Here is a 144,179-nt window from a genome sequence, read left to right as displayed (position 1 = left end):
GAGGAAAATGAAACTTCTTATCATTGACGAAGTAAGCATGGTTTCCAATGTCATGCTTGCCTTTGTGCATTTGAGAATGCAAGAAGTTCTTAAAACAGAGTATGATGTGTTATTTGGTGGCAAACACATCATTGTTTTCGGAGATCTTCTGCAGCTGACACCAGTGAAAGGACAACCTGTGTTCAAAATGCTCACGCATGAAGATACCAGGAAGTGCCTAGGGAGCATTGGCAACGTCAATATATGGTTAAACTTCAATTATGCTGAACTGCATGAAAATATGCGTCAGGCGAAGGATGAAGATTACAAGAATATTCTACAAGATGTTAGAATTAGAAAAGTGACCGAGCATGGGAAAGAAGCTTTACATGCACGATTACTGTCAAATTTATATCCAGAACAAGACGTTGTGCCTGAGAATATTTTTCAGAAAATTACTGAGAAGAAATCTGGAATATGTTTGATGCCAACTCTTGCAGAATGTGCCATCTTCAACAACAACATTTTGCATTTAGAAAACCAAGAGATTGTGAAACTGGAAGCTATTGACAGAGTAGAGCATATGGGATCAACAATTATTTTGTCTGAGAATTTGAAAACAAAATTGGATTCATTAGAGAAGACTATATCTAAAACTGCAGGTTTTGAAAAGACTCTGAATGTGTGCTTAAATTGCCGTATAATTTTAAGAAGGAATTTACATGTTGAAAGAGGTCTGGTAAATGGATCAATGGGTAATGTTGTTGATTTTGTGAAATACAGAAATAGAGATGGAATTGAATTTTTAAAAATTAAATTTGATGGCATTGAGGAAGTACAGCTAATTGGTCGTTGTTCTGCTAGATTTTTGCTTGTAAAAGACTTATATGTTCGCCGTAAGCAGTTTCCTGTTTGCTTGGCATATGCGGTGACAATCCATAAATCGCAAGGTTTAAGTGTAGACAGTGCATTGGTGAATATTGGCAGTTCTGTGTTCAAGGAGGGTATGGCATATGTGGCATTGTCACGAGTTAGAACTTTATCGGGATTGTACTTGATTGAGTGTGATGTCACAAACATTTGTGCGGATCTAGATTGTGTTAAGGAATACAATAGGTTAAGAAGAGAGTATGCGCCACATTTGCCTCAATATCCTTTGTTTGAGAAACGTGTGGTAGGCCGGAAACGAAGAAATGTGACCAATAGTAGGGAGGTTGTAGCAAAAAGACGAAAAGTCGATGAACCTGAAATTATAAGCAGAAACAAAAAGGATTCTGTTGAAGATGTTGTTGGTTTTCAATTTGAAAACAGTTCTGGTGTCAACTGCTATGCTAATGTAGTGGTTAATGTTTTGTTTTCTCTAGAAAATTTAAAAGAAGAGATTGTGGTCAATTCGGATCAAAGATTTTGCAGTTTGTTAAATTCTGTGTTAGAGAAATGTAGCACTGATAGAACAAAAATAGAAAGTGTGTCTGAAATTCGAAATCTGTTAGACAGATGTTCAGGTCAAACACAATTCTCTCAAAATATTCAGCAAGATTGTCAGGAGTTTTTAATGTATATGCTTGATGTATTGCATGCTGAAGGTGTAGATGTAGATCACTTGTTTGGGCTTTCTTATCAATGGCAGCATGACTGCGAGAACTGTAAGGTATCAAGTACTACTAGTGTAGGCTCAGAAAAATGTATATATTTAACTTTGCCAGACAGTAAATCAGTGTCCTTTAATAAGCTAGTAAAAGCAGCTGATCACAACATGGAGTGTAGCCAATGTAAATCTGAAATGATGTCAACATTATTTATACGAACATATGGCCAGTATGTCATTTTAATGTTCCAACGATGTAGGCCTGATGGAACAAAATTGACAACTTTAATTAAAAAATTTGTGGCTTTGCAGTTGTCAATATCAGGAAGGACTTTTGTAACTGCAGCAATTATATATCATGAGGGTCCTTCAATAACATCAGGACATTACACAGCTTATTTAAAGTCTAGAAATGGCTGGTCATTCTGCAACGATTCTGTTTTAACTTTCAAAAAAAAATTGCCTTTTGACCTTAAAAATTCTTACCTGGTGTTTTTAAAACCAAAATTTTAGAGAAGGAATCTTGGGATTTGCTCTGAGGAATTTCAAGAGGTTCTAATGGCTCCTACACAATTTGGCCTTGAGGATAAGTGTAGTACAGAGTCAAAAGTTATTTTTGAGTTTTAAATAGTTCCTGGAAAAAAAGAAGATTTTCTTACAGAAAGTGGTGGGCACAGATTATTTGAAGAACAGAGTACTTCCCAAAGCAAACGGTGTTCTTGCCATAACACTTGACGTCATGGAAAAATAACTGCACTTTGAATGAGTTCAGAAAAACTGTTTCTTTTTATAAGCTAATTCAAGCAGCCAGTCAAAACATGGAGTAGAGGTAATGTAAGTCTGCAATGCTGTCTAGATTATTGGTCCAAACTTTTGATTATAATGTCATTTTAAAAATCCAACTATATCAACCTGATGAAAGTAAGTCTTCAACTTTAATTACAAATGTTGTGGCTACACAGTCGTTGATTTTAGGAAGAACATTTGTAACTGCAGCTATTATATGGCATGATGGTCCTTTGACAAGATCCGCTTATTACACAGCTTATTGAAAATGTAAAAAAATTTGCTGTTTCGGAAATGATTCCCATTTGACTACGATACAATGTTGCCTTTTTACTTAAAAATATTCTTACTTTCTGTTTTCAGAAAAGAGAATTTAGGGTAGGTAACTGGCGTATAATGATTCTAGGGGTTGATATAATTTTATCTACTGTTTTATATTGCTTTGTGATTAAAAGTGATGTAGAGAATTAAATAATTGTAGTAGTCATAGAGGTAGTGTAAGTCTGCTTCATAGTAAGCAGTATCAGTGTCATAGGAAATGTAGAACATGAGTGAGCAAGAAGGGTAAGATATTACTAGTCCAGGATTGTGAAAGTGATCTTGAACGTTTTCTTTCTGAAAGTTGCGGAAATAGAAAATGACGGGATTTGCTTACAAGAATTCCAAGAGTTATAAATGGCTCTTACATGATTTGGCCTTGTGGAAACGTGTGGTAGAGAGCGAGAAGTCATTTATTGTATGTAACATATTTTTCAAAACGATGGAGGTTTTCTTTCAGAAAGTGGCGGGCTGAAAATAAAAACAGCACAACAGAGTGTAAGCTGTTCCTAGGACATCCTTCGACGTCATGGAAAGTAAGTTACTTTTGAGGAGTTCTGATTTATGATTGGTTATGTTATATGGGTTTTTTAAACACAATCATTTTGATTGTGTTTTTTTTTCCCCGCTGTTATATGATGAATACCTTCAAGTCACTGTTTTTAGTGAAATTTGATACATTCTGAGAACAGCAAAAATAAACCATTTAACATGTATAATTAATTCTGTACTTTTTGTATTTATGATGTACATTTAGAACTGTGTAGGAGGCATGGAGAAGCTGAGGCTTCAGTAAGTGTCAAAGTTGTTGCATACAGTGCTCACATTCTACGTAGTCTTTCATATGATAGACTACATTTCCACAATGAGATACCTAAGCAAAGGAAACACAGGTGATGTGATTGTGGAATGAGCAAAACAAATTGCACATTTTTCAATTATATTACCTGTGTTTCCTAACATTACACATCACATTGTGTAGATGAGGTTTAGGCCTGTTCCAGGAGACAGAGGAGGTCTGACATTTGTTCAAGAGTGCAGTGGACATGACTCACTTTGTTGGTAGGCCTGCACATGTATTATCTCCTTTATACTCTTCAACAAGCCTAAATTTCATCTGCAACCCTGAGTAGGACTTACCTGAAACAAATCTCTGGATAGGTTACACCTTATCAGCATCTAGAAACAATCATTTAAAATGTTAAGTGCAGATTTATGATGGCCGTGTGCCTCTTTTGCGCCGCTGTTTCGTCACTTTTGTGACGCAGCAGCAGTGTAAAAGATGCACCATGTTGCAAGATAGGCCTCAGTTCATCTCCAGCAAGATACCGTCAGTTTAAAATATATATAATTAGGACTGTGTAGGGGGCATGCAGAAGCAAAGGCTTCAGTAAGTGTCAAAGTTGTTGCATGCAGTGCTGCACTTCTGGGTACTGTTTCATATGCTGGACTACATCTGCACAATGAGATACCTAAGCAAAGGAAACACAAGTGATGTGATTGTGAAATGAGCAAAAGAAATTGCACGTTTTTCAATTACATCACCTGTGTTTCCTAACATTACACATCACATTGTGCAGATCAAGTTTAGGCCTGTCCAGGGAAACAGAGGAGGTCTGGCCTTTGTTCAAGAGTGCAGTGGACATGACTCACTTCATTGGTAGGCCTGCAAATGTATTATCTCCTTTGTACTCTTCAACAACTCTAAATTTCATCTGCAACCCTGAGTAGGCCTCACCTCAAACAAACCTCTGGATAGGACACACCTTATTGGCATCCTGAAACAATCATTTAAAATGTTAGGGACAGTTTTATGATGGCTGTGCACCTCTTTTGCGCTGCCATTGCATCACTGTTGTGAGACAGCAGCAGTGCAAAAGATGCACCATGTTGCAAGATAGGCCTCACTTCATCTGCATCAAGATACTGTTAGTTTAAAATGTATATTTTTAGGACTGTGTAGGGGCATGGAGAAGCAGAGGCTTCTGTAAGTGTCAAAGTTGTTGAAAAACTGTTTGTCCTTCAATCTTTTCCCTTGTCTTTTCTAATTTTTAAATACATGTTTTAATATTTTTCAAATGTTTGTTCTCTCTTTCACAGATTGAAAGTATAAAAATAACAAGTGACTAAGTTAACGACAATTATAAGGTAAATGTTTTGTACTCTTTTCGTTACATTTCTATCACATTTAACTTCTATTAGTTTCACTACTTCATTTCTTTAACCCTCACTTTCCTGCCTTTGCTACTTCCCTCATTCCTTTCTCTATTACTTACTTACTCTACTCCTTCCACTATTTTTCTCAGTCCCTCTCTTCTCATACTTCCTCACTCTTGTTCACTCACTCTGTCTCTATTACTCTCACTGTTTCTGACTGATCACTCTTTCACTACTTGTTCATTATGCTTTCTCTCTGTAGTTCAAGCACAGTAAGGGGCATATTATCAACACAGGCAATAAAATTATCGGTGCTTTTATCGGCAGAAAACTGCCGCAAAAGTGGCTTTAGCAGCAGTTTTCTTCCGGAAAAGCAGCTTTAGCAGCAGTTTTCTGCCGATAAAAGCAGTAATTATCGGCAGAAAACTGCCGCAAAAGCGTCTTTAGCGTCAGATTTCTGCCGATAAAAGCAGCAAAATTTTTATCGCCTATGTTGATAATATGCCCCTATGTTATTTACATTTCTTTGCTGTTTCAATCATTCCTTTTCTGTTACTTCTTCTTTTCTGCATTGTGTTTTTTCTCTCTGTTATTCCAATGTTTTAATCTTAATTTGATCATTCAGTCACATTCTCTAAGAAACTCTTGTTTGTTATTCTTCTACTCTCCTTTTTTTTTCTCACTTCCTTATCTATTTTGTTTTTCACAATTATACCCTCTTAAATCTTTTCTTCAGTAAATAGATCTATTAAACAGTATCTCTAGTTTACTCCCTATAGCTGTCTTTCTTTTAACATAACTGTCTGTTTCCTTCCCTTATACTTACTCTTCTTTTTTTTTTTTTTTTTTTTTTGGTTCGCTCCCGGTTCGCGTACCGGAGAGCGAACCGGGAAGCGAACCAAAAGAAATAGAGGTTGGCAGAGTTCCAAATATTCTACCAATTTTTTTATAACGGGGAGGTAGTTCTGAAAAGAACTTTTTTTTTATTGTTTTTGTTGTTTTATATTTTTTTATTATTTTTCTGAACATTTTTTTACTTTTTTTGTATTTTCAGAACGGTTTTATATTTTTTTTGGTTTTTTTGGGGGGGGGGGAAACGAAAACGATTCATTGTAAAGGGCTCAACAGGAGCAACAAAAAAAAAAGAATTTATTCTCTGGGGCGTTTCGGACAAACATGATTGTCGATAGCTCTGTTGATTAGATTGATGCTACTTTCTCTGTAGCAAATGAACTGATTACAACGCACGCACACTTGTTTCACTTCCCCGAACCTCATCTGTATATTTGGGACCATCTCCCTCGCCTCTGGTCCCGTCACTTCCTGTACAACTGATCTTCTGGCCATAGAAGGGGGATTATCTTGCTGGTCACGTAACTGCGCAGCACTGTAGTTGATAGGATGCCACCTATCCATATGGTGATGCATAGTATAATTGCCGTAACTGTACTTCTTGTCTGTCCCTCTGGACAAATCCTTCTTACATATCAGGCAAGTTACGTACCGGGCATTGACTTTTTTTTGGCCCCGGGGATATTTAAAAAATTGCCAAATAAAGTTTTCTTTCAGATGAGACCTCCTGGGCTCCTCAGGCAAAAACTGCCTCTCTTCCTGCTCTTCCTCCTCTTCCTCTTCTTCCTCCTCTTGCTGAATGATAACTTCAGCAGGTGGTCCTCTCTTCCTTGGAGGTGGTGGAGGTGGTGGGGAAGCACCAATTGAAGCTATTACTAAAGCCATTGCTCACTGATCACAAAGGGTCTTTCTCTCACAAAGATGAAAGTCAGAGTGAGGAAAGAAGGAGGGGTTTTCATCATTTGGGAAAAACAATAGTTCTAAACCAATGAAAAGTGTTACTTTTAGGTCACATGACCTAGTCTTACATCATTAGGAAACCAAAAGTGAAATGAACCAATGAAAAGTGTTATTAACAAGTCACATGACCTGTTGTGTTTACGTTACGCGCTCCGCGCCGTGTCCCGGATCGCTTCCGGGGAGCTGCGCTTCGCGCCTCGCTTCGTGTACCGGTTCACTTCCGGGTACGCTAACGCGGCGCGTCATATGACATATCACGCGACAACGCGATACGTCGCGCTGACGCGACGCGTCACGATGTTGTTTTCTAACGCGGCAGTTGCGGAAACGGAACGTTTACCGGTTCACGGACCGGGTCGCGGCACCAAATTGAGCTAACGGGAAGCTAACCGGTTCGCGGACCGGGAGCAAAACAAAAAAAATAATTTAAAAAAAAATAAATTGTATTAAAAACATGTAAAATATATTTTTCGATTTAAAGAAGAATACATTTTAAAGCTTCTGATATTTGCTATTAAAAAACCATTGAAATTCACTGAAAAAACCATAGGTTATAGACCATATATAGTTAGGAATTAGCATTTACAAAACCTTATTTTACTCACACAAAACCATTGAAATTCCATATATAGTTAGTTGTACTAACTATATATCGCGCACCCGCAATCCACTGCTGATCATGTCACATATTACATCATTCATGACATGGTCAGTGACATCACTGATGACATCACTGATGACATCTCAAATGACATCACTGATGACATCACTGATGACATCTCAAATGACATCACTGATGACATCACTGATGACAACATCTGTATGTTTCTGTAAAGTTAAAATATGTCTTACATATTGAAGAATGAGTGGATGTATAAGTGTCTGGATGAAGGATTTAGTAGGTGCATGACTGACTGTATGAGTGAGTGATTAAATGTGTCTTACTGACTGCATGGGTTAGTGACTAAACTGTCTTAATTTGTGCATCATTATGTCTGTTGTTCTGTAAACTGCCGCATGTGTTGATCAGTAGCTATATGAGTAACTATATGGGTTATTGATTGGTTGACCAAGTATTTGTATGGGAGACTGAGTGTGTGTGTGGGTGGCTGGGAGGTGTATGACTCTGTGCATAGATGTGTGAGCAGTTAATTCACTAGATGTATGGGTTCACAAGTGCATGTGGAAACAGCTGTATGGGCGGTTGACTGTGTGCATGAGTGCATTGGTGAGTGAATGGATATCTCAGTGCTACATGTCAAAGTAAGTACATATGTAAAACACAGTACATGTGAGAGTTGACATATATAAATAACTGTGCATAAGAGCCAGTGAATGTGTGAGTGGCTGTATGAATCATTGTGAACTTGTATCAGGGATTGTATAAGAGAGTAAATATGTGTTAGTATATGTTTGAATAAGTAAGGTGTGTATAACTGTATAGTTGAGGAAATGGAGGTGTGATTGATTCTTTGCATGACTGACTAGGTGTGTGAGTAACTCCATGGATGAGTGACAGTCTGTGAGTGTCTGTTTACACTGAGTGTATCTAAGTTTTTATTAGAGTCTGAAGAGATTCATCGTATTATCACATGAATAATGTGATCAGTGATCTCATCAGTGATGTCTTTTGAGATGTGATCAGTGATGTCATCAGTGATGTCATCGGTGATGTCATTTGAGATGTCATCAATGATGTCATCAGTGATGTCATCAGTGATATCATCAATGATGTCATTTGAGATGCCATCAGTGATGTCATCAGTGATGTCATTTGAGATGTCATCAGTGATGTCATCAGTGATGTCATTTGAGATGTCATCAGTGATGTCATCAGTGATGTAATTTGAGATGTCATCAGTGATGTCATCAGTGATGTCACTGACCATGTCATGAATGATGTAATATGTGACATGATCAGCAGTGGATTGCGGGTGCGCGATATATAGTTAGTACAACTAACTATATATGGAATTTCAATGGTTTCGTGTGAGTAAAATAAGGTTTTGTAAATGCTAATTCCTAACTATATATGGTCTATAACCTATGGTTTTTTCAGTGAATATATATATATATATATATATATATATATATATATATATATATATATATATATATATATATATATATATATATATATATATGGGAAAGGGCCTTGATCATGATATATATATAGCACTTTTGCTTAAAGGTGCTACAAACCACCTCATATATAAATATAGCACTTATGTTGAAAAGTGTTACAAACCTCCTCATATATAAAGATAGCACTTGTGCGTAAAAGTGCTACAAAATAAATAACATGGGGCCTATGCTATCCAATAGCTACAATTTGACTACGTGAACTTTTGATGTTCTAAATATTCTATAGTTTAAAGTCAGGGAAAGAGAAACGTCATCAGAAAAAAGGCAATATGACCATTTTGGCAATGACCTGTCTGCACTTCTCCCTAGTTTCTAATTGGCTCTGAGCGCAAGGCTAGGCAGCTCTGTGTTTAAGCCGAGTTGGCCGGGAATTCAGTAAAACTGTCAAAGAGCCAAGTAACACAAAAAATAACTGCCAAAAACAAACAAGAGCCCCACCCAATATACAAAGGGAATATTAGTGTCCCTCTGGGACAGTGTACAAATGTATCTGTGTCTAGTTAACAGAACTCCCGGGAGTTCTATAGTCGCTATCTAGGCCAGGCCAAAATTCAGGGGGCACCAGGTAAGGTCCAAAGTGTTCTCAGAGTCAGTGTACCATACAGGGGACCTACTGATGTAGAAAATGTGCATGTACCCAGAGTACGACCTCAAGTGGTACTAAGACTTCCGATGCCAATTTTTCAGTTGGCATGCCCACCCTGGAGACAGGGAGGAAACCACTGGACCCAAAGATTAACCCAATCGGAACGAAGAACAGAGTTTCAGGTTTCAGATCCAACTGCGACTTTGAGTGACATCTCCAGAACCGCATGTGCTACAGAGATAATTCAAACCATTCCAGAATAAAAGTGATTGCTTCAGCCATTGAGATGCTATTGCAAGGTTTAGAGCAGTACAGGCGGATACTGATACTAACAAAGGGAAGGACGGTATTTGGTGTGGCAAGGGTATTATGAGCCATAATGTAAGCAGGAAAAATGTTCCAGCAATAATTTGGATGCAATGGCCCCTCAGGTCCCTGGGTCCTAGTGCCACCTGTTCCAAAAATGATAGCTATGGCCCTAGTTGGACATGATGTACCCTCACCATACACACATTCCAGGAATACACTCTGCAAGCCCTCAACTCGCTTAGCCCATGTTGCTTCTTGAGGCCCCTTTTCTGAACCCCCTTTTCTGAATCGCTTCTTGAGGCAGTCATGAGCATCTAGGCTGCAAGGTCCTCATGGCTCTCAGCAACCAACTCCCTTTGGAAACCTTGCATGCATGCATGCTTCAGAGAAATGTATGACAGTATTCCCCATGCGTTTAGCACACATGCCCTTGGAACGCCGTCATTAGAACAAACAAGTCTTTAGCACAAATTCGTTCAACTTGTAAGTGGTTTTAACGAATTGCCTTTCGGGGGCCGCTGGATTTTGGAATAGTTTAATTTACTATTCCAACTCCACTCTGAGCAACAGTAGGGAAGGTGTTGGACTTTAAACCCAACACTATTCCACCAGTGCGCCCTCCTAAAGCAAGTCGTTGTTCCGACTTACGTGCTGAAGGAATGCATGCTAAAAACGCGTTCGTTATATTGCCCTCACTGTGAAGGCACAGCGTGATCCGACTTCGTCCTAAAAGATGTTTCCTGCTTCAGATAGCCTTACTCTTTGTCCTCTTGGTGATGGAACTCCATGTGTCCACAAATCAGGCAATACCTCTTCTTCTTCCAAGACATGTTCAGTGCCAGGGCTTCTCCAGGGCTTCAGTCCTTTACCTGGCTTTGAGGGGAACAATAGGGTCCTGATTCTGTCAAATATATCTCTGGGCTCACAAAATAGGTCTCCTTCCAAAGTCCAGATGACATATACTACTGGCTGGATGGGGCCATTATTTCTCAGGTTTGGGGGAGGGGGAGTCTTGTGGAAGGCTAGGGCCCATTAGATCTGCAGACAATTCCCTCCAGAATACGTATTGCACTTCCATGCTGAATGGGCCCATTTATTTAGACATCTTTTTCCATGTATATTTCATGTTTTAATGCAAACACTCTGTGACGATTTTATAAAAACAGACTTGGCCATACTTCTTTCGATAACATAAATCAAATGAATGAATACAACGCACGGGTCCAGGTCAGTATGCCTGTGCTTGCCCCAATGTAATCTCTTCATGGTAACCACGAGCAGTCCTATTTAAAGAAAGCTCATTCTGACGTAACCACGATGTTACACATAAACCCCTGTCTTGATCAATCATCCAGGGTTTTAAGTGGGCTGGGTCCTGAGCACCAGCAGTTCTTAAAAGCAGGTGCCGTGATGGGTCCCTATTGGGATCTCCATTTTCGCTGTCACTCTCAGAATGGATTTTTTTTTTTAACTCTGCAGAAGTTCACTGTTTTTGATGTAACTTTTATTTTTTAGCAGTGCTTTACATAAGCACCAACAAGGACATATTCAATGTTTTGGTAGACACAGGCAATTAAGTGATTTACCTAAAAACACAGGAAGTTGAACTGACGGTGAAACTCAAACCTGCTTCTTCAGCTCCAAAGTTGGCAGCTCTAGCTATTACGCTACAACCTCTTGCGCTAGAGCATTTTCAATATTATATACAACTAAGCCATAGTTGTATGTATGTATGCAGTATATTTATCTATGTAACTAACAACCTTTGACAAAGCCAATAGTCCTGACTTGTAGTAGTGTAATGTTAGTTATTGCAGCAAAGCAGCAAAATCCCAGTCAGGTGACACATTATACTGAGCACACATTTTTATGCATAAATGTTTTAAGCCACACCCTTACTTATATCAGTCACGCCCCTTTGAGAGACCCCCCCCAAGACTTTTCATCCCACTTAAAGCCCTGCAATCATCCATCTGTGTCTGCCTATGACCTTCTTGTCCTGCAAACAGTGTGCTACTCTCAGGCCTTTCAGTGTGCTGGGTCCTGCCGGTGCTCAGCCCTGCCAGCTCTAAAAAGCAGGTGTCGAGACAGGTCTCTATCGGGCTCTCCATTTTTGCCCTCACCTTAAAAGTGATAGAAAAAAATCTTAACTCTGCAGCAGTACCACCCTTCACTGACTTTGAGGTAACTTTAAAGAGACTTGTTAAAGTTCTTTCACAGTATTATCATTTCAGAACTGAAGGATTTTCATATTATATTCAATGAAGTCATAGTTGTTGCTTATGCAACTAATAACCATTGACAAAGCCAGTGCTGGCTTGTGATTGGTATAATTGTATTGTATTGTAATTGAATTTAAATAACGCTTACTACCCCTGACGAGGGGTCAAAGTGCTTTTTCGGCGAGTAGCATGCTACTCCACAACCCATAAAGGATTAGTCTTGAATTAGTATAGTGAAATATGAAAGTGATTTAAGTGGTGGATAGGTTAGTCAATTATTTGGATTCAGAAGGATAGCGGATGGATAGAAGAGGGGAAAAAAGGTTTGTTTTTATATAGCGCTTGTTACCCCTGATGGAGTGTTGAAGCGCCTTTTTTTTAGGGGGTGAGTAGCGAGCTACTCCGGAAACCCATAAAGGATTAGTGGTGAATTAGTATAGAGAAATATGAAAGTAATTTGAGTAGTGGATATTAGTCAGTTATTTGGAGTGAGAAGGATAGCATGTTACTTGTTGTATTATATATCTGGATGCAATGACAGAAGCAGCAAAATACCAGTCGGGCGGCACACTATGGTAAGCACAGATTTTTCGCTTAAATGTTTTAAGCCACGCCCTTAATCGCACTGGCCACGCCCCTTTGAGAGACCCCCACAGCCCTGGCTACTCTCACACATAAAAATAGATTTAAAAAACTTGCTATTTGAGAACCGAATTTTAAAGAAACCCTTCTAAACCGAACACATGGCTTCAGTTAGTTTTCCGCAGACGCATAATTAGAGCCCTGCATTGCTGCGAGCGCGCCCCTCCCTCCTTTTTATAAGCAGTGCGGTGTTTCCTCACATAACCAACTCTACGACACATGTGTTCTTAAACAACATCTCAATGACAGCCATCTGTAACATTCTGCGATGCTAGGATTTAAACATTACATTTCCATTATCTTTACACCAGGATGATCAGATATAATTTAAAGATTGTGTACATTTAGTCTAGAGCACTGCTACTGCCCTACCACACTTTTAGCTAACAATCAAAGTGGTTCCGTATAGTGCTTCATCCGATTGGCAAGTCCTACGTTTAAACCAATAAATGTGGTCTTTTCGTATGTGTCTTCCTGAATGTACATGATTGTACAAAACTTGGCTAACATTCTTGTAAGTCGCCTCTCACCAGCTTGTAATGGGTGCAGCGCCTCTCTTGGTCGGAGAAATGCTCGAGGACCTTCAGGGTCCTCCTATGTAAGTTAGATAAAGCGCTTCATCTCTTCCCTGTGTCCTTCTAGTCGCTGTAGTGCCAAAGTGTTCAAACGAGGCGTCCAAAAAGGTGCCTTTTGGACAAGCGGATTTTCTTTGTCCTCCTACGTTGGGAGCCACGACTTGTTCTGAAATCTGGAACTTGATCTGATGACTCTTGTTGTCATTCCCAACACTGGTTTTATGTTCTGTGAATCGTATCGTCGCCCGCATAACCTCGACCCGGGTTATAAGTCACGTGGGTGAGCCAGGAGGGAGGGTTGGGGCGGGCAGATGTGGGAAGTTGGGGTTTGTTATTCCCTATTTGTTCAGATTCCCTTATAGTGGAAGCATTAAGAGATGCACAAATACAACAACGATGACTAATGGTGGAGTTAAATGTGGATAACCACCAATATATCAAACACCATTGAAAAAGAGAAAAGAAGGCAACTCATGTTCCATTCTAAAAGTGTGTTATTGTGCTTGTAAAATCACATTTACTCCCATCTTTACGTCAGGATCTTCTACATGAATTACAAATGCTGGGTTACTGTTCACTCTCAGATTTCCACCCTAAAGTTTGATCAGCTTGATGCCTAGCGTCTCTTCCTTTTTTAATCATTTCTGACTTCGATTCTTGTTGACCACTTGTTCGTTTTCGGTTTGACTAAGTCCTTAGGATTGTGCTATCCATCACTTCCACTGTATGAATCCTACATCTTATTTTCTTTACCTGGATGTGTCACAGATCATAACAATCTATTAGTGATGAACATTTTTTAATGTATACAAGTTTAATTGTGTTTTAGGTCAACCATCCGCACCGTGAAAACATACAAACACAAAGGTCATGAAATGAAACAGATTACAGAACAGATTGTGCTTTCAGAATTCTATAAAGCATCAACACACCTTTTAAAGTCATCACAATATTCAATAATTTAATTCAATACAACCTTTTCTGAACTATTCGTTATTGCATGGAGTTATAGTCTTTTACATTGGAAACGTATGTGTGCTGAAGCTTCAGTTGTTCCGTGCCAATGAGAGAATACCCTTCTAATGTGATGTCAACTATGCCACACTCGTCATATTCTGCACCAGCATGAGCAATCTAAACGTTATTCATCTCTGGGCTCAGTGTAAGCAATCCAGTTCTTCATACTCTCCAAGAAGCAGGATACCAGTCCAGTAACCAGAAAAGATAAACAATATAAGCCCCGCAGTCTTATGGAACTCCAGTTCCCCCCCATTATTGGGCTTCCCCATCTTCAAAACCAGCTGCATCATCTATAAAGCTATACCGACCCACAACCCCGCCTATCTGACTAACAAGCTCACCACTTCCTGTGGGTCCCGCCACACTCACAGTAAAGTCAATCAGACTGGAGATAAAGAAGTACAAAAAGAAAACACAAGGCAACAGGTCTTCTCCTTTTATGTCCTCAGGGCTAGAATAATCCACCAGGACTACCCCAAACCTGCTGCAATTTAGAAAAGAGCTGAAGGCACAGCTCCCTCAAGAACAGTACATCACGGCAAGGCAAGGCAATGGCAGACTCCACTTTGGAACCCGTCTTCCCCTCCAATCACTGATTGGCTCAAGCTTTAGCTGTGACTCTGTACCACGAATACTGACTACTGACATGCATTCACAGATACATGCATACATTCATTACATACATACGTTTGGAAGTTTTGCAGTGCACTTTTTTTTATCAATTTCGTGAACCTATTAGGAGTAATTGGTGAATCATGAAAGCGCCCTACTTTGATCCCAATGTGGCCATCTATTTGTGACAGTCCTCTGCTCCATTCTTGGTGTGGTTGACTTCATCCTAATGCCATTTTCCTGGTGTATCTTATCTCCAGCCACATAAGTTCAATTGGAGTATATTCCACAGTCCTTGCTGCTTCATGCAATGCAGAGCTTCTATATTGTCATTGGATTTGCAAATAAGAAGGCGCCATGCTGTTTATTGTTTTCTTTTTGTTATCGTCCTTATTGTTTTTCTAATTTTTCATTTTTTTCCCTAGTCTTTCCTATACATGTACTGTTGTCGTAATATCCGGACTCTGATCCTTACCTTCTAGTGTCAGGTTGCCATGATTCTCCTGCTGTTTGATTTGTGGGTGGGTGGGTGGGTGTTGAGGATCCGCTTCTAAACTGTTTAGCGATTATACTGCTGTCGATTTTATTTTTGTGCTTAATAGTGCGGACCACTCTAAGAATTTTGCTGTTTTAAGTCTATCCTGTTTTTTGTACCACTTCACCCTGGTAACATCATATGTATTTATGGCACCGGATATGTCTGTTTTTTTTTTAATTTTTGTTTTAAAATAATAAAAAGATTTAAAAAAAAAAAAAAAAAAGAAGGCGCCATGCTTGTGCTTTGAATGCGAGGATCACTGTATCATTTTTGTGGCAAGCCTTCAGCAAAGTTTTCAGTGAGTAAAAACGGTATTTGTGATGAAATTTACTTAGGGTATTGGTGGTAGTTATACAGGGGCTCCTTTTGGCTTCATGAATGTGCCCCTACATATTTACCATTGAATAGGATACTTTAATGAGTGTCCGTCATCTTTTGTCCATCTAACCTTAAATGTACTACCGCTAAACACCGACTGTGAATTACCATAGTTATTTATTTTTATTTATTTATTTATTTATTTAGAAGTTTTCTATAGCGCTGGTTACCTTAATACCTTCAGTTGTGCCTATTAGACAAGAATATTACCCTTCTGCAGCTACCCTACAGGAGTTTGCTCACAAAGCAACAAATTGTCTTTGCAGTACAATACCAGCACCATGAGTGCACCAAGATTGAAACAATGAGTTTGCACTGAGGTTGGGCTATCATCTAATTCACGCATATCAATGGTAAACAGGGGTGGGAGGAATATGTCGCTTTGTCTATTTCGAGAATAAGAAGCAATGCTTTCATTGCTGCTAGCTCTAGTTGGTTTTGAAACCTGAAGCCAAGACTCATACATGAGATCAGTCAATATATGGATTAGGTCCCCAAGTTTTTTTTAACTTCATTCTAATTTAAGCACTGTCTGTCATTTTTTACCTGGGGAATTATCTCACCCAAAGAAAAATCAGTTCTAATTTTTCTAAGTCGACGTCTCAAATAGCTTTGTGGCTCCTTCCTCTCATTATCGTGCCATGGAGCCTTCCTCAGGGTGTTCACGGGAGTGCACGTGAGGATAGTCCATCCTCTCTCTTCTGGGTATTCTTTTAATAAGAGTGAAATAAGCCTGTAATAATTGAGCAGCATTAGTGCTTTCTTGTAGGTAATCAGCCTGAAAGTATTAAGACGCTTGGGAGGAGTGTAAGTATACTTACCGCCAACACTGCTATTCTCAGTAGCCTTAGTCAAGCATGGATTACCACTCACAGTAGTAATGCAATTAACCGACTATGTGGAGGGTCTCATCACTTTCTTATCTGGTTGCGTTTGAAAAATTAATTATTTCACTAAAGTACTCAGGGGCAGATTTACAAGCCCTCTGCGCCACTAGTACGCCACTTTTCGTGACGTACTGGTGGTGCAGGGGGTTCCTCCATATTTACAAGAACAGGAAAAGCCACCCTGCGTGACTTTTCCTCCCCTCGTAAATATGGCCCCTTCACACGCAGCACTTTGTATTGAAGGGGCGTTCCATGGGTGTTGCTGTGGGTGTTCCCACGCAACACCCATGGAACAAGACACATCTCCAGATTTACGAGAAATCATAAATCTGGAGATGTGTCAGAATGCTACGCCCCCCTAGAGGTGGCGTAGTGAGGCGCAACGAGGAGAAATATTTTCATTTCTCCTAGTTTTTTCCTCTTTCAATGCACGCATTGAAAAAGGAAAATGCCTGTAGTGATTGTTTTTGTGCAGGAAAGTGCCCCTTCCTGCACAAAAACAATCTCCCACGACGCAGGCATCCTGGCTGCAGTTTGTGCGCTAGCGCAGGGGGAGCACAGAGACGCAACATATTCTTGTAAATATGTCGCATTCCCTGTGCTTTGGAAGTGCCGCAGCGGGCGCAGCCAAAGGGCTTGCGGTGCCACGCTGCGTCACTTCCTTGTAGATCTGCCACTCAAAGTCAACAAGCGTATTGAGTAAGGGAGTATCTTTGTCCAGATACTCTCAGAGGAACCTGTTACGTCGCTATTGAGGCGCCACGGTTCAGGTGCCTCCAATTATTTCAGTAGTATATCCCTAGAATTCCCGAGTCACGTGCACAGTAGTTTTGACATCACCATTTCAATTAACCACTTAGTCATGTAACCCCTCAGGCAGTGTAGAGTGAATCCTCTCAAATTACTTAATAATGACTGCTTCATCTGACTTCCCAGGAAGAAAATAAGAATTTATAACAAGATCAGTATATGTACAACCGGATGTAAAAATCACACCCCGACTGCCAGGTGTAAGGTGCAGAGTAAATCTCTTTCTTTTGGCAATACAGATAACCCAACAGACAATGGAACGCCAGGTCTGCTTAGGACAGCTGGAGTGACGATTAATATCAAATTTGAAAGTTCACAACAATCTACTGCCCGAATATACTTATATTATGAAATCTACTAAATTAGTAAATTTAGGGCAGTGTAATCTCTTGGTGGTACCACCGATATTTAATAAGCACGTGTCCAACGCATCCATTAATTAGTGTTTTTTTATTACAATATTTATTTATTGATGTTTTGAGTGACAAGATATTTAACAACAAGGAGTACTTTCATATAGTCAGTCATTGAAGAGATATCCGTTTATTCGTTGAAGGGATTTCAATGCGTGTATTGTACATCGATCAGATACGCTTCTGCAGTATACTAATGATCAGATAATTGCAGCAACACGAACAGTTACTAATTCTAAAATATGTTACTAAACATTCTAAGAACAGTAAAACTTATCAATGATTAACCGTCTCATTGCTGGTGGGGGCGGTGTGTTGTGTCAGATGGAAGAAGGAGGGGGGATGAGGCCGATGTCTCAGGGTCTTTGACTAGTGTATGTTGTCACTGTATGTAGGGGATGTACTTGGCGGGTGGGGGCGCGGGGCTCGGGGCGATCGAGTAATTAGTGCTAACATTTGACCATCTATATTGTAAAAGAGGTCGCTTTTGTATTTCTTCCTTTTTGTTTTTTCTCTTGTCAGGGCGCCGTTTTGGTTCAGATACATCAATTGTCACCTTCCACATCACCCTATTTGTTTGTCAGTAACAAACCTGGCAACAAGTGCGCAAGCTATCCCATTGACCTTTTTGCATGTAAAGGAAAAAGGTAACGTTAGTCAAATACATACAGTAAATAACAACATTTACTCCACCTGTCTTCATCTGCCTTCTACTCTCCCCTGCCGCCAACCGGTTCCTGGGTTAAAGAAAAAAGGACAAAAACAGGGTAGTGGCCCCTCTGGGTCCACCCGTGCAAGGATACTAGGGGACCCCTTTGGTTGTGAGAGCCCAAGGTTCCTGGTTAGCAGGAGTAAAGTGTGCCCTATGGCCACCATAAATGGGCTCAGCAAAAGAAGGCAAAAGTCTTGGGGAATACCACTCAAAAGATGGACACTGTTGTAGGCAGGGTTCGATTCACAGCCCTATGTACGAGGTACCAGACATTCTGGAAAACATCACACACTACATAAAGAAGCTCATCAAACATTAAGCCTCGAAGATAAGTGTCCACCAGCCAACGCAGAGACCACCTGCCAACGCAAAGACCACCTGCTAACGCAAAGACCACCTATCAACACAAAGATCACCTGCCAACGCAAAGACCACCAGCCAATGCAGAGACCACCTGCCAACGTAAAGACCACCTGCTAACACGAAGACCACTTGTCAGAACAAAGACCACCTGCTAACACAAGGACCACCTGCTAACAAAAAGACCACCTGCCAACACAAAGACCCACTGCTAACCTGCCAATGCAAAGACCACCAGCCAACGCAGAGACCACCAGCCAATGCAGAGACCACCTGCCAACGCAAAGACCACCTGCTAACGTAAGGACCACCCATCAACACAAAGACCACCTGCTAACGCAAAGACCACCTGCTAACGTAAAGACCACCTGCTAACATGAAGACCACCTGTCAACACAAAGACCACCTGCTAACACAAGGACCACCTGCTAACGCAAAGACCACCTGCCAACACAAAGACCCACTGCTAACGCAAAGACAATCTGCTAACGCAAAGACCACCGGCCAATGCAAAGACCACCTGCCAATGAAAAGACCACCTGCTAACGCAAAGATCACCTGCCAATACAAAGACCACATGCTAATGCGAAGATCACCTGCCAACGCAAAAACCCACTGCTAACGCAAAGACCACCTGCCAATGCAAAGATCCACTGCTAACGCAAAGACCCCCTGCTAACGCAAAGACCACCTCCAACGCAAAGACTACCTGCCAGTGCAAAGACCACCTGCCAATGCAAAGACCACCTGCCAACGCAAAGACCACCTGCCAATGCAAAGACCACCTGCCAACGCAACGACCCACTGCCAACACAAACACCACCTGCCAGTGCAAAGACCACCTGCCAATGCAAAGACCACCTGCCAACGCAAAGACCACCTGCCAATGCAAAGACCCACTGCCAACACAAAGACCACCTGCCAGTGCAAAGACCACCTGCCAATGCAAAGACCACCTGCCAACGCAAAGACCACCTGCCAATGCAAAGACCACCTGCCAACGCAACGACCCACTGCCAACACAAAGACCACCTGCCAGTGGAAAGACCACCTGCCAATGCAAAGACCACCTGCCAAGGCAAGGACCACCTGCCAACGTAACGACCCACTGCCAACACAAAGTCCACCTGCCAGTGCAAAGACGACCTGCTAAGGCAAAGATCCCCTGCCAATGCAAAGAACCACTGCCAACGCAAAGACCACCTGCTAACGCAAAGACCACCTGCCAATGCAAAGACCATCTGCTAACACAAAGACCACCCACCAACACAACGACCACCTGCTAACACAAAGACCACCAACCAACGCAAAGACTACCTGCCAACGCAAAGACCACCTGCTAAAGCAAAGACCACCTGCCAATGCAAAGACCACCTGCTAACGCAAAGACCACCAACCAACGCAAAGACCACCTGCTAACACAAAGACCACCAACCAATGCAAAGACTACCTGCCAATGCAAAGACCACCTGCCAAGGCAAAGACCACTTGCCAACGCAACGACCCACTGCCAACACAAAGTCCACCTGCCAGTGCAAAGACCACCTGCTAACGCGAAGATCCCCTGCCAATGCAAAGAACACCTGCCAAAGCAAAGACCACCTGCTAACGCAAAGACCACTGCCAACACAACGACCACCTGCTAACGCAAAGACTACCTGCTTACGCAAAAACCATCTGCCAACGCATAGAGCACCTGCCAAAGCAAAGACCACCTGCTAACACAAAGACCACCAAGCAACGCAAAGACCACCTGCTAACACAAAGACCACCAACCAACGCAAAGACTACCTGCTAACGCAAAGACCATCTGCCAATGCAGAGACCACCTGCCAACGCAAAGACCACCTGCCAACGCAAAGACCACCTGCCATCCAGAGTTTAAAATTCTCGAGCAAAGGAGCAGAACCCTGGGAGCAAAGGTCCACAGCTATGGAATGTCCTTCCACCAGCCCTGAGGGTGCAGCCGAACACCGTGCATTCTGGAAATTGTTGAATACCAAGCTGTGCAAACAATCACCTACGAAGATCAACACACAGACAGACCCCTGTTGTGGCAAACGCCTCAAAGAGTATCCGCCTACTGCTTAGGCCCCCTTCACTAGCTCTCCCTAACAGAGGAGGGTCGATGTGTTGAAGTTACAGCGCAGTCTGCTCGAGTCTAGTTTGTTCACAGTAACCCAACACGAACCATTGAACAATCCCGCCTCTACTATCCCAAACCACCGGCATAATACATAAATACGGTTTCTTGCACAGCAGCTACTAAGGAATTTTTCCATATTTGATAACAAAAGATGGGAAACGTAGATTGCGCATTTAATAACACGAGAAGCTGTAATGATTGCCAAACAAAACAAGAAAAACAATTCAGCTAAACAAGGCAGACACTGAATGCTGAATGTAAGCCTCGAACATTTCCGAGGGAGCCTTTGCCTCCATGGATGTAACGTGCTGTGGCTGGAATGAATCGCTGACAGCAGTTGCCAACTCCTGCTCCATAGAGCACAGCCGGCTGCATCCCCAATGAGACCACAAGCAACAATACAAAGGAGTGAAAACATTACAGGGAGAACTCAAATCACAATTGTCTGAATCATGATTGCTGGTCGTTGAGCAGCCTGATTTGTTGCAAATGTGCCTGAGTTCTAACTGCAGTCATGCCTCTGTTGTTGCATGTGTTTCTGGTTAGTGAGTAGCCTGTGCTGCAGCACGTATCTGAATACTGATTTGTGATTGAGGAGTGATCTGTGTTATTGCACAAATGTCTGATTCCTGGATGCTAACCATGGAATAGCCTGTCTTGGTGCACATGTGCCTGAGTTCTCACTGCTGCTCACAGAGAAGATTCTGCTGTTGCAAATGTGTCTGAATCCTGATCATGGAGCAGCCTATGTTTCTGAATCCTGATCATGGCGTAACCTGTGTTGTTGCACATGTTTCTGAATCCTGATCATGGCGTAACCTGTGTTGTTGCACATGTTTCTGAATCCTGATCATGGAGTAGCCTGTGTTGTTGCACATGTTTCTGAATCCTGATCATGGAGTAGCCTGTGATTCTGAATCCTGATCATGGAGTAGCCTGTGTTGTTGCACATGTTCCTGAATCCTGATCATGGAGTAACCTGTGTTTCTGAATCCTGATCATGGAGTAAGCTGTCATTCTGAATCCTGATCATGGAGTAGCCTGTGTTGTTGCACATGTTTCTGAATCCTGATCATGGAGTAGCCTGTGATTCTGAATCCTGATCATGGAGTAGCCTGTGTTGTTGCACATGTTTCTGAATCCTGATCATGGAGTAACCTGTGTTTCTGAATCCTGATCATGGAGTAAGCTGTGATTCTGAATCCTGATCATGGAGTAGCCTGTGTTGTTGCACATGTTTCTGAATCCTGATCATGGAGTAGCCTGTGTTTCTGAATCCTGATCATGGAGTAAGCTGTGATTCTGAATCCTGATCATGGAGTAGCCTGTGTTGTTGCACATGTTTCTGAATCCTGATCATGGAGTAGCCTGTGTTTCTGAATCCTGTTCATGGAGTAGCCTGTGTTGTTGCACATGTTTCTGAATCCTGATCATGGAGTAGCCTGTGTTGTTGCACATGTTTCTGAATCCTGATCACGGAGTAGCCTGTGTTGTTGCACATGTTTCTGAATCCTGATCATGGAGTAGCCTGTGATTCTGAATCCTGATCATGGAGTAGCCTGTGTTGTTGCACATGTTTCTGAATCCTGATCATGGAGTAACCTGTGTTTCTGAATCCTGATCATGGAGTAAGCTGTGATTCCGAATCCTGATCATGGAGTAGCCTGTGTTGTTGCACATGTTTCTGAATCCTGATCATGGAGTAGCCTGTGTTTCTGAATCCTGATCATGGAGTAAGCTGTGATTCTGAATCCTGATCATGGAGTAGCCTGTGTTGTTGCACATGTTTCTGAATCCTGATCATGGAGTAGCCTGGGTTTCTGAATCCTGTTCATGGAGTAGCCTGTGTTGTTGCACATGTTTCTGAATCCTGATCATGGAGTAGCCTGTGTTGTTGCACATGTTTCTGAATCCTGATCATGGAGTAGCCTGTGTTGTTGCACATGTTTCTGAATCCTGATCACGGAGTAGCCTGTGTTGTTGCACATGTTTCTGAATCCTGATCATGGAGTAGCCTGTGATTCTGAATCCTGATCATGGAGTGGCCTGTGTTGTTGCACATGTTTCTGAATCCTGATCATGGAGTAGCCTGTGTTGTTGCATATGTTTCTGAATCATGATCAGGGAGTAGCCTGTGCTGTTGCACGTTTCTGAATCATGATCATTGAGTAGCCTGTGTTGTTGCACATGTTTCTGAATCCTGATCATGGAGTAGCCTGTGATTCTGAATCCTGATCATGGAGTAGCCTGTGTTGTTGCACATGTTTCTGAATCCTGATCATGGAGTAACCTGTGTTTCTGAATCCTGATCATGGAGTAAGCTGTGATTCCGAATCCTGATCATGGAGTAGCCTGTGTTGTTGCACATGTTTCTGAATCCTGATCATGGAGTAGCCTGTGTTTCTGAATCCTGATCATGGAGTAAGCTGTGATTCTGAATCCTGATCATGGAGTAGCCTGTGTTGTTGCACATGTTTCTGAATCCTGATCATGGAGTAGCCTGGGTTTCTGAATCCTGTTCATGGAGTAGCCTGTGTTGTTGCACATGTTTCTGAATCCTGATCATGGAGTAGCCTGTGTTGTTGCACATGTTTCTGAATCCTGAACATGGAGTGGCCTGTGTTGTTGCACATGTTTCTGAATCCTGATCATGGAGTAGCCTGTGTTGTTGCATATGTTTCTGAATCATGATCAGGGAGTAGCCTGTGCTGTTGCACGTTTCTGAATCATGATCATTGAGTAGCCTGTGTTGTTGCACATGTTTCTGAATCCTGATCGTGGAGTAGCCTGTGTTTCTGAATCCTGATCATAGAGTAGCCTGTGTTGTTGCACATGTTTCTGAATCCTGATCATAGAGTAGCCTGTGTTGTTGCACATGTTTCTGAATCCTGATCATGGAGTAGCCTGTGTTTCTGAATCCTGATCATAGAGAAGCCTGTGTTGTTGCACATGTTTCTGAATCCTGATCGTGGAGTAGCCTGTGTTGTTGCACATGTTTCTGAGTCCTGATCATGGAGTAGTCTGTGTTGCTGCACATGTTTCTGAGTCCTGATCATGGAGTAGTCTATGTTGCTGCACATGTTTCTGAATCCTGATCATGGAATAGCCTGTGTTGTTGCACATGTTTCTGAATCCTGATCATTGAGTAGCCAGTGGTGTTGCACATGTTTCTGAATCCTGATCATGGAGTAGCCTGTGTTTCTGAATCCTGATCATAGAGTAGCCTGTGTTGTTGCACATGTTTCTGAGTCCTGATCATGGAGTAGTCTGTGTTTTGCACATGTTTCTGATTCCTAATCATAGAGTAGCCTGTGTTTCTGAATCCTGATCATGGAGTAGTCTGTGTTGTTGAATCCTGATCATGGAGTAGCCTGTTTTGTTGCACATGTTTCTGATTCCTGATCATGGAGTTTTCGGTGTTGTTTTACAGGTCTGAATACAGATTTGTGATCTGAGAGTAGCCTGTATTGTTGTATATGATCCTGAGCCTTGGTGGCTGATCGAGGAGTAGGGTATTTTACAGCATCTGAGCCTGAGCCCGGAGGAGTAGCTTCTGTTGTTGAACAGGTCTGATTACAGATCACGGAGTAGCCCCACTTGTTGCACTTGGGTCTGAATCTTGACTATTGATCGTGAAGTAGTTTGTGTTGTTTCAAATGTGTTTGATTGCTGATCATGGTGGAGCAGGTGTTCTGAATCCTGATCATGGAATAGACGTCTTGTTGCACTTGGTGTCTGAATCCTGACGGCTGATCATGAAGTAGTTTGTGTTGTTTCACATGGGTTTGATTGCTGATCATGGCGGAGCAGGTGTTCTGAATCCTGATCATGGAGTAGCCAGTCTCTTTGCACTTGAGGTGTGACGCCTGATTGCTGATCCTGGAGGAGCAGGTGTCTGAATCATGATTATGGAATAGTCTGTGTTGCTGCTCTTGGGTCTGAGTGCTGATTGCTGATTGTGGAGTAGTTTGTGTTGTTTTACATGGGTCTGGTTCCTGATACCTAACCGTGGAGAAGCAGATGTCTGAATGTTGCTCTTTGAGTAGCTGTCTTGTTGCACTTCGTGTCTGAATCCTGGCTGCTGATCATGGAATAGCATATCTTGATGCCCATGGGCCCGAGTCCTGGGTACTAATCATGGAGTAGCCGGAGTTGTTGCATGTTTCTGAATCCTGTACTTGGAGTAGCCTGTCTTGTTACACATGGGTCTGATATTAGTGTTTCTAATATCTCCTGGATGCGTGCCCTTGTTGGCACCACCAGGAGGAAGTGGATCAGGATTGTCCGAGAGGTGTTCTTAGCACCGACTGGACTGGACTGCGGGCTAGTGCCATGCTGATCAGTGGTCTGGGCGTACCCTAGAGCCAGGGGTCGAGTCTATCCTCGAGGATGAAATCATGGCATGGTCTGGAGTCTTTGTGCATGTATGTTCTACAAATATTTCTCGGACACCGGAATGAGACCTGCTGTTTGGACTTTTTCGGTGGCAGTATTTGGACTAATCTGGAAGCTGAGCTCACGCCTACTCTGGCAGTTGCACACGACTCTATTCTGGCAGCTCAACTCTGGCCCAGTCTGTAATCTGGGCTCAAAGCCCAGTCTAGAGGCTGTTCTTGTGCCTGGCCTGGGAGCAGGGCTAATAGCTTAAAATGGAGAACAAGCTCTGGGGTTAGTCTGGTGGCTGTAATCTGGATCTAAGTCTGGAGTCTCCTCGAGCCTAGTTTAGATGAGGCTGTTTTAACTCACCAGAGAGGCGGTGCATGTGCTGTGCATACCGCTCTCGCTGCTAGGTTTATTAAGACTAGAGGCTGCACTCAGGACTTTCTCTGCAGGCTGTGCTGAGTGGGAGCTAGCTACTGTGCGAGCTGTGCCTGGAAGAGTTTAGAGGCTGTTGTTGAGGCCTAGATGGTGCTTGCGCTCAGCATCTACTACATGCTGATCCTCTTTGGAGACTGTGCTAATGCCTAGTAGGGAGGCCATCATCACTGCTGGTCTACAACCTGTGAAGGCCTAGAGTGGAGGTTTCAAGCTGGTCCCATTGTCGAGTCTGTGTTAGGGCCCAGTCTGGAGGTGATGCTCTGTTCTAGTCTGGGCATACAATGGACTGGGTTGCAGCCCTGATTAATTGACAGTGGCTGAGATTAATTCAAGCTTTCCATCCATCACTGTATATATTCTTCAGTGTGACACCCTAACTGTGACGGGTATGCCTAGACATGGGCCCCAAGCTCCATGTGCCGCTGGAGCCAAGCTGTACCCAACTGAAGGGGCCCAAAAAGGCCAAAACCAGTCTTGGGTTGCTTGTGTTCTGGTTTGGAGAGGACCTGGCTTGGCAGTTTGGACTGGTCTGCTCCTATTGGAGCAGGGTCATGGCTTTTTTTAATAAGGCTGGGTCTAAGCTGAAGTGGCATGTTGAGCAAAAAAAACGACTGACTGCGATGCACCTCGAGTAATTACCAGTGTCTGAGATTAATCAAGCATTACGAGCATCACTTTTTCTCTCCACTGTTCTTGTCTTTGGCTACGCTCTGGGCAAAGACAATTAAATGCCATGCCGGTGACCCTAAAACTTTTTTAAAGCTATGCAGTCAGTCACATTTTAAGATTGAATCCAAGCTAAGGGAAGGCATATTAAATATAAAGATGTAATTTCCTTTTAAGCAAAAGTCCATCCATGAATCATATGTTGATGGTCAGGAGTTGTGACGAAAAATGTAGGATTCATATGAAAGGTTTTGATCTAGATAGTATCACTGGTTTTCATTAACAGTTTAAATATGAATGGACACCATCGGAATGTTTGAAGCTTTGTTCTCTCATTGAAATCTCAAGAGTAATTATTGTGAGTAACATTGAAAAATGGGGATATAAATTGTCCAAAAAAATGTTCATAATAATATTATTATGAGATATGAATAGTGTATTGATCTAATTATTAGAGCTTGGTGATGCGATAAATGTGTGAATAAACACACATGATAGCAAGGTCACAGTGATGGTGAGGGGGATGTTTAAACAGTAATGGTGTCACAATACTATGTACTTGAACACTCACCAGTTCAATAGAGTTGGATGTATTCAATAGATTTTAATATATTTTTATTGTAGACATAGTTACAAATATTTCTGTATGTTTATTTGTATACGCCCTGATGAAGTCCCATAATAGGGACGAAACGCTTTGGCTGGGTCACTGAGTTGTTTCGGAATTTAAAGAAGCTGAAAAATTCTTGAGTTTGATATTTCATTCATTTCAATGAACTGACTGTCTGTGGAATGACTCCTGACCATCAACATATTATTAATGGGTGGACTTTTGCTTAAAAGGAAATGACATCTTAATATTCAACTAACCTTCCCTTAGTTTGGATTTGGTACAGATGTGTTAATTGCGTATTGGCGGCAGTCAGTCCTCAGGAAATGTGCACTGCTTTTGAACAACAAGTTATATAACTTATAGAATGTTAAGTCTGTGGTAGCGTCTATCAAGTCAGTGCCCCTAAAAAGTCGACTGAGCTTACTTCTCAGGCTAGTGCCGCTGATGACTGGAAGGGCAGGGGCAGAGTTTCTAACTTTCTAGCTGAGTCACTGAGTCCAGTTTGGGTGACACTCTAAAAGACATGTAGTGAAGAGGCAAAAATCGGACGTAGGTAAAAGTCAGATGATGTCAAGTTGAATCCTGTGGTATGACTGACACTACTCCAGCTACTTTCGAAGCGCCGGACTTTTGGGAAATATTCAGTCGGGGGCTGCGGGCAAGAGTGTGAAAGGAGGACACAGGGGTGGGTGGGATAAAGAACTCATTCAGCAGAGAGATCTCAGTAGCAGGAAGGGGCTCCTGGGAATGTGAGCGTGAGGTGCGAATTCAACAGATAATCTAAATATAGGCTGTCCAATGCGAACACATCCAGGAACACAGCATTCAACAGACTCATGTGAGCAATGACACAACAGGGGCAGAGTTGTTGCAGGGTGGGGCATTAGAAATGGGCAACTTTCACTGAGTCAGAAATAGAAATGATGCTAAATTTTGACAAACGATAAAGGGCAGAGGTAGTAAATAGGTTTCGGAACATGAGTGTTCGGTCTTTTGTGGGAGATCAAATGGCTGTATAATCCCTCAGTGGGTTAATGTGCTTAAAGCAGCGGTTTATGGGTGACCTGTTCATATCCCAGGGTCGAAATATGTGTGTAACCTGCAAGTCAGGCATGTCTTTCCCAGACATATAGCACGTCCTATGTTCAAATGGTCCAATATCTGTGAGATAATTTAGTGGGTTAATGGCCCACTCTCTGAGTCTGTGAGTATCGCGCAAATCAGAGATTGGTGTGAACTGTGGGAGACCCACGCCTAATCCTTTTTAAAAAGCTGTATTGAAACAAATAGAATGGAAATAAACATAAAAAGACAAAAGTAATATCGCTTGTTCCCTAATTCAAAATTTTTGGCAGGTAGAATGGAGAGGATAAACTTGCTACTACACGACACATACCAACTGAGCAGGCCACCTTCATCTCACCCGGTGCTGGACATCCGCTGACAGCGCTTTGAGACCTCTGGGTGATAATGCGCTTTATAAATCTACATTAACATAACATTGGCGTGATTTTGATAATCATTGTAATTTCAAGGCTCATTTTCAATCTCCAAGGTCAAAGTCATGATCTTTGCTAATTGCATTTAAATCTTTATTCAGCAAAAGTTATACAGAGTAGAGTAATACCTAAACTAAGTTGCGGATTTGAAATCCAGCGAGGAAGAGATGCTATGATGTTGGACTGTGGACACCTTACAATGATACTCATGTAGGCAGATATGTAAGCTTCCAAAAATACGTTGCAAGCTCAAATACGGTCTTGCAAGTCAACCATTAGCTGCACAGGGCCAAAAGTCCCAAAACCACACAGGAAGTGACCAAATTTGGGCTGAAATGACAACACCCGAATCCCGCATCCCATGCCCATTATTTTTGTGTTCAACATTGGTTACCTTTGAAACCAGGGGTGGGCATAGCTTGCAGAGCTTCACTCGGGGAACTCAGCGGAGTTACATAAAAACTCTGCGAGATTCCACTGAGGTACGTGAGCGGGCGGAATTCGGAACATTGAGCTGCTTGTGCTTATTTTTAGCTCAGAGAGCTTGTTCCACGCTTTAAAATCAGTGCGAACGGCACCATGTCGCATGCCAGAGGACAGTGCTTCTTTCTGTCTTTCGCGTAGATTTTCTACTCGAGGTGCAGTGTTCTCAATGTGAATGATAGCGACCTGCCAGGACAGACTAAGTTGAGAAATCTTGCCGGGAGACGTGTTAGTGCCCGAAAATGGTGCTGGGAACCCAAATTCTTGCTCGCCAACCTAACATTGTTGAGCCATGCGTGAGAAAAATCTCCACCACGCACTTGCCAGAGTTTTGCCAGAACTCCACAATGCTCACATAGCACAGACTGGGCAAAACTCTGCGCACTCCGCCAAGGGACGCGGAATTTTCCTCCTACCCCCTACTTGAAACAAGTAAGAATTTGCAGGTATCACCAACCCTTCCAACAGTGTTTAATAAATGTGTAAATAAATCTGTCAAAATGATTTTGCATTTGCAGGACAAGGATGATCTTGCCAGTAAGACTCACACCTGGAACGCAACAGAAAAACTTGAAGAGTAATTTCTCTGCACATTTAAAGCCAAAGTTTATGCCTTATCAAATGAGCAACTGCTCCATAAATAAATCAACTCCAACATGCAAAAGGAGTCAAGCTCCGTGGTTGTAAAGAAGAAACTACTTACATATATATACTGTGTGCTACATAAAATAACCAAGGCTTGATCCAGAGTCTATACATCGCAACTGCAAATGTGTGAAATGTATGGATCATGTCCCAAAGTTGCTGCTTACAAAAGTCTGACTCTGAACAATCCCGTATCTGCCATCTGCACTGAACTTTATATCCCAAAACTATTCGATTTAAAGGTTTTATATATTTAACGAATTGGTTTTGGGGCATTACTTTTGCTCAGAAAATGTTGTAAATATGTAAAGTTGTGGTACGCTTCTTCTTCCTTTACGTCGCTTGCTTTGTAACGGTTTTAGTTAACCATGCAAAAAGAACACAAGTACTTTAGCGTAGCTCAGGATGGTTAATGCGCCTGCAGCAGAGCCCGGGCGGTGCGAGGCACATGGGTGTGTCCTGTGTTTGGCAGCTGGCTGCACTGTTTTGGGTTCCGCGCCTCCTCGCCCAGGGCCAGAGGCGTCCGTGTCCCGTGTGCGCTATAAGTGTCCTCATCCACTCACTGACGCACGGCTCTTTCTCTTACACGCTATCGCCCGGGAATTTGTGCAACCGGTGAGGGCGGGAGCGGTGACGGGGCCTGTGCTCACGCCGGGGCGGGCAGAGCGGCCCCTCCCCGGCCGGGACAGCCCAGCTCCTTAAATCCGCCGGGCCCTCCTTCTGCGAGCAGAACCGGAGCACGCAAAGCCCAGGAGCAGCGCCAGCGTGAAGAGGAGCACTATAAGCCAGAGACGGTAAGAGCGCGATCCGCACCCCAAGGACACCCCTAGATCACTGATCCGCACCCCAAGGACACCCCTGGCTCGCGGATGCACACTCGGAGAACACCCCTGGCTCACCGATCCACACCCGAAGGACCCCCCGGCTTACGGGCTCCCGCCCCGTTATCTGATGTCCCACGAGGGCCAGGCGGCCGTTTCTTACACAGCCTCTTCACACACTGAATTCTCACACACAGTGAACGCACTATTGATGGTGGTGCAAACTTCGCCCTGCACTAGATTCTCACACACAGTGAACGCACTATTGATGGTGGTGCAAACTTCGCCCTGCACTAGATTCTCACACACAGTGAACGCACTATTGATGGTGGTGCAAACTTCGCCCCACACTAGATCCTCACACACAGTGAACGCACTATTGATGGTGGTGCAAACTTCGCCCTGCACTAGATTCCCACACACAGTGAACGCACTATTGATGGTGGTGCAAACTTCGCCCCGCACTAGACTCTCACACACAGTGAACGCACTATTGATGGTGGTGCAAACTTCGCCCCACACTAGATCCTCACACACAGTGAACGCTCTCGGTGGTGGTGCAAACTTCACCCCACACTAGATTCTCACACACCACACAGTGAACGCTCTTGGTGGTGGTGCAAACTTGGCCCACACTAGAATCTCACACACAGTGAACACACTATCGATGGTGGTGAAAACATCGCCCCACAATAGATTCTCAAAAACGAAGTTCTCGCAGGCCGCTGAGGCGCTTCTCACAGATTGGTGTGAGTTGCCCCCTCACCATGTTCAGACCATTAACTGTCAGTTCACTCACTCGATTCCCACAACTGGCTTTTCACGCTTCGCATCTTCCTACTTGTCCCTTCAGCTCCCCACAGTAGCTCCTCGCTGATTGGTTTGCATTCGTCAGACAGATGCAGACACAGAATTGGTACCCATTCAATTCACAGACACACACACACACAGTTCTTCCACGTCTGTTGTTGCACACTCAATTCCCACTCTTCATTCTCGCACCTGAGTTCACACACTCGACAGTTTATACCTTGGTTTGCTCGCCCGATTCGCACTAGCCGAATCCAGCTCACACGTTCTGACACTACACCCTTACACAAGAACTGTTACACACTCAGTTCACACCTGTCGTTCTCACGCCGTGGTTCAGATACGCTCATATGTTACACACTCAGGTCACACCTGTCCTTCTCACACTGTGTTTCAGATGCTCATTTGTTACACACTCAGTTCACACCTGTCGTTCTCACGCCGTGGTTCAGATGCTCATTTGTACACACTCAGTTCACACCTGTCGTTCTCACGCCGTGGGTCAGATGCTCATTTGTTACACACTCAGTTCACACCTGTCGTTCTCACGCCGTGGTTCAGATGCTCATTTGTACACACTCAGTTCACACCTGTCGTTCTCACGCCGTGGTTCAGATGCTCATTTGTACACACTCTGTTCACACCTGTCGTTCTCACGCCGTGGGTCAGATGCTCATTTGTTACACACTCAGTTCACACCTGTCGTTCTCACGCCGTGGTTCAGATGCTCATTTGTACACACTCAGTTCACACCTGTCGTTCTCACGCCGTGGTTCAGATGCTCATTTGTACACACTCAGTTCACACCTGTCGTTCTCACGCCGTGGTTCAGATGCTCATTTGTACACACTCAGTTCACACCTGTCATTCTCACGCCGTGTTTCAGATGCTCATTTGTTACACACTCAGTTCACACCTATCCTTCTCACACTGTGTTTCAGATGCTCATTTGTTACACACTCAGTTCACACCTGTCGTTCTCACACTGTGTTTCAGATGCTCATTTGTTACACACTCAGTTCACACCTGTCGTTCTCACGCCGTGTTTCAGATGCTCATTTGTTACACACTCAGTTCACACTTGTCGTTCTCAGGCCGTGGTTCAGATGCTCATTTGTACACACTCAGTTCACACCTGTCGTTCTCACGCCATGGTTCAGATGCTCATTTGTTACACACTCAGTTCACACCTGTCGTTCTCACACCGTGGTTCAGATACGCTCATATGTTACACACTCAGTTCACACCTGTCCTTCTCACACTGTGTTTCAGATGCTCATTTATTACACACTCAGTTCACACCTGTCGTTCTCACGCCGTGGTTCAGATGCTCATTTGTTACACACTCAGTTCACACCTGTCGTTCTCACGCCGTGGTTCAGATGCTCATTTGTTACACACTCAGTTCACACATGTCGTTCTCACACCATGTTTCAGATGCTCATTTGTTACACACTCAGTTCACACCTGTCGTTCTCACACCGTGTTTAAGATGCTCATTTGTTACACACTCAGTTCACACCTGTCGTTCTCACACCGTGTTTAAGATGCTCATTTGTTACACACACAGTTCACACCTGTCCTTCTCACGCCGTGTTTCAGATGCTCATTTGTTACACACTCAGTTCACACCTGTCGTTCTCACAATATGGTTCAGATGCTCATTTGTTACACACACAGTTCACACCTGTCGTTCTCACAATATGGTTCAGATGCTCATTTGTTACACACACAGTTCACACCTGTCGTTCTCACAATATGGTTCAGATGCTCATTTGTTACACACTCAATTCTCACACTGGAGTTTTGAAACAGAGTTAGTTTCAGGTGGGCCTGTGCAGTGTGCCCTGTAAAGGGAAGTGTTATGCTCTGGCACGAAATGATGTTTGAGGAGCGCCTAGAAGTTAAGGATTCTGCTCGGCCGCTTGAATTGCACTGTTTGAGAAGTGCTTGTGAAGGGAAGTGCTGCATGTTTGCAGCGGATTGGTAATATGAAGGTCGTTCTGCTACAGAGGGACTTGGGGTGACCTGCGGGTGGTGCTGATGTTTAAGAGGAGTCTTTGAGGTCGTTGGCTCCGTCGTAGCACTAGGCTTGCGAGATTTGAGAAGGGCCTGTAGTGAATCTTCAGTTCTAAGATGGGCGAGCCATCAGTTTACCAGGGAGCCGTGACCGAGCCGAGACAATTGTCGATTCTGGCTCTAAGGGCCCATGTAAGAGCCGAATTCGGAAAATATTTAACGTTAAATCATGCACCAAAATCATATTAAAATATGCTAAGCTGTCTTCAAAATAAAAAAAACATATTTCTTTAACAAGCCGAAGTGTTTAACCTCAGTACATCACATTACGTGAGAAATATTATTAAAGTTGGGAGTTTTTAAACATGAACTGAGAAACATTCCTGTGCCCAACCTGATGACAATGCAATAAGTGAACTAACAGGCAAGTCATGCGTGCTCTAAAAGCAGGGCTACTGGAATTATGCGATTGTTTAGTCGCTGCGTTTTTCGCATGATTATAGATTTGCCATATAATCCATTATCTGCTGCATAATCTACAGATTTTAACAAAAAACAAATGTATTTCTAGAACAAATGGTTCAAATGTTACAAAAAAGTACCAGCTTTATGTTGCTAATTGCTATATTTGGGTGTTAAACCAGTACTAATGAAGTGCAACCAATGCCCAGGCAGTGTTAACACGTTAAAAAATAGTTAAATGAGATAGATGAGAGGCAATACATATGAACAGTAAATTACAAATTGAAAGCGTACAAGTTGATAAACAAATCAATAGTCATTTGTAGATGTCAATGTATGTCTTTATTCCATACACAGCCAACGCGTTTCACCCTCAGAGGGCTTCTTCAGGACAAAGTATAACGGCGTAATGACTGTGCCAAAGGTTTCAATAAGGTGATGCGTAGTTGGTATCACTCGTCCAACTTGAGGACGCAATGTAAGGATAAGAGGCCTTAAGCCAAATATAAAGGCCTGTGTATTCTTACAGTAGAGATATTAAACCTAGTTGGTAAGTAGAAGGCCAATTACTTTCAATGGTTATCAGGGAGTATCTTATTTGCGTAAATCGTGGTGTGGCGATTCTGCATCTGTGTACAACTAGCAAGTTTAAAAATGGCAAAATACTGAAGTAATACTATAACAAAATGTGTTGCATTCTGCCGCATAATTCGGGTATTTTTGCCACATAATTTACTCAAACGTGCCACATAATTTGGCTCCCCCTGCTGCATAATTCACAATGGCTATGCCTATACGTGGCCTATATTATTATAGGAGGACTAACATTATAGAGTGCACTTCCATGACTCACTATTTGATAGTGCTCTGTGTGTGATAATGGACAAAAAGGAGTCTGGTGAAATCAAGTTTGCCTAGGATGACATTATTTGGTCAAGCAGAGAAGTCGGGATTGATCCCAGGTGTTTCAGTTTCCTCACTGTGCAATTAAATCACTAGATCGGTATCTTTTGATGACATCAAAGGTTAATGCTGTGTCCAGAGCTCTCGGAGGGTGAGATGGCGCACAGATGACTGGCACGAACTGCATTTTAATGTCAGCACTTTACCTGGCAGAGCTGTGTCCAAGGACATAAGAGCCCTTCACAACGAACATGGAGATTTGCCTGGCTTCATAGGATGCTCGGCCCATGACAGGACTCGAACCTGTTCTCCCTGTTACATGGCTCGGCGCTGTGGCTCCTACCCACATCAGCTACAGCGAAAGCTCGGCTCGTTTTGGGCTCGAGGTTCCAATAGAATAGAACCTCCTGCTGAGCCAGGCCTGGCTATCAGGCTCGAGCCTGGCTGGAGCTTTCAGTGGCTGTCCCACTCCCACAACAAAATATTGGCTCTGACAGCGTTGAGGCTCTCTGGATCGTACTTTGCAATAATGAGTGTACACCTTTTATGAGAATAACACTTCAAACCCTAAGCTGCCCCGCAAGTATGCGCAGAACACCAGGAGCGTGGCCGGGCAGCACCCTCCCCCTTGCTGGTGGCTGCGCAAGAGAACACCATGCGTCAGGGAGGCTGCGGCTACTATGCGGACCAGTGCCGATCTGTGTTTCTTTGTATATGGATTAGGCGAAAGTGAGAGATGCGATGCCTGAATTTGCAGCTGCGACCATGTCTCCTGGGTAATGCATGTGAGACTCACCCACTCACACTGCAGGAAACGGGGTTCTGAAACAAATCGTGAGATGTCTCTACTGAAAGAAGAGGGCTCGATCTGAGCCAGTCTCGCGTGATTGTGAAGCCTTGAAATACTTCGCTGGGACAAGATGGCATGCCAGTGCCTTGGAAAGGCCTCTGGGGCAGGGGGAGCCAGTCCCTCTTATCCGGGCAGGCATGTCTGGCTGCCCCTGTGCTGTGCTGTAGGGCGCTGCGGTGCTGCTCTAACATTAGCTCCCTGGCAGCACTGCGGTTTCTTTCTTGTGGGCCCGTGGCTCTCCGGGAGCCTCCCTCTGTGTCTGCTCTGCCCAGTGACCCCCTTCGCACTCCGTAGGCCCGGGTGGGCCGCTTCCTGTCACACCCCGTCTAGGCTGACTGCCAAGTCCAACTCTTCTGGCAGCCAGGACCAGGAATCCTTATCTCGTGGCCTCCGAAATATGTTCGTTTCTTGGTACTGTGTGAGGATGATAATTGTGTTCGTGCCCCTCCTCGAGCCCCCACCTCCTCCAAAATCCCCACAGCCTCTCCTCTACCCACTTCCGCTGCCACAGACTGAGTCCAGAATTAGGCCTCAAGGGAGTTAAGATTTCTAAAGCAAGCTGCCGGATGAGACCTGGGCAGACCTGGACGTGTAGATGACGTGCGTGTGGGCCCCACAACTGGTCAGGACCATTAGGGGAGCCTGGGGCAGATCTTGTAATGATTTAGTTTGTTTGCTAGTATTTGGATCTTGAGTTGTGTTCCCCCCTCTTCCAGCCAGAGACTAACAAATACACACATGTGGATAACTTTAAAGTTCTCATGGGGCCTCGTGTAGGTTGACGCGCTCCGCCAGGATACACCGGAATGCTGTGTCGGCAACTGTATTTTCACGAACCTTGTGACTTGAGGGCAACTAACCCTGATGAAAAAGTATTACTAAATCAGCAGAAATGTTTATTTACATTTCTGTGGCGTAAAAAGGGAAACATTTGTATGCAGAGGAAGTTAAAGAGTGGAAATGCACATTCCTTCAAACTTGTCAAGTAAATGCCAAAAAACGGCGAATATTTTACTTCCATTGCTTTCGAATGTGTCTAAGGTGGGAATTTAACGTTCAGAGACTTGTCTCTCCTCCACACCCTTTAGTTTAGTGTGATTATGCGGTCTCTTTCTTCACCCTCTCGCGCTCCTCTGCTCAGCTTCCTTCGTCTTCTGATGCCTGCATTCGCCCTCTCCCTTTAGCTCTCTCTCTCTCTCTCTTGCTCCTGCCTCGCAGACGCCTTCACCTCTGCACCCCTTTCTATGTGCCCTTCTGAGCCCACGTGCTGCTGCCACATTCAGGGGTTCCGGAAGGCAGTGCCGGGCGTTCAGCAGCTCTGTGGTTCAGGAGGGAGGTCTCGCTGCCTGCCTCGGTGACTGTTGTAGTGCCAGACTGCCCTATATAGACAGCAGGCGCCTCGTGCCACCGCGCCCCACGCCACACCTCATGCACGCACCTCTCTGGATACCCCTGCAAGCGCGAGCCCCGCGCCACCACTGGTGGCATGGATTGACTCTTACACCCCGGCTCCCTCCCACCCCTCACGGCAGTCTCTTTCCACAGAGGGCGCCCTCCATTCTAGCACGCCCGGCCTCCCATAGGCCTTTGCGCGCTCCACTGCTCCGATACCAGCGGTGCCAAGTTCATACGGACTCTCCTCACATTGGACGCTCTCCCCTCATGAGAACCCCCGCCACCAAGTATCATAATCCGACTACAACCCCCCCCTCGTCCCCCCCACACACACACACATTAGAGACCCGCAACCCAAAATACTCCTCCATCCACTCATGGAAGGTGTGCTGTGACCAGCTGCAGAACAAGGTGTAGCGCTAGGTGTCTCGTCGTTGTCACCGGAGCGCTATACAAATACCCCCGCGATGCTGCGCCCGTTCTTCGTCCCTCCTTTCAGGCGCATCTACAGACCTTTCCCTGCCTGAAGCTACCGGCAATAAAACAAACTCTGGTATTTCTGAAATCTCTAACCCATTTTCCAAATCTGGGACTGAGTCCCAACATCTGCGCATATTAGGAAATACGTGTTTTCCTCAGATAAACTTTGCACTGGTGACCGTGCAGTACAAGGCCCTGGCTGGGGCTCAGCTGCTCGTTGCCATGTTAGTGTGCCTCGAGGCCCCTCCGCTGGCGCATGCTTCTGGTCTGTACACAGCTGGACCCTGGCCAGGGGTCAGCTGGAGTTCAGAAAGAGCGCCAGCACACGGCTCCGTTTTTCCCCCACGCTTCATTTGTGTACACTTTCCTCAACAACCGCCCCTCCCCCCCCCACACACACCCGCGCCCGGTGTTTCATGCCCTAACACAACGGGCCCAGGCCTTCTTTGCAAGCAGGTGGCCTCCCTACGTGCGCTCGGCAGCCCACTGCAGCGCTGCCAGGGCCCTCGTGCCCGCGCAGGACGAGTTAAGTCCCTGGCACAACACCCCCATTATTGCCTCTATCGCTCCCTGGGTTCATTGTGAATTTCTTGGCCCGAAAACACGTTTCCCATGCACGAGGCCTTGGCGGGAGCCCCTGCTTTGTCTGGCCGGGTTCCACTTGTGTTCTCCTAAGTTCTGGTGTGAACCTGAAGTATGCTGCATCTTCTCTTGTTTCTCTTGTTTCTATCACTGTCCATCTTTCCACCCCCCAAAAAATGGACTGGGCCGTACTCACATCGTTGAAACACTGACTGCGTTTGTTTCCCTTCGCCACCACCCCAGGGGTGTCCCGAAGTCACTGATGATCATATTTGGAGCGCTGTCTGCCACTGGCATGGCCTCCCAGCGCGTATGAACTGTGTATACCGAGGACTGGTTGGCTATCTGTAGAACTTGCTCTGAATGTCAGAAACGAGGCTGTCTTGACTGACGGGATGTGTCCCGGAACACACTTTATCGACCTCGGAAGGATGGAATGCAGAGTCAACGGATTCAAACTCACGGCCAGACGTCTGCTGAGCCATCTAACGATTTTACAATGTATTACTCTTTCTCCCACAGAGACCGCGCCCCCTTTCCTGATCTGAAATGCAATCTACGCGGGCTCCCCAAGGAGCTCTTTGATAGGCTGCACAGACTAACGAATCAGACTGCCACAAATGGAACCAAGTGACCCCACCCCAGCATCACAGCCACTGGCTCCCAGCGGAGCATGATGAAATGCAAGGCTCTCACTTCATTCCCAAGCAAAGGTCACAGCCGGGTATGTGCAAAACTGACCCTTCCACCAGCCAAGATCCCCGGGCAGACCCCGAGGCATCGCACCCGCTGTATTCTAACATCTTTCTGGATGATGTACTGCTACATTTGCCTTAAAATACCTTAGGGAGATGAATGCACATGCTGGTTTATGCTGGGCGCTTATCAGGTGTCAGTGGGCTACCGTAGTAGTGACCTCAGGCTGCTCAGGCTGGCCAGGGCGTGGCTACCTTTCTGGAGTCTGGTGATGATCTCTCTTTGAAGACCCGGGACTCCAAAGTCTAAAACACGCGCTTGTTTCAGCGGAAGGTTCTTCATCGATCCACAATAGTGCCGTAGCCAATCACGGTTGGACTCTCTCGGTTCTGTTTATCTCAGTGGCTAAATACAGTCTTATGATATAATTAATAACCAAAGTTATTAATGACATATGGGCTTCTGGGGGGGCAGTGCCTATCACAGGGGGAGACGCGGCTGCCACAGGGGGCACCACCTGTAGGACGGCACCAGATGGCTCTCGGAGGCAAGAAGCGTTGCTGATGGGAGGGCGGGTTAAGTTGCTTGTCAGGCTCGCTGCTTTTATTGTATTGGCTATGAAACTGTTGGAGGCGGAACTTCCACGCGGATGAAGGGCTGTAGCTTGAAATAAAGCTATATAGTGTAATGGGGCTTCAGGGCACTTCTGGCTGTTAAAGGCCCTCTCCCTAATGTCCAGTAACGCGCTGGAGGTGGGGGCCTATACTGGGAGGAGGCCCTGTGAGCCAGCCCAGCCTGAAGCAAAAGAGCTGTACTGATAGTGGACCATTCCACCAAGGTGGGCGGACACAGGCTGGCATTTTGGGGCAGAAGGCAATACTATCCCTTATTGGCCCTTTGCCACTCCACTGTCTCCAATGGAGCCCCAACGTTCTCATTTTGCACTGCAGCATTACAGCCTGCTGGCGGGGTTATACCAGCTGTAAAGACCCTCTCTCCTAGTTATAGACCTAAACCACAAGCTGGGCCTTCGACAAGGGCAAGAGCCTTTATCCTCCGTTAATGGCCCTTTGCCTCTCCGCATACCATCGTCCTTATATAAAATATCTGAAACGTATGTGCCGTTATACGTCATTACAACGCTATAGAGTGGTAATCAGACGAGTCACCTGACATTAACCTTCCTCTCATTCGAAGCCTTCCTTCACGAGCTTTGGAAACAACGTTGCTCTGATACTTCCGTGTTGTGGGCCTGACTCCCTCCCCTGCCCTGGCACCGACCACCCACCAAGGGTTAATTGTTGTACGGCTCGAATAGACGCCGAGGTTTCCCGATCCGTGCTTTTACCCCGAGGTCTGCCCGCAGGACCCTGTCACACTTGCATGCTGCTGTCTGTCTGTCGGTCTCCTTTTCCTGTTTCCATTCTCCATGTTGTCCTTAAATGACATAGCCACGCGCCGGGCCTGGAAACGACCGGGGCGCTCCCAGTTCAGTGCGCTGACTTTCACCAGGGCCCACTAGCCTCTCGGAGGGAAGGCCCAGCATGTCCGGAACCCCCCAATATCCGAGGAGGCACATCTGAGACACACTGCACCCAGAAGGCTCGTGGCCAGGCCCCCTGTCCCTAAGTGTCCTCTCTTAGGCTTTGGTGAAGTGTCAGAAATTCATGTGAAATGCAGACGCCAGCTCTGAAGAGGGGGTGCACGTGAAGGTGGGGCCTAGCTGCAAGTCTGCAGGCGGCTGTCTTTGTGGGACTTTGGCGAGAGGCGCTATGCGGAGAGCCCTGGGTTCCTTACATACTGTATGTCTGTGGCCTTTTAATTGCAGAAAAGGTAACAGGAAACATCCAAAATATAAGGTGGTTAGAGAAAAGCTACTGTTGAATGCATTGTGATCAAGATGTGCCTTCCGGTCTTGGAATATCATCAGTGATCTAATGTATTGTTGTCCTTGCAGAAGTTTGCTTTCCTGTTGCTCACAACGTTAAAATAATAAAAAAGGTGTTTAGATTTCGAAAGATTTGTCTGCCCTCCACCCCTCGCACCCCGGTGGCCCTTGAACTGGATCTACGTAGCTCATTCCGGTCCTTTGCGCACACATTCGTCTCCGTTCAGGCCCCCGCCCTCGTGTGCGCGCCCCGGAGGGCAGCTCTGGGCATGCACGGCCCCGCTCCCCTGCCACTCCCCAACACTCACCTCCGGCGCTCCCTGTGAGCAGACCAGGGGAGCGCAGGGCCAAGTTTGGGGCACGCCGGGGCGGGGGAGTATTCTACTGTGCACTCTCGAGGGTGGACTCTTATCCATCACTTCCCGGGCACTCGTGCGCCTGTGTGCACACTTGTGATTGGCGGGTTGGTACCACCATTGTAAACACTAGAAAACCATACCACTGGCCCCGGAGCAGCTCTCAGTGTTAGCAGATTATAGGGTCTGGAGCCGATCTCACCAACGTCACACCGCCCAGGGCGACCTTGGCAGGATTCAACCTCCCACAGCTGTTGGAAGAAATATACCATCCCCGTCAGAAGGATTATGTGGGTTAGAGAAAGTATTGGCACGATTATGTCGTCTAGCGCGCCTGTTGGCAAGATTACATCCTCTAGCGCACCTGTTGGCAAGATTACATCCTCTAGAGCGCCTGTTGGCAAGATTACATCCTCTAGCGCACCTGTTGGCAAGATTACATCCTCTAGAGCGCCTGTTGGCAAGATTACATCCTCTAGCGCGGCTGTTGGCAGGATAACACCCTCTAGCACGGCTGTTGGCAGGATTACATCCTCTAGCGCGGCTGTTGGCAGGATTACATCCTCTAGCGCGCCTGTTGGCAAGATTACATCCTCTAGCGCACCTGTTGGCAAGAGTACATCCTCTAGCGCACCTGTTGGCAAGATTACATTCTCTAGCGCGGCTGTTGGCAAGATTAAATCCTCTAGCGCGGCTGTTGGCAGGATTACACCCTCTAGCGCTGCTGTTTGCAGGATAACACCCTCTAGCGCGGCTGTTGGTAGGATTACGCCGTCTAGAACATGCGTTGATAGGATTATGCCGTTTTGGGCGGCTGTTGGTAGGATCACTCCGTTTTGAGCGTTTGTTGGCGGAATTACGCCATCTAGAGCAGCTCTAGTTGGCAGGATTACGTCATCTAGAGCATCTGATGGCAGGATTATGCCATCCGCAGTGGCTGTTAGCAGCCAGCTTTAGGGTTCCATGACCTAAAATGGGTGAATATAAACCCACGGGTACGGAATCCATTCCAGATTTCCTGGATGTCCACATAAAATAGATTTACATTAATTACTGTAAAAGAAGCCCAGTTGCAATGCCCAGTCGGTGGTGGACCTGAGGATCAGGCCTCCAGCTCTGCTGGACACACATTGAGCAGCCCTGGTCCAGGATAGCTCTACCGGATCACTGAGGTCCGGAGGCCAGAGCCTTCTGTGCACTGAACATCAGGGTCCTCTTCCTTATGCGGGTAAAAGACTCACTGGGTTTTGGGACCCCTAGCATTGCCTGACCTGGCCTTTTCTTGCTCTACAGCCTCTTGTCTTTCCTTCCCCTTGTCTGGGGGTCATTGATGGTAGGTCACATGGTAATAATATCCAATAGAAACAATCTAGAAGAGCAGTCCTTAGGTAGTGGTAGTAGGACGTGCTCATCTGTAGGACTCAGGAAATAATCCTAAAAATCAAAGACGGCTTACTACTCTGTACAGCATAAGAATGACTAGCGCTTGACCTCCCCGAGACGGCCCAGAGGGACGCCGGGAGTACCGACGGTCAGAGCAGTGCTGTACCTACCTGAGCCGCAGGTAGGTGAGGCGTAGTACCATCCTCCTACCTAATAGTACCCTGGAGGATTTGTACATACCTAGGACGTCCAGGTGACACTATTGTAACGTAAATTTTGTTTTTCACCCACCGTTTATCAATGCAGTAGCGATATTTGGTCCTGATGAAAGCAGTGGATACCCTGTTGGGTCCATATACTGCAGAAAGATGTTGACCTACATAATCTAAATAGTAGCTATTTGTTTAACCTACTATGTTCCCGCACTGGTTTTAATCATTGGACGTTTGAGAGGTACCTAATAAATTTCTTTTCCTCCCTACTCTCCAATTTTATACATTTCACTTCGCTCACACATTCACTCTTTTTACGCACTGCTTTTCAGTTTTCAAGACACGGTCACCTTTTACACACCCTTAATACACTGGGGCATCCACTTCTAATACAACAAGTGGCTGCAGGTATACTCTCCTTGGTGTGGAGTCCCAGATGATGACAAGGGCGGTACCGGACAATAACTGATGGGTACCCCCACATTTTGGAAGTATCTTGTCGTGCTTGAGTCACACTTTATGGTTTAGTGTTATAATTGACTGAGTTTTATGTCAGACACTGACTAGCAGGTAGATTGCTTAGACCCACAGTTACACTTCGTTTTTCGTAGCGCTTGTCGCTACCATAAAAGAATTATGGTGTCGGTTACATTATTTATTGTCTCTCTTTGTGTATTTTATGGCACCTGTTGATTTGTTTATTGTGCATTTTGGATTTTCAAGGGTATATGTTGACTTAGCTATGAGTTCCTGTAGTGCTTTATAATATGTTTAGAGTATTTGTTCATGTCTCTTAAATTCTTAATGTTACTGGTTCCTTTTGAGTTATAGATGATGCAAGTTGGTTTTCACTGATGCACGTTTGGTTATTATTAGTTGGTGGTGGATTAGTGGTGTTGCCTGTTGCATTACTGAATATTTATGTTGAGTTATTGACTGTCTATATATGGTGCAGATTGGCTAACCATTGGTATGAGTTGGCTTACCCATGGTTGGCTGTTGGTGTATGAAAGGTATGTATGTATTGTGGCTTTAGAGAGTGTTTATGTCTGTTGGAGTAGTAATATGACAAGTTCCCTTTGACTTATGGATGATGATTGTTGGGTTATTCATAGGTGGTGCTGGATTAGTGATGTTGCCTGTTGCATTATTATTGGTGTCTGTTGAGTTATCAGTGCTATCGCTTGGGTTATACAGGGTATTTATAGTGCAGATTGCATTATTAGTGGTATGTGTTGGTTTATCCATAGTTGGCTGTTGGTGTATGTAGGTTATATATGAATTGTGGCTTTCGAGATTGTGTGTCTGTTGGAGTAGTAATGTGACAAGTTCCTGTTGGCTTATCGATAGGTGGACACGTTGTATCTCAATCCATATAATATGCTGGGTTGCTTTTTACTCATTCTGCAAATATTCATTATTTTTTTTCTGTGGCCCCTTTAGAGACCTTATTACACGTGCTTCTCCAGACTTGTTAGGGAATATGTTTTCTAGCAACTATGAGGGCTGTTGTCACATTCTGGGTAACACCAGGACTCTGGGGTCTGAGGAGGCACATTCGGCATTGAAGATGCTGGTCACGTCATTTCTGTGACGTCTGTGATGAAGCTGTCGGCCTCTTTCCAAAACGTTCACACAAGAGACCTGGGTATAAAATGAGGTCCCTTGGTCGCCACATTGTTTGCAGCGATGATCTGAGACAATATAATAAGTCCGAGAGGTACAGTCGAGCAGTGGATACCATGCATGTGAGACCTTTACTGCCTCCTCGACCCCTACGGACGGGTGCCCTGCTCAGACTGAGGTGGTCTTCCACAGTGCACCACCTAGGGCTTTTTTCACCACCTAGGCCAGTTTCACTTTTAATGGTGTGTGTCTGCATGCGAGATGGTGTTAGTCGTTGATGACTTCTAGAAGTGAAACTTTCAAACATTCACCGACAGCTACTCCAAGGGTGTGAGCTTGCAAATAATTATACCCTCCCACATGATTGTTTCTGAGTTTTAAGAGTCATCATGTTTTTGTACGTCATCCTCTATATGATAAACATGATACTTCTTTAAGTTGCTTGGCTGGTATTGTAACTCTTAAGACGAAACCAGCTCCCTAGGTTGACTCTCTTTGATTTATGTAACTTTCGCATCTCTACTGCCAGCTGGCTCCCTGTTACATGGTGATGACCTCAGTGGTTTATGGAGGGTGTCTGTTGTGTTACCAATGCAAATGTGTTGCAGTATTGATGGCCTGTCGGTTTATGGATGCTTTCTGTTGGGAAGTGTTTGGGGCTTCATTGGTTATGGATGGGACCTTTTGGGTTATTGTTGCTTTTCTGAAATATTGTGTCTGTTGGGTTTGTATGGGTACTGTGTGTTATGGATGGTGTCGGTTGATTGTTTTCAGCACCTCTTTAGTTATGAATGGTACTTTTCGGATTATTGGTGACCCCCTTGAGAGGTGGATGCTGTCTGCTGGGTTGTGGTTCTTGCATTTTGGGTTGTGGCTTGGATATAATAGGCTACTGATGACCTCTGTAGGTTATGAATGGTGCCTGTTTGGCTGTAGTAGGTGTTTCATGGGCTACAGATGTGGCATGTTGGCCTATTGATTGCCCCTATGGTGTACCGATGCTGTCTGTTGAGTTGTGCTTGTTGCCTCATGGGTTACAGGTGGGGTCTGCTGGGTTATTGATGACTCCTGTGGGTTGTGGATGTCGTCTGTTGGTTGTGGTTGGCGCCATGTGTGTGAAGAATGGTGCTCGTTGGATAGTTGATGACCCTGTTGGATTACGAAAGCTGTCTAAAGTTATGGTTGGCGCATTTTGTGGTATGGGTGGTGCTTGTTAGGTAGCTGATTACCACATTGGGTTGTGGGAGATGTCTGTAAGGTTCTGGTCTGTCCCCCTTTGATCGTGGAAGGTGTCTATCATGTTGTGATTATAACTTTAATGATGATTGATGGTTCCTGATGATCTATCGAGGTTGCACCTATATTGTGTTTGCAGATATTGTTTGTGTGTTGGATTACACATTGTACATGCAGCTCTAAGCCATATCCAATGTGTTTTACAGATACGATGCCTGAAGCTGAGAGAGCGGACCCAGGCAGGTGGCCGCCCGCCGTTGCTGCAAGCACGCCCCACCGGCCCAGCCGAGTGGCTGCCATCGAGGCACCGGTGGAGAGGAAGAAGTCCTTCTTCGAGCGCTGTTGCGGCTGTTGCGGCAGCAAGACTGAGGACGACTATTCTAGCCCGTACAGAGGGCACAGGGACGGGAGGGACACACATGGCAGAGACGGGCACGGAGGCGTGGATGCAGATGGCATACCTTTGGACGAGCTGCCGACCAGGGAGACGAATGGTGAGCGACAACCTGCGGTGCGTGCGCCTCCCTCACTCACGCACGTGGCGTCGCGTGCTCTTGTGAAGAGTGGCGGCTGGCCTCACGCATGCGCACAACGGGGCCATCCATTCAGGGCCAATCATTCAGCGCCCTCTCCTCTCTGCAGTATGAGGGCACTCCTCTAAGGTGGGCGTTTCCCTCTGGGGATGTGGGGAGTTTATATCTAGTTTTGCCTGATGAGGGGGGGGGGGAGAGAGATCCCCCCGCCGGGACAGAGCGCGCTTCTATTGACACTAGACAGGCTTGCTGCTCACCTAGTTTGGGTGGCACCTGCTTAGCTTAGAATCACACTGGCACAGGCCCGTTCCAGGAGGGCCGGGGCACAGCTTTTTCCACAGAGGGGAGATACTAGATAGCCCCCCTTTGATGAGGGTTAGGGTACAGCCTATGCCTATCCTTCAATGGGCGAGAGAGCACTGCCGCCACGGGGCCAGGGCGCACATTTATCCTTAGATGTCAGACAGAGAACCTTCCATGAGGGCCAGAGCGTACACTTTACTCAGAGGGGGGGGGGGGGGGGGGTATTCTATGGCGTGCAGTAGAGCTCTTCTTTGCCCCAGCTCGCCCTGCCCAGCTCTGACTGCCTCCATGTTTTCCCTCCTCAGATGAGATGCTCGTGGTGACCGGCGTGGACCTGATGAAGGACAGGAGCGGCAAGAACCGCTGCGACCACCACACCAACGAGTACGAGTGCGACGACCTGATCGTGCGGCGCGGACAGCCCTTCCAGATCTGCCTGCAGCTCAGGCGGCCCTTCAACGCCGAGTGCGACCAGGTCTCCCTGCAGTTCCAGATCGGTGAGTGTGGCCGTGCAGGCAAACCCGGGCCCCGGGCGGCACGACGAAATCAGCGCCCCGAGCGCCGACACTGACCTGTGCCCTGAAACCAAAGGCCCTGCGCTGAGGGCTACAAATGAAGCCGCCAGACCCTGCAGTGTTACCAGAACTCCCACACTGACCACTGCACTGAAACCAGATCTGACACTGACTTATGAGCTCCTGCACTGACACTAGCTTCTTACACTACACTGACACAGACACCTGAGCTCCTACAGCAACTCCTACACCGAAGCCTGACCCCGACTCCTGCACTGAAAGCAGAGCTCACTCGCTCAAACCAGCACTCATCAAAACCAGAGGGCCAACTCCGAAACTAATACTAAAAGCGCCACTTCTACACTGACTCTCCCATCTCCCTCTCAGACAGCACATCCGCTACAGCTCCCTCACAGCCGACACTATCACACCACCCCTTCACACCTGGTGCACTCCCTGCAGCTCCCTCACAGCCGACACTATCACACCACCCCTTCACACCTGCTGCACTCCCTGCAGCTCCCTCACAGCCGACACTATCACACCACCCCTTCACACCTGCTGCACTCCCTCACAACCGACACTATCACACCACCCCTTCACACCTGCTGCACTCCCTCACAGCCGACACTATCACACCACCCCTTCACACCTGCTGCACTCCCTGCAGCTCCCTCACAGCCGACACTATCACACCACCCCTTCACACCTGCTGCACTCCCTGCAGCTCCCTCACAGCCGACCCTATCACACCACCCCTTCACACCTGGTGCACTCCCTGTAGCTCCCTCGCTGCCGACACTATCACACCACCCCTTCACACCTGGTACACTCCCTGCAGCTCCCTCACAGCCGACCCTATCACACCACCCCTTCACACCTGGTGCACTCCCTGCAGCTCCCTCACAGCTGACCCTATCACACCACCCCTTCACACCTGCTGCACTCCCTGCAGCTCCCTCACAGCCGACACTATCACACCACCCCTTCACACCTGCTGCACTCCCTGCAGCTCCCTCACAACCGACACTATCACACCACCCCTTCACGCCTGCTGCACTCCCTCACAGCCGACACTATCACACCACCCCTTCACACCTGCTGCACTCCCTGCAGCTCCCTCACAGCCGACACTATCACACCACCCCTTCACACCTGCTGCACTCCCTGCAGCTCCCTCACAGCCGACACTATCACACCACCCCTTCACACCTGCTGCACTCCCTGCAGCTCCCTCACAGCCGACCCTATCACACCACCCCTTCACACCTGGTGCACTCCCTGTAGCTCCCTCGCTGCCGACACTATCACACCACCCCTTCACACCTGGTGCACTCCCTGCAGCTCCCTCACAGCCGACCCTATCACACCACCCCTTCACACCTGGTGCACTCCCTGCAGCTCCCTCACAGCTGACCCTATCACACCACCCCTTCACACCTGCTGCACTCCCTGCAGCTCCCTCACAGCCGACCCTATCACACCACCCCTTCACACCTGGTGCACTCCCTGTAGCTCCCTCGCTGCCGACGCTCCATAACCTTCGCTGTAGATTCCTCACAGACGGAACTCCCTACAGCTCCCTGCGCGGCCAACACTATTCCAGCTCTCTCACAGCTGGACTCCTTCCCTGTAGCGCCCCCTACAGCTCCCTCACTGTCCTTTACAGCTCCAGTCCCTCCTGCTCTACAGCTGTCACCCCAACCCCTTCACACGGTACTGCCGCAGTGTCTATCTCTTGTTAACCCCTGCCCCTAGACAACCTTCGGGCCCAGACCGACACCACCCTATCAGCCCTCCACCATCCCTTCCAATCCTGGGGTCATGGTAGCCGGCGAACCCGTGCCCCTCCCGGTGGCCCTGCCGATCCTCGCAGACTTTCCTCGGCTGCGTTTTGCCCTCTTTGGTCTGCCTCTGAAGGGTGCGGCCCCCTCAAGTTACCATGGTCCTGCCGCGCCCCTCTGTGGCTCGCTTGTCGGCCTAGGCCTGTAGTTGAGACTTGGCTGGGCCTACCTCCCTCCAGGACTGGTAATTAGCGCCGGACTAAAGTCTGTCAGCCCCAACAGACTGTACTGTCAGACCTGTGCCTGTGGAAGGCTGGGGGGCTTGGGGAAGAGTCAGTCATACATCAGGTATAGATAGGCTTACAAGAGTAACTCTTGAACAGCCAGTCTCAGAATGTGGTAGAACAAACCGCCCATGTCACTGACGCTACTCCAGCCCTATCGTCCACGCCCTACCACCTGCTTGCATAATTTCTATGACTCGGCCCTGCCCAACAGTCCAGTCAGAGACACTGCCCCTTGTTATAGTCACAAGTTGTCCTTTTCTCTTTAAGGACAACTTGTCAGTTCCACGCGCCTGCCCTCGTGCGCTATTGTTATTTGATATGTCACTCATCCTGGAGTTCTCGTTCGAACCCTGCTGCTCTGCAGGTTTGGCAGTTACGGCAGGAATACCAGGATGAGCGGTCGTGGGTTGTGCTACATATCACGTATGTAACCAATAAAGGTTTTCAAACTAAACCTTCCTTCAAGGACTATCATTTCCACACAAGAACCTTCTTTCAAAACCCCTACAAGACTGACTGTCCCTAAGGCAGAGTCTGTTAACATCTGTTATTCAGGGCCAAGATGCCCCGCCAGGGGTGAACGTGCGCTTACAAATACACGTTATGTTTATGTATGTGCCTGACCATGCCCAGGCCTAGGTACCTTACTGGTAAATAGTGAAGTAGGGCAGCCTTGCTGGTGACCGGGGCCTTGTGAAGCTGTGGGGGCTCCGGACGTACATTGGGGAGGGCCCGGAGGGGGAGATACAGCAGGGCAAAGCCTCGGTGCTGACTGGGCCCTGGCGTGAGATGATCGCCTGGGAGTGGCGGGTGATATGCGGAGTCGCTCGAGGGCAGGCGGGGGACACCGATTCTGAGGTGAGGTTGGTGGGGAAGGGAACATGGACAGCCTCGGGGCACCATCGAGGGTGAGTCTAGGGACACGCCCGGGGAGACAGAGGCGCGAGAGGGCGCAGCTCTGCGAAGGTATCCGGCACAACGCTCGTCCCTGGGTGACATGGTGACGTCTTACGGCGCGCGGCAGAGCATTCCTGTTCCGCAGCGTGATGACGTTCTTACGCTGACACTCTGTGTGAGACTGAGGCACGTTCGCCGACTGTAGTAGTAGTACTAATAAATGACTGTTTGTGACCTCAGACGAGCCCTTCACCTGTGTGTCAGTCTAACCCCAGCTCTGCCTCAACCTCGTGTGACCTCTGCCACGGACAGCTGGCTAATCCCAGCTGACTGACTGACCCCAGACGAATCACATTCTCCTCATATGCGTCAGTTCAGTCAGGGCTCTGCCAGACTGCGTGGACTCGGGCGAGTCCCTGCAGATGCCAGCGCTTCAGTGCCTCCAGTTTACCCAGCTTCCGTTTGTGCATGAGTCTAATACTAGCTCTGCCTCTGACTCTCGGTGTGACCTTAGGCAAATACCCCAATGTCTCCCATATAATTCTCGAAAAACCGTCTCCGCCTTCCCCACCATGTGGTGAATTTGGGTGACCATCCTTCTACTCTTTCCTTGATCTTACCTAGTATGGCTTGTTCGTTCTAGTCTAGTGTGCCATCCGGTAGTAGAAACACCACAAGGCCTGTAAACGATCCTGCGCTTCTCACTCTCCCACTCTCTCTCTCTTTTTCTGCTACGGGCGGGGATGGGGATGAAACAGAGACAATCATCGAAAATGAGGGGGGACGGAGAAAACCAAACGGACCAACAACGAGGGGAGATGCGAACGAATGGACTAACCCCAAGCATAGCTGCCAAGGTTTCAGATTGCCATGAGTGACATTTTTATAATTTCAGTGAAATTATGAGTGACATTTCAACGACTATGAGTGACACTTTCTCGCGAGCAAAAATCATGCAATGAACACGAAAGAAAGATATAAATATCAGAAATTTCAGCCATTTGCGCAACAAGAAACTCCAAGAACTTCTTGAAACTGCTGCAGTGCACCAGAAATGGAAGGACACTAACCCTAGTGCTCCCTCCTGTAACCTGACTGTACTGTAAATCAACAACACAGGTCTGTGTGTGTGTGACGTCAGTGTGTGTGTTGCCGGGCAGTCCAGCACAAATGAAAAAAAAACACTGTGAACATTGAACATTGCAGAGAGAGCCATGTTAACAGTCACGCACTGACCCGACTTGAAGATAATTATACCCAACTACTGTACTCCGTCAGTGCCCTAGATGAGACTCAGACAGAGCAGCCTGCGGCCCGCGCCTGCATATAACTGTGATAATCAGGTGAGACTGGCTACAGAGAGATAACTAAACCAGGGCTCAGGCTCACTGACTCCGGAAGGATGGTCAGATAGAGCAGCCCTGCAGATCGATGCTATTTGGGTGAAATTATTTTTTAGATCATGACTCATGCACTAGTTAGTAATAAATGACGTGAGACTGCAGAGAGATAAACTAAACCAGGACTCAGGCTCACTGACTCCGGAAGGATGATCAGACAGAGCAGCCCTGCAGATCGATGCTCGTGTAAAATTCTTTTTTCAGATGCAGTAGGTATAACCTCTCTTCAAAACCCAGGTATCTGCAAAAAAGTACCCAGCCTAGATTTCAGAGAGACCATTAGCTAAGCACATCCCATGTTTACTTGTACAGGTTTCTCTTTTCCTTGTCTGTAAGGCTTCCGACAGAATTAATACAAAAGCAGATAGCAACGTTATTGTCAGTAGTAAAAAATGTCCTATGGTCGTAAGAATAAAAGTGGGTTAGGACATAAAAAGGGTTTTCAAGTGCGTCATCTAGTTAGTCCTGTTCTCCACAGAAATCCGGTGCTTTCTAGTTTAGTCATTTTCAATATGCAGCCAAACCTACTATCTAAATTCAGAGCCAAAACTTACTGATGATCCCATCGAATCAAACGTGACACTTAGACACACCACGAACATAGAAATGTCACACAAAATAAGCACAATGAAACCCTGGCAGCAGTGCAAAACGTAACTTGTCAAAAGTATCTACAACACCTAAGAGACGACTCCAAGCACTACGAGACACAACAATGAAAAGCATCAAAACAACACACCAAACTCCTGCAAACTGCATCACTTCCCCCTACATATGACATCACGCTCCAGCTCTGTATCGTCATCGTAAACGCTACTCTCCATAACAGACAGTTTCTGCCTACCTCGCTTCCCACAACTAAGCTCACCTGTGTTGTCATCATCATGACTCATCATGTACAGTTAGTAGTAATAAATCACATGAGACTGCAGAGAGATAAGCTAAACGGGACTCGGGCTCACTGACTCTGGAAATATCATCAGGCCGAGCAGCCCTGCAGATGAGATCGATGCTTTTAAAAACATTTTTAGATGATCATGACTCGTACTTATAATACACTTACTTGTAGAGTTCAGAGACTCTTCTCGGTTCCCTGACTGCACTGCTGCTGCATGAATCGATGCACACTGCAGCAGCAGTCTTCTTCTCAATCCATGCTGACTGACTCGTGGACTCGAGTCGTCGAATGAGAGTCTCAAACTCCCCGCCGTTTCTTAGCGCCCACTTCCTCTTCCTTAGCCTGGCGTGAGGGCACGTCATCCAGATATCCCGGGACAGCCCCCATGGTATGCCACTGTGTGACTGACAGCAGCATCGACTGCTGTGAGGGCAGCCTTCCCTGACCACCCCGCCCCTGTAATTGGCAGTGTGTGTGTCAATGAATAAACGGCGCCGCGCGGCGCCGCTAATAATTCTATTGGCTGCCCGTCGGGCAGAGATTTGATACATTGTAGCGCTCTGTACTCCGGAGCTGAGAGCAGATGAGATGCCGGTCGGATTTAACTATTAAAGAGTCAGCCCAGCAACGCAGCACGTCTCTCAGGAGCAGCAGAGCCCGGTGCAGAGGTGCTGCTGGTGGTGCGACTGAGGTGGCAAAATGCGTGACAATACATTTCAGTGCGGTGATGCGGAACACCGCACTGAAATGCGTGAGCGTCACGCCTGATGCGTGACGCTTGGCAGGACTGCCCAAGAAGACTGAACACCCCCCCCCCCCGGGCGTTTTTTCTTCTTCCCATGTATATGTAATGCTCCATATAAATATAATCTTCAATAAAAAATTAGAGAAATAAAAATAAATCTCGAAAAACATCCATACCCCTGACTACATGAATTAAACTGATCTGCGTTCGTCAATTGGTCCAGTGCAGATTTTACTGCGCCCAGAGACCTGTGGCATAGTGTGCTATATGACTGTCACCACCGTCAACATATTTGACTCTAATATCACTTGAAAATCCCTCCATATATCGGTACCTTGGTGTATATAACCCCATTTATAACGCTGACTCTCTTTGTAACCCTGGGCGGGTAGGCCAGCTTGTAACAGTTCTGCCACAGACCATGTGACGTCAGGCAATCTCTTCACCTGCCTGCCCCTCACTGCAGTCTCATGCTGGATTTTTTATTTATGTGACAAAAACAAGCGTGCCCTCTTTCTCAATGGCTATATAAGTGAATACCAGATAGACAATCTCATTAAACCTGGTATGGTATTTTTATTTATACCTATTTTTTAAGAATTATTTAGAAAAAGATTTCAGAATGGCAGAAAAGAGTGCACAATACAACACAACTACTTTTTACATTAAGCACAAAACACTTTCAAATTATACAAACGGATTATATAAAACACATATTCAAACTTCAAATGTTACATTCAACAAAAGACGCACATTGCCGTGCCTACAAATTTACAATGTATTTAACCAATACTAAAAAAGTTATTTACATCAAGCGAGCTACTTCTTAAACAAGAGAAAAAGACAAGAGAAAACAACCATGAGGTAATCTTATTTTAAACCACACTACGTTTTGAACTCTTGTTGAATTTGCCAGCTCTTGCTGGTTTTGCCGACGCGTTTCAAGTAAGGACCAAGCGTGTCCAAACTATCATCAGGGCTCTTGTTAATATTCTGTTGGAATGTAAAAAAATACCGTTTTACTATATTATTTGCCTCTTTTTTGAAAACTCATTAGCACCGTGTGGATAAACTTGAATGTACCTATATATTCTTCTAAATATGACCTGCTTTGGTTTCTGTTCATAAACAACATCCGTGTTTCAGGTCTCCATTGGTGACTCTTATAAACAAGCAATCTGGTGAGGGACAAAAAAGAAGAATTGTCCACGTTCACCATGCATCCTTATAATGTATTGCTGAAAGATCTATTCAAAACAAGGATCCATACCTCAATCTTGCGGATCTTGCTAAATCAGGAGGGGCAGAGGAGTTTCGTTTCTTGTGATTAAACCTGTGGTGAGCAACATATATCTTACTTATGGCACCTAGGATTGAACCACTATCGTCTTTTCAAACTCATATACAACACTGGCGTTTAAGTCATACCTGTTTTGAAAATGGCTGGCGGTTACTCTATTTCTTCCTCATAAATGACACGTGTACCTGTGTAAACAATGTACCCGTGAGTGCAACGTTTTTCACAAAGAATTTATACAATGGCATGCTTTTGGCTCGAGCACTAGATTTTGTACCTGTAATTTTGCTCGACAAGGGCTCGCCTCTAGCCCACACCTACGGCCCCAGCCGGGGCTGTGGAAAACAGGTTCCCACTTGTTTTATTCTTTGTGTCTCTCCAAGACGGAGTTCGCCGAATTCTGTAAGCGAAACATGTTTGGAATTACTAATTGCTAAGTGGGCTTCTAAAATCTGACAAGCCTCGTGAGGGCGTCCGTAGTTAAAATACCTTTTAGTCCAAGGTCTGTTCCTGCTGCATCATACCCTGCTACTCGCTCGCTAGCGGTTCATTTGTGACCGCGGCGGCCATCTCTTCACGATTTAAGAATGGATAATTTCCAAATTGGTGCATTCTGGGATGTGGAGTGTATCGTTCGCCATAATTTCAACATAATTATTTGTTGAAACTTCATCAACTCCTATGGGACATGATTTATCAGTTTGTAACGTTACTGCACGTCACGTGTTGTATGTGTAGCGGGGTTTAGATTACAGGACATAGATTTGATTAACAGCCCTATGATATTCATCAGTCATTGTGGTGCATGAACATTGTGTTTCAACATCGCTACTCTTCGGTAACACATTGTGTTTTTTAAGGGAACACTCATTCATTAAAGTGACAGCTCAGCGGTATGTCGCAAAGTCTCAAATCCTTGACAACTCTGACATATTATTCAAGCCAGTCATTATGCAATTAAATTTCAAAATTAAGTAAGCTTCCTTTTCGAGTAACATTTTATCAATGTCTGCAGGGCGCTGTACGTGGCTCATCGTGTATAACACTGTCCACTTGAAGTCATTCTCATTGTGGGACATCTCAATAAAGTGTTCTACCACAGGAGCTGTGAGTACTTTCTTCTTGATCCTTGATCTATGCTGACCTATTCTGAGATTCACCTGCTGATTCGTTTTTCCAATATATATCTTGGAACAAGGGCAAATCAGGGCGTAAATTACGTTTTTAGTTTTACAGTTTGAAAAACCAAGGTGCTTCCATTTCATTCCTTGGTGTTGAAATTCAGTGCCTTCAACTGTACTACCACATGAAATGCAATTACCGCATCTGTGGTGTCCCTCTACCGGTTTCATGTCCCATAACGCACGAAGGTCGTTTTTGGGTTTGGGTTTAGAGAGGTCTGCTCTCACGATTTGCTGACCCAGACTCTTGTTCTTTTTATATGCGAAAATGGGGCGCGGGAAGGGGCATTCAAGATCTTCCAACAAGTGCCAGTTCTTTAAAACTGCTTGTCTCAATTTATGAGTGTCAGGCCCAAACGTTGTAACGCACACTAATCTGTCCAATTCCTTTTTCTCCTTAATTTGTAGCAGGGTTTCCCTGGGGGTAAATCTTGCCCTTTTGTAGGAATTTTTCAAGAGCTTCCGAGGGTACCCTCTGTGAATCATTTCGTTACAGAACGTCTGTGCGTGTTGGTCATAGTCTCCTATCTCGGAGCAATTCCTCCGGATGCGTAGCATCTGTCCATAAGGTACATTAGCCTTCAGACTTCTGGGGTGGTAGCTTTTATGGTGGAGGATGGTATTCTTGTCAGTTGGTTTTTTGTGCAATGATGTTTTTAACTTACCATCCTCGCAAGAAACCTCCACATCTAAGAACGTCATTTTGGTGGTGCTCATTTCAATTGAAAATTTAATATCCATGTGCCTATTATTGATCCAATCATGGAACTCTAAGAGTTCGGTCTGGCTCCCCTGCCACAGGAGCCAGACGTCATCTATATATCGCCACCACTGCAAGATGTTGTCCTTATATGGATTATTGTTGTCCACAAACATGGTCTCATATTGTGCCATGTACAGTACCGCCATTTCTGGAGCATAAGGACACCCCATGGCGGTGCCCTTGATTTGCATATAAAACTGTTCATTAAATGTGAAGTAATTCTTCTGTAAGGCTATTGCTGCAAGTTTGAGAATAAATGCAGTAGGTACTCTGTGTGGTCTTTCCCTTTTCTCCAAGAACAATTCTACTACCTCTAATGCTTCTTCCTGAGGGATTTGGGTATAGAGGGACACGACGTCCATGGTTGTCATAATATGTTTGGATGGATCACAGTTGGTTCCTTCCACCTTTGTCAAAAAATCCATCGTATCTCTAAGGTAAGATTTAACCTCCGTCAAAAACGGCTTCAAAAAGAAGTCTACGTACTTGGATAGTGGCTCCAAGCAGGAATCACAGCCCGACACAATCGGGCGCCCTGGTGGTTCAGCTAGGTTCTTATGAATCTTGGGGAGCAAGTATAGAACCGGTATGCGTGGACATTTTTTATTCAAAAAATCGAATTCTTTACTCCCCAAAAAACCAATCTCTTTTCCTTGTGTAAGGACCTCAGAAATTAATCCTTGGATTTGTTTAGTAGGGTCCTCCTGAAGGGCTCGATACCATATGGTATTGTTGACTTGTTTGAGTCCCTCGGAGATGTACTTCTCACGGGACCAGATGACCACCGCGCCACCCTTGTCCGCTTGCTTGATAACCAGGGAGGTATCTTCTTTCAGGCTTTGTAAGGCTTGTAATTCACCCGTACTGATGTTTGTAGGGACATACTTCTTGTTCTTCTCCATTTTGGAAATCGAAGACAGCATAATTTGCTCGAATGCTAGTATTTGCTTAGGGATGTTTTGATGTGGGACAAACGTGGATTTATTTCTTAATCCAGTAACCTCCAAATTCTGGGTGATGGTTTGATTGACAAAGAAGGCCTTTAGCCTAATTTTTCTGCAAAACTCGAGTGTCTCTATTTTCAATCTGGTGAAGTCAGTTTGTTTGCAGGGAACAAACTTCAATCCTAAATTCAGTAAGGACTCTTCCTCTCTTGTTAATATCCTATTGGATAGATTTACTACCACAATGGGTTTATTCAATATTGGTAAAACCTTTTGCGTGTTCGCATTTGCCAAGGGGCTTTGGGCTTGGTTCTTCCTTGCTGGCCCCTCTCTAAAAAAGAGACCTGTTTTCGTGAATTGTTTCCTCTTGAGTCGGGGTCTGATGAATCTGATGACGAAGTCTCAGAGAAGGTGGAAAAGCGATTTTTAGATCTACCTTGAAAATCGTACAACGCTCTGCGTGACTCGGACTGGGTATAGAAATCCTCTTTAAGAAAAGGATAGACTTGATCAATTTTGAAAGTTTTAATATCTTTTTCGTATTTCAAATGTTTGTTGTTTATAGTGATATCTTTGAAAGTTTGTATATCTTTTTGAATTTTGTCAAGGAGAGTCTTTGCGTCAGTGTCTGCCGGGTTGTCAGCTATAGCTTTTGTCAACTCCTCAATTTCCTCCAATTCTTTTTTACACAACCTTTGGGCCGTCTCGATAGTGTGGACCATCAAGTCGCGGCTGCATTTAGTATTTATGTAGCTGAATCCCTTTTTGTATTCAGCGTCTTCCACAAAGATGACCGGGATGTTCTTAACCTGGAGACCCCAGGGGATAGTTCCACCCTGTAGATGTTTCAGTAAAAAATACCCGTGGAGTTCAGTTCTCACGTGTTTTTTACACAGTCTAGTTAGCTTTTCGGACTCGTTCTGTTGCTTAGCATTGGTACTTAAAGAAATAGAACCAAACGGTGAAGAGGCTATGAGAGACTGAATATGACTCTCACTAAAAGAGAGTGTATCCTTCTCTGCCATATTATTTTGAAGGATGCTAGATCCTTCCTTTATTTATTTATTCTTTATACCCCTAACTCTCTCGCGGATTTGGTATCCGCTCTTTGAATTGGACTTGGATTTTTTATTTATGCATTTTTATATAGCGCGGACTTTACCCGAAGGCGTAAGAGCGCTTCACATTAGGAACAGAAATGAAACATAATGAGAAACATTACAAAAGAACAGATTGCAAAAACATACGTTACTTACATAAGGTAATAGTGACAATTGTGAGCAAACAAAATACATGAGGTAGTAAAAACTGTGAGCAACCAAAAATACATGAGGTAGTAAAGGTAATAGTGACAATCGTGAGCAAACAAAATACTTGAGTAAAAACTGTGAGCAACCAAAAATACATGAGGTAGTCAAAAGTGCACAAGAGGAAAGTGACAAGTGTGCAGTTATAAGAGAAAACAGAGTATAATTTGAGGTATAGTACTGCAATAAGTGCTAGACATGTACTACATGGATGTACTACAGGGTAAGTGTGTGATCTGAGGCGTGTCCTTTCACCTCCCCTTGCCCTGGTCTAGCCCGAGCTCTGCCTCTGACTGCGTGGCCATGGCGTGTCTTTTCATCTCTCGGGCCTCACTTTAACCCGAGCTCTGCCTCACCGTGTGATCGTAGGCAAGTCTTTTTAGGCACCCTTCCCCAGTCTAGCCTGAGCTCTGCCCCTGAATGTTGGTAAGACCAGGCGAGTGCCTTCACCTTCCCATGCCTCTCTGACTCGAGCTCTGACTGTGTGGGTGATCCTGGGCGAGTCCCTCCAATAACTACTGTTTTCTCTCCTTGCAGGAAATTCCCCTCAGGTGTCCAAGGGCACGATGGTCTTGGTGCCGCAAGTTTCCGAGTTCGACAATGGCCAGTGGGGGTCACAGGTGTGTGAGGCGACCGGGAACCAGGTCACCCTGTGGGTGAATACTTCAGCCCAGGCTCCTATCGGCAGGTGGCAGATGCTGGTGAAAACTCAGTCACGTGGCGGCAGCTACGTCATGGCCAGGGACCCCAAACACGCTGTCTACATCCTCTACAACCCATGGTGTCAATGTAAGTACTTCATCGTCATCGTTACCTCTTTTCCTCACATGCACACCCATGTACACAACTTTCAACGCCACCTATTATCTCACAACCGTCTGCGTCATCGCTGGACCCTTGAGTCCAGCATCTTCATCAGTGCCCAAACCTGAGTAAGTATTTACGGTAACCTTTTGTTATTCCCTCTTTCTCATAACCTTCATCATTAAAATCCCTTGTACCTAATCGTTGTCTCCTTTCTTTACCACTTTTACCCTGAAATCCTTCTTCCAGTTCTAAAACTTTTAGAAAAGGCCTGTGATCTGTTCCCAAAATCATATCAAAACCCTATATGTACATTCTAAAATACTCATGACCCCTCGAAGCAGATGACGCCTCATTCTCGATCGCAGAATAATTCCTTTCAGAACTTCACTTTGACAGAGAGGCAAAAGCCACTGGCTTGTCTTCAGTGCCATGAATCTGGGAGAGTTTAGCACTCAGACCAATCGCACTCGCATCTCCAGTCACCATCGTTTTCCATCTGACATTAAAGGACAACAGAATGCCAGCATTTCCAACTACTGCATTTATTTTGTAAACGCTTCTGGTTGTACATCCGTCCACGGAAAGAACATTCCCTTCTTAAGCAGTAAAGGTACATTTTTAGTTCTAGCAGCAAAATCTGCTATAACTTTACGATAGCATTTAATTGACCCCATGTAAGAATGGAGCTGCTCTTTATCTCCTGGAATGGCATCATTGACATTTGCATTCACAGGATCAGTTTTAGGATTCAAAAGTCATCACCAGGGTTATGTCTAAGCCTTTTGCTGCCCTGGACAAAATCATCGCAAAATTGTAGTGAACATGCTGTAGTATTCCTGATTTAAGGATGATATATTCTGGCATTAATCTTGTGATGGTGCTCACAGGCCAGCAGATGTGAGCAACTGCCGGTCCAGAATACATGCAGAAGGATAACCATAGAACCTAAAATGTAGGGGAATTCTACAGTGACATTCCATGCTTAATTGAAGCTATAACATGCTGCTATGATAAAGACTCGTGAACCGGTGATCACTGACAAGGGCTATGCAGATGCATAAGCTCGCCTCTTATCCTCACTCTTTTTTTCTCCGCAGTGGATACCGTCTTTATGAGCGACGAGTCATGGAAGCGAGAGTATGTTCTGTGTGAGACTGGACGTCTATACTACGGGACTGAGCAGCAGATTGGCGAGCGCTCATGGAATTTTGGGCAGGTAAGTTACTGAGGGATTCAGGGTCTCGAACAAGGTGCTGGAGATCTTTGCAGATATTAACAGCCCACTCTTTCTCCTCAGTTCAATAAAGGGGTGCTTGACGCATGCTTGTACCTGCTAGACCAGGCCGGCATGCCCTACCCAGGACGAGGAGACCCTATCAACGTCACCCGGGTGGTCTCTGCTCTGGTAAGCACCTCAAAGAGCTGCAATAATGTATATCATACGATATGATAAATATATATAGATATATGTTATTAATTTTATTAATAAATGGATATTCATTCAACTACACTATCTAAACTTCTAAAATAATAGTTAATATTAGTCAGATCAATTTAGTTTTATTCATACAGTTCATGTGCTCATAAGAGTCTTGTCAAAGCTATTCCTGAAGTTACAGACCTTGATTACAGTTGTTTTATTTGAAATCAGTATTAGTTTAACAGCACTGTTATGGTGTTATTCCAAATATCGGTGCTTTTCAGTTGACCTGCACAAATAATGTGCCCATGATGTTGGCTACCAGTACATCACGGTTGTATGACGGTACAACGCGTACCGTCACAACGCATCCCTTTACCACGCATCACTTACAACGCAAGTCGTTACCACGACTTGCGTTGGGGGCGCGGATTTCGAATAGTATAATTTACTATTCAATCAATCAATCAATCAATCAATGGCATTTATAGAGCGCGCTACATACCCGTAGGGTCTCAAGGCGCTGGGGGGGGGGGGGGGGGGGTGCCGCTACTGCTCGAACAGCCAGGTCTTCAGCTTCTTCCTGAAGGAGAGGTGGTCTTGGGTCAGGCGCAGGTCGGGAGGGAGGGAGTTCCAGGTCTTGGCGGCCAGGTAGGAGAAGGACCTTCCTCCTGTTGTCGCTCTTCGGATGCGGGGGACGGCGGCGAGGGCGTGGTTGGCTGATCGGAGGTGGCGTTTCGGAGCGTAGAAGTTGACTCGGCTGTTGAGGTAGCTTGGGCCTTGGTCGTGTAGGGCTTTGTGTGCGTGGGTGAGGAGGCGGAAGGTGATTCTTTTGTTGACGGGGAGCCAGTGAAGGTCTCTCAGAGGTCCGGAGATGTGGCTGGTTCGTGGGATGTCGAGGATGAGTCTGGCTGAGGCGTTCTGGATCCGCTGGAGTCTCTTCTGGAGCTTGGCGGTGGTACCGGCGTAGAGGGCGTTGCCGTAGTCCAGTCGGCTGGTGACGAGGGCCTGGGTGACGGTCTTCCTGGTCTCGGTGGGGATCCACCAGAAGATCTTCCGTAGCATGCGTAGGATGTTGAAGCATGATGAGGAGATGGCGTTGACTTGTCTGGTCATGGAGAGGGAGGAGTCCAGGATGAAGCCCAGGTTGCGTGCGTGGTCCGTCGGTTTGGGTGCGGTGCCCAGGGCGGGAGGCCACCAGGAGTCGTCCCAGGCGGAGGGTGAGGAGCCCAGGATGAGGACCTCCGTCTTGTCCGAGTTCAGTTTCAGGCGGCTGGTCGTCATCCACTCGGCTACCTCTTTCATCCCTTCGTGCAGGTTGGCTCTGGCGGCGGCGGGGTCGTTGGTCAGGGAGAGGATCAGCTGGGTGTCGTCGGCGTAGGAGATTATGCTGAGGTTGTGTTTGCGTACGATGGCCGCGAGGGGGCTCATGTAGACGTTGAAGAGGGTGGGGCTCAGAGATGATCCTTGGGGGACGCCGCAGATGACTTCGGAGGCCTCTGACTTGTACGGTGGTAGGCGGACTCTCTGTGTTCTTCCGTCGAGGAAGGAGATGATCCATTCCAGCGCCTTGTCCTGGATTCCGATGTTGCTGAGGCGCCGGACTAGGGTGCGGTGGCAGACCGTGTCGAATGCCGCGGAGAGGTCTAGGAGTATGAGGGCCGCTGTTTCTCCATTGTCCATCAGGGCTCGGATGTCATCGGTGGCGGCGATGAGGGCGGTCTCGGTGCTGTGGTTGGCTCGGAAGCCGGACTGTGAGGGGTCGAGGGATCCGTTCGTCTCGAGGAAGGCGGCCAGTTGCTTGTTGACGGTCTTCTCGATGACTTTGGCTGGGAACGGGAGGAGCGAGATGGGGCGATAATTCTTGAGGTCGTGGGGTCCGCTGTTGGTTTCTTTAAGAGAGCGCTGAGTTCGGCGTGTTTCCAGCTCTCAGGGAAGGTGGCGGTGTCAAAGGATGTGTTGATGATGTCTCGCAGGTGGGGTGCGATGACAGCGTCGGCCTTGTTGAAGACGTGGTGAGGGCAGGGGTCGGTCGGTGATCCGGAGTGGATGGAGTTCATCGTGCGGATGGTGTCTTCGGTGCTGATCGGGGTCCAGGCGTGGAGGGTGGTGGTGGGGGGTGGTTGTTCGGTCATGGTGTGCGTTGGTTGGTTGTTGAAGCTGTTGTGTATGTCCGTGATCTTGTTGTGGAAGTATGAAGCGAGGGAGTTGCAGAGGTCTTGCGATGGGGTGATGTCGTTGTTTCCTGCGCTGGGGTTGGAAAGCTCTTTCACGATGTTGAAGAGTTCCTTGCAGTTGTGTGCGTTGTTGTCCAGCCGGTCCTTGAATGCTGTTTTCTTGGCGGCGCGGATCAGCTGGTGGTGTTTCCGGGTGGCAAGTTTGAAGGAGGTCCTGTTGTCCGGTGTCGGTTCCCTTCTCCAGACTTTCTCGAGGGCTCGGCAGTTCTTCTTGGAGCTCTTGAGTTCATCGGTGAACCATGGGGCCTTCTTGCTGCCGGGTCTGCTAGGCGGGGTCCTCAGTGGGGCGAGTTCGTCCGCGCAGTTGCTGATCCACTTCGTGAGGTTGTCCGCGGCCTGGCTGGGGTTCGTTGAGCTGGCAGGAGGGTGCTGGCTCAGGGAGGTGGCGAGCTGGTGTGCTGTGATCTTGTTCCAGCTTCTGCGGGCGGCCTGTTGCTGGTGGTGGTGGGTCGTCGTTCTCTTGAAGGTGAAGTGGACGCAGCTGTGGTCCGTCCATTGAAGCTCAGTGGCGTGGCTGAAGTCGATGTCTGTGCTGGATGAGAAGACTGCGTCGAGTGTGTGTCCGGCGAGGTGGGTGGGGGTGGACACCAGTTGTTTGAGTCCCAGGTTGGCGAGGTTGTCGAGCAGGGTGCTGGTGTTGCGGTCGTTGTTGTTCTCAAGATGGAAGTTGAGGTCTACCAGGAGGATGTAGTCAGCGGAGGGGAGGGCGTGCGGGCTGACGAAGTCGGCGATGTCCTCGCTGAATTGTGTGCGTGGTCCCGGAGGTCGGTAGATCAGGGTGCCTCTGAGGGTGGTGTTCGGGTTGGTGTGGATCTGGAAATGCAGGTGTTCGGCGCTGGTCAGGGTGTTGTCGGTGCTGGTCGTGAGATGGATGGTGTTCTTGTGGACGATGGCGATGCCTCCTCCCATCTGGTTGGCGTTTCGGTCCCTCCGGACGATCTTGTAGCCCTCTGGGATAGCGATGGCGATGTCGGGAGCTGAAGAGGCGTTCATCCAGGTCTCCGTGAGGAAGGCAACGTCAGGGGCTGTGGCGTCTAGGAGGTTCCAGAGTTCGATGGCGTGTCTGTGGACGGAGCAGGTGTTGAGCAGGATGCACTTGAGGTGGGTGCTGCTGGTGTTCGACTTGGCGGGTGCTGTTGCGAGGCAGGTCCGGCTGCAGGAGAACTTGCAGGCGTGGCAGCTGAAGGGTCCGTGGGTGCGTCGTGGTGTGGCTTGGTGGCACTATGGGCGTCGGCCGGTGTTGAGTGCGCTGAGGGTGGCGGCTGAGTACGTCCTGCGGGTCGGTCGGGATCCTCGCGGTCCAGGGGTCCTGGCGCTGGTCGCGATCCGGTCGCGGACGGGCGCAGACGGGCTTACCTTTGGCGCGCCTTCGGCGCACAATCGGCGCGCCCGCTGCGCGTGACCGCTGCGCGTTCGCACGGTCGCCATTTAAGGCGAAGTGCGCGGGTGGGCGGAGCAGCTGGGAGGCGGGAGCGGGGAGGGTTACAGAAGAGAAAAAAGGGGCGGGGACAAGCGGCGGTGGCGGGAAGGGAGGGCGGAGGGCGGCGAGGTAGGCGGACAACAAGGAAGGAGAGCAAAAACACGGGCAAAAAGAATTTAAGCTAAACAGGCACAACTACACGACAAAACAAGGGAAAAATGAAGTGAGACCAAGTTAAACAAAACAGGCACAAATGATTGACAAAACCAGGCAAAACTATCCCCGCAGCGGAGGCAGCCGGCAACCGGCAGACGAGGCAGCAGCGAGGCACAGGGCAGGCAGGGGGCACACGCAGCAGCTGGTGGCCGTGCAGCGCGGGGGTGTCCCACAAGTGGGTCACACTCACCTGCGTCGCACGGTCGCCATTTAAGGCCAAGTGCGCGGGTGGGCGGAGCAGCTGGGAGGCGGGAGCGGGGAGGGTTACAGAAGAGAAAAAAGGGGCGGGGACAAGCGGCGGTGGCGGGAAGGGAGGGCGGAGGGCGGCGAGGTAGGCGGACAACAAGGAAGGAGAGCAAAAACACGGGCAAAAAGAATTTAAGCTAAACAGGCACAACTACACGACAAAACAAGGGAAAAATGAAGTGAGACCAAGTTAAACAAAACAGGCACAAATGATTGACAAAACCAGGCAAAACTATCCCCGCAGCGGAGGCAGCCGGCAACTGGCAGACGAGGCAGCAGCGAGGCACAGGGCAGGCAGGGGGCACACGCAGCAGCTGGTGGCCGTGCGGCGCGGGGGTGTCCCACAAGTGGGTCACACCAATATTGACTATTCTAACACCAGTCCCCGTGGACCCTTGGGAAGGTGTTGGGATAGTAAATTTACTATTTTTAATCCTTTAGCGCCCTCCAGCGCAAGTCGTGGTAACGACTTGCGTTGTAAGGGATGCGTGCTAAAGGTACCGCGTTGTAAAAACTTCGTGGTAAACAATGTTTACCCATCTCCAATGTAAAACAGGAGCATGAATTAACATGTAACTGTAGATTGGGTATCAACCATTGGAAACTGCTGCACCAACTAAATGACACACCTGCCAGTCTTCTGAGACATGGGCTTCGGTAGACCGAGGGATGTGTCAGATACCCATGACCCATGACATGATATCTCATGACAGACTTCTTACATCTGGCGTGGAGCAGCTCTGGGATCCGAAATTACTTGATGAGATCATGGACTGCCTGTCTACGATGACATCAGTCATTTGGGGATGTCGCTCCAAATGTGCTTGTTGGGATTGGTGAAAGACATACAACCAAATGTAAGGAAGTTTGTTGACATCTGATCCTCATGGCTAAGAAGCAGGTGGTGATGCGCTGGGGATGAGATAGGCTCCATATGCAGAAGCAATGGCCAAAAGATGTAACTTTCTGTAATGAACAGCTTTACATGAACGTCGATGAATTACCCTAAGCAACTAGACCCAGAGATATATGGGGGCCAATTGAAAAAACACGAACATACAATGAGAAATCGGGGGTGGTGGAGCCGCATAAGGAAGATGGCACAGCCACTCGAAAAACTCCAGGACGGGAAAAGGAGGTGACAACTAGACTGAAGAAGGGTCACAAATTCAGGGGACCATGGGGAACAACTGCAGTTGCTGCGGAATCTCTCTATTCAGCTTCATTACACACCGCCACGGCCCAGTGCGAGGCACCTTTTACTTTATGACAGCAGCAAACCCTGAACATCATTTATTACACCGTTTATATTACACGCCTGCAGGTATGTCCCCCAAAATCCCCTGAATTTGTGACCGTTCTTCAGTCTAGTTGTCACCTCCTTTCCCCGTCCTGGAGTTTTTCGAGTGCTGTGCCGTCTTCCTTATGCGCCTCCACCACCCCCAATTTCTCATTGTATGTTTATGTGAGCCTCCTGACCTTGCTAGCACCTTAAAGTATAAGGTATGCACAAAACTCACACAGCCTTGAAAAAGTCTTCTTGATAAGACGAAACACGTGTTGGCAAGTCGTGTGCTGGTAGCTTTTAATGAAGAAAAGTGATTTTTGGAATAAAGACTATCAAAGAGCAAGATTACTATATTTTCTGGATTCTTATACTTTGGATTAATGGTGTTGAAAATCTCTCTATATTTGAGCTAAATGGGGTTACTCATACCCATGGATGTGATATATATGTTTATGACTAGGGAGTAACAAGTGGTGTGCTGTCAAAGTCCTTTTTTCTTTTCTTGTATTGATACACATTTTGTGTGCGGTTAACACTGTTGGGTAGTAGGTGTTTTTAGGGCGAATCTAGCACCCATACTTACATTTTTTTTGTGTATGCTACATATACTCCACGCTTACACTACACCATTTTCACATATTGGTCAATTAATGTGTGGACGTTTCCCTGTAAGGGAACACCACTACCTACCTCTTGTTGTGCACGTGTTTGCTTGTCTTTAGTAAAGGTGCAAGTGTTTGCTTGTCTTCAGTAAAGGTGCACATGTTTTCTTGACTTTAGCAAAGGTGCAACTGTTTGCTGGTCTTTGGTAAAGGTGCATGTGTTTGCTTGTCTTCTGTAAATGTGCATGTGTTTGCGTGTTTTTAGTGAAGGTGCATGTGTTTGCTGGTCTTTGGTAAAGGTGCACGTGTTTGATGATCTTTGCTAAAGGTGCATGTGTTTGCTTGTCTTCGGTAAAGGTGCATGTGTTTGCTTGTCTTCGGTAAAGCTGCACATGTTTGCTTGTCTTTGTTTGCTTGTCTTTGGTCAAGGTGCAAGTGTTTGCTTGTCTTTGGTCAAGGTGCATGTGTTTGCTTGCCTTTGGTAAAGGTGCGTGTTTTGCATGTTTTGTGGGGTGGCTGTTTTACATGTCTTTCGTAAGGTGTAATACGTTTTCAACCTCTTTATGTGGTAGCTACGTTTTGCACTTATTTCGTGAGATAAATGTATTATGCATGACTTTTGTGAGCGTGATGTGTTATGCCGTTCTTTCGTGAGGTGGCTGTGTTTTGCATGTCCTCCATAAGGCGCCTTTTGTGAGGTTGCTTTGTTTTCTCGTCTTTTGTAAGATGCATGGATTTTGGATGCCTTTTGTGAGATGTATGTGTTAATAGTATCTTTCGTGAGGTGGCTTTGTTTTCACGTCTTTTATAAAGTGCATGAATGCTGCACGTCTTTCTTGAGGTGTGTGTGTTATTCCTTCTTTCATGAGGTGGCTGCGTTTTCACGTCTTTCGTAACGTGCATTAAAGCTCACGTCATTCTTAAGGTGTATGTGTTATTCCTTCTTTCGTGAGGTGGCTGCATTTTCACGTCTTTCGTAACGTGCATGAATGCTGCACGTCTTTCTTATGTTGTATGTATTTTTCCTTCTTTCGTGGAGTTCAGGGCTGCTGCTTTCTTCTGGGGCCCTCAGTTTTAATGACACTGGAGTTCAGGCCTGCTGCTTGCTTCTGGGGCCCTCAGTTTTAATGACACTGGAGTTCAGGCCTGCTGCTTGCTCTAAGACGCTCAGTTTAAGGACACTGGAGTTCAGTCCTGCTGCTTGCTCTAAGACGCTCAGTTTAAGGACACTGGAGTTCAGTCCTGCTGCTTGCTCTAAGACGCTCAGTTTAAGGACACTGGAGTTCAGTCCTGCTGCTTGCTCTAAGACGCTCAGTTTAAGGACACCGGAGTTCAGTCCTGCTGCTTGCTCTAAGACGCTCAGTTTAAGGACACCGGAGTTCAGTCCTGCTGCTTGCTCTAAGACGCTCAGTTTAAGGACACTGGAGTTCAGGCTTGCTGCTTGCTTCTGGGGCCCTCAGTTTTAATGACACTGGAGTTCAGGCCTGCTGCTTGCTCTAAGACGCTCAGTTTAAGGACACTGGAGTTCAGTCCTGCTGCTTGCTCTGAGACGCTCAGTTTAAGGACACTGGAGTTCAGTCCTGCTGCTTGCTTCTGGGATCCTCAGTTTTAATGACACTGGAGTTAAGGCCTGCTGCTCGCTTCTCGGACACTGGAGTTCAGGCCTGCTGCTCGCTTCTGGGACACTGGAATTCAGTCCTGCTCCTTGCTCTTAGACGCTCAGTTTAAGGACACTGGAGTTCAGTACTGCTGCTTGCTTCTGGGACCCTCAGTTTTAATGACACTGGAGTTCAGGCCTGCTGCTCGCTTCTGGGACACTGGAGTTCAGTCCTGCTGCTTGCTCGAAGACGCTCAGTTTAAGGACACTGGAGTTCAGTCCTCCTGCTTGCTTGAAGACGCTCAGTTTAAGGACACTGGAGTTCAGTCCTGCTGCTTGCTTCTGGGACCCTCAGTTTTAAGGACTCTGGAGTTCAGACCTGCTGCTCGCTTCTGGGATCCTCAGTTTTAATGATACTGGAGTTCAGGCCTGCTGCTTGCTCGAAGACGCTCAGTTTAAGGACACTGGAGTTCAGGCCTGCTGCTTGCTTCTGGGACCCTCAGTTTTAAGGACTCTGGAGTTCAGGCCTGCTGCTCGCTTCTGGGACCCTGGAGTTCAGGCCTGCTGCTCGCTTCTGGGACCCTCAGTTTTAAGGACCCTGGAGTTCAGGCCTGATGCTCACTTCTGGGACCCTCAGTTTTAAGGACTCTGGAGTTCAGGCCTGCTGCTCGCTTCTGGGACCCTCAGTTTTAAGGACGCTGGAGTTCAGGCCTGCTGCTCGCTTCTGGGACCCTCAGTTTTAAGGACTCTGGAGTTCAGGCCTGCTGCTCGCTTCTGGGACCCTCAGTTTTAAGGACTCTGGAGTTCAGGCCTGCTGCTCGCTTCTGGGACCCTCAGTTTTAAGGACTCTGGAGTTCAGGCCTGCTGCTCGCTTCTGGGACCCTGGAGTTCAGGCCTGCTGCCTGCTTCTGGGACCCTGGAGTTCAGGCCTGCTGCTCGCTTCTGGGACCCTCAGTTTTAATGACACTGGAGTTCATGCCTGCTTCTCGCTTCTGGGACCCTGGAGTTCAGGCCTGCTGCTCGCTTCTGGGACCCTCAATTTTAAGGACTCTGGAGTTCAGGCCTGCTGCTCGCTTCTGGGACCCTCAGTTTTAAGGACGCTGGAGTTCAGGCCTGCTGCTTGCTCTAAGACGCTCAGTTTGAGGTGGTTGCTTGTCTTGGCAGCAGTCAGACTTTGGGTCTCTTTAGCATTAATGAACACCGTACGGGCTCTACGCCGCCGCCAATGTCGGGGCCCCCTCGCTGGAGCTGCCGTGGCCTTGTCCCTCTGGGAAGGTGGACACAGCTGCGACAAACGGGCTGCAGAAGATGACGTAAGAGTCAGGCCTCAGAGGAGTCGGGAGGCGCGGTGCCCGTCTCTGCAGGGAGCGCAGCTCCCCATCCCTTTTAGGCCAGAGTGCCCTGTGCCAGGCATTCCGGGCCGGGGCTTGACAGGAGGGAGCAGCCTACACTCCCTGCATGGGAAACCTCCCCCGCCCCCACCACTCTTTGGCCTCTTTTTATCTCCACCTTCCTCTGACACCGACTGAGCTGCTTCTGCTCAGCGGGAGGGCCCTTCCTTCCTCTTCTGCGGCCGGGCACGCCCAGATGAGTTAGACGTGTTTTTACAGCGTGGTTTATGATTAATGCGGGCACGTCAAAAGATAAGCAAATGTAGGCCCATCCTGCTTAACCGCCACAAAGCCAGTGCGAAGAGGTGAAAAAGAGTTCACATAAAACAAAATCTGAGACTAGGGGCGTGGTTTCCAGGGGTGCAGCAGTTGCAGTGGCACCAGGGACCAGAGGCCTGAGGGGTCGCAGAACCTTTAATATTGCTATATTTCGCAGTTCAAATAGCGAGGGGGGGTGGGGGGAGTTCTTACAATAGGGTTCAAGACACGCAAACTACGCCGCCGCTCAGCTAGGAGGGCTCTTGCACACTGAAATGTTGGTTATTCCGAGTTATTTAAAATATACTTGAATATTCAGTGAAGAATATACACTAGAAAGTACCACACACAATGAAGTTAAACTGGAAATAAAATACAGATAATAAACGTAAGCCCACTTTCTTCAACCTTTGCCGAAAAGCTCCTAACCCCAAGCACGGGGTGGTGGGGAACAGTTCAAATACACACGTCATTGTATCTTTGTTCAAAAACAGCCGTGTTTAACACAATGTTGGAAAGCCTGTTTGCCCATCAAAGTTATGGATTCATTTAAGAAGAGGAAAATGCTCGGGTAGAAGAAGGGCGGTCCTTGCAAAAATTGTTAGTAGTCCGCTTTCGCAGGTTCGCCCCATTAATCTCACCGCTGAGATGCGGGAATCTGCGGGTCACCCATCTGAATGGCTACCGATTCTGGCTTCAATCAAACAATTAGGCTGGATTCATAAAGCACAGCTTATCACCCGTGAGGGTGTCCAGGCGCTGGGTGTCTAGCTGCTTCAGGTGGGACTAGTTGAATAGCTGGGTCTTGAGTGACTTGTGGAGTGGTAAGAGAGAGTTGGCGGTCCGGAGGTGCAGGGGCCAGGGGGAATTCATTCCATGAGTTAGCCCTGAGGTAGGAAAAGGAGCATCCCTCACTGTTGCTTCTGCGGATGCGGGGGTGCGAAGGAGACGCAGGCGGAGCCCAGGTGTCTGGAGGGTTGGTGGAAGTTCAGGCGTTGGTTGATGTATGCTGGTCCTTGGTTGTGCAGAGATTAATAGGTTCTGTTCTTCTGAGGCCTATACCATTCATTTAGATGATAGTAAAACATGTTATTTATAGTGTGTGAAAATAAGCCTATATAAAAAGAAGCTATTATTACCATATCCTTACGACTCTTCACCTCTGTGCTCTTTTCAGGTGAACTCAATGGACGATAACGGCGTGGTGGCCGGTGACTGGTCCGGAGATTATTCGGCAGGAACTAACCCCACGGCCTGGGTGGGCAGCGTGGACATCTTGCTGAAGTACCACCAGACGGGGAGCCCGGTGAAATACGGCCAGTGCTGGGTATTCTCTGGAGTCACCACCACAGGTAAGCCATTTTACGGCCTGCTGTAAGAGCGAGGTCTCATCTTAGAGCGTATACTAGTGTTGTAGCAAGGGTGCCATGGGCCACAATGCCAGCAAGGAAACTGGGTCCTGAGCACCATGCTGGGCAGTGAAATTGGGTCGCCGAGGCCCACTCAAACACCTTGACCCTGATGCCACTGCACTTCAGCTGCGGTCCGAGCAGGTAACAGCGGTGGGGCAGTGAGGCTGAATAAAGGGGGATTCCGAGGGACGATGCAGAGGGAAAATGAATTATTTATTTAATTTTCCCTCTGCATTGTCCCTTGGAATTCCCCCTTATACGGCCCCACCGCTGTTACCTGCACAGACCGCGGCTGCACTTGCTGCACTATTGATAGCTCCACCCATGTCGACCTCTCGCCATATTTGGGTAAGTTCCCCCCTCCCTCCCCAACCCCCTCCACCACCCCTTGAAAGCTTAATCTATGAATTTAGGTGGAGGGTATAAAAGTCACTAAAATTCCATATTTTCTTTAACATACTCCGAAAAGAGATAACTTGTAGCAAATACAAAACAAGCACACAAAAACAATCTAAGCAGAGTTTTAGTTTTTTTGTCGTTTTCCACATTGCATAGCACAAGACCATTTCACGTCTTAAGGCTATGATAGATACCTGAAATAAAAACATCTATGTCATATATATTGCAGTGTTCAGAATTCCGTATAATAATCATTCGCAATAATGCACATGGGAGACAGGACCAATCCACCCACCATCTCAAAGTTTGATTTCAATGTTGAAAGGTGGAGTTCTACTCAACTCACCTCACCCCTTCTTTGGTCTCCTGAGGTGGGTTTCACAGGAAAAAGGGTGGCCAAGCTCCTCTATTGATAGGCTTTTGGCCTCTTCTGCAAAACACCTGGTCTAGCACCTAAAACACAGTCGAAAGGTCACAAAGTAACATTTATCCATCAGTGTTCTCAACAAGACTGTCCAGCACTTTAAAGGGCAGCTTCGAAGGAGCTTACTTGCAGGCGGTCACCCAAAGGGCCCATGAATTCATCACCCAGGGCCTCCCTGAGTACTGATTCCAACCCCTGGTTCGAGGGGCCCGTTGCAGCAGGGAGAGATCTCCCGTCCAGCAGAAGGCGTGGCTCGAACCAGCACAGCCTGCAGGTGGACTCGGGAGATTATCGGGGGGCTCTGCCACCCTCGGGAGGGAGGATACTGGGGCAGAAAACAGGCCCGAGCACCAAAATAAAAGTTACCGCATCAGACAGCTAAAAAGTGGCCACATTTGCAGATCGTAACAAAACGTGCGTTTTTGCTTTCTGCAGGCAATATTTGTGTGTTAAAAACCGGACACAAACAGCAATAACCGGTCTAGCAGACTATAAAACCGACCCACAAACAACCGATAAAAGCGTCCCGCACACTCCCTGTCAGATCAGCCCATTAAGCACTGCCAGGTTGCCCTGTAGGCCAGTCCGACCCTGTCCTGAGACCAGTAGCGGTCGGTGGTGGGAGTGCTGCCGGGTGGTGACGTGGGGTGGAGGAGGGGCGGGCGGGGGTTAGTAGACTACGGAATACGGCCAAATACAGGTAAATAAACATATAAATAAATAAAATGAATTTCGTTGTGCACACTGCATCGCCAAATTCGAGAGAGGGGCTGTGGAGCACTAGAATGGTCTGTTTCTCCTGAGGTGTCATCCGGTGTTTGTCTCTCCCTCCACAGTCCTCAGGTGCTTCGGCATCCCAACCCGCAGTGTCACTAACTTCGCCTCTGCCCACGACACTGACGCCAACCTGTGCCTCGACGTCTACTTTGACGAAAACATGCAGCCACTGGAAGACAAGAACACAGACTCTGTGTGGTGAGTGAGCCTGAGGGCTGCTGGCACTGACACTGGGGAGGGGGAAGGGGAGGCGTGACTGATGTGAGCGTGGAATCAGTGGTGGCCTGAATGGACAGGGTGTGTGGATCCACTGAACGTGTCTGGTAAGGCACCGCGCAAGAATTGCATCGACTGGTCATTCATTCACCAAGGCATCTGGGAGTCAGTAACTGGCCCAAGTGGCGGTGGTATGTGGTCACTGACTGTATGGCACATAGACAGGTGCATGGGAAATGACTTTATTGAATAAGTAACCCCAGAAGATAGCGCTCAATCCTGACAGTAAACACACTCCCAACTGAATGTCCCCCTATAATGTTGCTTTCTCTCTTGTTACCTGCAGGAATTACCACGTCTGGAATGACTGCTGGATGGCGCGCCCTGATCTGCCGTCGGGGTATGGTGGGTGGCAGGCCGTGGATGCCACGCCGCAGGAGACAAGCAGCGGTAAGTTGGGGGGTGATGACAACACTCACATTTTGGCTCTGTGGAAGGGTGACATTATTTGGAAGCAAGTTGAGTCAACAGACTTCAACCTTCAGTTCAGCTGCAGGAACTATAAATACCCAATCAGCAGTCTAACATTAACAACTGCGTCTTCCCCACTCCCTCTAGTGCATTAGCGCATCGGGCTCGGGCCTACCTGTCTATGCGTGATTACCTCACCGATTTGACATTACTCCCAAGGCTGGGTCCTGAAGCGATCCCTACTGGGCTCTACACGACCCTCCCCCACTGTTCTACTCTGCAAAACACTGACAGCCATTATTCCCTACCCAGTCAGCGGCCAAGGCGGCAAACCTGGGCTCTAGGGTGGGAAGGCGATCCTAACGTCCCATCTGCGCATGTCCGAGAGAAAGGGATCAGAGAGGGAGAAGAGAGAGAAAGTGAATGGATGGATGGAAAGAGAGACAGCACAAGGAGATGAAGGGAATGGAGCTGGTTTCAGCATTTTTGCCAGGGCTGCTTGTATTTCTAGCCCTGCAGCAGATGGTTCTGATAGCCATTTGGGATCAGTGTACCTCACGGAATCTGAAAGACTCCTGTGCCTCATGTTCAAATGCCCGCTCCATGGGTATCTCTTCGTTGCATAGACGGCTCTGCGGGGTGTGTGAATATACTATACACTTCCTGAAAATAGAAGACGCTCTTCTGATGTGAAAGTAGCCTTTACAGGTCATAACATAGACTCTGTCTCTTCTGCTGCGGAGGCTGTATGTAGGTGAGGCTCTGCATGGGACCTGGGTTGCCGAGCGAGCACTGAATCCAAGGAGGATCTTGAAAGGAGAACATCTCTGCGAAGTGGGTAGAAGGGAAATGGGTGAGGGGTGAAGAAAAAGGCGGTCGTTAGTTTCTTGGTGGGAAATGGCTGCTATGAACTGTGTAGAGTTTAGTCTCTCTCCAGTCAGTGAATGATGGAGGTCTGACAGCTTTAGACAATTAGGAGAGCATGGCACAGTGCACAGACCGATACTGATGGGTCTTTTTTCTCCTCTGTCCTTCCTCTTCCAGGTATGTTCCGCTGCGGACCCTGCCCCCTCCCGGCCATCAAGAACGGCTTGGTCTACGTGAAGTACGATGCACCGTTTATCTTTGCTGAGGTGAGATCACCAGAGCTTCCCTCCATTTCTGCCTCTGTCTGTGTTTGATGAGTCCCCACTCTGGGGGAAGGTGTTGGTGTCTGTCTTTCCCACATCTGAGAGATCTGCTATCTCACCTAGTAGGTGTACCCTGTTGGCCTGGCTCTGTCCGTCCTCCAAGACCTTAATATCACACTGTGGCAGTGGCAGTCTGTCCCACTAAGGCGGGGTGTGATATATAGCGATGTATGGCATCTGAACACTTTGATGAGACACATTCCAAGTAGGGGCAATGCTTAGTCTCCTTGATTAGCCCTGGTTCTCGAAGGGGAGTGGGTTCAGTGAGAGTCCTAGGCCTTTGTGTGGGCTTTTACTTTTGCTGAATTATCCGTGGGCCTGGAGGGTAAGGAGTTTTGAGACCATCTCTCCAAATGCTGTTGGATTTCCCCCAATCTCTCTGGTTCACTCTGAAACAGAGTGGCTTTGGTGCCATCACTCAGACCACTGCATGGTTGTGCTATGTCCCTTTGTGGCCTTGGTTGTTACATCTCTAACTTCTCCTACAGGTCAATAGTGACAAGGTGTATTACCAAAGGCAGGCAGATGGCACGTTTAAGAAGGTGTTTGTTGAAGAGAGGGCCGTGGGACATCGAATCAGTACCAAGGCTGTGGGATCCAACGCACGGGAGGACATCACACACCTGTACAAGCACCCTGAAGGTAAGAGAACTTGACCACATACCTCCATGAGTACCCCAAGATCAAAACACTCCAAATGCTCCTGTATGAGCAGCCCAACAGTAAATGGACTCCAAGGCATCCAGCTACAAGCACTCAAAGGTAATGAACCCCAAACATACATGTAGACCCACTTAACACACCTATACAAGCATTCCCTGGTTTTGGAACCCCAAAGCACAACTGCAGCAACACTCTAGAGGAACAAGACCTGAAAGCAATACTATACAAGTACCTTTAAAAGGAAAGCTCCCACAATCACACTTGTACCAATGTCCCAAACTCTGAAACCCCACCCCCTCCCCACACACTTGTATTAGAACTCCAAGCATGAGGAGTGTGGGAGACCCGAAACACGTATAGAAAGAACCCTAAACAAATAAAACCACAACATATACCTGAAGATCTGTTCTGATGATTTTAACTTTTCAATCTCCTTCTTGGCCTCTGTCCCTACTCTAATTTCTTTCCAAATTCTCAGATCCCTACTCCTTACTCCTCTCAACCTCCTCCAATTTGCCCACTCTTCCATTCCTCTCTACCAATTCTACAGGTTACCCCAGTATCAAATAATTACTTTTATATACATTTGAGTCACGTTCAAATGTATCCATGACCTTGTATTCTCCCTAATGTCTTCTCACACCTTTCTCCTCTACCCTCCAACATCTACTCTTCTCCCCCAAAAGTCCTCTGGAGCTCAACTGCATAAGGACTTTGGAGGGAAGGAGACCCCCACAACACAACAGTATGAATACCCTCAACAAAATGTTACTCAAAACCACACTTGCAGCGGCCTCCTAAAGGAAAGAGACACCAAAACAAACTATACAGAGTATTTGACAGGGAACAGCATACCAAAACACACTGTATCAGCACGTCATGTAAAAAAGCCTCAAAGGGAAAATAACCCGAAATATACCCAGGCAAATGCTCTGAATTGAAGGAATGCTCCTTGTACCAATGCTCCAAAGAGTAGGTCGCCGCAAAACCCACCTACAAACACATCACAAAATAACCATCTGCCAGAACTCTGAATGAAAGCACAGCACAAAGTACATTGTGCAAGCTCACCTACGAGAATTAATTCATTCACTCACTTTTGAGAATTTGATGACATAACACACCTGTGTGAGCACAGAAAAGTTAACAGGACCCCAAGACATTCTTGTATCAGCACCAAGGAGCGAGTAGCCCCAATACACTTGTATGACCACACAAATAGGAAAGAGGGAACGGCAACCCACATCACATGTATAGGTATCTTAATACTAACTCTGGCCCTTTGACCTGTGCTCAGGCTCAGCAGAAGAGAGGAGAGCGGTGACGACAGCCCTCCAGTACAGTGGCATCAAACCTCCTGTTGTTGAGACCCCAGAACCGGGGGCTCCAGAGCCTAGAGACCGACGAGAGGCGCCCGGCGCAGAAGTGAATGCGGGTCAGGACATAGAGGTGACCATCGAGGCGCAGGACGGCGTGGTGATGGGCAACGACATGAACGTACGAGTCATCCTGAAGAACTGTAGCAGCTCGCAGCGCAATGTGGCGCTGTGCCTCCGCGTTGCATCCATGTACTACACTGGGGTGTGTCGGGCGGCCTTTAAAGAGGTGACGCAAGACGTGACCCTAAGGCCTGGAGAAGGTAAGAGCCATGATATGTCAATGGCGGGGTAAATACAGGCTCAAGGAGTCACAGAGCTCAACAGATTACTCGAGAGTGAGAGTGGGCTCTAGGGGTTACTCAAGAGTGACTGTGAGCTGTATGGGCTACTAAGATTAAGGGTGGTCTCTATGGGTTACTCTCGTGTGTTGATCGGCTGTATGGGCTGTTCGAAAGTGAGGATGAGCTCTAACGGTTACTTGAGAGCAGTGGTGGGCTCCACAGGTTACTTGAGAGTGAGGATGGGCTGTAACTGTTGCTTGAGAGCAATGGTGGGCTGCACAGGTTACTTGAGAGTCAGCATTACGGGTTTCTCAAGAGTGAGGGTGGGCTTTTGAGGTTACTTGAGAGCAATGGGCTCTACAGGTTACTTGAGAGCGATGAGCTCTACAAGTTACTTGAGAGCGATTGGCTCTACAGGTTACTTGAGAATGAGAGTGGACTTTACAGGTTTCTCAAAAGCGAGGGTGGGCTCTACAGGTGGTGATTCTACAGGTTACCCGAGAGTCAGGGCGGGTTTTATGATTTCCTCAAGAGTGGGTGTGGGCTCTACAGGTTTTTTGAGAGTCAGAGAAGACTTTACAGGTTACTTCAGTTTGAGAGGAGACTCTAATTATTATTCAAGAGTTAGACTGAGCATTCTGGTTTCTCGAGTGAGGTGAGCTTGAAGAATTACTCGAGTGCGAGTCTGCCATTTGGCTACTCAAGAGTGGAGATGGGCTCTAGAAGTCTCTCGAGAGTCAGGGTGGGATCTAGGATTTACCTAAGAGTGGGGCGGACTCAACAGGTTATTCGCAAGCGGGGTGGGTTCTACAGGTTGCTTAAGAGTGATAGTGAGCTTTACAGGTAACAAGAGAATATGGGGTGGGCTCTACAGGTTACTCAAAGGTTAGGATGAGCAATACTGGATACTCAAATGAGGGTGAGCTCTAAGAGTTACTCAAGAAGGAGGACCCGCCATTTGATTTCTCCAGAGCAAGCATGCGCTGTACAGGTCACCCGAGAATCAGAGCGTGCATTTTGTTTTACTCTCAAGTGGAGGTGGGCTCTGCAGGTCAGTCAAGAGCAGAATGAGGGTGGGCTGTGCAGCTCACTCAAGTGCGAAAGGCTGGCCTGTATGAGTTATGATTGAGGCAAAGCCAGGTAGTCAGTATTGTCCACTCCAAAATACGGATCACTTTGATGTAAGGTTTGGGCTGTCGGGGTAATTCCAGAGCTAGTTGTTATACCTGCTGCTGAGCCAGTGTGACTGTGGTGTGGAATGTTGGTGTGTGAAGATGCAGTGGAATGTTGGGTGAGTGAGGCAGTCGGTTGGAGGATGGGCCTAGCAGCAGGAAGGCTGCTCCTGGTGGGGCTCTTCATACGCTCTTACTTAATAAACCAACGTATCTAATCTACCCTGGAACTGGACATCTTTTATGTACAACATATTTTGGTGACGAGATTGGGAATGTATAGGTAGCTCAAGAGTAAAAGTGTGCCACAGAGTACGGGAGAGTGTACATTTACCGTCAAACTGGACAGGGCTGTAGACGTTAGGCGACGGAGGCCTTTAGGAGGCACTTCAAAGCAAAGATGGACTGCAGGTCACTTATGAGGGAGTGTGGGCTTTTGGGGTAACTCTATAGGAAGACCCTAAGCGTGCTTCTCACAAGGCCTCTACTCTCATTCCAGCCAGGCCCGTGGGAATGCTTCTACGCCACACAGAGTACCAAAGCCAGCTGGTGGATCAGGGCGCCATGATGCTGACCGCTTCTGGGCAAGTGAAGGAGACTGGACAGACCATTGCCAAGCAGCACAGCTTCCGTATCCGCACTCCCGACCTCACCATCACGGTAAGAGCCGACAATGGAGAGACAAGGGAAGGGGATCCTCTTGGGCAGGCACTGTATTGCTTGAATGTCCTGAGTGTCAAGGAGAATCCCCGTAGGCATGATGGAGTCCCATTGATGGAGCAATGTGGGTAAGAGTAAAAGCACTAACCTGAATGAACATGGAGCCTAAGTGCCTCTCTCGAGTCAATGCGATGCTTTCAGTGTTGGGATTTGTTGCTCAAGTAGTCACGAGTCACCAATTTGTAGTATTTCCAGGGAAAGGTAGCGATGCTGTCGTGAAAGATGAAAGTTCTCCAGTAGTGGCGGCTTTCTGCTCTAGTGTGAGGTTCCTTAAGCGTTAGGGTGTCCCAAGTGTGATTGAAGTTCATCTAGTCATATCGTTTCTTCCATTTAATGGGAGAGTCCTCCAGCACTCTCTAGTACAGTGAGGCTTATTGAGCAATATGGCCCCGTGTAGCGTGTATGTATGCATGTTTGCATTGGAATTTAGGTAGCACAGATCTAGCTTGGGGGCAGTATACCGCTGTAGATTGTGCGATGTGTTGGAAGGTGATACAAGATTGTGTACGTGGGGATGTAAAACCTTGAATGACACAATTATTATATTAAAGATATTTACAATTGCAGTACACGTATTTACAATTTATAGACAGGTTATGTGATTTACCCAGATTCACATGATTTTCAGTCAAGTGGCAGAGTCAGCATTTGAGCTCAGGTTCCCAGGTTAGTAGACAGTTCAGCTGCTAAATCACATCTTCCGTCCTTGAATAGGAGGATTTCTCAAGTGTAGTGTAAGGTTCGTCAAGCAGTAGGGAGAGGGGACTCCAGAAGTAAAGGTTTTCTGGCCTTAGATTATTTTCCTCTATAGTACAGGTCCTCGAGTGTAGAGTCGGATTTCGTGTTAGATAGGATTATTCAGTAGCAGGGTCTGTCCAGGAACCACGTTGACTAGCACTGTTTAGACCATGTTATGACCCTTTCACTTCTACATACACATCAAAGAGGTCTGAACAAGGAAGAATGTGGGGACTTGGAGTTTGATAAAACATATTTGTCATGTGATTCCTTATTCCGACCAGGAACTGGGTTTTATTGCTCGCTAATTCTGACTTACTTCTAAAGAGGGTCTATATGGCTTGATTTCTCCCGCTGGAGAATAGCTTCAATATTGAATGAGGTTTGCTTATTCTGGTTGAATACAAATATCTCCCTGTAGTAGGGTTATGCTCTCCCAGTTTAGTATCATGGAGCCTCCAGCATAATGAGTATTTTATGAAGGATTACCATGCAAGCCTCTTCATCTAGAAGCAGGCTTTTCAGCTGCAATTGTCTTTTTATCTATTGTTGTGTTCCTAGATCTCTCAAAGTACATGTTTGTGTCCACTCGCAGGTAACAGGTGAAGCTCTAGTTGGAAAGCAGATTATTGCAGAAATCACCTTTACTAACCCTCTGAATCAACAACTACACAACTGCGAATTCCACGTGGAAGGTCCTGGCCTACAAAGGCCGAAGGTGGTTAGTGTCGGGTATGTATCCACTTCAGTCTATCCTTTATGCTTTGCCTCCCCACATTCTGCATCCCTGGACCTCTCTTCTTCTCCACCCCTTTCTCTTCTCCTTGGTATTTTTCTGCTCTCCCAATGTCTTGGTAGCACGATCGTAGGTTCCGGTTCTTTTCTAGATAGTCCCGCCACCACCGTGGAAGCAGCAGAAAGATAACCCAGAGTGCTTATATTTATTTGCATCTCTTCTGCACGTCCGAGGTTCAATTCACTGCATGTTCAACACAGTCTTTCTTTCATCTTTAAAAGGACAATAAATTAGGAGTAATAACATCAGTTTAAATTTAGACTGGGTGATATGCTTAAGACAAAAGTGCTATAATTAATGTAATCTTTATCATTATTATGAAGGTACCATCAAAAACATTACTCTGTCTTTTCTCGCAGAATCTTTCTCGACTGTCTTTGATGTTGATCATTCTTGTTCATTCTCTTCTCCCAGTGCAAATCTTTCTCCAATTAGCCTCCTACCTTTATTTGTCTCTGCTGATATCGTTGTCAGTTGTATCTTCCCATGACGTCTGTATTTATTCTTTCCTTATTTTGCAATTCTTTTTTCATGTTCTTATTTTATGAACATCTTTGTTTCTTCTCGTTCTGCTTTGAACAGCTGTCTTTATGGTAATTCCTCATCAGCCATCTTTCTTCTCATCCTCTGCTGGTCAGCTTTCTTCTCCTTCCCTGTTGGCCACCTTTCTTTTTTCTTCTTCTATGTTGCCCATCTGTCTTTTTATTCATCTTGTGATGGCCATTTCTTTTTATTCTCGTCATCTGTTGGCCATCTTATTTCTCATTCCTGATGGCCATCTTCTTTATTTTCCTCTTCTGTTGACCATCTGTCTTTATTTTCATCTTCTCTTAGCCATATATTTTTTTCGTACTATATTGGCCAATTTTCGACCTTTGGCCATCTTTTTATTTCGTCTTATGTTGGCCATTTTTCTTCCTAATGGAAGGCCATATTTCTTTATTCTCCTTCTCCTCTGTTGGACATCTGTCATTATTCTCATCTTCTGTTGGCGATCTTTAATCTCATTCCTCAATACCCATCTCTCTTTATTCTCCTCCTCGGTTGGCCATTTTAAATTTCACTCCCCATTGCCCATCTTTCTTTAGTCTCCTCTCCAGTTGGCTATTTTAATGTATTCTTGTGTCTCTGGGCACCCGGTAATGCAATGTTTATTTGTCTAATTCAGTTTCCAAAATGTATTTGCTCTATCTATCCTAAGAAGTCCATTTAATCTGCCTTTTTCCTTGCTTTATCTCCTTATCTCGTCAATGTATTTCTCCTCACTTGTCTCTTTGCACAACCTCTTCTGTTGTTGACATATGTTTATATTTTCCCACCACCCTAGGAATATTGGGCCTTTGAGGGCGGCATCTATCACTGAGAGGTTCACCCCCACAAGACCTGGACCGCGGCAGCTGATGGCCAGCTTCGACAGCTCAGAGCTCAGTCAGATCCATGGGTCAACTGAAGTCATGGTGCGTGATGCATGAGCACCCACAGTGGCTGTGAAAGAGACTCTACCAATGGCGTGAAGATTATATTCAGTATTATCACCACCGCATCCCTAAAAATACACTTTTGGAACTACTGAGTCTTGGAACACCTGGTGTTTTGCTCCATTGGCCGTTACCAATGCCTTTTTTCGTGAGTTCTTGACTGCATTGCAAATTGCAGGGGCAGACGCCATTGTGACCTAAACATCTAGCTAAAAAATAGAAAATCGAAGGACCCAAGAATGCAGTTGCACTAGTTCCAGAGATCTGGTTACTGCCTCAGATTTTTGAAAGTTATAGGAAATGTTCTTGACTTACATGGCGGGGCAGCAATTCAAAGAAATCAATATCTGCATTGATGGTCATCTCTGTCGGTACCCATCACTATGTTGCATACTCCTAGAAAGGAACTAATACCATACTTTGTACCATTTGCCACTTTTTCTTTTTATCACTTCCTGCATCTGGGTCTCACTGGGCATGGTGTGTCATATTGTTAAGGCAATGCACCATAAGAAATATGGACCCAAAGAATTGAACTGTAGGCAAATCGTTGTCACACCAGATCATGAGTTACCAGGCAAGTACCAATGCACTGTGGGTAATGTTGTCACGGTAATTCACCAAAAGAGACATGAGCTTTCTAGTCCGCTATAGTTGTCATGGCATCTGCTCCTACTGTGCCCTGTAGGAGATTTTACTCATAAGGTCAGAGAACTCCTAGGCGTGACAGCTGCGAAAGACCCAATCTTGTGTGCATCTTTTTTTTTTTTTTTTTAAATTGTGAAAAAGGAGAAATCCATTGTATAAAAAGTGTGAGTTCACTACATTGCCTCTATACAATGAATGATGGGACGGGGAACATCCTTTACAACGCAACTATTACAACGAAGTACCTTTACGATGCAACCATTACAACGCAACTTTTACAACGAATTGCGCTGGGGGGCGCTCTAGGATAGGGAATAGTTTCCAACACCTTCCCTACTATCCACGGGGACTGGAGTTGGAATAGTAAATTAAACTATTCACTATCCAGCGCCCCCCAACGCAAGTCGTTGTAACGACTTGCATTGTAAAACTTGCGTCGTAAAGGCATGCGTTGTAATAGCATGCGTTGTAACGTCATACATCCGATGGGACAATCTATCAGTGCTTCCATCCAGTGTGCCTAAGACCCTGTCGAAGTACTGGGGAATGACTCCAGATCCTAGCAGTAGCTCAGTACAGTTCCAGAAAAGGTCCGCCGTGCAGTAGAGAGGACAAGGACCTACCTTGAGACAAGTATGTTGAACTAAACTTCTCCAAAGTACGGGCAGTAGCTGCAGACTAGTCCAAAGTGATACACAGTGGATCTCACCTATTCCTACCGTATATGGGAGGCCCTTTACCCCTGTATGGACTGAAGGACTTTCATTCCTTGCCTCCTCCACATTGCAATGGACCAGTCTGTGGCCATTTCTGGGCAGGTCTGTGGCTGTCTCACCTTCTTACATAGCCTTGAGTCTGATGATCTATGGCACCTATCTATACGACTGAACCTTATAAATGCAAAGGTTCCAAACGATTCACTGTGAAAACACACGCCAAATAGTGTGCATTGTTGAAATTAGCGATTGGTTGAATAACTTTAGTGGGCTTTTATTGAGTGGACCTGTTGATATTCGGTGGCTGAATACCTTTTACGGTCAACACTTGGAATATAATTTCTTCAATGTATTTTAGCCTAATGGTCAATGATTGTCTAAACATATCTTCCCTTGCTTCAGATCTGGTTGATTGAAGGCTATGAGTGGTCACCATTTGAGATCTCATTGGCTGAACACTCTATTGCTTATTCAATATACGATTGGCTGGACAAGCATGTCTCGCTTGTAGTTCAGTTGGATTTTTCTCATCAGGCAAAGTTCTTATGGTTAAAATCCTCTTGTGACTTTTTCCCATAACTGTCGATATTAACTCTTCATCCTCTCGACACCGTCCAGCACTTTCCATGATACCTTATTACAACACTGTTTTGGGCATGCTACACTAGGCCATATCTTTTCTAGCTGTGATTAATGAATATAGTATATGGTATATAAATATTTATAATGTAATAAAGTTGATGTATTTATATAATAACAGACACAGATGACAGAAGGCACTGGAGCATGAGCGGGGGGGATGGGGAATATTTTATTTTCCTTTCTTATTTTTCTCTTGTATGTGGGAATCTGTGTTTTTGTTGTCTGTTCCTGTGGTAAATAAACATTTTTTTTAAATAGATGATATAAAGTTCTGGTGTGTTGTGATCTTTTGCTGGGTGTCACATAGCCAGAAGCAGGTGGTGCAGCTCCTACCATTGTTAAAGGGGTCCTGTGGAGTCAATTGGAGCAAACCATGCACGGAAAGCATTGAAGCAATACAACCTTTTATGCCCTGTGCACCAGAACAATAAAAAAATTGCATCTGGTACAAACCCGTGCCATAGACAAAATACATATCACCTAATACAACACTGTCCTGGATATAAAATACAATATGGTACAACCTGTACACTTGTCAGAAAACACTCCTCACTTCCGTTCTATGCTAAAAAAAAGACGCAGCCCTGTCAGTAAGACTTTGGATACAGATCACCTGCATCCCCCACGCACTGGGCATAGCAGACCTTGTGCTTTAGATGTAAAAGAAATACTTTCTGCCACAAAGCTGTGCACCAGATACAGCAGAAACAGTACCTACTAATCCTTCACACACACTGAACAAGCACCTCCTGCCTCAAGTCTGTACTGTAAGGAGAAGATATACTACCCGTTACAACCCAGAGCTATGCCATAGAAGGTATACAATCAGGGGCGGCTCGGAGCGCCGCCCCCTGCCAGCAGCAGCAGCTGCAAACCGTGGAAAACAAAAAGATAACATACCATGTTTACTATGGTTTTATTTTTCGCCTACCTTGTAGTCTTGGGGCGGTGCCACGGGATGACAGGCACTGAGGGGGGTGGTGGGCACTGCCTTCAGTGTGCCTGACCGTCTGAGAAGTAGCAATAGATAGATGAGGTACAGAAAGAGGTAGATAGAAAGTTAGGGAGGGGGTGAGGTAGGGATACATAGCATAAAGAGTGTCTCAGAGGTAGAGAGAGACAAACAGCGGGTGGGAGGGGGATACAGACAGGCGAAAACAAGAGCGTCTCTTAAGAGTCCTGATCACTTGACAAGCGAGTCCCTAGAGAGGCGGGGGCCCTGTGCCATCGCTCACTTTACCCATGCCTTAAAATGACTCTGCTGCATGCTCATTCCATGAACAAAGACCTATGGGTCACAGAACACAGGAGAGTTGCTCCATTTCACCTTATCTAACTTGTTGGTGTAGTCACCCCTGTGGCATCCATAGTGCTGCATATACACTGATTGTATTGCGTTGTGGTGAGCTGAAAGTGCTTGTCTGTGTTTTAATAGGAAAGGTACCTGGACATTCTCTTATTGTGTCTATTGTTTCAGTACTTGAGTGTTGAATCTCTACCCTCTAAACTACTTCCTTCAAATGCCTTGCAATGCTCACCTTCACTACTCTGAGAGAGTGCTGAGGGGTGTGCTTGTGCAGTTTGTGGAGCCATGGCGGGGCGGACTCCAGGACACAAAAGGCAATGACCCTAAACAACACGCTTGAACTCACAAACCCCAGCTACTCTGTGGCCCCTGAATGGGGTCTGAGAGCCCTGCTCATCCTCTTGATGTGAGAACGCTGTACATGAAACAACAACTGAGATGCAGGACACCTTTTACAAAAAACAGAAATCAGTTTTCAACAAGATAGCTATAATTCCAACTCATCTCAACAAACTTAAAGCTCATGGTTCAGTCAATGAATACTAATGTGCGAGTAGAGAAAAGAAGAGGGAGGTTGAGAGTTATATGGAGGAGGTTGTATGAGAGAGAATAGAAATAACCCCGCCAAGGAAGAGCTATGAGACATTGTGTCATTAACATATTCAACTGAAGCAAGTGTATCTTGTTCTGAAATGACTTAAGGTTTATTTAGAGTATGAGTCTGAACATGTCAACGGAGAGTAGTTCATTCAATGTGATGTAAAACCACTTTTGAATCTGTACAATCCTCCGACACAGAGGAGTCAAAGGAGTAATATTCACAGAAGATGCAATGCAGAAACCCAGAAGAATTGCTGTCCGGTCTGACAGAGGAAGCGGTAATGTGGTACAGCTCACCTTTCTCATGTCCACTGTGGGCCTCAGAACAGCACAGAAACGAGCAACCAATAAGGAATGTCTGCCAGTATTAAGCACATTTAGAACAAAACTAGGGAACAAGGACCACCCTGTCCTGAGGATGACCACACAGGACTACCGGAGAGTCGAAACACATGATGTTATCCATCCCAAGGAAGAATTTTGAATATTGTAGTGACTGTAGTGCAGAGTGCGCTGTTCAATTGCCTGCAGACAGTATATATTATATCCTAATAACCCCACCCCCTCTTTGGCAGGCAACCAAGAGAAACGTTTAAACCATTATAGAATGGTTTTCTCCATATATATTTTGTACATTTTTTAATACTAGTTATTCATTTCATATTATCATATCTGTACGTAAACATATCATCCTCATTGTAGTTGCTCTATTCACTTAACTATTGTCAAGATGTAAATCTATGAGCAATTAAAACATAATGAATACAATTACGTAAACCAAGTCTAAAACATGGCCTGTATGTCTGGCAGATATTGTATTAACTGTTAGAATCCATTTGGGAGCCAAGGGGCAAGCAGGGTTACAGGGCCACAACCGTGTGGGTTGTGGCTTACCACTGATATCCCGGGGCCTGACTTAGTATGGCACTGCAAACTGGTCGCTAAGTACACCCTTTCCACACTTCACTCTCAGGGTAGGAAGGGAGAGCAGTCCACGCCTTCTCAGGGAAGCAGTGTGGGGGTAGAGACTCAGAACTCAATACAGCCCACAGCAGACACAAGCAGCGGTCGCACTAGTCCTTCCGCTTCCGGCAGACCACAGGATCATCATCGTTGCACTAACTGAAACGTACTGAGTTCGTAGGACGATTTAGCTCTCTTGGTTAGTTGCAGAAAATCCTAAGAAGGATGGGAGACCCTCTCCAACCTTTAGTGACACTCCCCAGTTTAGCCTGCCCCACACTTTGGACACAGCATCTGGGTTTCTCCTGCTTGAGCATTCTCTTCCTGCAGAATCAAGCCCTCTTTCCCAGGCCGTAGGTCAACCCACATCTTCCAGCAGAAGGATGTGCAGACTTCAGATGTCTCTCACCCTTGGGAACACAGATGTCACTGACACCAGCACTGGTTCCCAGCAGTTTTATTTATTTTTATTTTATGCGTTTTTATATAGCGCAGACTTTACCCGAAGGTGTCAGAGCGCTTCACAATAGGAATACAAGTGGGCATGTTACAAAAGCAAACGTTACGTAACATGAGCCAAAAGTGGCAATTGTGCATGTATCAAAAGCAAACAAAATACAAGAAGTGGTAGCAAACGATACATTTTAAGAGGAAAAAGTGACATGTTCATGTTAAATAAGCGTACAAGATACAAGTAGAGGTATAATACTGCAATAAATGGCAGACACTCAAAACAAAAACAAGAACACACTGTGAAGGGCACTTCAATAGGCATGGAGTACAGAATTTCCTATAGTGGAAGAACTTCCTTCAGGGAATAGAGAGGGCTATAATAGAGATTTTCCTTTGAGTACTCTGCAGAGTCTTCAAAATCTTAGCCATTAAGAGCTTGAAACTGGAATAAAGTAGGGCAGTTTGAGTCACACTTTTATACACATTTTCTAGACGGGAGATGTTGATCCCACAGTCAAAAATCAAGAACCAGCTTCGAGCAGTTTCATTTCACGGTTCATTTTTCCTTCTGGCTCGCTCAGCCGCTATCAAAGAGACTGTGTCAAACTGAGCACCCAAAATGTGAAAAAAATGTAGTGTACAGACCCTGCACACCTGCCTGTCATCAGGGTACTGGAGAAGCACTCAGACGAGAGACAAAGGTGGTAGACCCTGCCTAGAAGATTCCTTCTCCTTAACAACAAAATCTGCTGGCTCACCTCCCATTCCCTGCTATCAACCCAAATTGTAGTGCTCGGGAAGAGATACTCACCAGACCCTTGCTTACAGGTCACACTTGAATAACTAGGGAAACCCTGTCTCTATCCTCCCACACTTCACTGTCTCAAGCTCCCTGATCTAGTGAAGGAATTAATGCAACACACTTCCACTGTCCTTAGAGGATGTACCGTGGCCTCCATCATGTGCTCTGTTTTACCAGTTTATCCAAGATGGATCCCACTGGTCTATGCAACCGCAAACTCACAAGAAATATGGAGCACAGCTACCAGACACTGCAAGCACACAGGTGTGTCAGTGCGGGGTCTTGGCGTTACATCAAGCTGAACTTTACTCATGTGAGGCCTGTAGGAGCCACACTTATCCCTGACGGAAGAGTATTATCACTAAGGAAAATGCTGCACTGCAACCACTGCTTCATCTATATGACTGAGGACATGGACAGTAGTCCCATGCTGCCTGGAAAGAATGGTTGGTGCATTCCTCAAGGCCTCAGAGCGTGGCTCTTGGCCTCAGAACCATGATAAAAAAGTTTAGGCCTCACCTTGCACACAAGGCTACCATGATTGCAGGGATCAAAAAGTATTAGGATACCAGATAACCTACAGCTTAGATCACTTAGGCAGCGATGCAAACTTATAATTAGGGCTCCCGGTTTTATGGTATTTATTTTTTTGCCATTTCCGTCTGTATTTATCCATATTTATTTTTTGGGGATTTTTTCTGTATTTATCCGCATTTATTTTTGCCACAAGCAAAAGACGCCGCTACAGCTAGTATTTTTCCGCATTTATTTAAATTGACAATGCACACTAGCGCCTGTGAGGGCAACTTGTAAAATTCGATAAGTAAACATTTCGGAGACCTTCTGTGTTTTTTATGGTAACTTGCACACATAGCTGGCAATTGCGGTTCTTCTCTGGCCTGGTCACATTTGCTTTAGCGATGTGTGGCTGATCTAGAACCAATGCACTCTCCTAAGATTCAGTGTTGGGAAGAGATGTGTAGAACAGAGGGGTATCAGGAGTTGGGCGTATGGACCCCACCCTGTGCCGTGCCTCACCCAGTGCCTGCATTTGTCCTTAGAGAGAGGTGATGAGAAACTTGAGCTACTCTCCAGTGGGGAATCTCCCTCGTGCCTAACTCTGTAAATATCTTAGCTAATGACTCATAAACGAAATAACTACACTCCTTCTTGAGATGTAAGATAAAAAAACGATTTCAATACTTGAAAAGGGTAGGGCGTCAGCATAAGAATGCATATGCACATGTGAGCCACACCGTGTGTGTTATTTAGAGATCTGGAATGAGATGTAATGGCGCAAATAAGACTAGCACAGACTATGGCTGAGACCATGTTAACGATATGCACAACGGGAATACTGTGCAGATGGACCGAGCAGCAGTGGCAAAGGAAACCTGACCTGAGCAATAATCCCTACCCTGGTACGGTACTAATGCATAGGGTCTGGAGCGGGCTGAGACAGCTTCCCCAGCACGCACACACAGCCGCACCCGACCACTTCACAGGTCTTCAAAAGACCATTTACATGTTAATTAAGCTTTGTTGGCATTTCACCTCTTAGCGCCCCTGCATCTCCACTCTGACAATCTGCTGCTTCCCCCTCCCCCCCCCCCACCCACCCACCCCCACAGAGCAGAGTCTCTTTGAATCCGGGCGTTTGCTGACACAATTTACATTTTTTTATACAACGCAGGTACGATGTCTGGAAGGTCCATGGGACGCTCTAGCGCTTACTTGGCACCCCAGGCTTCGGGTGCTATAGTTTGCTTGCTCATTTGCAAGTACAGTAGAGTGCATTCATGGAAAAACGTGTAACCCTTCCATGTTACGTGCTGGTGAGAGCAGTGCAGTGGGACGTCGGATATTTTATATCTGGCGGTGCAAGAAGGATGCCCAACGCAGGCCCAGGAGAGCCGGACCCGGATCAGATGCCCAGGACAGCCGCTGACTACCTGACTACGTAAATGAGTTCCCATTACATTCACTGAATGCAATATCTCAGGACGGCTCAGTGATTGAACGCATGCAGTGAACTGCGGGTCATGGTGGGTCCGATTCCGTCAGGCCTGTAAACTGAGTCTGTGCGTGCAGGTGTTGGGGTGAAAATGAGTGGGGGGGAGGGAGGTGTCAGGGCTAAGGGTCTCCCTGGTTTCAAAGATTCACCATGGAGCTTTAGGGCGCTACTTGTAGCTGGGTATTTTCGTCCTGCAATGCTCCGATCTCTCACTAGAGGTAAGTGTGATGCCCCATAAAATAAAGAGGGTGCTTTGGGGAGGGGGTCTGAAGGTTTTTGGGTGGAAGTGACAAGCACCGGATTGTAGCAGAATTCATAGCCTTATCATTCAACCTGGGGGCACTTAAACTTAGTCTGACCCCTATCCCGCTCACCCACCCCCCCCCCCCAGTTGTTAACCTCATGCTAAGTAGGCAATCGATCATGTAATGGCGTGACGGCGGGCCCTTTCCCTCCACCCCTGCTATAAACTATTAAGCTTTTCTGTTCTGTTTTCCCAGGTACTCATCTTATGCGGCATCGGAGAGGGCACAAGGGGGGGCATGGAACAGGTTGCTGCAGCCAAACTGCGTAGGAAAATAAAGCATTCATGACCAGCTAGTGGAAGAGTAATCCAGTACGACAGCATAGCACAGCTGGATAATGCGCCTGTAGCAGCGATCTGCCTTTGACATTCAGGTCGCTGGTTTCAACCTCTGAGAGATAGCTCAGTGTGTAAGATACCTGTTCCTGCCAGAGAGATGAGTATGCTCCCTGGGAGTGCCTGCTTTAGAGTTTTAGACTGACTTTGACAAGACACCCATGTGAAGCTTGGGCCTCAGCGTGGTGAGACACTCAGAGCCACTGTCTCAGTGCATGAGGTACACTCTTGGGGCCGTGATCGGGCATGTCTGTATTGATCTCCTCCAGACAAGAGTTTAGAGCCTGCCGCAAACTGTTCAGCGTAATTTGTAGGTCGCTGGTTCAAATTTCAGGGCGATATGGCGGGGTTAATAAAATAGGTCTGATTTCCTTTCAAATACATTTTGCCCCTTACAGTTGAGATGAACGCATGTTCTAAGAATGGTCAACATCTGGTCAGCCAGCTGGTGGCCCAACTCGCTTGGAGCTTGCCCTTCCCCCACAACATCTGCCAAGAATCTGGGGGTGATGATAGACCCAGTCCTGGATATGAATGGACAGGTGAGCAGAACCATCTCCACCTGTTGGGGCCTAATTCACACCCTGCGAAGGATTAGGAAATATCTTTCGTTACAATCCAGAAAACAGGTAGCTGTGGCATTAATAGGCTCACGGTTAGACTACTGTAACGCGCTGTACGCGGGGCTAAAAAAGAGCCTCCTGCAGCGCTTACAGGTGGTTCAAAATGCCACAGCAAGATTTGTTTTGGATGCTCCCAGACGTACTTCGGCTACGTTAGCCAGGAAAACACTGCACTGGCTTCCGGTAGAATACCGAGTACGGTTCAAGGTCCTGTGTATGACATATAAAGTCATCACAAAAAACAGTGACTCGGGAGTAAGCTCGATCATTTCCAACTACATCCCTGGAAGGAACTTGCGTTCCTCCGGGAAATTGCTTCTGTCAGCCCCTCGCATAAGAAGAGCCAAATGGGGTGGTAGGGCCTTTTCCACCCTTGCCCCTAAATGGTGGAACGAACTCCCTTTGGATCTCAGGTCCCTGCCCACGTTACAGGCATTTCGTGGTGCACTTAAAACTCGCCTCTTCCTGCAAGCCTATGTGTAATGGATGAATGGTTCTACTTTCTGATTTTATGGTTAGGCGCCTTGATACCTCCGGGTTATTGTTTTTTTGCGCGTTATAAATTATTTTCAATTCAATTCAATGGCTGTGAATTCTGCAGAACTTTTCAACTAAAGTTTTGCGATGATTAATTTAGAGGCAAAATCAATGTGTTCCAGCGTTTAGCTCTCAGCGGCCAGAGAGAAAACACACAGGTCATTGTACTATGCTGATTTGCACTGGAAATAAATATACTATGTAACAGGCCTCAGCAAAACTGCTGCTGCAGGTGTTGAACCGTCTGAGATGGCTTACTGGGGGCTGTGGCATTCAACACACACGGCAATTAAGATAATCAAGGACAACAACCCTCACCTCCACCTCACCCACATGACGATGGAGAATACGGTCCTCTGCTGCTGCCGGGGCATAGGGGGGGGGGTGGGGGGGGGACTGGACGTGATTGGAAGGGATTAAAAAGAATTCCTAGGGGCGTGCAAAGGAAACAGCATGCAGCGGCAGCGTGGCAACATTTGCCAGTGTTTTGCCGTTTCTAAATATAAATACAGACAAAGGAAATATAGATTTCCGTCTGTATTTATATGTAAATATCCCTAAAAACGGAAAACCGGGAGCCCTACTTATAATACCATGCAGGGAATAGCCCCATCTGTAAGTCAACTATTCCAGTGGGTATACAGCCTTTACAACGAAACGTTTACAACGAACTACCATTACAACGCAACTTTTACAACGCAAACCATTACAACGCATAGCGCTGGGGGGCGCTCTAGGATAGGGAATAGGTTTAATGTACTATCCAACACCTTCCCTACTATCCAAGGGGACTGGAGTTGAAATAGTAAATTAAACTATTCACTATCCAGCGCCCAAAAGCATTATGCGTTGTAATGGTATGCGTTGTAAAACTTGCGATGTAAAGGTAGGCGTTGTAAAAGTATGCGTTGTAACGTCATACATCCATTCCAGTGTTTGGGCCCTCAGGTCAGGTTCCATCATATTCAACAGATACTTTATTTCTTTTGTGTGTGTGTAGTAATGGGTTTGTCTGAAGGCCTACCAGTTGCGCTATGGATACCCACCCCTCCAGCACTCTCCCTTATTGTTATATTCTTCCCTGCTTCGGGGAGGGTTTAATGAGCCACCATAATTTTGTTTGTGAGGTATGCAGTTGCTACAATTAATCCTCCTCAAGTTTGAGTTTGTCACCATAAAATCCATACCTCGTGATGGTGGCATGTCATCTGATTGACTGACCAAAAGGGCTGCATGGACTCGATGTTACCGCTATAGTTTAGTAACTGTGTCAATTCAATTCAAAGAAGTCTTTATTTCGATAAATATATCATGAAAGACTATACATAAATAAAACTACACCAGTTAAAAAACATAACAGCATCAGTGACACAGCATTCCTACCAGAGAAACAAGTCCAAAAGTTATTTCATGCAATAAGTTAATATTATTAAAAAGAACAGCAAAATGTAAAAAACTATACAATAAATTAAGTTTTTTTTTTAAAGATCATGAGGTCATTAATCACTTAGCATCACAGAAGTGATAGTACACAAAATTCCAATAAAAAGCCATTTTAATTCTGGCGAAGCTTTCTCCTCTGAATTGCCCACATCCAATGTAGACATTTTGCAACAGCAATTACAATACATTCTGAGCACTCAGATTGAATGATCCTTAGGGCCTCTGCCCCAGTAGTGATGCCCTTTAACAAACATACGAGGCAATTTGTACTCAGGACAAATAAACAGAATATGGGCTATGCTTTCCGGCTGTGTTGGACAGAATGGACATGATGAATTATTTTTAGTTTGCCATATGCCGGTAAAGGCATTGACAGGAAGGGTACCCACCCTATATTGGTGGTACCGCTTCCGGTCTTCGGGAATGGTAATAATATCCCAATAGCCCTCATAGACAGGTTCATGTTTAAGCTCAAGGAAGTTTCTTGTAAGTGATGGGCCAATGCAAGCTCTAAAATTTCGCATTGACACCATTGACCAGTAAGCCTCCCTGAGCGCCGTTCGAGATGGGAAAGGATTAAGAGTAGGGTTCCCCCATAATTAATTCAAGCCCATGGCGGTATAAACAGACTTCACCTCTCTCAACCATGGGATTCTGTTGGTTGTGTATGCGTCTCGGACTTCGAGGAGGGCCTAGGCATACTGGGAGAGCTCTGGTGTAACCCAGAGTCGCCGCCAGTAAGCCACTGGTTTAAAGCGCGCCACATCCTCCAATCGTTGACAGCCCAGATCATAATAAAGGGGCAGAAGTGGCGTAGATGGCGGAAGGCCAACTAAACCCCTCACAAACTTATTTTGGGAATTCTTCAGTTGGACAGTATTACTAAACCCCCATAGTTCAGCCCCATAGAGTATAGATGCGCTTATTTTGGTGTTGTAGATTTTGATCTGGTTTAGTGGCAGAAAGGCGCAGTTCCCTTACTAATGCACCTGCTAACTGGGCATGTTTAGTAGCCAACTGGTTTATATGGGGTTTCCATTCAAATCTGGAACCCAATGTGATACCAAGGTAAGAGAAGAGTTGAGTCTGTTCGAGCAATTGACCATTCATGGTAACCCTCCCTCTCACAAGCTTTTGCTTGTGCATGACCATAAATGTTGTCTTGGTCACATTAATGGTAAGGCCATAATCTTTGCAGAACACTTCAAAACGCCCAATAGCCTTCTATAGGCCTTGCTGCATTTTAGATATTAAAAGAGTGTCATCTACAAACATTAGTAGGGGAATCGATATTCCATTCAACTTGGGGGCATCCGTCGGATCGTTCTTGAAATAATCGATAACCCTGTTAATGTACAATGAAAACAGTGTCTGCGCCAAAACGCACCCTTGCCTTACCCCTCTAAGAATCGGTAACCTGTCTGTAACTTTGCCGTGCTCCCCCCACCAGACTTGGCAAAATTAGCATTGTGGAGTTTAATTAAAAAAGCAAGTACGTCCAGTGGCATACCTTGTTCTAAAAAGACACTCCACATTTTCGAGCGCGGTACCAAGTCGAACGCCGACTTAAGGTCGACAAACGCCGCAAAAAGAGTGCCACCTTTAAGGATTACCACTCGCCAATAAATTAAAATAAATCTTAAGACCTGATCTATCGTGCTCGTATGTGTGCGGAATCTGGCCTGGAGATGGGATAAAATATCATCCTCATCAATCCAGGCCTGGATCCTGGACAGAACGAGCCTAGCTATCACCTTCTGGATGCAGTCTATTAAGCTTATAGGCCTGTAATTGGCTGGGTCCGAACGATCCCCCTTCTTATAGATGGGGATTATCTCGGCACCCTTCCAGGTGTCTGGTATGGGGTATCCTTTTGCGATAGCATTAGCAAGGGACTGGATATAGGGTGCCCACACTACTCTCCTGTGTATGAACAGATCGGCAGGAACACTGTCCAACCCAGGTGCTCTGTCCTTTGGGGCTGAGTTAAGTATTCTGTCCACCTCGTTTAGACTAAAGTGTAGTGGTGTAAAATCTGGAGGGATGTTGGGGATGTCAAAGCTCAACATCGTGTCAAGGGACGGACAGGCAAACTGCGTCTTGAAATGCGAGACCCATAAATCAGGAGGGTCATGGTTTTATGGATGGTCCCTAGGGCGCCCCTTCCCCCATTTCACCAGATCCCAAAAAGCACCCATGTTTCTAGCTCTACTAGCATTATATAACTCCAACCAGTACTGTTCGTCCCAGGATCACTTTGCTTCGTGTTGGGCTTTCTTATACATCACCCTTGCAACTTGAATCCGATCCCTGGCTTTTGATCTTACTGCTAAAACTAAAGTTTTATAAGCATCCCTGCAAGTTTTACCATACCATGTTTCTGCCCGGAAATTGTGCCTGCGATTGAATTTGTAGACCTCCGCATTAAAAAAAAACCTAAGCCTATTAAAAAGATTGTTATGTATTGGGATAACTTTTGACATCATGTTGTGGTCCGTGACACAACTCTGGAGTTCTAATGTGGCCTTTGCCGCGAGTTCACTCATTACTGCTATGTGGTCCTCTTCAAGAAGACATTCTGCCCATTTTACCCTCCTGGTGTCATTTGAGGGATATATATCACTTGTATTAGTACTAAGTTCGGGCACTTTGCTTCTATACAGTTCTCTAGATAATATGAGTGGGTTATGGTCGCTTTCCACCGGTTTAAATACAACCATATTCCTAATTGAGGACCAATACTCTTTATTAAAAAGAATGTAGTCTATGCGACTACTATGTATTCCATTATTGAAAGTGGGATCGCCCTGCGTATCTGACTTTGTTCTACCATTTGCCGCCCTAAGCCCCTGCTCCAGACATAAGACTTTAAGCTGTAAAGCCGCTTGGGACCACTTCTTGATTGGAGGTATGGTCAATTGCGGGATATCCCAAGCAAGGTCTTCCTCCAATGTAAGTTCGATGTCGTTGTTATCAAGTGGCTCAAAACAGCAATTGAAATCTCCTGCTACAAGCGTAATCCCCTTGCCATTATAGTGATCAAGATATGAATCCAGCAAGGAGATGGTCTCCGAGGGTTTACCCCCAGGTTTGCCTCTTGCATAGATGTTAAAAATAAACAGATCTCTGCATTTGGGACTTTGGATTTTAATAATTAGAATGTCACTACTCTTAGAAGCCAGCTGACTGACTTTATAGCTGCCATCCTGTCTGACCCAGATGGTCAGACCCCCCATTGGTCTTCCCCTCAGACTAGGGGTAGCTGAGTTATAAAAATTCAGGTAACCTAATCTGTACTGTGATTCCATTTGCCAGGTCTCCTGGAATAATAGGACATTGTGGTTGTCTATAAATTTTAGCCAATCTTGGGATGTTAATTTGGGTTTAAGCCCTGCAATATTCCAGGAAACCAGGGTTTGTATTATCCGTCCTGGACTACTATGATCACTTAACAGAGACTGACTACCTCCAGGAACATCGTTTGTAGTTATAAGGCCTGGTACTGGGTCGACAACGGCTGGCCTCCTCATAATGTGGAAGCTACTTGTCTCTATAATGTCCACCCTGCTATTGATGGCATCACAGTTACACTCCATTAGTCCCTGAGTGGATAAGGTGTTAGCCTCAGCACTATTAGTTAGACTAATAATCTCAACTTCACCATGCCGTCGGAGGGAGGCTATTCCCGGAATCTTGGTGTCTATTAGGATGGGCAGTCAATCATTGGTATCCAGTGTGCTCAGTGCTTCAAAATGGTTAGACACTGAAATTGCCCTGTTAATATCTCTAGGTAAATTGGTTGTTTGCCTGTTGCTCACTGGTCTTTTGTATATATCGGGACAATAAAAGAAGCCCAACGGGAGAACACTGATACCCTCGTTATTTGGCCTAAAGTTTGCTACCCGATGCAGTATATCCCGAACCAAATTTGGTGATCTAAAGCTAAGCACAATGCAGTCACCATTTAAACCTTTCTGGGAATGCCCTACCCATGAAACCTTTCTGACCATCATAAATTGCTGAAAAAGTTGGTTTCCTAGCCCTGTTTTGTGGTTCAGGAAGTGGAGAGACTTGTTCCTTAATGAGGACCAGTGCTCCTCTTCCTGATGTGGGAAGTGTGGTACATTGGCTAGGATAATGGTATATGGCGTCACCTCAGGTGGGAGATGTAGAAATGCTCCCAATGGCAGTTCATTCCCACGTCCCTTAGAACCACCTATGGGGCCCGTCGTACTACACTACCCCTGTATTCAGGCTGTGTTTGATCTTTCTGAGGTATGCCATTTGAAATGAGGGAAAATATGGCGGCCCACTGTCCTCGGAGCTTATTGATGGTATTAGCTCACTATCCTTTGGCTTAGTCAAGTGACTATTTTCCTGACTAGCAGGTGGATCCTTAGATAGATGCTTCTCTAGAATGTTTAGCCTTTGGGAAATTACATCGAGTTTAGCCATAAGAGGATTAATCAACTCTAGGAACTTTTCTTCTAGCTGTTTCACTAGATTCGATGTCATCTGGGAACAGTTAGGGCCCTCGACAGCCACAGATGCATTTGGATTATTCACACTCCCCTTAGAACTATCTAAAGTCAGAGATAACACCACAGGACTTCCCTGCACAAGGGCAGGGCTCCTGTTCTTGGCGTGCTTGGAGATCTGGGAACTCGTTTTGGGTGCACTATCCGCTTTTCTCTTCCGTGACTGATCTTTCACTTTGGTGGCTTGTGTAGGCTTTAATTGCCTAGTGCGGGTGTGTAGCGGAGAGGGAACTAGGAGGATTAACTGTAGTTGATAGACCAGGAGTGCCCTGCTGTGGATTGGGTACACTGTATAGTGATGAACTAGGACCCAAGGCTACCGTTTGGTTGGGCTCAATCAGAGCAGCGAGTGATGGTAATGAATTTGTTGGTTCTAGGGAAAGCCTCCGCTCTGTTAGCTGAATCTCGTGCATTAGCACGGACTCAGCCCTAGAGAGGAAGGCATCTAGTGTGCCAACGACTCCAGCCCCATTGCCCCCCTTACGTGTGATCTTAGCCATAGCCTTGGTTTAGCATACACCAACCAACAGAGCAATAATACAAAGTTTAGCTACCAACAGCAAACCGCTAAGTTGCACGAATACAGCTACAGTGATCTATCCATCAGATGGCCTCCCACCCGTGCAGGACGCGTGAGGGCTCAGGTGTTTTTGAGCACCTCCCGGCGCTACCAGTGACGCACTTATCCAGCGCCCAGGAGAGTTCTGGGTAATGTAGTCCCTTTGCGCCTTGATGTCAGCAAGTGTGGCTGCTAGCGGCGGTGCCTCGTTTGCAGCGTCGGTCTCCAAAGATTCTCCTTAAGGGCAGGAAATAGTGGTAGGCAGCAGGTAGGAAAAACTCCTGCGCCTCCCGCGCCGCGTGAGGGCTCCGGTGTTTTTGAGCACCTCCCGGCGCTCCCAGTGACGCGCTAATTCAGCGCCCAGGAGAGTTCTGGGTAATGTAGTCCCTTTGCGCCTTGATGTCAGCAAGTACCAAACTTGGCAGCAGGTAGGAAAAACACCAGCGCGTCCCGCTGTGTCTTTTTCCTCTTATTTTTGATCTTATTAGGTCTTTTTTTTTTTTTATGTTTATTGAATTATCAACATGGAAATCACAGCACAGCAATTTAGAAATTCTCAGATGTGCAGTATGAAACTTCATTATACACTCGGACCCCATTGTTACGGGCAATTCCTCAACAAAGTTCGTTTTTCCTTCGTAACCCATTCCCCTCGTAGTTCCAACATTTCTTTCCATGCTAATCTTCCTCCACACTCTCCCCATCTTGCTCACTTGGTGGTTCACATATATCTCCCCTGAATTTGTTCCACGCCCCTCAGACTTTACTCCACTTCCGGGGACACCCCCGATTGGTGAATACAGTTCTCTTATTAGGTCTTTTAACCATGATAGGGCGTGTTGTACGTGATTGACAGGCTATAGCCACCCTCCTCTTGGGCAGGACATATGTCAGACGAATAAACCTATTATGTGTCTATGTTTCTTGGATCTGGCTAATTGGCCTAAGAAGAACACTTCTGGCCTACACTGAAGGCCTCTCACCTTGGGACATCTGAGGCCACTGATACTACCGTAACCCGGTATTACTATCCAGCACAGCCAAATTGAATTTGCGCCAAAGGGGCGTTCCTGGAGGAGGAGCAGTGCAAACACCCATAGGTTTCGATGCCTGGTCAACTAAGACAGCCTGACTGGACTGTGTATAAAAAGCTAATGCTTAGTGAAAGCAGGCACAACAGAGGATGCATGTGTTATTTTTTACAAGGAACCAATGAATTGCAGGAGTGCGGCCCACACAGCACACATCCAAAGCGTCTGACCCGACTGCAGTTGTCCCTACAAAGGAATTTGCACTTGAAGGGCATGACACCAGAACATATCCTAAAATATTACACTCACAAACCCTGTTTCACCGCAGATTTAAGCTAATGACTTGAAGAGCAAGGAAACACAGTTTAGTCGTGGCCTTGAAGGTACAATTCAAAGATAGTTATTTTAAATGTACAAAACAGTTGTAAGATATTGAGTAGCCCATACTCGAAGAGTATTTTCATAAGTACTAATTTATCATACAAGCAGGACAAGTGAAAAGATTAGAATAGTGAAATATTTCTCCTGAAATGTTGGATCGAAACCAAATCACCGGGCAATAATCTCAGCGAGTGTACATGAAATAGCAAAATAAGGCACATGAGAGATTTTTATTAGACTAAAGTATGGAGAGTTGATCTCACTAGTATGGTGAACCACCCCATAGGAGCTCAAGTATAAAGTATTTAGCGTCTGCTCGGGTACAAGGGTAAGATTATGTTGGGGGCAGAAAAAGACGGCTAAACAGTCACTGGAAAAAAAATCAAAAGTCCTCTCCTGCTTTTAATATTTTCTTTAACTAAGTTAAAGAGATTCTCCTTGTCATTACTCAACAAGCATTTACAATGCAATGGTCTCGGCATTATTAAAGGTAGAGCTATTGGTATTGCTCATGACATTTTTTTTTTTTTTAAATCATAAATACATGTCATTGTCATTTACATTGCCAATAGCTTAATCGTTAAATAAATGGCATTGTCATTTACAATGCCAATAGCTTAATCGCTCGCAAATGCATAACCTATTGCATTTACACCCACACAGAGCCACACACACAAAGCCACCCACACACACATACAGAGCCCCCACACACACAGAGCCCTACACACACAGAGCCCCACACACACAGAGCCCCACACACACAGAGCCCCCCACACACACAGAGCCACACAGACACACAGCCACACACACACCCAGAGCCACACACACACACCCAGAGCCACACACACACACCCAGAGCCACACACAAACCCAGAGCCACACACACACCCAGAACCACACACACACCCAGAGCCACATACACACCCAGAGCCACACACACACACACAGGAGAGCAAGCACAGCGAGGAGGCAGGAGAGCGAGCACAGCCAGGGGGCAGGAGAAAAAGCACAGCAAGGGGGCAGGAGAACAAGCACAGCGAGGGGGCAGGAGAACAAGCACAGCGAGGGGGCAGGAGAACCAGGGGGCAGGGGAGCAAGCACAGCCAGGGGGCAGGGGAGCAAGCACAGCCAGGGGGCAGGGGAGCAAGCACAGCCAGGGGGCAGGGAAGCAAGCACGGGCAGGGAAGCAAGCACAGCCAGGGGGCAGGGAAGCAAGCACAGCCAGGGGGCAGGGAAGCAAGCGCTGCCAGGGGGCAGGGAAGCAAGCACAGCCAGGGGGTAGGGGAGCAAGCACAGCCAGGGGCAGGGGAGCAAGCGCAGCCAGGGGGCAGGGAAGCAAGCACAGCCAGGGGGCAGGGAAGCAAGCACAGCCAGGGGGCAGGGAAGCAAGCACAGCCAGGGGGCAGGTAAGCAAGCACAGCGAGGGGGCAGGGGAGCAAGCACAGCCAGGGGAGCAAGCACAGGAAGGGGGCAGGGAAGCAAGCACAGCCAGGGGGCGGGGAAGCAAGCACAGCGTATGGAGCAAGACTTTTTAGACTTAATCTCTAGCAGGATAGAACGTAAATTGGTTCAGACATTGCTTCCGGCCACCTCTCCTTTATTTTCAGTGGTGGTTTAGGAGGCTTGTCAAGTAGTGCCCCTTACAGGTGAGATACTTTCTCCCCCCCGACCCCCCACCCCAGAGCTAAAAATGCCCCCAGTGTCTGCAAGTGTTGGGGTTCCTCCAGAAAGCCGGGCTATATTTCCCAGACTGTGGCAGAAATGTTTGCTCACAGGAGGTATCGTCCCTGCTCCAAGTTTTCCATCGCTTCCTACCTCGCAATGACATGTCCGTCTGTGTGCAGGTCTCCCAGGGCGACACAGCCTCCCCTCTTCCACGTCTCCACAGATGGGTCAGCAGCAGTTTTCACGAACACTGGAGCACCCGAATAGGCATGTTCGGAGTATATTGGTCAAAAGAGGGGAATGTTAATTATTACAGGTTCTCAGACGGCGCTAAACCAATAACGTGAAAATGATACTATGAGAGAGAAAAACTATTGGATGCATTGCCACAGGTGAGGGGAAACACCTAAACCCCCAAAGTGGGACCAGAAGGTCCGACCGATTATATACAACACGTCCTATGCACACGCATATAAGTAAAGAACAGTACAACACAGGTTCTGTTAATCATGAACGAAGACGATGGTGCTCTTATTTGTAATGTTCGGTTTTACTGTTGTATTTCTGAGCAAGGATCGGATTACATGGCGCCCTCTTTAACATCCTTTTCACTGCCCGTTCCCAGTCCGCATGTATGCGTCACCACATACGGGGTCTCGGCCGGCACCCAGCACTCTCCATCAACAACATGGGGAGCCCCTCAGCAACGGCCTTGTTCACTCACCTTGGTACCAGCTATGGTGGTTCCGGGGAGGGCCCAGCCTGGAAGCAGAGCGAGGTTTTCTTTTCCAGGTTTGTTAGTCCTCGTACTGTGCAGTTAGGCTCTAAGGATCTACTTGACTAGGTGGATTTATTTTGCCATTGCGGAAATAAACCCTCATCCTCACGTATTTCTCTTGTTTCCGCTTCTTCTTGCCGAAAATATTTCTCGTTCAACTGTAGGCCAAGGCAAGAATTTAAAAAACTAAATTGTAGTGGCGGTCGGGTGCCTGATCCACCCATGACCGCCGTTCAGACACACTCTCGCCTAAAATGATGACATGATTGCTGGTGTATGAACTCCAGTGACAACTTTTAGAGTCACCGGGACCAAGCTTCCGTCACTCACCGATAGCAGACAGGTGCTCCAAAGCCGCGGACACAGCCGGGGACTCTGGCAATGAACTCAAGGCGAGCGCTTTCATGATTTCCGCCATCCTCACTTCGATTTGTACTAGTATTCTCCCACACGCACACCCTCCGCCGACGCTTTGTGTTAGAGAGGGAGATGTTGTCATAGAAACCTGACGGGATCCTCGGCTGCCTGGATATAAAACATGAAAAGGGACAATCCAATTTGACGTAAACAATCATTGTGTCCATTCGAGAAAACACTAGTTTCACGAATCTGACTGACTGACTTGAAATGCCTAGGAGCGAGTAATTTAAAATAGAAACACCCGGCGGATAAAGAGATTCGGTATAACGAAATAACTAGTAACGACTGTACGGTTAAAAGTGTTAAGAAAAGATGTAACTTAATGTGTAATTGGCAGTATGTTGGAAAAAGGACACTTTTGACGGGGAGTGTAAAGTCTGGGAGGCAAGCGCCGCCATTTTCGCATTCGGGGGCGTGTTTTTTGTTGAGTGACGGATGACGTCACAGATAGAAAGAACGCAAAAAACACGCCCCCGAATCCGAAAAATACGGGGCTTAAAGGGAGTGACGCCCCTCTCCTCCAATGGCTGGCCAGCATTTACAAGGCGAGCCAATGGAGAAGAGGGGCGGGTTCCAAGCCCCCTCTAAGAAACATTAAATCTCGGGCTCCGCCCACACTGCTACGCAGTGCGACGCAGTCCTCGACCTAAAAAGGGTCAGGATATAGCACGAAACATAAGCCCAGACAACAAAGACAATAAACAACAGGATTACACAAGAAAAGAACAAGTTTAAAGACCTGTAAACTGTGGAAGATGAGACACTGGCAGCTGATGCAACAGTACAAGGGCTGGGTCTTCCAGGTAGGTCAAAGACGAAAGACTAGTCAGAACCACGAAAGGATTTCATTCAGGACAACGTAAGCAGCAGTAAAGATAGAACTAGATGCCTTATAGTTATTGGTTGTGTGCTTCCTGTACACTTAGTTCACTCACATATATGCATGCCCTACAGCTTTGTTGCATTTTCCCTGGCTTTCCTTCATGTTGCTTCCTTCTTATCTGCATTGCCTGTGGAGAAGGCTCCTCTGTCAGTTTTCTAATGTCCACTTCTGAACTTAACAGCATTTCCTGGTGCTCCCCCGGAGAGGTCTTCCGGTACTTCCTGGGTTAATTCGCGGTGCTACCTACCGTTGTTGTAGCTCCTTGAGCGAGACGTGCAATCAGTGCTTAATTTGAGCCGGTGGTTTGGGTGCTCACCACCAGCACTCGATTGCCCAAACCGGCACTTATGACAGCCTGCCACATGGTGGTGCTGTATGTGTAATGTGGGGATGAGAACAACTAGAGTTGTTTATTAGTTCAATGTACATTAAAAACGTGCCAACCAAGCCTTATCGTACTGGGTGTCTGGAATAGTCTAAAATGTCACACCTGTAGGAGTGTGATGGTTAATAGTTGTGTTGTTGCTGACGCTGGCTGCATTGGAATCAGCAACAGTTTGTGCAAGCTGCAGTGGCCTCCTGATGTGGGCCATGGCACCTATATTTTACAAATGAAGCACTGTGTGCAATCCTCAACTCAAGAAGATGTACCTCCACTGTGTGCCTCTTCTACTCTCTATAACCTTTTGTCTCACAAGAACCTGTAGGTTTCAGCTGATTCAAGTCTCAGATAACAGCATTTATTTGGTTCAGAATGTAAATTAGCATCAGGGCTCACCTCCCATATGACTCATGGAAATGGTAGTGTACACATTGCATTTTGAACTGGGGGGGGGTTGCTTTATGGGTCTTCGTTAGTACAGGGGTCAGCAGAGCTATGAAGTATTATAAAACAAGGATTGGCTGAAAGTTAGGGGAAAAAGGGCAAGGACTTTGAACGTCACTGATCCGTTTTCTTAGTATGGGATTATTCTCTGGCTTCACCCCAAAAAATATATCTTATGTCCGAGTTGAAATTTGCCATATTGGCCCACATGAAGACAAAGCCAAAAAAATGGTGTAAGTGGTAATGTAGGTGGAGCTCAATTCCTATTTTAGACAAGAATTGTAAATGCAGCTTTGTGAGAGGTGGTAGCACCAACGACCGTGTTAGGCGACAGGCAGAGGCCACGCGCGGCGGACATCAAAGGAAGGGTGGGAGGGAAAAAAGGGCATTGCTGTGGGGAGGGGGAGGAGAAATGCGACACGGCCTGGCGGCCGTGAAAAGTGCGAAATGATTCCTTTCAAGTGAGAGAGTGAAGCGAATAAATACAGAACACAGACGAAAGGAGCGCTTTCCCTTCAGAGAAGGGCATTGTGAAGTATGCTATAGCACTCGGGAGACAGACAGCAGTTTCAAGTTCTTGGCAGGCATCAATGACAAAATTCACTCTTAAGTGCCAAATAAGGGTAAGTCTGCAATATGTGCACTACCTGAAACCTTCACTCACAAGAGGAAGCGAGAGAAATAAAAAAAAATCAGTTTAAAATGGAAGGAATTGGACAATACATAGGATCAGAATGAATTATTGTGAGGGGGCAGAAATAACATACTTGGAGCAGACGTAGTCTCATTGTAGATCCGCCATGGCTATGTACAAAGCAAAATAAATAACTGTTATTGTGCCTTCCTAAAGTTATTGAAATTGTAACCCAGATTTTTCGATATCAGCACCCTGAAGCACTCTGCACGCAACATGTGGCGCTTTGGAGATCAATCACAAATAAACGGTTCCACCCAGAGTAGTGACTAAAAATCGTCTGGGGTGGTAACTTTTGTTCAACAAGCTCCTGTTTTTTTTAAAGATATGCACTGGGAAACGCGTGCTGCAGGAAGCACCAGAGAGTATGGCGAGCGTCCCGGAAGCCATCACTCTAATCAGCCATCTTTAAGTAAAAAAAAACAAGCATCAGAGAGCATAAAAGGAGACACGGCCTGGCGGCCGTGAAACTGAAAGTACCGCCGGCCGGCCGTGAATAATTAGGGGATGAGAAATGCGCTGGGAGGAGAAATGCAGAGCGCACGCTGAGAAGCATGTGGGACGGAGGCTGGGCTGCCTTTGATGTGGTAATGCGAGGCAGGCAGGCAGGCAGCTGGTGGTATTGTGCACGCGCTTTTTAGGGCTTGCGCTTGCGCAATGACCTAAAAAGCGCACATGCACTGCATGGAATCGCCAGTGGTTAAACTCTGGATAAGCCACTATAGAACTTCGCCAGCTATGCGCAAGCGCATCAGCAGGCGAGCCCTAAAGAGCATGCAGAGCATGGAGCGCAGCGCCATCTGCATCTTTATAGCATCTTAAAACCCGTTGGGGTGACTTTGGGTGCTTTTTTTCTGGCGGACCGGAGGAAACAAGCAATAAAAGGGGAGGTGGTGGACGGTGCAAGCAACAAAGGAGGAGGGGCAGGTGCGAATGAACAAGCAACAACGCAGGAGGGTGAGGGGCAGGACAGGAAGGGGGATCAGGGGAAAAAAGGGGTATAATTGAAATTTAAAAAAGAACCTCTGAAAGCAGTACTTGGGCCATGCTCTGGGGTCGAGACAAACATACAAAGGCAAGTGAAGCCTGCACTCACTTACTAAAGAGAAGCAAGAAAATGAGAGTGACGATGAATCCAATCACTGGTAAGCAATGGTGGGCATGAAGCCCCCTGTAAGTAAACAAAATGTCTCACAAGCAAAAGTGCATGCACTGTCTCAGGTGAAATCTAAAGTATATTGGGTCGTGGTAGGGAGGGGGCAAGCTGTCATAGAAGCAAGAATGCCCGCCAAACACACTGAACTGTATAAAACAACCGACAGTGCACTCAAAATATTTAGGCAAGTAGGCTGATGTCAGGAGAATGTTTAAAGAAGGAACAGGGATGTGTCCTGCCTGAGTCAAAACAACCTTTACCGCTTTGGACCTTTAACACACAGGGGCATATTATCAAGGGATTTATCTCCGCTTTTTTGGCTTTAAAAGCCAAGAAAGCGGAGATAAAATTATCTCCCTATCAGCAACAGGGTGCTAACAAGCAAATTCGCATGTTAGCACCCTTTTTCTCTACGCTTCCCCTTGCATCTATAATGAGAAAATAATAGGAGAAATGTTGTTAAGCGACATTTCTCCTATTATCAAGGATTTCGCTAACCCTGTTAGTGATAAAAAAAGCAGCGCTAACCGCGGTTAGCGCTGCTTTTTTTTACACCTGGTATTTTCCAGACTTAGCCACGATATCCTATGGAAGGTGGATATCATGGCGAAGTTTGTGAGCCCCTATCATCAAGCTAACGCCAAACTTCGAGAGATTATCGTTGATTTTCCAGCGATAATCTCTCATTTGGCAGTTAGCGCGAGGGTTTTTATCACTTCTGAGATAAACCTTGCTAATAGCAAGTTATCGCTGCGATAATTTCCGGCGATGCTTAGCGTTAAAAAATTTGTTGCTAAGCCTCGTTAGCGATAAATATCTCTAATCGTTGGTAATATGCCCCACAGTCTTTTCCACACAAGTAAGTACCACTCAGCAATGTATTTGTACCTTTACCAAACAGTACTTTACCAGGTAAGAATTTTTTTAAATAACATACTTTTTATGTTCTTAAAAAAAAGTGATTTTTGGGTTTAGCGATGGGTAAAGGTAAAGGTAAAGGGAGACGTGGGTGACTTAGGATTTCAGGAGTGGACAGATGTAAAGGGAGGGAAGGGTCATTGGTGAAGGTGACTTGAGTGTTCAGGGATGGGTACAGGTAACCAACAAATAAGTACATTTGATATAGCGGCAAACATTAATTCAGAAAAAAACGCATACTTAATGGTAATAGTCTTGCATACACAGAGTAGGTTTACAGCTTCAGCATCAATAAAAGTGACAGCCAGCCAAAATGTATCTTTACAGCATTAATCAAGAAAATAATCAGTACTCGGTCCATGCTCCAAGGAAGAAAGAAAACGCATGGAGACAGAGTAAAACCGACACTTACTGACAGCACTCAACAACGAAAAGGTAAAAAAAGTAAGATTGACAATGAAGCCAACAAAAGGTAAGTAAGTAATGGGCAGGCTAAAATTCCCTTTTTACAGGTTTTATCCCCCCAGAAACCATAGCTATCTCAGACATGACCTAAAAAGGGCCAGGAAGCATTCATGAAATAAAGAGAAGTGTACACCAATTGAACAAGCATTTGCAATGCAATAGGTCTCGCATTAGGAAAGTTTGAGCTATTGGTATTGTAAATGACAAATTTTGTTTTATGTGTTGGTTTTGAAAATAGCTAAATTAATAGCTTTGTCATTTACAATTCCAATAGTTTTAAGTTTCACAAATGTGACACCTATAGCATTTGTAATGCAATATGTGTTGTATTTACGTTACTTAGATGTATTGATATTACAAATAACAATGGCTTTTAATTTTTTTAAATAATTAATACTTAAATAAAAGTTATTGTAATTTATAATGGCAAAAGTTTAAACTTTCGAAAATAACTTTTGTGAAGATTATGTTCAGTGTATTTTATTGTGAGGAAAATCCAAGAACAGAAGTGAAATGTTAACATCTTTTTGTGACATTTGTAATAAAGCTTGAAACATTTATAGAACATATTTGAACCAGTTGTTGTTGAATGGTTGCACAGATTGATGCAGTGGTGGCGCTGAGTGATGTGGTGGCGACGAGTGATGCTGTGGCGTTCAGTGATGCTGTGGTAGCGCATAGTGATGTTGTTGTGCCCCTGAGTGATGCTGTGGTGGTGCTGAGTGATGCTGTGGTGATTCAATAGATAGAGTGAGTGCGATAGATAGATAGAGGGAGGGAGATAGATAGATAGATGAAGGGCGAGTGCGATAGATAGATAGATAGAGGGAGGGCGATAGATAGATAGATGAAGGGCGAGTGCGATAGATAGATAGAGGGAGGGCGATAGATTGAGGGAGGGCGATAGATAGATAGAAGGAGGGCGATAGAGGGAGGGTGATAGATAGATAGAGGGAGGGCGATAGATAGAGGGAGGGAGGGAGTGCGATAGATAGAGTGAGGGCAATAGATAGAGTGAGGGAGGGCGATAGATAGAGTGAGGGAGGGCAATAGATAGAGTGAGGGAGGGCAATAGATAGAGTGAGGGAGGGAGATAGATAGATAGATAGATAGATAGATAGATAGATAGATAGATAGATAGATAGATAGATAGATAGATAGATAGAGTGAGGGAGATAGATAGAGTGAGGGCGATAGAGTGAGTGAGGGCGATAGAGTGAGTAAGGGCGATAGAGTGAGTGAGGGTGATAGAGTGAGTGAGGGCGATAGAGTGAGGGAGGGCGATAGAGTGGTAGAGTGAGGGCGGTAGAGTGAGTGAGGGCGATAGAGTGAGTGAGGGCGATAGAGTGGTAGAGTGAGGGTGGTAGAGTGGTAGAGTGAGGGCGGTAGAGTGAGGGCAGTAGAGTGGTAGAGTGAGGGCGGTAGAGTGAGGGTGGTAGAGTGGTAGAGTGAGGGCGGTAGAGTGGTAGAGTGAGGGCGGTAGAGTGGTAGAGTGAGGGCGTGAGGGCGGTAGAGTGGTAGAGTGAGGGCGGTAGAGTGGTAGAGTGAGGGCGGTAGAGTGAGGACGGTAGAGTGGTAGAGTGACACTTTTGCAAAGTTTCAGAGGGGCTGGGGGCATGGAGTGGTGGGTGCGATGTCGGGCACCGGTTGAAGCTGAGCAGCAAAAGAGACGACAAAAGAATGCATGTGCCACTCTAGGTTTTAGTAAGACGTACTGGAAACCATAGAATGGCAGAGGAAAGGCAGCGCTGGGAGGGGGGCTGGGCAACCATGCCAGCATTCCGATTCACGAGCAGATGGTCTTGTTTATGACCTGCGGAGCGCGTGAAGTGGCTGGTGGCATATAGAATCTGAGCGGCTGTGGTCGCTTTGATGTTCTTGTCTTGTCTTGCTTTGTGGGAGGGGTAGGGGGAGAGGATTCCTGTGCACGCGCCTGGCTCACATGAACTGTACGCGATCCGCAGTTGGATAGACTTTTCGAAAGCCTTACTATAAATCTCTCCCACCATCCCTACGGGATGGAATAGACAAGACCTAAAAAGTGTTAAAATAAAATAGCAGCAGCAGCAATAAAACAACAACAATAATAAAAACAAATATGCATTTATGTATAGCTATACAGTTGAAAACTAGCTGTTGGGTAACAGGGTGTTGTGTATCATGAGATTGTTGAGAGAAGGTAGTAAATCATGCGTATCAAGTGTGCATTTTTAAAATTCAATTACATTATGTTTACAATTATATCACATTCCACACATTTTCAATTTTTAGCACAGGAGAGTAAGTGGTCTGTCCAGAATCCCACATTTTCAGGTCAGTTACTAGGAGCTGGGGCTAAAGATCCAGGTCCGCAAGAGAGCAGCTCGGCATCTACATAATAATAATAGTAATCATAAACATAGGACCACCAACAAAAATTGTAATATTGTTAATCCCATGTAACACGGATAACTGTGTTCTCCTAAAGTGTTTGAAAGGTTCAACCAGAGGTGTTTTAAGGCACGGGCAAAGTGGGCCCTGGCATAGGGCCCCAGCCTTTCAGGGCGCCCCGATAGAGCCAGCATTGCTTTTGCTCTCATTCTGAACGGATTTTTTTAAATACATATTCCTTTAATTTATTTTCAGTGTGGGTGATGTATTGGCAGAGAAATGTTTGTTTTTCACCACCATGGGACAGCCATAAAAACTGTTTCTTTTAGATCAAAACTGGATCTTAAATATCAGAAATCGCAGGAGTTCTCAAAGATTATTAGCAAAAATGTTAGTGTGCTGCTGCTAAGTTATAATATTGAAAGCAAAGGTCACTATCAATGAATATTTGAGGTAAACACATTTAGAATTTTGACATGTGCCTGTGCAGTCAGTGACCTGGCCAAGGACGGCATGAAAGTGCTGAAATTGTTTCATACATTTTAAAAACTGCCACAAACGGGGCCTCCCAAAATACGTGTGGCCCCAGGCCCTCGAAATGCTGGAGACGTCCCTGGGTGCAGTCGAACGTCCGAGGTCCTGCTCGACACTGCTGAAGGAAAGCCTGGGCCGGGGCTAACTGCTTGGTTGTCCTGCAGCTGCTGCTCCCCAGCCATGGCCGAGTCCAGAGACAGACCACTCTTAGCTCAATAGTGACTGAAGAACATTATCATGGCGGAGTGCATGTGGTCTCAATGCAGGCAGACATGGACGGGCTCTTAAAAGGACCAGATGCTGTGCCGGCGCCGGGAGTGATGCGAAGCGCCTCTCCTGGGCCCATATTTATGCGCGAGTCTTGGCACTGATGGAGCGCAGGGCACTGATGGAGCGCAGATAAACTGCAGTCAGTTGAGACATCTGATGTCTCATACGGGATTAAACTCCAGAAATGCACATGTTTTGTAATGTTTCACTGTGAACGTTTCCTGTACCATTTACTCGTTCTCGGGTGACATGCAAAATAAAGGGAATGAACAAGCCGGTGGAAATAAGGCTGACAGCAGGGTAAGAGGATGAGCGTGTCTCCAATTGTTACTTCAATTAAAAAAATACAGAAGAGGGTCTTTGAAGTACGTCTGGAGCAACCTCAGCGATTACTAAAACGATGTGGTTGATGTGGGCCAGGGGCAGAGTGTTTTAACAACTACGGGTGAGGGAAACGACATAAGCGAAAGCGAAAGAGCTCGCACACATTCACAGCAAACAGCCAGCAGCAAAAGCGCGCTCACAAGGACAAATCTGACACTGAAAAAGCGCGCGTCCAACTCGTGTCCACATTCAAGTAAGCAAGAGGTATACTAAAGTATACAAGAGGTCTCGATTGCTCGACCTAAAAAGTGTCAAACTTGGCAGAAGGCATAAGTCGGGGGCACACAGGCTGTGTTAGAGAAAGAGAGAAGAATTTGAAATGGTTATTGATTTGAAGGGAATATGTGAGAAGTTGGCCTGATGTGCAGTGTTCACTATTCTAGTGATCACTATATATCAGTCCAAACAACCCTTATTGATGATTGGTTGTAAGTCAACCTTATAGACCAGCTATCCTAGTAGCATGGATACGAGCAGTCTAAGGCTAAGACTCTAGAGGGCGTGTTAAGCCAGCTGTTTTACCATCACATTACCCCTTGAACACCCAGTGAAAGGACACCACACAAGTGTTATGAAAATAAACAATGTATTTATTAGAATCACAACAACCCTGTACTCTTTATGAGGACAGGGTGCTAAGCACACAACAAAACTCTTATGAAAATACTTAAGTTAGCACGTTATACACAAATGCCCGAGGGGCACGAAAAACCATATACTCTAAAAGTGGAATGCAAATTACTAGCAGGTAAGTAACGATTCTCAGAGGCTTTGGGATCGCTAGGACTGGACTACTGAACCTTTAGATTACTAGCAGGAGGCCTAGGGAACTCGGGTGCAGAGTGTGCACTCTCACGCGGGATGCGGGACAAAGTCTATGGAAGCTAGAATTCCCAAAGTTAGTGTTCACGGGCGAACCCGACCTGATAGGGAGAAAACGACAGTGGATCCTGACCCTTGGATAGTGAGGCTATGCTGGGGCACCGAAATGCCGAAGTTACCTAGCCCAGGGGCTGCAGCTGCATAGGTCTGAAAAGACGTCGGGAATCCTCGTGCCGGACCAGGAGCCTGGAAGAAGGAAGTTGCTGGCAGGCGACCAGTGAAGAAAAGTTCGATGGATCCAAGCCTGGATCAAGGAAGAAGAAAACCTGAAAGCAGAGGGGACCAAGTTCTTGAATCACTAGCCAGTGATTAAGTGGGCACCAGGATGGCACCGGGCGAAGTCACCGCAGTCAGGTGAGTGGGCGCTGCTGGGCTCTGCAGTCTCTCGGACCAGGAGGCGTTGTCGGCGACCAGGATGGAGGTGCGAGCTGTCCCACGAAGGTTCTTGCTGTCGACGTCGCTGGACCCAGGATTGGGCAACAAGTCTTGGCAAATGCAAGGCCCACGCGGTGGACCTAAAATGGCGTCTTAGCCGGACCAGGTGGGTCCAGGGTACTTCTCCTATGGAGGGAAGCAAGGGCCAGTCTGGAGCAACCAGACCAGCAGCAGTGTTGTCGTCGGGCGTCGTTCGGAAGGCCACAAGCCAGCGGGCTAGTAGCCAAACAACGCGGTGAGCAGCAAAAAGCAGAAGGGCCCCACGCCGATCGTGGAGATGCTGGGGGGCTGCTCTTCGGTGCTGGAGCTGCTCAGGGTGGGGGCTTCTCGGACCCCAAAGCACTCACCAGGAATTTACTCGGTGGGCTTGCTGTGCAGAAGTCGTGCAGTCTTGGCGATGGCCGGTCCCTCGAGGTCTCGTCGCACCCACGGTTCTCAGCTGTGCTGTAGAGGTGGGTAGAGGTCAGAGGTGCCAGGGAAGCCGGGTCTCGTCGAGCTGGGCAGTCGGATTCCGGAGGAAGGACGTGCAGCAGACCGCAGTGTTCTTAGATGGTGCCTGCGGATGCAGGGTGACTACTCCTTAGCCACAAGGGAGAATCTTGGAGAAGAAATCGTGAAGTCCTTTCGTGGAAAGTGGTATCTTGATTCCAAAGATGATCTGATTTGGAAGGGGGCCAGTCCCTACCTTTATCTGGGAAAAGGGGGCTGGCACGCGACTAAGTCCTGCCCTAGGGGTGGGACCAGGAGGGGGGTGGTTACACCCACTTCCTTGGCGGGCTTTTCCCCAGCACAGGGTCTGGAGTGTCCCTGGAACTGGTTCAAGCCAGCCTATGCACAGTGAGCACCGGGGTGCCACGTGCAGTCACCTTCCTCTGAAGCCCTGCCTACCTACAATACACAAAATCCTGTATGGGACGGTGCTGGCACCGCCCCTGGCAGGAAACCCTTTGTCCTTATCTCCTGCTCTGGGAGGACTCCCAGCAGCAGGAGGGCAGACTTGTGTCTCGGTGGCAGCATCCATTTTGTGGATGCTAAGGCTCTGTCTGACTTTAACCGGGGTTAGGGGTTACATACATGTCGTGTCCCTCTAGAAGGGTGGAATGCTAACCCCGTCGCCAGAATTGGCGAGGGGTTAGTATTCCAATTCGTATGACACCTTACTCGACATGTTTTGATAAAGCGATACCAGAGTTGGCATATAACCGCGAGGATTATAATTAGGGCTCCCGGTTTTCCGTTTTTACGGATATTTACATATAAATACAGACGGAAATCTATATTTCCTTTGTCTGTATTTATATGTAGAAACGGAAAAATACTAAAAAATGTTGCCACACTGCCGTGCTCGAATCCAGCTAAGCCCCCTTCCTGCTTCTGCTTCCTTCCCGGGCGCGCACACAGCTGCACCCGAGTACTTCACAGGTCTTTTGAAAGACCATTTACTTGTTAATTAGGCTTTATTGTTGTTTCACCCCATGCCGTGGCCTCCCCCAACGCCCCTGACTCCTCCTGTGCCAGGCTCCATACAGTGCACATTTTAAGCCCTTCAATTCACAGTGCTGCAGCCAGAGAAAAAAAATGCGTGTTCTCATCTGTCACTACTTTATATTGTCTGTCGGTCCCGGCAGTGTGAAAACAAGATTGTTTCAAACGCATGCCATTCGCCCCCTCTGGCTAGCAAGAGGTGGCCTCTTGTAGCCTGCACGTCTAAAGTTATGTATTGTGCTATTCGAAGAGCCTTATGCTCTGATCCATAATTTTATCGACCTGAGCAGCATGAACTGCAGGGATCAAAACGCCCGAGGTGCGGATTAGGGTGAGATTTCGACAGTAGTCATGGCTGAACCCACTGAGCTATTTGTCACCTGAATGTTACAACCTCCCCCGCTCTCACACAGTCTGGGAAGGAAGGTTTTCACGGATAAAAAATTGGCAGCAGTCTCTGAACTGGTTTGGTGTTTGCAGACAGTATTCCTATTCGAACCTGAATATTTCACTTGGCTCCAGGGCTAATTAATCTCCTAAATGTGAGTAAAGATGTCATGGAAGGAAGCAGCTCGTTTTGACTGTGTGGAGGTCCAAATTAGATTTTTGATTTAATTGTTCAGAGAAAACGACTTCCTCGGTGCCCTGCTCGGCGAGTGAGTGCACACGCAGACCTGGCACACGTTGGCAGAGGCGGGCATACATCCACCAGAGATCTTCTGCCTTTTACTGCCAATTGGGGATTCTTGTTTCCAGGGCGGTGCCCTGTAAATAATATTAATTTACGCACCTACCAAGGACAGAACTTTGGACCTAAGGGAAACTGAACAATCACAGACTGCATCGGCCTTCATTTCTAGCCAACAGCTCCAAGGTCACGCGGGGTGCATTTGTACGGAGCCGGGCATCTGTGGCAGCACTGGAAATAGAAATGTCGGCTTGTGTTGATTTAGAAACATAGAACAGTACAGAGGACATTCACCTCACCAACAAGGCTGAACGTCATACCCTGCACCAGAGACCCCCTTACTGGCCAAACTATACCCAGCAGCAGCCTACCAACCCTGCACGCCAATGAAGCAGATGTGAATCGGAGCGCTTTCAGGCCTCATCAGTGGTATGAAGCGCTATATACATTCTGCAATACATTGCACAACCATAAGCTGTAGAATAAACCAGCCCCCGCTCAGAGGTGCACAGTGTGGTACCCTGAAAAGGGCCAGTCTGCGATGTCGCCTGAAGGGGGCACTGAATGTGGCTGCAGCTGCCACTAATTTTACCTCGTGTTATTCCCACATGCTTAGTTGTTCTGGCACAAAAAATTACTTTGCTTTCCACTGGTGACGTGGATGGCTGTGAGAATCATATCTGGGCCTTTGTAAAATGTTAGAATGAGAACAGAAGGCTGGTATTTTTCTCGGGGTGGGAGAGATACAGAAGTGATGGGGTTCTGGTAGTTTCAATACCAAGCTGGCCCATGCTATAAAATGTGCTTTTTAGGATAGCGCGTGGTCATGAATGATCAGGTCATCTTCTGAGCAGCAGCAGTGTCTGCCTGCCCTCAGTTACTGAAAAATCGAGTCAGCAGTGTATCTCTGGTTGATGCCCTTCCATTTCAGGTGCTTTGTAGCAGTTTTAAGCTCTTCTTAGAGTTTCTCGTTGCTCAAATGGGTGTAATTTCTGATATTTATATGTTCCTCTAATCTTCATTGCTTGATTTTTCTTGTGAGAATTTGTCACTCATAGTCGTTGAAATGTCACTCATAATTACACTTAAATTATGAAAATGTCACATATAGCAATGTGAAACCTTGGCAGCTATGAGCAGAGAAGGAGCCGACGCTCCCCTCCCGGGGTATTGAAAACAGCTTTCGGTGGCAGAGAGCTCCCAAGCTACATGCCACGTCCTTAATTATTACATATATATATATATATATATATATATATATATATATATATATATATATATATATATATATATATATATATATATATAATATATATATTATATATAATATGTATCAAAAGGATGTGGTGTGTAGCTTGGATATATCTATCTGTCTGTCTATCTACACACAAACACACCACCACCAATATATGTACTTACTTTCTGTGTGAAAACCATAGACATTTGAAGGCAGATTTCTAGCTGGCTTTAGATGGAAATACAGAAGCACTGGCACATGTTTGCTCCTGATAAGTGCTTGTACTCTATCCTAAAGTGTTTTTATAGCAGAACTGAGAAGCACAGTTACTCTCCTATTCAAATTACTCAGTACCGGACCATTCAAAGCACTGCTAAAGCCACAACAAATCGCCAGTTTAAGTGAGCGCATGTGTGCATTGTCAATTTAAATAAATGTGGAAAAATACTAGCTGTAGCATCGTCTTTTATTGTGGCAAAAATAAATGTGGATAAATACAGAAAAAATGCCCAAAAAATAAATATGGATAAATACAGACGGAAATGGCAAAAAAATAAATACCATAAAACCGGGAGCCCTAATTATAATGCACTTAAGAGTATATGGTATGCGATATCATGGAAACGGCTAAGGGATGGATCCCGAAAGCCGCAGACAGGCTCAGCTCATGCCAGAGCACCATCTCACACGATTCCAAGCACTCTGCCTTCAGGATTGTTAAGGCCTGCCATAGGAGTGACTGATAGGAGATCTGTGTGTCCATTTTAGGGTTAGATATAGGTATACTATATCTAAAGCAAAGGGTGAGTACACCACCTTGCCCCAGCTGTCGTGCAGCCAGTTGTGTCAGTTTAGTTAGTCAGCCCAGGGGTGGCATAATACATGCTTCAGCCCCTGGGAGACTTCTGGGTACACCTCAGCCCTGGGTACAGGGACATGGAGAGGGCCCAGTGCCAATTCAGTACTTGAGTACAATTTGGATAGAGAGAACAGCTAGGCTGTGGGTCTGATTAGCAGGCCCACAGCCAGGGAAAGTCGTAAACCAGTGCAGCAAAAAGCAAAAATCTGGGTGATCATAGGATTGCAGACCCTACTCTCCTACAGAATAGGACAACGCATGTCATTTAGAAGCTCTTACATAGTGGACGATTTTATTTCCTGGAGGCTTCTAAGTAAAATAGCGAAGAAACAGGGCACTAGGTCTTGAAAACAAAAGTGTTCACATTGGCATGTTTAGATGTTACCTTCATAGGGTCTCGTTTATGTTTTTTTGCCGTGGGGCAGCACAGCAGGCCTTGCTGCTGCGCTGTCCTACAGCAAAAGAAACAAGCATTGGAAATGCAATAGGTCTCGGATTTATTTGAGTTAGAGCTAATGGCATTGTAAATTGCAATGTCTTTTAGCCACGTGTTATGGAGTGTATGCATGTGGTGTGTAGTGGAATTATGTGGGTTGGATTGGAATTGTAGCAATGGTGGTATGCTGTGCTTTAGATGAATATGTTTAAAAGTAAAGTGCACCATACTGCGATTGCTACAATAGTTAATTGTGGATGTGCTAACAATTGATGTGTGCACTGATGGCTGGTGGTGTGTGTGCCTGTAAAAATTGTGCACTGATGGCTGGTGGTGTGTGTGCCTGGTGGAAGCGTGCACTGCCGGCTGGAGGTGTGTGTGCATGGTGGAAGCGTGCACTGACGGCTGGTGGTGTGTGTGCCTGGTAAAAGCGTGCACAGATGACTGGTGGTGTGTGTGCCTGGTGAAAGCGTGCACTGACGGCTGGTGATGTTTGTGCCCGGTGAAAGCATGCACTGATGGCTGGGGTTGTGTGTGCCTGGTGAAAGTGTGCACTGATGGCTGGTGGTGTGTGTGTGTTTGGTGAAAGCGTGCACTGACGTCTGGTGGTGTGTGCCTGGTGGAAGCCTGCTCTGACGGCTGGTGGTGTTTGTGCCCGGTGAAAGCGTGCACTGACAGCTGGTGGTGTCTGTGCCTGGTGAAAGCATGCACTGATGGCTGGTGGTGTGTGTGTGTTTGGTGAAAGCGTGCACTGACGTCTGGTGGTGTGTGCCTGGTGGAAGCCTGCACTGACGGCTGGTGGTGTTTGTGCCCGGTGAAAGCGAGGACTGACGGCTGATGGTGCTTGTGCCCGGTGAAAGCGTGCACTGACGGCTGGTGCTGCAGAAACCGGTGAATTGGAGGTGGCAGGCGTGCTGCAGCAGTGGAGGTGGAGCACGTGCTGGAGCGCTGGTAGCATGTTTGCAGAAGTGGAGGTGGGGCGCGTGCTGCAGTGCTGGTAGCATGTGTGCAGCAGTGGAGATGTGACGCGTGCTGCAGGAAGCGGTGCAGTGCCGGTGCTGCAGTGGTATGTGTGTGTGGTTGTGTGTGTGGTTGTGTGTGTGGTGGTGAGTGTGTGGCGGTGAGTGTGCAGTGGTGAGTGTGTGGTGGTGAGTGTGTGTGTGGTGAATGTGTGTGTGGTCTTATGTGTGTGGTGTTATGTGTGTGTGTGTGGTGGATTTAGTTCGAGTTTTCGTACCCTGCACACTCACACACTGCCCCTACACACTGACACACTGACACACTGCTCACCCTACACACTCACACAATGTTCACCCTGCACACACACACACTGCTCACCCTGCACACTCACACGCTGCTCACCCTACACACTCACACACTGCTCACCCTACGTAATGCGAAAAGACCTAGTTCTGCCCTTTGGCCTGTGTTGTAATCGTACAGTAGGTTGTGAGTAGTTGCGCTTGATTGGTTGGGGAGTCCCCTCCTTGCTGCTCCCCTCACAGAGGGCCGGCTGCCTCCATGAAGCTCCAAAGACACAAATTCAGCTATTCTTTGTTTTAGCTCCTGTGTGTCAGGGCACCCTGTAAGCACACAAGCATACCCTGCTCTCTCTGGAACACTCACACTGCTGAGTCTCTCTCACTCTGCAGTCACTCTCACTCTGCAGTCACTCATGCTGTCACTCTCACTCATGCTGTCACTCTCACTCATGCTGTCACTCTCACTCTGCTGTCACTCATGCTGTCACTCTCACTCTGCAGTCACTCTCATGCAGTCACTCTCACTCTGCAGTCACTATCACTCTGCAGTCACTCATGCAGTCACTCTCACTCTGCAGTCACTCACTCTCACTCTGCAGTCACTCTCACTCTGCAGTCTCTCATGCAGTCACTCTCACTCTGCCGTCACTCTCACTCTGCTGTCACTCATGCTTTCACTCCCACTCTGCAGTCACTCATGCTGTCACTCTCACTCTGCAGTCACTCTCACTCTGCAGTCACTCTCACTCTGCAGTCACTCTCACTCATGCTGTCACTCTCACTCTGCAGTCACTCTCACAACGCAGTCACTCTCACTCTGCAGTCACTCTCACTCTGCAGTCACTCATGCTGTCACTCTCATTCTGCAGTCACTCTCACTCATGCTGTCACTCTCACTCATGCTGTCACTCTCACTCTGCAGTCACTCTCACTCTGCAGTCACTCTCACTCTGCAGTCACTCATGCTGTCACTCTCACTCTGCAGTCACTCTCACTCTGCAGTCACTCTCGCTCTGCAGTCACTCTCATTCTGCAGTCACTCTCACTCTGCAGTCACTCATGCTGTCACTCTCACTCTGCAGTCACTCTCACTCTGCAGTCACTCTCACTCTGCAGTCACACATGCTGTCACCCTCACTCATGCTGTCACTCTCACTCTGCTGTCACTCATGCTGTCACTCTCACTCTGCAGTCACTCTCACTCTGCAGTCGGACTCAGAAGCAGGGCTGCACGTGCTCAGGTTTCGCTGAAGGTGAGCTCGAGCGCAGCTCCAGAGCCCGGGCTCACGGAGGAGTCTTTATTATTCGGAGGCAATGAAGCGCGGTCTCCTTGGCCACCGGATGGGGTCTCACAAGGATGTCCTTACGGACGGGCTCCTCCAGGCCCACGAGGGCATGGTGGTCCAGAGAGGCCGTCCAGAGAGGCCTTCCTACCACCGGCGCCCTCTCCACCCCCTGATGCGTCTCTTTAGTCACCGAGGCGGAGGCGAGCAATGGGCGCCTCCATGGGGGGGCATCGCTGACCCACGCAAGGCTCCAGGGCCGCTATTATTAGCGGGCCTTTAATGTATTTATGTGCAACAACAAAGCACCCAAGAGAGTGTGGCAACGTGCAAGTACTGTGTGCCTTCAGTTTATTTATTCCAAATAGGCGAAGGCCGTGCTAGGTGGCGGCACGGCCGTAGATGCAAGGAGATTGGTGCCGTGCTGCAGGGAGCAGTGCAGTGTTTGTGATGAAGGTGGTATGCGTGCTGCAGGAAACTACAGTGAAGGATCTGTGGCACGTGCTGCAGGGAGCAGTGCAGTATTAGTGATGAAGGTGTAATGCGTGCTGCAGGAAACTCCAGTGAAGGATGTGCGGCACGTGCTGCAGGGAGCGGTGCAGTGTTCCTGTGATGAAGGTGGTATGCGTGCTGCAGGAAACGGTGCAGTGGAGGATGTGTGGCACGTGCTGCAGGGAGCAGTGCAGTGTTTGTGATGAAGGTGGTATCCGTGCTGCAGGAAATGGTGCAGTGGAGGAAGCGGGACGCGTGCTGCAGAAACCGGTGAATTGGAGGTGGCAGGCGTGCTGCAGCAGTGGAGGTGGAGCACGTGCTGGAGCGCTGGTAGCATGTTTGCAGAAGTGGAGGTGGGGCGCGTGCTGCAGTGCTGGTAGCATGTGTGCAGCAGTGGAGATGTGACGCGTGCTGCAGGAAGCGGTGCAGTGCCGGTGCTGCAGTGGAAGTGGTAGGGAGATGTGCCGCGGAAACGGTAGATGTGCAGCGGAAAGCGACAGGGCTACAAAGGAAAAGCGGGAAATGTGCTGCAGGGAGCGCTGCAATGTGGCTGTGGAGAAGGTGGACGCGGGCGGCGGGAAGCGGTGGTGTGGGGGTGATGATGGCACAACCTGTTCAGGTGGGGATTAGACGAGGAGTTGCAGTGAGTTTTGGACAGAAGCGGTGCACCCCTTACCCCAGCGCCGAAGGGACTCAGGATGTGATGCTGCAGCAGGGCAGGTGGCCTGCAGGATACCCGCTGAAGCGCGAGAGGAGGAGCGCCTCGACTCTTGGGCTGCCCGGAGTTGACAACACGCTCCCCAGCAGGCCCTTCCGCTGGCTGCTGGCGCGTGTTCGCTGCGTGACTAGGGGGGTGGGTGTCTGAACCGCAAACGCTTCAATCAAGTCGACTACATTAAAACAATGCACAAACTCAGAAAGGCAGGCAGCATAACTTTTTGTAAGCTTTACTTCCCGAACACCGGTTGATCTTGGATGTTAGTGGCAGCTTGTGCTGAAATGGGGTGGGGGACAGCGGGCTGTCCTGGTACCAGCGTGCGTGGGGGGCACACTGGGGCATGTGGCACACACAGGCCTAAAATGCGCACTTGCAGCGTACAGGCCTGTTGCCTGCATGGAGCACAACACATTACTGGGGCGCGCCTGGGACCTATGCAAACACTGGCTGCTTGTGTGCCTTAGGCTCGCCACTCTAGCCCCAAAGTCTCTTCCGCTAGGATTATCAAGGCCTCAAGATACCCCGAAGCCAGTCCAACCCCCATGCCAGGGCGAAGGGGTGAAGCCTTGGACACGTCCACCCCTGAATGCTTGCGCACTCCGCCGGCGCAATAACCAGGAAATACCTATGGTTCGGCGTTACGCAGTTATCCCAGATACAAAAACCCCACAAACATACGTTTACCCACAGTGGGCATTCCTGGCCTGTTCTGGTTTACATAGCACCCACGGCTTCTTTCAGCAACTTCTCGGAGGACGAAGGGAGGGTCGGAGCCAGCGCTAGACATGCAAATATAAAGTGCAGGTACCTACTACCCTAGAGCATCTCTTTCCTGTTACTCTGAGAAGCGCTAATAGCCCCACAACCCGAAGTACTGCAAACCTGCCGAGAAAAGCCAGCACTTTCCCTTTTAAGTCAAAGAAGTGCATGTGCTCTGTCCCGTTTTTTTGTTTTTGTTTTTTTTAAACGGCCAACCACCGACACACTTTTAGACATGGCTCAGGATTGAGGCGAACCCCAACTGAAGATACAAACCAGGTTCTAAGCGTGCCTTGAAAAAGACCGATTGAGAGCATGCTGTGTACTGTGCCTGCCGCCCGGAATGTTGTATACAACTACCGCGGGCTGTGAGGCGCTATGTTTATCTCCACCCTGGGCCCTAATGAAAGCTGCTGTATGGCGGTGTGTACACAAGGATTTGGAGCCTGTGCTCATTGTGAATCACGGTGCTCGGAGATGGTTTACAGAACAAAGGAGCGTCTAAGAGGAAGATCAGCTGCCAATGTGAGCCCAGATGTGAAGCAGATGTGCTGCCTTCCAGGTTTCCACACTCGTATTTAAAGCGTCCATACATTAAATAAAAAAACAAGACGTCAGCATTTACTTGCTTCGCCCTGAAATGGATGCAAAAAAAAAAAAGAAGCTCGCGAGTGGTGCGCGTACGCCACTGTGAGCATATGTCTTCAATTATCTTGCCGTGACGGCCGTGATAATTGAAGATATATGGCCTCTGGTGCGCGTAACAGACACCAATAGGCCATAGGCGGAGCTACGCGACCGCCTATGGCCTATTGCGTGTTCTGTTAAAAAACAGCATGCACGCAAAGGCCAATGAAAACGGACCTTGGAAATAACACGCACAAGCTACATGGAATTTCCAGGTCCATTTTCAAAAGCCCGGGAAAAGGACTGTCGCTGCGCGGCACTGCATGTGCAGTGTACGCTAGGCCCGAGCCCTAAAAAGCAGGAATGCTCTGTAACTATTAGATACCGCGGATTTCTGTCTTATTCCCCTACGCCGGCGCTCAATGGGCTTCTGTGTTCCATCACAGGCACCTTTGCACCATAATGCAAGGGTGCCAGCACTTCGGGGATGATTATTTTTGTGCAGGAAGGCAAACCTTCCTGCACAAAAACAATCACAAAAGGCTTTTTTCTCTTTCTATGTGTGCTGCAGAACGCAGCACGCAAAGAAAGAGGAAAAACGTGGAGAAATAAAGATATTTCTCTTCGTTGTACCTCGAGGCGTAAGTTTTTGGCGCTGCCTCAGACTTACGATTTCTTGCAAATCTGGGGAAGTGTCAAAAAGCCGTGGATACTGCTGGGAACGCCCCCAACAACACCCATGGAACGCTCCTTTCCCTCCGTTTTCTGTGTGAAAGGGGCATATACTTCTATGGCCATGAAGAGCCTCGTAACGTGGCTTTACGTGGCCTGATAAATATGCCAGTGGCACATTGCGCCCCCCAAAGTAAAAAAAGTGACGTTCCAGCCGAGCAATTATGCTGATAGGGCCTCATTTGAGACCTCTAGTGCTCTGATGGTGGGCGCATGCAGTTTCACCTGACTGCCCCAGGCACCGGCGTAGCTAGGGGAGGGGGGGGGGGCATCCGCCCCTGGCATCAGCATTTTGAGGGCGGCGGCCGCGCGGCACTGGCCCGTTGCGGCGGCCTTTATAATTTATTTGGGGACATTGACTTCTGTCAGTCAGTGTCCTCAAATAAATTATAAAGGCCGCCGCAACGGACCAGGGCAGCGCGGCCGCCGTTTTGGAAGCGTTTCTCCAGCATGGTTCCTCTGCTCAGGCACAGCAGCACCGCACCGCACGTTAGAGCTGCAGGAGCCCTCGAGCGCCTCTCCTGACCCCAACTTGACTTGGGCCAGAGTTCCAACGCGCGGGCGTTGTTTAACTACGGAAGCTCCCGAGTACATCAGCTCTGCCTCCAGTCCCCAGTGCTGCAACTCGCTCGAGCCTGCCAGTTGAGGGCTTCCTTGTGGCGGCGAAGGCTCTGCTCTGCAGGTTAATTTTAAATAATTACTTTTGAGTGATGTTATCGTACTGAGTTATGTACAACCAGATTTGCATTGCTCGGCAAACATGGTTTTGATCATTGTAAAATGGCAGTTCGCATTTTCGCTTGTATATCACAGTAAGGAAATACTTCCCGTGGCCCCATTTATGTGTTGGGTCTCAGAATCATGCCTCCGGCGGCGGCGGCGTTTGCAGCGGGAGTCGTTGGGGCCCAGTATTAAGTGAGTCAGGTGTGCCAGGAGTGATGGATCTCACTCTATTTCAATGTGTTTTATAAATTATAAACGCTTTGTGGCTTAGCACGCTCCGCAATTATCTATCTGCAGCTGTTTGTCCTGTTAAAGCTGAAGATCTGCAGTCACACGCATTCAGTGTACCTGAATCCCATCTCCGTCCTCACGTTTTTTGTTCCCATTATCCGCATGTATTTACAAATCCACCTCATAAACACTTAGGGGCAGATTTATGAAGGCCTTGCGCCGCCGGTGTGTCATTTTTAACATGGGAAAAAGTGACGCACCGGCGGCGCAAGGCCTTCATAAATCTGCCCCTTATTGTGAAGCGGCAGGCACGTTTAAAAACAGGCGGCACACTGAGGAGCACTAATTGGAGATTTTGTTACGAAATTTTGTTCCTCCAGAGGCTCCAGGCATCCACTGTTGGGCTCCTCTATCGGCCTTCCAGTGAGAGGGAAGCTAGCACGACCTCCCACACCCTATCACGACAAACAAGTTCAGGCTTTCGCAGGATTAAAGATGAAATGTACAGCATAGATGTTTTTCTTCTATGTATTAATATTGCAAGCAGGGTGAGATCTTTCAGCCTCAACAAGCCTCTTTGAGCCGCTTAATACAAACAGAAGTGCAAGGTCACCATGCACGTGCTGCATCTGGAGTCAGGGGCCCTAAGGTAATGGAGGCTCATATTATGTGGTAGAGGTGATTAAATTATGTGATAAGGTAAATTGAATTATTTTGTATACTATGCCGAAGTTGTAAAACGTGCACCACACAGGGCACTATCCGACTCTAACCCACATGTGTGATGACAGGGTCAGAAACCAGACAAGACCCCCTGCCCCTTCTGTGGGTGACCAGTGTACAATTATAGACACAGAGTACTTACTGAACCTATTCCACCAGGTTGCCCACTTGTGCAGTAAAAGGCTCAGAAAAAGAGACATATCTCCTCCGCCGGTACCCCCACAGGTGTATTTATAATCTCAGAAAATGTAACCTACACCACACTCGTAGCTGTAGAACAGTCTCCCAGCATGTGACCGTGTTTGCAGTAATTATGTATTTTTGGTTTAGTCCGCTACCTTTTACCACGTTGCTTGATAAACTGCAGATCAGTAAGATGCTCTGGAAGAGTGAAAAAGTAGTGCTTTTTTGTGTTTTAACTAAGTTTGAATTTTTAATCCATACATTTCCTTTGAATGTCCTGCTGTGTGTCTGGTGATTCACGAGCTACGTACCCCCGAGTATAACTCTGCATCTGTAGCCACATCATGGAAGTGCAGCCACCAACACCTGTCTACATTGGCCAGACTGTGGGAAGTAGCCCAAAAGGCCAGGTCATGGAATACACATATCACTCCAGCAAGTGCTCAACCCTGTGAGCTTTCTTGATGCAAATACCCAAGCTGTCCATTGTAGGAGACAACGATGATTCCTCTGGATGCAGCAGAATGAAATTGAAAAAATATATTTTACAGTCTTCTGCTTTACTTATGAGTTTCTCACTGAAATCAGGGAAGAAAGTGTGATTTCGAGCCACTTATGGGAACTAAGGCCAGCAAGCTGTTTAATAATTTCTCATGATCACCGAGAAGCATCTAGGGAGGTTTTAGGCTTCTGGGGATATTTTAGGCATGTATGGCTCCCATCAGTCCCCGATACTACCCCCCAAACATAGGGACTTTAAAAGTATGGTGTTTATTTTGTAATGCAAATGACAATCTGTTGCATCCAGTAAGTATTATTTTTTGTATTTAACTGCACGTGTGATTGGATGTGTGCACAGAACTTTAATAAAGTACTGCCACTGAACGACTTGTTTAATATCATGGTTACACATTTGTTTAACACTATAATCAGGTGACAAGGATATTAGGTTAGTGCCCTTCCTTTTCTTGTGCTTTGTTGCAGTTTTACATTGTTCTTAGAGTTTTTTGTTGCTCAAATGGGTGTAATTTCTGATATTTATATGTTTCCCTCACCTTCATTGCTTGGTTTTGCGCTTGAGAAAGTGTCACTCATAGACGTTGAAATATCACTCATAATTACACTGAAATTCTGAAAATGTCACACATCGTAAACTGAAACCTTGGCAGCTATGGCGGCGCTGCCCATAGTGTTGGCAAAAACAAGCAGAGAGTCCTGCCCTGGCCTTTGCTTGTCGCCTGGCAGGCCAGAGGGCGAGGCCAGCACCCGGGTCACCTGTTTGATTAGCTGCGGTCCATCTTCTTGGATACCTTGGGCACTCGGCCATGCTGCAGTCCCAGGGGAGTGTGGGCATCAGATCCCTTCGGTCTCTCGGGCTGGACTGGGGCTGCTTGCCTGGCGTGGGAAACCGACCACCGCCCGCCTGATGCACTCGGTGACCACTGGTGCTGAAGGACACACAGCCAGGGTGCGTTGGTGATGGGCGGAGCTGCCGGGAACATGGTGGACCCAGGTGCTTGTTTCGGAAATTATTATTTTCATGACTTGAAAGAAGTCTCATTATTATTTTCATGACTTGAAAGAAGTCTCTTTGCTCTAGAACACATTTATTCCACACCATGGCTTGGAGCTTTCATCACCACCACTTTCCACACACATTTATTAGTGCAACACACAGTGTCAAGTAAACTCTGATGATTAATTTACCTGCTGGAGAGAGATGGGAGTTTCATCTAGTGGCAGGTTTCATTTGTGTGAGGTAGCGCAGGTGGTTTATATCATAGCTGCCAAGTATTCGCATTGCTAATGTGACATTTCCATTGACGCAGACTTATGAAAGACATTCCACAGCGAAATGTGACACTTCAAAAACATTTTATACTGTGTTAAAATAATGAGTTGCATATTCATTGTGCTTAAGTCATAGGCTGGGACATCGTAGCAATTTAAATACAGAAGTCGTTAACCACCACTCCTTACCCACCACCACCACCAGGAATCTATTCCTTTACTGTCTGGTTACACTCAGCTGTAGTAACTGAATTAATCAATTAAATATCATAATGCAAACAAATGCATTTCCTACCGATTACTTTAACTTGGATTTATCTTTAAACATACAGTGTGCCTTTATTATATATGCTGTTACCTGAAGATGAAGACAATCGAAACTTGGGACAGAATAAATGTATTTTGTCCTTCCAGCTTTGTTTTTAACTTATTGCCCCTCCCAACCCTCTTCCCCCTCATCCGGCCTGGTTCTGCCCCATCTGCAGGACTCACCTGTAGTATCCTGAAGGTGCTGCAAAGAGAATTGTGGTCAAACCCAGTGTGGTGGACCGGTCTGCAGACATTGCTGAGGTCATGGACGGGGCAGATTGGGTACAAGGGTCCTGCACAAGCTGTGATGTTATGAGTGAGATGTCACAAACAGGGTAGGTAGAACTGATAAAAGTTTTGGGTTTCCTTCTGCTTTTCCTTCATCGGCGCAGCTAGGTGGGGGCGGTCCGTCCAAGGCGGCACTGTTTTGGGGACCGGGGCTATCTAGCCCTGGGCCGTGTCATATATGTGCATGTAACTTGCATGATCGAGGTAACTATTAGCGGCGATACTACGTGTCTCTCGGACCTCTTCAGGTGCTCGCCGTCCTTTTTCCCCAGCACCCCCCCACGGGGGCGGCAATCTGAAGGATAGCCCCGGGCGCCACAAGCTCTAGCTACGCCCCTGGCCCCAGGGGATGGTTCACTGTTGTGTAGTCAGAGGAGGGTGCCATACGGATAGGTTGAGTCTAGAACCCAAGCTGTAAAAATTGCTCCGCCGGTACACCGATCCGAAAAACAATTGTTTAAGTGAACAACTACAGTTGAAGCACTGCAACCAGAATCAAATGTGAGCGCACAGAAACATGGCCTAGCGACTAGCGTCATGGTAATCTGGGGGGAGCCTAGGAAATGTAGCTCGTGACACACATCACGTGTACTGGCAGGGCCGTGTTTGATCTCTCATGTACCTGTGAAGCACAGAGATAGACAGTTCATAACTGGTTAAGGAATCTTTTTGGAAGTGGGAGGCAGTGCAAAACTTAGTACAGGAGATTTAACTAAAGCACATCAAGAAACAATGTCATATTGAATGACTGAGGGAAAGAAATACAAACAGTGCAGTTTCCAGTGTGCCACGGGAGCTGTGCATCGTGCAACAATCGCAGTACAGAGGGTGCTGTGTGTTTTTTCCCCTTTATGCAGTCCAGCACAGCGTTTTTGGATTCTGCACTGGATGCATTAAAATCATAGTAAATACGGGCCATAGTGAACCAGATCTTTGTGGATTGCTTGAGTATTTCCCCGTGTAAGGCGGGCTGCCCGTATCAACGCACTATGGGTCATTAATGCCCCGTTGTGACTGATGGAGCGAATTTCAGAAATGCATTAATTCCGGCTCGTGAAGTCATACTTCCATAACTGAATTAATAATACTAATGATTTGTGCTATGTGTGTATTAATTCAATTTAGTTTAAAGTTGCATTTACACAGAAACACGCGGGAAACTAACATGTGTGCTTATAAACGTGCAATATGTTGCATTTTCATGTTTGTGGAAATAATAAATTAATTTTGTCTATTGTCATGTCTTGATTAATTGCGGCTGTTTAATTAGTGGCATGTGGCTATTTTATGTATGCTTTTGTCTACGTGGTGTCAATTTATTCTTTTACAGGTGCATGGAAAATCCTGCTGGACTTAATGAAGAATGGTAGATATAAATGCTGCTTTAATTGTTTGCTTTTTGCTAGGTAATTTAGACTAATGGGTTAATTATTAGTAATGGAGGGTGGGTAACAGAACAAACTGTATTTCTTACATTAATTACTCTTTTGTGTTTGTTTATATAATAGTTTTCGTAAAAAGTGGTTCTGGGCCTAGTGCATTCGTGTTTGGCAAAATTCTGCTCGGAGAAAAGCAAGAGTCCATCATGGAAAAGTTCCTTCTGCTGAAACATTTTGTCGTGATGTAAAATGAAACGTGATGAGCTGACTGTTCTTTAGTCAAGCAAGGCCAAGGCCAGGAACCGGCAGAGGAGTTTGACAGACCGAGGAAGTTATGATTTTCTCTCAGTAAATGTTGCGAACTGGAGGAAGCTTCGCAATTCGAAAGCTAAAACAATGGACTCTAAGAAAGTGACGGAACTGATGTTCAAATTTTGGAATGACACGATGGCTTGTCACTTGACAGCCAATGAGAACTCGTTTTGAGCAGAAAAATGAACTTTTACTTAGATTAGTTTAGCGTAGAAAGGGTATAAAAACTCTTCCCCTGGGAAGAGAGCGCTGCTTCTTGCTGACCTTTAGATGGGTGTGTCGTGTAGACGAACTTCTCTTGGAGCACGTAAGAGACCCAAAAGACTTTTTATTCTTTATACTTTATTATAGTAAGTGTAGTTAGGGACTTAGGATTTGAATAATACCAAACTGTTATTTACTATTTGATTTATGCTACTGAATTTTACTTAAACCATCGTTACCTTTTTACAAATACTCTAATAAAAATGCTCTAATAAAGATTTCTAATGCATTTTCTAAACAAATAGTTGATAAATATTTTACTTTGGAAAACAAGCTGGCCTTGTTATTTCATGAGTTTAGGTTACCATTAGTAAGATCTTATCGCCACAGTGGCTTAATTATTTGTAGGATTTGTGAAGTATGATGAAATTCATTTACCGCGGTTGTATATAAATGTATATAATTTGTGAATAGGTTAATTAGGTCACATGATTCAGTTGGTCAAAATATGTCATGTTAGATTATGGGCCTTGTGATTGATTTATGATTAATGGTGAATATTGTGGAGGTGCTTAGCGTAGTTTATGACATATTTCTTATAGGCCGCTGGATTAATTTCCTGGTAGCAGACTTGATGGTTGCTATAGTAACCAACATGCTACATGGTAGTTACATAGGATCGATGTTTAACATATGTTGAGTTAGTTCACTTTTGTTACGTGTAGTCGAAAGGTTTTTTCCTGCAGTGTGAAAATTCCTAGTTGTACCGGTACAGAGTGGTGTAACAAGAGTGAAGTTACACAGTGCATTTGATCTGTTTCAGAATAGTGGTATTAATGTATATCACAAGTGTTGTGGCCGTACAACACGCGTTAGGGATATAGGTGTGCTAGATAAAACGAATATATGATAGTGAGGATTGTCTATGAAATCGTAACTTTGAATATAGGGACAAAGAGCCCGTTCTAAAATTCACTGCGATGAGAGTAGTAGAATATATTCGAGCTTGAGTGAAGGGTAAGGTAACATTGTTTATTTTGCTAATGATTCAGGTTATCTGTGGCTGGTTAGAGTCCTGCCAAGATTTCATGTATGTATGGTTAGGAATACTTACCGTTTGAAAGTGCGTAAATGATTTTGTAATTCCGTTCGAGTCAAACTTTGAATTGCTACTATATGTGCATTCAGAGGGAAATGAGTTTGTTATTACCTGTTTGAAGGGTAGAGTAAAAATTTACTTTATCGGCGAATGTATATTCTGTTAGAGTAGCGTCGTCTATTCCACGCAAAGAATTTCTTGAATGTCTGTAAAAAACTATCACTTTATTTTAGAGAAACAGACAAATGGTTTGTCCTTTTGTTGTTGTTAATCGAATTTCATTGAGAAAAAGCGTTCTTAAAATGGCGCTGTGAAAAGTTTTTGTGAAGGAGGGGTGAGCACTGAGAGTGAGACGCGAGAAACCGCAGCGGCTGTGTACGTCACACGGTCCGCGCAGTGATGGGTACCATACGTCACAGACTGTACTCTTATTGGCTCACGTGACTTTGTCGAGCTAGACACAGATTGGGTTTTGTGGGAAGCTCTGTTCTTACTGGTCGAGCAAGGTGGTGACGTAGCTCGAACCTGATTGGCTTGTTGGTGTGTTTTGCGCACGGATTGGCTGGTGTTGCGGAACAACCAGGAAATATTTACGATTATTTCTGACTAAGTGGATTTGGATTAAAAATGAGTTATTTTTACAAGAACGTTGAGAAAAAGCTTACAATGCTTCAAAAATGTAAAAATGTTATTTCACCTGACAAGAAAATTGAAACGCGAGGTGGTAAATTACTTCATAAATACAAGACACCTGCAGCGTATATGGAAGGTGAATATGGTTATCATACTTGCCTATGGTTTGATGTTTGGAAGCATTATACTAAAGATGACGGTGTTTTGGCTTGGCCGGATGATGGTTCATTTAACATGAAAATTTTAAGAAATTTGAGAAAAAAGATGTCAGCTCTTGTACCAAGGCCTAGACCAACACAATTCGAAGCTTTAGTTGAATGGGAGGATGAGATGATGCAGCTTCAGAAAGAAGCAAGTGGGCTAAAAAGACCTCCTAAAACATCGATTTACAAAAGAGAAACGCATGAAGATAGAATGCGTATGTGGAGACAGGCAGACATGTGTGAGGGTCTCTATTTAATAAAAGAAATGGTTTTAGGGACTCCAGGTGAAAATAATACAGAAAAGAAGAATAATATTGTTGTAGAAAGTGAATCAGAAGATGCAATCTTAGAAGAAATTTACACCACAAATAAAAAGCAAACTCCACTGAGACCGCCTTGTTCATGATCCACTCCGATGGTTTCTACAGGAACCACACCAAGTGCACCTCCATTAAATGATTCACCCAATTTGTACCCAAATAATTCTGAATCTTTTGAAACTCCAGAAAGATACGAGACAAGAACAAATTCTAGTGCTTATAATGGAAGCAGAAATTTTCCTGAAATTCAAATGGAAAGGGAAGCCCCTAGAGATTTAACGAGAGTTGCCAGAGATGAGGAAGTTGCAAATACCTCAGAATACTTACGATCAAAAGAAGAATTAATTTGGCAGTTAACCAAGGGCATGGAAGCAGTGACAGTTCCAGTAACTATTGGTCCTGTTCAGCCTGTTTTCGATCAAAAGGAAATTAAACAGCTGTGGTTCTGAAAATCTGGACCCTGTTGTTTTCCCGATATCGAGGTCCAATACCCGTGTCACAAAATATCAACGTACCATGACGAATTTGGTGTCAGCGAACCGATAATGATTAGGACACCATTCCTATGCATTTGCGTCATAATCGAGGGTCGCCAACACCCCCAAATCATAGTTTCCTTCCCGACCCCTTAGACTCCATTTTGGGAACGGCATCCATCTTATGTCTTGCCCTCATGATAAGTCAATTAAAGGTCGAGCTTGATCCAAAAAGGACACGTCCTCCTTCCCTGACTTCCCCCTGACCTGTCCCAACTGACTCCATTGCCTTTAGCCAAACCTGTTTGGGCAGCCCCTCGCCCAGTGGCCAAATGCGATAGCATCAATGCATAACATTCCACAAACCATTCACTACATACAGACCATGCTTTCTGCAAACATGCACCTGTCCACGTTCCTTGTTTATGGCCAGTTTTATGACTAGGAGGTGTCCTCCTTTATTGAGGTTTCATCGATATCTGATGGGAGTTCCGGGCCTAACTGGGTAATCTATCAACGAACTGGACATCTAAAATGTGGGCTTGCTTACATGACTTTGCTCTTTGTATTATTGTAGAAATATGTGTATAGCCATATCATAAACTCAGGAATCCTTGCTCGAAGCTATTATTTTTGTATATAAGGAGAAGGCTGGTTCTGTAAAAACGAACAGTCTCCTGAGAACACATGACCCGTGTTTGTCGTGCTTCTAGGACACCTGTTACTTGGTAGCTATCAATAAAACTCGATCTCTGACTCGACTAGAAGACTCCGTGTTTCTGTGGTCCGGAACAGGGAGAACTCAGAGGTCTTCGGGTGTTATCCCCTGGCACCAAACGGGTTCCTAAAAACCCGTTACCTCAGTTGGCGCCCAACTCGGGGCGGTATCAAGCGGCGACGGTCCAAGCCAGATGTTCGTGAGGAGCTTCGTGTGAAAATGACGGAGGACGGCCAGCCACTTCAGCGACCCCTGTATGTCGACGTGGTTCCGAAGGTCTTTGCTGCGAGGTTCCCCGCGTCCCGACGGCTACGAAGGACTGCTGCCCTGACTATCGCCTTGTTTTGGACCCAGTGATCCTTGGTAGAGCGAAACGATAGACGAGTCTTCTAGCGACGTCACCGATCTGCAAATACTTCAGTTAAGTATAAGTGGAGCGTCTCCCAGTCCTTAGTTTGTCCTTAGTTTTTGGTATCCTTGAGATACGCTTTGATTTGGTACTTGCAAGCCCCAAAGCCGAAGGACTTGGGTATTCACGAGAAATATCGTAACAGATAATCCTTTGAAGTTTGAAGCTAGACTAGTGAGCAAAGATGCCTGGTTTTAGCAGACTTGGAAACTTGTTTTGTCTTGGTTATAGTAAGGACTCCCGATTAGAGGATTCCTGTCCGGTTCCTCCGATTGGAACTCCAACATATGAGCTCTACGTAAAGCACGGCGTAGGCCCCATCACATATAATGAAGTGTGGATAAAATACACCCGCAAGGATGGTGTTTTAAAATGGCCCCAATATGGTAGTTTTGACTCAGAAATATTAGACAACTTAGAGGTCAAATTATTTAAGAGAAAAGCCCGGCCGGCGATGTTTGACTCTTTTCGCTTATGGCGCAAAGAAGCCAAACAGAAAGAAATAAAGTTAGCAAAAAGGAATAAAAGAGGTATGTCAATGGTGCAAGCTGCCGTTGCATACAGGGATAACGAGGAAGAGCAAGAAAGCGAACAAATACTTAGGAGCAAGAAACTAGCAGTAGATAAATGCTACCCGATGTTACCAAATAAGGGACAAGGTCAAGAGGAAAGATCTGAGAAAGATCCATTAATGTCCCACTTATTAAGCTCACCTCCACCGTATGCGTTAGACGCTACTACAACGCCAAAGCGTTTTTCTATACCACGCCCCGGCGCACGAAACACAGCTTTTGCACACACGCCAGCTACTGTTCAGCTGGTTCCTACTTCTCCGGCGCAGCCTTCTCAAGGTTCGCCATCTATGCTACCTACTCCATCTACTTCCACGACTTTGCCTACAGCTCCAGCTATTGTCTATGATACCGCGTCTGCTACTACTTCAATATCCTCTACTATTGCCTCTACTTCTTCTTTGCCTCAGCCTGTTTTTTCCAATACACTTGCTCCTCCGCAAGCTTCTCCTTCTATTAGACAAAGAGTGACAGGTACCGTCACTGGTCTGCTTTCACCTTTCTTCGGGTCGCCTAAGACGACCCCTAAAACAGAAGATAGACAGTTACGTAGTCAACTGCCTGACTACGAGGAAAGAAAAGTGCTAAATGAACTAGCCCGTAAATGGATTACGGATACTGTTAGATATGATGTTCAGTCTGTTATGGAAGTTTTCCGTCAATGGAATGCACCCACTCAGAGATACGTATTCGAAGAAATGTGTGTATATCTGGGTGAAGATTTGGAGACAAATGATCCCACGTACACAATGAACGAACTATGGCGTACACGCTTTAAGTTCCACGAAGGCATGATTACAGGCAGGGATGTTGAGAAAGCGATAGAGCTATTGCTCTCTTATAGGAGTAAGGGAAACGTCTCTAGATCATTGTACGAAGACGACGTATCAGATAGGAAAAGAGCGAGACAGTACCCCATGAGAGAGATTCCTCCGGTTTGGAGGGAAGGCGATGCAAATGTAGTACCGCCAATTCTGCCTCATTTCCAGCGTGTATGGGTACATGTCCCCTGGAAACGATCCGAAGTCTTAGCGCTCAAGCAGACATTGCCTGATCCTCGTAAAAACCCGACTGGGTATTATAAGGAGTTATCGCAAACTGCAAACTCATGTATAATGAATTTAGCGGATATAGACATGCTGTTTGGGAACGTTGTTCCACATCCTCTATGGAGCAAAATACGTCATACGAACCATGCCCAAGAACTAGGTGACTCATGGGCGAACATTGCCGCTATAGATGCTAGACAAATTGGTGGTTCTAAACCTGAGCCGTTAATAGCTGAACTTCCCGGTAGAATTATTGCATACATGAAAACAATAATGCCAGAAGTACGCGTGAACTGGGACAAGCTATCTGCATGCAAGCAGAAGAAAGATGAGAATGTGTCTGACTTTTTCACAAGATTCGAGGAGACTTTCACTGATCATAGTGGTCAAGATATGACTACCGAGGGTGGCCAAAGATTGTTTGTAGACAAGTTTGTACATAATTTAATGCCTGAACTATGTAATAAATTGAAAGACTCAGAGAGTGCTTGGGCTGTCTCTACGTCAGCTCAAATTTTAGCTACAGCCCAGTACTATGAAAATAGGCGCAAAGACGAGCTAGATAAAGTAGACAGAAAGACAAAAGATTTAAAAACTAAAGTTCTTCTCCAGCAAGCTTATCCGCCTCGGACGGCTAGTCAGCCCAGTTATCAACCTCAACATCAGTATTCGAGAAACACGCAAGGAAACGAGTTTTCCCACCAGCGTATTGCTTATGGCCCGAATCAATGTGCATATTGCAAGGAAGAGGGTCACTTTAAAAGTAATTGTCCGGCTCTTGCGCGATGTTTGAGCGGAGCTTCGGGTGTAAAGGGAAGAGGTGTTCAACATGCCCCTAGAGGTAGGGGCCGTGGAAATTTCACGCAGAATACAACTTCTTTTCCGCCTCAGAATTCGATGAACAGCTTCGACCAACAGAATAATGCGTCGACCAGGTCAGCTCAGTACTATGTTGACGACTATTACACCGAACATGAATATGAGGGTAACGATTGCTAGGACAGCCATGGACAAAGAGAGGGAGTCGTTTCAGTTCCAGTAGATCAGAATGGACCTTATGTCGAGGTGATCACCTCAGGAGTGTCAGAGCCATTTCTGCTGGATACTGGTGCTACAAAAAGTTCTATCATGCACTCGAAACTTCCTGGCGCACCTTTGTCTGGCGAAATGAATGTCTCAGTAGGCTTCTCTGGCGCCCCTGTTAGAAACCCGATCTCCAGTCCTGTATCTCTTTCTATTGGCCCATGCGAATTAGAGGCACCCCTCATTCTTACAACAGGTTGTGGTGAAAATTTGTTAGGATTGGATTTGCTAAAAAGGTTATATGCGACTTTGTACTGTTCACCATTAGGAGTACAACTCACTTTAGGGAAGAAAGTCATTTCTCCAATGTATGTGTCGAAAGAAAATATTGCAACTGAATTATCGAGTCTTCCTGATGTACTCTGGGCTAAGGGTTCTAATGATGTAGGGCGTTTGGAGATAGCACCGTATGTCATAACATTGAAAGCCAACATTAGGTTACCACGTATTCCCCAATACAAAATATCTAGCGAATGTGAAAAGGCGTTATTGACGATTGTTTATGACCTGATTGATAAAGACGTCATCGAAGAAACAACAGGAAATGTTTGTAACAGTCCAGTTTTGCCCGTCTTAAAACGTACTGATCCTTCACAACCGCCTGTGTATAGGTTCGTGATCGACCTCAGAGAAGTGAACAAGATAGTTATCCCACAGTTTCCAGTTGTCCCCGACATTACTGCTTTATTGACGATGGTTCCAGCTTCAGCAAATTGGTTCTCAGTGATTGACCTGAAGAACGCTTTCTTCAGTATCCCGATTGCTGAGGAGAGTAGAGATATTTTCAGATTTAATTTAGGAGGACGAAGTTTCCGCTTCAAGTGCGCTCCTCAAGGCTACTGCGAAAGCCCATCAATATTCAGTCAGGCCCTGAAAACACAACTAGACACGATTGTTCTACCAAATGGTTCAACTCTGATTCAGTATGTAGAAGATCTACTGATCGCTGCAGACACTGAAGAGATTTGCAAGAAAGCTACGTTATCATTATTGCATCACTTATGTGACATGAAGCACAAAGTGTCTCTTTCCAAACTACAATTTTGCCGACAAGAAGTAACCTACTTAGGTCACATCTTGTCGAAGGAGGGAAGGAGACTGACACCAGAAAGAATACAGGCAATCGCAGGCCTAAGTGCCCCAAGGACACAGAGAGAGGTTCGAGCTTTCTTGGGCATTACATCGTACTGTAGACAATGGATACCGAATTTCTCACTACTAGCTAAACCCTTGTTGGCACTACTCTGTAAAGACACGCCAAATCCTATGCCTTGGTCTGAAGATTGCCAGACGAGTTTTCACAAGTTGCGTGATGCATTGTGTTCGGCTCCTGTGTTGGGAAACCCCAACTACAGTAAGCCTTTTACATTATATGTCCACGAGAAGGAAGGTTGTGCATTATCAGTTTTAACACAACATTTTGGGGACAGACAGCGCCCATGCGCGTATTTTTCGGCAACTCTAGACCCTGTGGCTAAAGCCCTACCAAGTTGTCTGAGGGCTACCGCCGCAGCAGCTGTCTGCATCCGACAGTCCGCTGGATTAGTCATGAATAATACTCTGATCGTTATGGTTCCGCATGCAGTGGACATTTTACTAAACAGGACAAAGACATAACACCTTACTAGCGCTCGACTATCCAGTTACGAACTTACGTTGCTAGCAAGTCACATCCACATAAAGAGGTGCGATACACTGAATTCCGCAACGTTATTACCCATTCCGACAGGAACAGACGAAATTGATAAACATGACTGCTGCTTTAGGACAGAAGAAGAGACAAAAGGGAGAGTAGACCTACAGGACACTCCCCTTCCTGAATGCAATGATACTTTATGGGTCGATGGTTCATGTTTCAAGCTGCCGAATGGTGATACGACTGCAGCATATGCCGTAACGACATTACACACCATTATAGAAACTGCGCGCATTTCCCATAATTCTGCACAAGCTGCAGAGCTAATTGCGCTTACCAGAGCATGTGTGTTAGCGAAAGGAAAACGAGTGAATGTGTACACTGACAGCCAATACGCCTTTGGTGTGGCTCACAGTTTTGGGAGATTGTGGCATGAACGTGGGTTTCTTACGTCACATGGTGCAAAGATACAACATGGTCAGCTAGTTAATGAGCTCCTCCAGTCACTAACCTTGCCACTACAAGTTGCCATTATAAAATGTAGTGCACACAAAAAGATTCAGGATGATGTTGGCCGCGGGAATGCATTTGCAGACGAGGTTGCGAAAGAGACTGCAAGGAACACAATGAGTCGGATGTATGTTGTAGGTCCCGCTAGATGGATTACTGATGTAGGAATGTGTGAGGACACCATTGAAAGCGTGAAATCTATACAAGCCGAGGCAACTGAGAAAGAGGTGAATGAATGGAGAGAAAGTAAGGGTAGATTAGATACGAATGGTTGTTGGGTCGAATTGTCAGAACACCAGCGATGGTTATTGCCTAACGCCTATGTACTTGCAGTAGTAACAATGGCTCACGGATTTGCACACATCAGTTCGAGAGGAATCTGTAAAGTATTGGCCCCAGTATGGCAAAATAGCAACATCCCGAAATATGCAGAGAATGTGGTCAGAAACTGTATGGTGTGCTTGAAGTACAATCCCGGTAGGGGAACCCCAACTCCAGCTGGTCATTTTGCGCCTCCAACGTATCCGTTCGAGGTTTTGCAGCTCGATTTCATTCACATGGAGAGATGCAACAATCTGAAGTATCTGCTCGTGGTTGTTTGTGCTTTCTCCAGGTGGGTGGAAGCGTACCCCCTTAAAGACAATACTGCCTTGTCAACCGCCAAAGCCCTTGTCAAAGAGTTCTTCCCGAGGTTTGGCATGCCTAGAATTGTCTGGAGTGGTAATGGAAGTGAATTCGTAGGACGCGTGATGAAGAGAGTGTGTGAATGTTTAGGCATACAGCAAAAATTCCACTCTGCGAATCACCCCCAATCAGCTGGATTGGTAGAGTGCTACAACAGCACTTTAAAGCTCAAATTAGCCAAGATCCAAGCCAGTACAGGTCTCCAATGGCCCGACGCCTTGCCCCTAGCACTCTTGTCAACTAGGATGACTGCCCATTCCAGATTAGGACTTAGCCCGCACGAGATAGTGTTCGGCCGCCCAGCCAACGTCTGGGGCGTGCCAAGACCAAAGAAACTTAGCGAAATAGAGCACCCCGTATTGCTTGACTATTTGTGCGAATTGACAACTAAATTGCGTGTTTTACACCAACAGGTTCACAGTTCCTCTCCACCAGCCTCTGACGATCCAGGTCACTCCATCACACCCGGCGCGTGGGTCTTAGTGCGGAACTTCCAGCGCACCAACAACGGACAGCCGAGGTGGACCGGACCTTACCTGGTACTTCTTTCCACGAGGTCAGCGGTTCGGGTGGACGGCAAAAAGAACTGGGTGCACGGGACCCATTGTAAACGGGTCCCTCTGCCCCTTCCATACGACCGGTGGGTCAACGAAGGAATTGCCGACTCCGAGACAGAATCCATACCTCGCTTCATCCCTTTCAGCGATGCACGTTTAAAAGAAACTGGTACCGAAAAGGAGAGTGATCGTATTTTACAAGGACTTGTGCCACCGTCTATGCAGTTGGACACTACCGAACCTGAGACATTGTTTGAAGACCACACCATACCTGGGAAACGACGATACAACCTTAGGTCTAGACAAAGAGACTAATAAAACTAATGTGAATTTCTTTCCCCCTAAGAACTATTTTTGATTTTTCAGCTCTCTCGTCCCAGGAAACTTGCTCATTTTTGATTTTCGAACCGCCATCCGGTTCTGCTGCTAGGGTCGCGGTTGAAGTCTTGGGAGTGCAACTGGGAAGTTTTAGGTCCACGGTTCTGGTTGGTCCACGGGAGTTACCCCGGACTGAGCAGAGCGCGCTCCCTGGCAGAATCAATCTACCGCCGCGGGCAGCACTAGAGGATGGAGTTTCCTAGGGTAGAGAGACCTATCAGACTCACGAACTTTGAAAAACGGTTATGCACGATACTGTCCAAAAGAAGATTCCTGATAATATGTGTTTTAATGTTATGTAGCATAATTGTGTTTTTTACTGGTTATACTCTATTCGTGTTTAAAGTTACCTTTCCGAATGACACCCAGCCACAGCCTCCTCCTACTATCTCTCCACACTACTTTCACCCTCTACCTGAACACGAATCTGCCAGAAGACTCGAATTTGTAAATAACTCATTTATTCAACTCCTACACCAGCACCAGTCCATCATGAACACATCGAACTGTTGGATATGTGGACTCATGCCACACACGACGGATAAGGGTATCCCATACTTCATCCTGCCTTTCAGCTGTTATGGTTCTCTGTGGGCTTTCCAGACTATGTTACTATGAACCGTACCCGACACGTTCTACTGAAAGTGATTCCAGTAATAAAGGTCTAATTGCAGGGATAAGGAATATGAGTAGAGAGTTCGACACCTATCTTACGATTCCCAAAGATGAACTCACTCCGTACACTCGTTGGAACGTAACGAAATATGGGGTTTACCTGAGTAAGAGCCAGACAGCAAAGAAATCCCGCCCAGTTTGGATAGTACCCAACCGAGGTCACTTATGTTTACAGGGTATCGGCAGGGATCCCAAAGCTCAATTAGGAAAGAGTATTTGCACAGAAACATATGTGTTTGCTTCCCGAACTTCCCCTATATTATTAGCAGCCAAAGGCACGTACTTCGTCTGCCATGACCAAGCTTACACGTGGTTGCCCCCTGACTTCTCAGGTACCTGCTTTATCGCATTTCTGCTGCCTCCCACTTACACGGCCCGAGCAGATTACCATCGGACAAGGACAGCTAGAGGTGTCGTGAGTAAAGATGACACCGCGGGTCAGGAATTCACTGACTTCGCAAAGGGCTTTCTGCCATTTTGGGGGCCTATGGTAAACAGCAGGAATATTCGCCAGTTATCGAGGATAGTTGAATCCGCCGTGACTACAACGGCCGGAGCCCTTGGAAATTTGACGTCCGAACTTCAGTCGGATCGACTTATGACCCTTCAGAACCGAGTTGTCCTAGATATCATACTCGCCGATCGTGGTGGTGTGTGTAGAGTCATCCAATCCAGTTGTTGCATTTTCATCCCTGATAACGCACCGACAGTGTACCAAGCCATCTCTAAACTACACAAAATATCTGATTCCCTCCACCCGGAAAAAGGAGATTGGTCCTTACTAGGGTGGTTCTGGGAACTGATCACTGCATGGGGATGGAAAACACTGATCTTCATTGGGATGATCTTAGCGCTTCTGTTTATGTTCTGCCTGTGTATACAGTGCGCTCCTGCACTATGTGGCCTCTGTGCTACGTCATGTGTACGGAAGCCTGTGTCACGAGACGAACTGAGCAACAGAATGATGTTACAGCAGCATCTCCACGAATTCCTTCATACATATTTGGACTCCGATTAATATGAATTATTGCCTTACATAAGGGCAAAAGGAGGGTCTGTGGTTCTGAAAATCTGGACCCTGTTGTTTTCCCGATATCGAGGTCCAATACCCGTGTCACAAAATATCAACGTACCATGACGAATTTGGTGTCAGCGAACCGATAATGATTAGGACACCATTCCTATGCATTTGCGTCATAATCGAGGGTCGCCAACACCCCCAAATCATAGTTTCCTTCCCGACCCCTTAGACTCCATTTTGGGAACGGCATCCATCTTATGTCTTGCCCTCATGATAAGTCAATTAAAGGTCGAGCTTGATCCAAAAAGGACACGTCCTCCTTCCCTGACTTCCCCCTGACCTGTCCCAACTGACTCCATTGCCTTTAGCCAAACCTGTTTGGGCAGCCCCTCGCCCAGTGGCCAAATGCGATAGCATCAATGCATAACATTCCACAAACCATTCACTACATACAGACCATGCTTTCTGCAAACATGCACCTGTCCACGTTCCTTGTTTATGGCCAGTTTTATGACTAGGAGGTGCCCTCCTTTATTGAGGTTTCATCGATATCTGATGGGAGTTCCGGGCCTAACTGGGTAATCTATCAACGAACTGGACATCTAAAATGTGGGCTTGCTTACATGACTTTGCTCTTTGTATTATTGTAGAAATATGTGTATAGCCATATCATAAACTCAGGAATCCTTGCTCGAAGCTATTATTTTTGTATATAAGGAGAAGGCTGGTTCTGTAAAAACGAACAGTCTCCTGAGAACACATGACCCGTGTTTGTCGTGCTTCTAGGACACCTGTTACTTGGTAGCTATCAATAAAACTCGATCTCTGACTCGACTAGAAGACTCCGTGTTTCTGTGGTCCGGAACAGGGAGAACTCAGAGGTCTTCGGGTGTTATCCCCTGGCACCAAACGGTTTCCTAAAAACCCGTTACCTCACAGCCAGGTTTGACAATTCCATTAAATGCAGAAATTCAGAAAGTAGCTGAAAAATTTTATTCAGATTTATCTGAAATACATCGTGAAAAAACAAAATTGCCTGATTTAACTTTTAATCAAGGTTCTTTTAACCAGACACCAATGGGTGCAGAGTCAGATGCTGAGACTCCTGAGAAAACAGAGTCTAATTCAAAACTTGATGTAGCAAAATTAAAAGCAGATTTGGAAGAATTAATAATTGGCACAATTGGTCCTGACAGTTTAAAGTATTATCGGGATGATGAACTCCTGTTCATCAGCAAAAGCATTCAATGGAAAACAAAAAATAAATATGAGCAATTGGAAGAACTGGCTGCTGAATTGGAAATTGACTTGAGCAGACAGAAAAATTTGGGAAAACATTACAGATTAGACTTTACAGAAAAAGACATTGGGAACTTCAATACAATGGGAAGAATTATGCATATAACGGAATTGATTGTATACATTAAAAAGTTGGGTGACTTGAGTAAATGGAGAGTGAAATGGACCAAAAAGAGAGAAGACGAAAGGTTGGATAGACTGTCTTAACAGTTTCCAATGAGAGAAATTGCAGGTGGAGGATATGTTCATGTCCCATGGTCGAGACAGGATATTTTGCTTTTCACAAATGATTTTCCTCGGCTGAGAGAAAAGCCTGTGGAATGGTATCGACCAGCCGCGGGCCGTGGAGGGAGTTACGGTGGGGCAGGGAGGCGGGGAGGGGGCGGGGCAGGGTGGAGAGGGCTAAAAACCGGCACCTGGATAATTACAGGTAAGTAAACAATTTAAATAATAAAACGAATTTCGTAGCGCGCACTGCATCGCAAAATGCGATGCAGTGCCCCCTTCGAAATTCGTTTTATTAATCAAATTGTTTACTTACCTGTAATTATCCAGGTGCCGGTTTTTAGCCCTCTCCACCCTGCCCCGCCCCCTCCCCGCCTCCCTGCCCCACCGTAACTCCCTCCACGGCCCGCGGCTGGTATCGACAGGTGGACAGGTTTATTAAAGTCTCAAAAGTTCTGTGGATTGATCTGAATGGATTCTTTGACATAGTTGTCCCATCAGATCTTCGGACAGAATGTAAAATTGCTGTAAGTTGGCCCAAAGTAGAGCCAGATCGTATCAAGGAGACAGGTGCTCCAGCACCAGAGGTCATGGACCTGTATGACAAAGTAATTTACTGGTTGAAAAAGAAAATTGCCCCAAAGGAAGTTGATTGGGTAAAAATAGACAGAACAAATCAGGAACCAAAGGAATCAGTTCATTCATTTTATGAAAGGTTATTACTGGTTTTTAAACAGTACAGTGGCTATGAAAAATTAGATGAAAAGGATATGAGCCACTTTATTTACAGATTTGTTTATGGTCTAAGACCAGAAATTGGAGAAATGATTAGGAATAATATTGTCGGATGGCAATCAAATTCAGTTGATGATATTTTGAGAAAAGCAAAATACTGCAGTGATGAGTTGGAAGCAAAACAAAAGAAATTAAAAGAGAAGGCAATGTGGGCTCAGGTGAAAGTAGCAGAACATCAAATTGCAAGCCTTGAAAATAAAAATGTAAACTTTGTTCAGAATCAGAATCAGGGTAAGGGAAAGTTTAAAAATAATCTCAACAAGCCGAAATTTAATGTTAACATTGAGGAATTAAAACAGAAGTTACCTTGCTTTAATTGCGGCGAGATCGAACACTGGAAGCGCGAGTGTAAAAACCCGCCCAGAAATTTTAAAAATGCAACATTAAATCCACAGATGCAGAACGATGTAGATCTGCAGCAACAGCTACAGCGACAGTTGAACGATTTGAGTCTTCAGCAACAGCTACAGCGACAGTTAGTACACCAGCAGAGTCAGATTCCACAGCCCCCTTTTCCAAATTGTGGGGGTGGGCAAAGGTTCAATCAAAGCACTGGATTCAGCGGAGGTGATCAGGTAATAAGAGCTCAAAGATCAAATGTGCAAAATGGATCAGGACAATTTTTGTTGACAGGAAATCAAGGAAGCGAT

The 144,179-nt window shown here is 46.3% G+C and overlaps 1 protein-coding gene across 2 annotated transcripts; it reads left to right on the top strand.

Annotated features, from left to right (window-relative positions):
* The first annotated feature begins 30,131 nt into the window (after positions 1-30,131).
* Positions 30,132-82,658, top strand: TGM1 (transglutaminase 1). 2 transcript variants are annotated; one of them, XM_078644943.1, is made up of 15 exons: positions 30,132-30,513; positions 45,645-45,932; positions 46,580-46,771; positions 58,830-59,081; positions 60,197-60,315; positions 60,397-60,504; positions 70,952-71,126; positions 72,846-72,984; positions 73,349-73,452; positions 74,518-74,606; positions 75,152-75,305; positions 76,624-76,965; positions 78,658-78,818; positions 80,212-80,348; positions 81,740-82,658. In XM_078644943.1, the coding sequence occupies exons 2-15, from the start codon at positions 45,650-45,652 to the stop codon at positions 81,882-81,884; spliced, it is 2,400 nt and encodes a 799-aa protein (XP_078501069.1). In that variant the 5' UTR covers positions 30,132-30,513; positions 45,645-45,649; the 3' UTR covers positions 81,885-82,658. The 2 variants fall into 2 exon arrangements, with proteins under 2 accessions (XP_078501069.1, XP_078501070.1); XM_078644944.1 differs by lacking the exons at positions 30,132-30,513; positions 45,645-45,932; positions 46,580-46,771 and adding an exon at positions 49,242-49,283.
* Positions 82,659-144,179: the final 61,521 nt, after the last annotated feature.

This window comes from Lissotriton helveticus, chromosome 5_1, assembly GCF_964261635.1.
Source record: "Lissotriton helveticus chromosome 5_1, aLisHel1.1, whole genome shotgun sequence".
In the NCBI taxonomy this organism is placed as follows: Eukaryota; Metazoa; Chordata; class Amphibia; order Caudata; family Salamandridae; genus Lissotriton; species Lissotriton helveticus.
Note: the sequence above shows the minus strand (reverse complement) of the source record. Positions and strands in the feature narration are given on the sequence as shown.

Coding starts and splice junctions, on each gene's coding strand:
- TGM1 (XM_078644943.1), top strand. CDS start 45,650: ATGCCTGAAGCTGAGAGAGCGGACCCAGGCAGGTGGCCGCCCGCCGTT. Junction 74,607..75,151: donor CACCGTTTATCTTTGCTGAG/GTGAGATCACCA, acceptor CTTCTCCTACAG/GTCAATAGTGACAAGGTGTA. Junction 76,966..78,657: donor GACCCTAAGGCCTGGAGAAG/GTAAGAGCCATG, acceptor CTCTCATTCCAG/CCAGGCCCGTGGGAATGCTT.